Below are 144,179 nucleotides of genomic sequence, written 5' to 3'. Positions count from 1 at the left end.
CAATGGACTGTTGCAGTGGTGGGTGACGTGAAGCCTCATTCTCTGCTATGACATGCAGACTGATTCTCTGCTGACATGAAGCCAGATTGTCTGTTACGGGACCTCTCTCCTCTGCCTGTGTGCTAGGCCTAAATATATGCCAATGGACTGTTGCAGTGGTGGCTGACGTGAAGCCTCATTCTCTGCTATGACATGCAGACTGATTCTCTGCTGACATGAAGCCAGATCGTCTGTTACGGGACCTCTCTGCTCTGCCTGTGTGCTAGGCCTAAATATATGCCAATGGACTGTTGCAGTGGTGGGTGACGTGAAGCCTCATTCTCTGCTATGACATGCAGACTGATTCTCTGCTGACATGAAGCCAGATTGTCTGTTACGGGACCTCTCTGCTCTGCCTGTGTGCTAGGCCTAAATATATGCCAATGGACTGTTGCAGTGGTGGGTGACGTGAAGCCTCATTCTCTGCTATGACATGCAGACTGATTCTCTGCTGACATGAAGCCAGATTGTCTGTTACGGGACCTCTCTCCTCTGCCTGTGTGCTAGGCCTAAATATATGCCAATGGACTGTTGCAGTGGTGGCTGACGTGAAGCCTCATTCTCTGCTATGACATGCAGACTGATTCTCTGCTGACATGAAGCCAGATCGTCTGTTACGGGACCTCTCTGCTCTGCCTGTGTGCTAGGCCTAAATATATGCCAATGGACTGTTGCAGTGGTGGCTGACGTGAAGCCTCATTCTCTGCTATGACATGCAGACTGATTCTCTGCTGACATGAAGCCAGATCGTCTGTTACGGGACCTCTCTGCTCTGCCTGTGTGCTAGGCCTAAATATATGCCAATGGACTGTTGCAGTGGTGGGTGACGTGAAGCCTCATTCTCTGCTATGACATGCAGACTGATTCTCTGCTGTCATGAAGCCAGATTGTCTGTTACGGGACCTCTCTGCTCTGCCTGTGTGCTAGGCCTAAATATATGCCAATGGACTGTTGCAGTGGTGGGTGACGTGAAGCCTCATTCTCTGCTATGACATGCAGACTGATTCTCTGCTGACATGAAGCCAGATCCTCTGTTACGGGACCTCTCTCCTCTGCCTGTGTGTGTGCTGGGCCTAAATATATGCCAATGGACTGTTGCAGTGGTGGCTGACGTGAAGCCTCATTCTCTGCTATGACATGCAGACTGATTCTCTGCTGACATGAAGCCAGATTCTCTGTTACGGGACCTCTCTCCTCTGCCTGTGTGTGTGCTGGGCCTAAATATATGCCAATGGACTGTTGCAGTGGTGGCTGACGTGAAGCCTCATTCTCTGCTATGACATGCAGACTGATTCTCTGCTGACATGAAGCCAGATTCTCTGTTACGGGACCTCTCTCCTCTGCCTGTGTGTGTGCTGGGCCTAAATATATGCCAATGGACTGTTGCAGTGGTGGCTGACGTGAAGCCTCATTCTCTGCTATGACATGCAGACTAATTCTCTGCTGACATGAAGACAGATTCTCTGTTACGGGACCTCCCTCCTCTGCCTGGGTGCTGGGCCTAAATATATGCCAATGGACTGTTGCAGTGGTGGCTGACGTGAAGCCTCATTCTCTGCTATGACATGCAGACTAATTCTCTGCTGACATGAAGACAGATTCTCTGTTACGGGACCTCTCTCCTCTGCCTGTGTGTGTGCTGGGCCTAAATATATGCCAATGGACTGTTGCAGTGGTGGCTGACGTGAAGCCTCATTCTCTGCTATGACATGCAGACTGATTCTCTGCTGACATGAAGCCAGATTCTCTGTTACGGGACCTCTCTCCTCTGCCTGTGTGTGTGCTGGGCCTAAATATATGCCAATGGACTGTTGCAGTGGTGGCTGACGTGAAGCCTCATTCTCTGCTATGACATGCAGACTAATTCTCTGCTGACATGAAGACAGATTCTCTGTTACGGGACCTCCCTCCTCTGCCTGGGTGCTGGGCCTAAATATATGCCAATGGACTGTTGCAGTGGTGGCTGACGTGAAGCCTCATTCTCTGCTATGACATGCAGACTGATTCTCTGCTGACATGAAGACAGATTCTCTGTTACGGGACCTCTCTCCTGTGCCTGTGTGTGTGCTGGGCCTAAATATATGCCAATGGACTGTTGCAGTGGTGGCTGACGTGAAGCCTCATTCTCTGCTATGACATGCAGACTGATTCTCTGCTGACATGAAGCCAGATTCTCTGTTACGGGACCTCTCTCCTCTGCCTGTGTGTGTGCTGGGCCTAAATATATGCCAATGGACTGTTGCAGTGGTGGCTGACGTGAAGCCTCATTCTCTGCTATGACATGCAGACTAATTCTCTGCTGACATGAAGACAGATTCTCTGTTACGGGACCTCCCTCCTCTGCCTGGGTGCTGGGCCTAAATATATGCCAATGGACTGTTGCAGTGGTGGCTGACGTGAAGCCTCATTCTCTGCTATGACATGCAGACTAATTCTCTGCTGACATGAAGACAGATTCTCTGTTACGGGACCTCTCTCCTCTGCCTGGGTGCCGGGGCCTAAATATCTGAGAATGGACTGTTCCAGTGGTGGGTGACGGGAAGCCAGATTCTCTGCTATGGAACCTCTCTCCAATTGATTTTGGTTAATTTTTATTTATTTAATTTTTATTTTAATTCATTTCCCTATCCACATTTGTTTGCAGGGGATTTACCTACATGTTGCTGCCTTTTGCAGCCCTCTAGCTCTTTCCTGGGCTGTTTTACAGCCTTTTTAGTGCCGAAAAGTTCGGGTCCCCATTGACTTCAATGGGGTTCGGGTTCGGGACGAAGTTCGGATCGGGTTCGGATCCCGAACCCGAACATTTCCGGGATGTTCGGCCGAACTTCTCGAACCCGAACATCCAGGTGTTCGCTCAACTCTATTCTTGACCATTCCTCTTTACAGAACTGTTTCAGTTCAGCAATATTCTTGGGATGTCTGGTGTGAATCGCTTTCTTGAGGTCATGCCACAGCATCTTATTCGGGTTGAGGTCAGGACACTGACTGGGCCACTCCAGAAGGCGTATTTTCTTCTGTATAAGCCGTTCTGTTGTTGATTTACATCTATGCTTTGGGCCATTGTCCTGTTGCAACACCCATCTGTTGAGCTTCAGCTGGTGGACAGATGGCCTTAAGTTCTCCGGCAAAATGTCTTGATAAACTTGGGAATTCATCTTTCCTTTGATGATAGCAATCCGTCCAGGCCCTGACCCAGCAAAGCAGCCCCAAACCATGATGCCCCCACCACCATACTTCACAGTTGGGATGAGGTTTTGATGTTGGTATGCTGTGCCTCTTTTTCTCCACACATAGTATTGTGTGTTTCTTCCAAACAACTCAACTTTGGTTTCATCTGTCCACAGAATATTTTGCCAGTACTGCTGTGGAACACCCATGTGCTCTTGTGTAAACTGTAAACGGGCAGCAATGTTTTTTTTGGACAGCAGTGGCTTCCTTGTGGTATCCTGTGGATTCTTCTTCACCTCATTGAGCAGTCTGCGCTGAGCTCTTGTAGTCATCTTTACAGGACGGCCACTCCTAGGGAGAGTAGCAGCAGGGCTGAACTTTCTCCATTTATAGGTAATTTGTCTTATCGTGGACTGATGAACAGCAGGGCTTTTGGAGATACTTTTATAACCCTTTCCAGCTTTATGCAAGTCAACAGTTCTTAATCATAGGTCTTCTGAGAGGTCTTTTGTGCGAGGCATCATTCACATCAGGCAATTCTTCTTGTGAAAAGCAAACCCAGAACTGGTGTGTGTTTTTATAGGGCAGGGCAGCTGTAACCAACACCTCCAATCTCATCTCATTTATTGGACTCCAGTTGGCTGACCTCACTCCAGTTTGCTCTTGGAGATGTCATTAGTCTAGGGTTCACATACTTTTTCCACCTGCACTGTGAATGTTTACATGGTGTGTTTAATAAAACCATGGCAACTTAATTCTTTGTGTGTTATTAGTTTAAGCAGACTGTGATTGTCTATTGTTGTGACTTAGATGAAGATCAGATCACATTTTTTGACCAATTTGTGCAGAAATCCGTATAATTTCAAAGGGTTCACATACTTTTTTCTTGCAACTGTATGTCACAGAAACACACAGCATATGGACACTAGATTAGGCCCAGATTTCAAGAATTTGACCTAAAGATACAGTTTTCTGATGCAGGACAGTATATGTCACAGAAACACACAGAATATGGACACTATTTTAGGCCCAGATTATTGGAATCTGTGATACAGACACTGTTTTTTATGTTGTTTATATTAATATTTTTCACTATATCGGGCCCTGACAACCGCACAATGTATTGAAGCTCAGGTCACACAATTCGCGGATTGCACCTATGACAGCAAAAATGTGGATAGATTATGGGAGAAAAATTGTTTTATGTATTTTTATTATTTTCCCTATATCTAGGCCTGACAACCACACAATGTATTGAAGCGCAGATCACACAATTCACAGATTGCACCGCTGACAGCAAAAATGTGAATAGATTATGGGGAAAAAAATTGTGTTTCCTGTATTCAAATTTTTTCCCTATATCTGGCCCTGACAACCACACAATGTATTGAAGCACAGATCATACAATTCACGGATTGCACCGTTAACAGCAAAAATGTGGATAGATTATGGGGAAAAAAAATTTGTGTTTTCTGTATTATAATTTTTTTCCTATATCTGGCTCTGACAACCATACAAGGTATTGCAGCACAGATCTGACAACTCACAGATGACACTGTTTACAGAAGAAATGTGGATAGATTAAGGGAAAATAATTATTGTTTTGACTAATATTCTTATCTGTGCCTCTAACGCACAGCAAGTATTGCACAGATGTCACAAGTCACTGCAGACACCCTCTATGTAGAAAAATAATCTCTATTTCGCAAAGTGTGTATTTGAACCGTTATTCGCAACTCCCTACACTAGCTCTCCCTGACTCGCAATGAGCCGAACCCGTGTCATCGGGTGCCTATAGCAACATTAAAGGAGCTGCAGGAATATCTGGCAAGTACGGGCTGTGTGGTACATGTGACAACAATCTCCCGTATTCTTCATATGTCTGGGCTATAGGGTAGAATGGCAAGACGAAAGCCTTTTCTTACGAAGAAAAACATCCAAGCCAGGCTATATTTTGCAAAAACATATCTGAAGTCTCCCAAAAGCATGTGGGAAAAGGTGTTATGGTCTGATGAAACCAAGGTTGAACTTTTTGGCCATAATTCCAAAAGATATGTTTGGTGCAAAAACAACACTGCCCATCACCAAAAGAACACCATATCCACAGTGAAGCATGGTTTTTTAATTGAATGGTTACAGTTTATAGGTCCCATTAAAGGTGGAAAAAGTTCTGAAATGATTTATCTATCTCATTTTTTTACATCACAGAAACCTGAAATTTTAACAGGGGTGTGTAGACTTTTTATATCCACTGTGTGCGTGTATATATATATATATATATATATATATATATATATATATATATATAGCAATTACACATTTTTTACAATTAATAAACAAAATATAAAATATATAAATTTAATTTAGCCTCTATTTCTGAAAAGTTTCTGACGGGATTCGAATTCACAACCTTCTACTTTACAGCCCAAAATGTTAACCACACTACATTACAGAGCTGCATGGAAAGTTACTAAAAAAAAAAAAAAAAATAATAATATATATATATATATATATATATGAGACTTCTGTTGAATAGAAATACTTACTACTAGTAAGTATTCCTACACAGCAGAAGTCTCATTTTATTTTTATTTAGTAACTGGCCATGCAGCTCTATAGTGTAGTGGTTAACATTTTTGGCTGTAATGAAGGTTGTGAGTTCTAATCCCACCAGAAACTTGTCAGTAATAGAGGCTAAATAAGATGTAAATACACTAGGTGTCCCCAAGAGCTGACTCCATACATGGATAGCTATATATGGAGTCAGAGCAGGGACTCCTAAGCTGAACTAGAGTCCCGTCACCCTCCCCTCTTCAGAGCAGGGGGTGCCTGTTTTAAACCTCGGGTTCTCCCATTGACTTCCAATGTGCTCGGGCGGTCTGTAGAGCACCTGAGCATCGCGAAGAGTTCAACTCGAGCACACGAGCACTAGGTTTAACCAGAAATAACTGCCACAGTGCAGTGCGTATATATATATTTGTATTTTTTTACTGTAATAAGCCCCTATACGCTTTCACCAGAAATAGCTTCAACAGTGCAGAATGTATGTATTTGACGTTTTTACTGAAATACGCCCCTATATGCTTTCACCAGAAATAACTGCAACAGTGTAGTGTGTACATATTTGTCTTTTTTTACTGTAATAAGCCCCTATACGCTTTCACCAGAAATAGCTTCAACAGTGCAGAATGTATGTATTTTTCTTTTTTACTGTAATACGCCCCTATACGCTTTCACCAGAAATAACTGCAACAGTGCAGTGTGTATATATTTTTCTTTGTTACTGAAATACGCCCCTATATGCTTTCAACAGAAAAAACTGCAGAAGTGAAATGCGTATATATTTTTCTTGTAGTACTGAATAAAATACTAAGACATAAGCCTCTAAAGTCTTTTCAACATAAGACTTGCAGCCCAAAAACAAAAAGTTTGAATGACAGAGCTGTCTAATGACTATTTGGATCCACAAATAATCGTTCCCTGCACTGTAAATAACTTTCCTATTAATGTCCCTAGCCCCTTTCTGACGTCTCTCCCTGCACTAAGATGCTGTGAAATCATTTCTCCCTATCATTTCCCTGTACTTATAAATCGTTTTTTCTGTCTTTGTTTTCCGCAACAGGTTTTTACAATTGCTGTCCCTAGAGCCTTAACATGTCTGTCCCCTGCCCTCTAAACGCTGGAAAATGTCTGACTGTAAGACGGCCGACGGATTTACAGGGCTGTGACATCAAAGGGCTGGCTGATGATTGGCTGCATGTAGGCATGTCAATATGGATGATCCCGCCTTCCCATAGTTCTTTGCCCCATGTCCTCAGTCCTCACACATGTATCCGCTATTTAAGGAAAAATGTAATTTGTTACCATGAAGCGCAAGGAAATTCGCATTCGTTGCAAATCTAATTTTTCCTGAAATTCTAAATGAATTCCACTTTGTCAGCTTCGCTCATCTCTAGTAGGGACAACTGCAGCATGAATGATATCATCCTCTTCATATTTATCTTAGAACAGACACTCATGCTCATGCAGCAGGGAACAATGGCAGATGAAGAACAGCTAATGCATTTTGTGCTCTGCCCTGTAGCTGTTGGAAACCCACAAACAGAAACTCCCATGGAGGAGGAGAAGGAGGATCTCCCTCTTGAGAAAAAGGAAGAGTTGAAGGTGGAGGAGCAGGAGGATGATGATGACAGTGACGCCGGCCACAACACCCAATATTCTCAATGGGAGGCAGAGCCAGGAAGAACTGGGTCCTCGGGCATGCTGGCCAGAATGGCAAGCTGTATGCTTGCTTGCTTGCTTACGCATTGACAAACATATCATTCACATCAAACAGTCTGATGATTACTTGATAGCCATGCTTTTAGACTCTCACTATCAAAGTAAAATGAGGGAATGTTTTCCTCTCGCCGAAAGGGAGGCCAAATTATTTTACCAGGAAACACTGTGTACGCAGCTTGTTGCAGCTTTTGTTAAGCAGATGCCTTCTGCAAGCCTGCCTGAAAGAGATGCTCATCTTCGCCCCTCACTGAGTCATCCTCTGCCATCTCCACTGCCACAAGCAGCAGAACCCACAGCCAGTTCAGTCTCCTTTTCATGATGGAGCAGTATTTTTTTAATGTACCATGCTACTGCCTAAATGTAGCACATACCCTATTCAATGACTCCATGGACTTCTGGGCCAGACAGATTAGAACAGTGGCCTGACCTGGCCCAGTATGCTCTCTGTCTTGTTTCTTGCCCAGCCTCCAGTGTCATCGCAGAGAAGGTTTTCAGCAACACAGGGGGTGTAGTGGCACCCACATGGACCAAGCTGCCCTCTGCCATTGTCTAAAACATCACTTTTGTCAAAATGGACCAGGAAAGGATCCAACAATATTTTTTCACTCCTCTGGCTGAGCCTGATTTCTAGATCTAGCTTTTGACAGTTCCCCATCCTTTAACTGATGCTTCCTGTCTGCCTACCATCTTGTTGTGTACAGCTGCTGATGATGCTATTGCCATCATGCCACTACCGCCATCATATCACTACTACTGTCTGTCTGCTCCTGCCAACATGTACCATATGGCTGCTGCTGCCACTCCCACAGTTGATACTCCCTGCTGCTAATTCCCTTCTGCCACCACCACTACTGCTACTACTACCCATAAACAGCCAATCTACTGCCTTGCATGTTCCATGCTATGCTGCTCCTGCTGCCCCTGTTGCAGACACATGTCTTTATTTCATTAACCTTTTCACATTGTACTTCTGCTGCTTTCAATTAAAAGGGAACATTTTTCTAGGCTCATTCAGAATGAGGCACTTTTTCTTCTGACAATTAACACTTGTGCATGTATAAATATGAGCATGCATTCTGCCCCCATTAAGGCTACTTTCACACTTGCGTTTGGTGCGGATCCTATAATGCAAACGCTTGCATCTGTTCTGAACGGATCCGTCTGCATAAGATCTTTTTCAGATCTGAGTTTTCACATCGTGAAAACTCAGATCCGACAGTATATTCTAACAGAGAGGCATTCCCATAGTGATGGGGACGCTTCAAGTTAGAATATACTGAGAACTTTGTACATAACTGCCCCCTGCTGCCTGGCAGCACCCGATCTCTTACAGGGGGCTGTGATCCGCACAATTAACCCCTCAGGTGCCGCACCTGAGGGGTTAATTGTGCGGATCTCAGCCCCCTGATCGGGTGCTTCCAGGCAGCAGGGGAAAGACCCCCCTCCCTCCCCAGTATTAAATTCATTGGTGGCCAGTGCGGACCCCCCTCCCTCCCTTCCCTGTATTAAATTCATTGGTGGCCAGTGTGGCCCCCCATTCCCCTGTATTAAATTCATTGGTGGACAGTGCGGCCCCTCCCCTTCCTCCCCTGTATTAAATTCATTGGTGGCCAGTGTGGACCCCCTCCCTCCCCTGTAGTAAATTCATTGGTGGCAGAGGAGAGTTCCGATCAAAGTTCCAGTTTAATCGCTGGGGCTCCGAACGGTTACCATGGCAGCCAGAACGCTACTGCAGTTCTGGCTGCCATGGTTACTTAGCAATTTTAGAAGCATTATACTTACCTGTGCTGTCTGTGGCCGGCCGGTAAGTGAAAGGTCTGTGCGGCACATTGCTTATAGCACAGACCTGTCACTTACCAGTAGGAGGAGCGACCGGCCGGCCACAGACAGCGCAGGTAAGTATAATGCTTCTAAAATTTGGAAGTCTCCGCTGCTAGCAATAATTGGGGGGGGGGGGGGATTTAAATTAGGGAGGGGAGAGGGGGGCCGCACTGGCCACCAATTAATTTAATACAGGGGAGGGGGGGCCGCACTGGCCACCAATGAATTTAAAACTGGGGAGGGAGGGGGTTCTGGCCCCTGCTGCCTGGCATCCCCCGATCAGGGGGCTGAGATCCGCACCTGAGGGGTTAATTGTGCGGATCACAGCCCCCTGTAAGAGATCGGGTGCTGCCAGGCAGCAGGGGGCAGTTATGTACACAGTTCTCAGTATATTCCAACTTGAAGCGTCCCCATCACCATGGGAACGCCTCTGTGTTAGAATATACTGTCGGATCTGAGTTTTCACGATCTAACTCAAATCTGATGGTATATTCTAACATAGAGGCGTTCCCATGGTGATGGGGATGCTTCAAGTTAAAATATACCATCGGATTGGAGAAAACTCAGATCAGATGGTATATTAAGAGGGACTCCTGATTTTACATTGAAAGTCAATTGGGGACGGATCCGTTTGCAATTACACCATATTGTGTCAACGTCAAACGGATCCATTCCCATTGACTTGCATTGTAAGTCTGGACGGATCTGTTTGGCTCCGCACAGCCAGGCGGACACGAAAATGCTGCAAGCTGCGTTCAGGTGTCCGCCTGCTGAGCGGAACGGAGGCCAAACGGAGCCATACTGATGCATTCTGAGCGGAACCGCATCCATTCAGAATGCATTGGGGCTGTACGGATCCGTTCGGGGCCGCTTGTGAGAGCCTTCAAACGGAACTCACAAGAGGAACCCCGAACGCAAGTGTGAAAGTCCCCTAAGAGGCATAATTTTTTGAGGCGTGGTCCCTGCAAGCAACTCTTTTTTTCTGACAAGTAGCACTTGACCTCTGGGTCATTGCTTGAGAAAAATCCCATTGAGAGGATTGAAACGTCGCATGTTTGGTGATTAAAATTTCTTTTACTTTTTCACGACTTGGATGTGCCGCGGAGTTCATTTTTTATATATATATATATATATATATATATATATACTTCAACATAACAGCTAATCCCCAATTTAGATACGTTTTTAATTGAAAAGCATAAAGATCGGACAGTAAAGTGCATTTTTAAACTGGTTGTTTGTTACCACCGTAACCCATCTGTTTACACATTAGTATATACCTGCGTATTGCTGCCACTGACATTGCTAATGCTGTCTTGCCATAAAATTATTTAAAAGGGGTTGGATACAGTTCCAGGCAACCACAGATGGTTATAACTGACTTTTTAGGGCAATCTGGGTTCTTTTCACTTGGGGCAAAATTATTCAGACGCAAATTGAATATAACAGTCTTCTGCAAATCAGTCTCAAAATGAATTTCAAGAAATGTACTTACATGTAGACATAACATTTAATGTTGACTTTCCCCTTTTTTATCTTAACCATCTTAATAATCAAATTTAATACCATGAAATTGTTTCTGCTTTTGGATTTGGCAAAATATCAAAACAGGTGCCCATAAGGATTTGAGTCTTTTAACAAATCCTTTATTTCCATGCACCCTTCTCCTGATGGAGACAAAGCATCTGGCACAGGAATTGGAAAAAGTGAGAAAAACAAAAAGCTGCATGGAATGAAAGACTCATAGAATATGTTTATTTGTGGGAATTTTCCTCTAAAGAAATTTGCTTTGAATTCATGCATCTGTTAATAGAAGGCATTATAATACTTAATTAGGAAATAGGTCATTAGAGAGATGTGTTTATTACTGCAATATAATCACCCAAGAGATGTTACTATGCACCAGATGTATTAATATGACTTGAAACAGCCAGTGGTATAGTTAGCATGATAATCACACCTGCTTCTGAATTAATATGGTACTTGCCATAAAACTACTTCTCTTTTATGTTTGGTGAATGCATTATTAAAGTATACTGCACTGACCATAGGGATATTTTCTTTTTTCATATCTGAGTCATATATTACCACTGCCATAATCAAAATACACTATAAACATCCTTAAGTTCTCATGTTGTGATTACTTACTTGCTATAAGTAACAAATTAGGCAATTAGGTGGCATACGATTTTCAAGTGCACTAACAAAAATGTTCTATATTAAAAGAATGCAATTATTATTTAATGCTTAAGACAGATAGGATGACTCTTGTGTCAGCATTGTTTTTATGTGGCCACAGACGCATAGTCCACACTTTTTAATAAGGATATATTTGTATATAGAGATAAAAATTATATTTTGTGAAAACCTATTTCAAGGCTCATGCAGACAACCATATGGCCTTAGTACCCATATTGCAGCCCGCAAATACACGGGCACTGGCTGTGTGCACTCTATGCTGCTTATGCGGAATCATGGAATGGGTCAGCGATCTGCAAGATACGACTGAACATAGGACTTTTTCTATCTTTTGTGGAGTTGAGGCATGTATCAGAAACCTATAGAAGCACTACAAAGCACTTCCATGGACTTCCGGGTTCATGCCTCCACACCGCAAAAACCTAGAACATGTTCTATCTTTGGTAATATCTAGGGTTGAGCGAACCCGAACTGTAAGGGTTCGTACCGAACTTTAGGATTTTTGGACCCCGGACCCGAACTCGAACCCAAACATTTTTGTAAAAGTTCTGGTTCTGGTTCGGTGTTCGGCGATTTCTTTGCGCTTTTTGAAAGGCTGCAGAGCAGCCAATCAACAAGTGTTTAACTGTGTGCCCTTAGAAGCCATCACAACCTTGCCTACTAATGGCATGGTTGTGATTGGCCAGTGCAGCATGTGAACCAGCCTCTATATAAGCTGGAGTCACGTAGCGTTGCACGTCACTCTGCTGTGCTTAGTGTAGGGATAGGATGCTGCTGCTGTGAGGGAGAGAATAGGACAGAATCTTTAATCAGAACTCCAATTGAACTCAGCAATCTACATAGATTTAGTTGTGTGGGTGCAGTGCACAATCTTCTTACCCTGCCCTGAGTCCAGGGACAGAGAAAAATAACTTGTATCCGTCTGTTAGTTAGATGGGCGGTGGTGGCCATTTTATGCAAGCTTAGTGCACCAGCACTGCATCTGTGCTTTTGTGACATTCAAATCCAAGCTTGAAATATTGCAATAATAATCAGTTTTTTTTTTAAACACTCTTTTTTGGCAACATCCTACACATTAGTCAGTGTGCAATTTAAGCTAGAAATACAGCTATAATTTTCTGGGGTTTAAAAAACACCCTTTTTGGGCAAAATACTGAATTTTACAGCCCTTGCTGCATCTGCACGTGTGAAATTCAAGCGTTATATACTGCTGTCATATTCTGTTATTGAAAAAACACCAGTTTTGGGTGAAAAACTTTATTTTACAGCCCTTGCTGCTTCTGTGATTGTTAAAAACAAGTTTGAAATACTTCAATAATTTTCTGGCTTTGAAAAAACTCAAATTTTTGGCAACAAACTGCATTTTGGGACTCTGCCGCATAAGTCAGTGTGCAATTTCAGCTATAAATACAGCTATAATTTTTTGGGTTTTAAAAAACACCCTTTTTGGGCAAAATACACAATTCTACAGCCCTTGCTGCATCTGCACATGTGAAATTCAAGAGTTATATACTGCTGTCATAATCTGTTATTAAAAAAACACAAATTTTGGGCAAAAAACTTGATTTTGCAGCCTTTGCTGCATATGTCATTGTGAGATACACCCTTTAGATACTGTGGTTCCATTCTGTTATTTGAAAAACAGCCATTTTGGGCAAAAATCTTTAATTGCGGCCTTGTCTGGATCTGTACGTGTGAGATACACCCTTTACATACTGTGGTTCTATTCTGCTATTAATAAAAAAAAACCACCCTTTTTGGGCAAAAATATTTAATTGCGGCCTAGTCTGCATCTGTACGTGTGAGATACACACTTTACATACTGTGTTTCTATTCTGCTATTAGAAAAACACCTTTTTTGGGCAAAATATAAAATTTTAAAGCCCTTGCTGCATCTGTACGGGTGAAATTCAAGCGTTATATACAGCTGTCATATTCTGTTAGTAAAAAACACCCTTTTTGGGCAAAATACTTAATATTGCAGCCCTTGCTGCATCTGTTATTGTTAAAAACAAGTTTAAAATACCTCAATAATTTTCTGGCTTTGAAAAACACCAATTTTTGGCAATAACCTTCATCTTGAGCCTCTGCCGCATTAGTCAGTGTGCAATTTAAGCTAGAAATTCAGCTATAATTTTCTAGGTTTTAACAATCACCCTTTTTGGGCAAAATACGCAATTTTACAGCCCTTGCTGCATCTGCATGTGTGAAATGTAAGCATTATATACTGCTTTCCTATACTGTTATTAAAAAAACACACATTTTGGGGAAAAAACTTTATTTTGCACCTTTTGCTGCATATGTCATTGTGAGATACACCCTTTACATACTGTTGTTCTATTCTGCTATTAATAAAACACCCCTTTTGGGCAAAAATCTTTAATTGCTGCCTAGTCTGCATCTGTACGTGTGAGATACATACTTTACATACTGTGGTTCTATTTTGCTATTAAAAAAAAACACCCATTTAGGGCAAGATTCTAAATTTGAAAAATATGAGGAGAGCGTCAAATAAGGGACGTGGCCCAGGTCGTGGTGCTGTTGGTGGAGCTCCTGTTGCAGGGAGAGGACGTGGTCGAACTGTGCCAGCTACACGCACAAGTGAAACCCCTTCCTCAGGTGCGAGTAGGCGAAAGAACCTGCAGCGGTATTTGGTCGGGCCTAATGCGGCTCTACGAATGGTGAGGCCAGAACAAGTACAGGCGATAGTAGATTGGCTTGCTGACAGTGTATCTAGTTCCTTTACATTGTCTCCCACCCAGTCTCCTGCTGAAAGATCAGAGTTGGCACCTGCAGCCGATGTCCATCAGTCTTTCACCTCACCCCCTTGCAAATCAGCCAAGAAGTCTGAGCCCCAAGTCATGCAGCAGTCTTTTCTGCTTTTTTATCACTCTGTTAGCAGGGTTTCCCAGGGACATCCATCTAGCCCTGTACCATCGCAGCACATCTCGGATAATGACGAAACACAGGTGCCAACTGCTGGGGCTTTCGAATGTGTGCAGACAGACAAGGAGGGCAGGGGTGAAGACTGAGTGGAAGATGATGTGGAGGACAATGAGGTCCTCGACCCCACATGGAATCAAGGTCATGCGAGTGACCTGTGTAGTTTGGAGGAAGAGGTGGTGGTCACACAGAGCCACCAGCACAGCAGAAGAGGGAACAGGGTGCAAAAGCGGAGCGGCCGTTTTCTAGACAGTACGCCTGCTACTGTCCACCGCAGCAAGGGATCGAGCACACCAAAGCCAGCTCCAGGGAGTTCCCTGGTGTGGCGGTTCTTCAGACAATGTGCTGATGACAAGACACGAGTGGTTTGCACGCTGTGCAATCAGAGCCTGAAGTGAGGCAATCTGCATGACCAGGCATCTAAGTGCAAAGCATGAGCTGCAGTGGAGTAGACACCCCAAAAACCAATAAAGGTCTCTGGTTCCTCCTGCTTCCTCTTCTGCTGCAGTCTCAGCCTCTTCATACAGCTCTGGAGTGACAGTGCCACCTGCCACCCCGCAAACAGAGGATCTGCCAGCAACACCACCATCTGGGTCACCAAGATTCTCCACAATGTCCCACGGAAGCGTTCAGCTCTCCATTTCCCAAACACTGGAGAGGAAGAGGAAGTACACCCCTACCCACACGCAATCCCTGGCCCTGAATGCAAGCATTTCAAATTACTGTCCTTTGAAATGCTGTCATTTCGTCTGGTGGAGACAGAGAATTTTAAAAGCCTTATTTATGGCGGTGGCTGTCCCACAGTATGTTGTGCCCAGCCGCCAATACTTTTCCAGGCATGCCATCCCTTTCCTGGACAACCAAGTGGGGGACAAAATCAGGTGTGCACTGCGCAACGCCATCTGTGGCAAGGTGCACCTCACTACGGATACGTGGACCAGCCGAGTTGCCCACATTCTAACTTGTGCTTATTACTGGGTTGCCACGCTGCTGGATCCCCGTTACCGTCCTTAATTCCGGCACTGGAGCGTGATCGTAAGATGCGCGAGTACCAGCGCACGCTGGTAGATGCGCTGCTGGTGGCATTCACACCTGACAGCGGGGGCACAGTGGAAGCACAAGACGAAGGCAGAGGAGGAGGAAGAGGTCGCCAACGCAGCTGGGGCACCGTCAGCACCTCAGAAGGCAGGGTTAGCATGGCAGAAATGCTGAAAAGCTTTGTCAGCACGCCACAACAACCAGCACCACCAGCTGATATGGAACGTCTTAGCAGGAGGCATCATTTCACCAACATGGTGGAGCAGTATGAGTGCACACGCCTACATGTACTGAATGACGGGTCTGCCGGCCATTTCCTTCAATCCTTCTGCTTTAATAACTTTTCCCATAATTCCACTCAATCAAAATGACATTTCATCCATTTATCTCTCTTGGATGTGGTCTCTCTTTCTCAAGCTCCCTCTCCGGCGTGGAACCCTGATTCACCGAAAACCGTGATCAACATGGTAGACTCAGAAAAGAACATCGAAAATTGATAGAGAAGATATCCAAATGGATGGTGGACGTCACAGGGACGTGCGATCAGGCAGAAGCTATCTAGAGTCAACAACGCGGCAGCAGGGCCTCAAATACCGCAGTGACATTCCCTGTAATTTTTAATTAATCATTCAAATAACAGGGTATCTTAAAAGTCTTGTATTGTTATTTATCGTCACTACCTCCCCGAGTCGGGAGTGGGTAATTGCCGCGTGCCTCCTCCTTAACTTGGAAGCATATTTTTCAATACTTTGTCCCACATTTCCACTCAATTTAATGTGGTATCCCTTTCTCAGGCTCCCTCTCTTGCCTGGAACCCTGATTCCCCGCCACCCAGGATCACCATGGTAGGCGCATAAAAGAACATCGAAAGTTGATAGAGAAGATATCCAATTGGATTGTGGGCATCACGGGCACGTGCAACATGTACAAGTACTGAATGATGGGTCTGCCCCCTTCTGCATCTCCAAATTGGGCACATGACCTTAGCTTGCCCTTAATGCCTTGAAGGTGCTGGCCTTCCCTGCTGCCAGTGTATTGTCTGAAAGTGTGTTTAGCACAACCAGAGGGGGTCATCACAGGTTATGTTTCCCAATGTTTTGGGGTGGAACCTAATTAAAAAAATTCAAAATAAATTTGAAACCAAAACGCAGTGTAGGCTACCTCCTCCTCTTGCAGCGCTGCTTCCACCTACACCGCCACATCCACCGCCTCCTCAACCTCCTACTCCATATGGACTTTTTCATCCTAGATCAAGATTATTATTTATTATTTTTATGCATTTTATGTTATTTAAAGTCATTTACCTATCCACATTTGTTTGCAGAGCACTTGCCATGCTATAAACCACAATTTGATCCCATTTGCAGCCCTCTAGCCCTTTCCATGACAGACATGTTAGTGCTCAAAAGTTCGGGTCCCCATTGACTTCAATGGGGTTCGGGGTCGCGTTCAGGTCAAGTTCGGGTCCCCAACTCAAAATTTTTATGTTAAGTTCGGCCGAGCCCGTAAATCCAGGTGTCTGCTCAACTCTAGTCTTATTTTGTGGATCACAGACCCATTCAAGTCAATGAGTCCGCACCACAATACGGAGTGCACTGATCCAGTATGGTGGTGTGCATGAGCCCTACAGGACATAGGTTTGACATATTATGCACATGAAATCGTTAACAAGAGATAAAGCCTCTACTGCTAGTCCCTTCATACTTATAAGAATGCTATTCTTATTGTGGAACCTGTGTACAGCTAACATGCTTGTTGCACAAAACAGAGGGATTCAATATAGTCATGGGAGTTTTGGTAGGTTTTTCAGCTTTTTGTCCCAATGAAGCTAGACCCCCTGGAATGGTGCCACAAGACTCCAGAACTAGACTCCACCTATAGCAGTCACCATTCCCAACTACTTAATACAAACCGGATTCCCAAAAAGTTGGGACACTAAAAAAAATTGTGAATAAAAACTGAATGCAATGATGTGGAGATGGCAAATGTCAATATTTTATTTGTAATAGAACGTAGATGACAGATCAAACGTTTAATCCAAGTAAATGTATCATTTTAAAGGAAAAATACATTGATTCAAATTTTCACTGTGTCAACAAATACCCAAAAAGTTGGGACAAGTAGCAATAAGAGGCTGGAAAAAGTAAATTTGAGCATAACGAAGAGCTGGAAGACCAATTAACACTAATTAGGTCAATTGGCAACATGATTGGGTATAAAAAGAGCTTCTCAAAGTGGCAGTGCTCTCAGAAGCCAAGATGGGTAGAGGATCACCAATTCCCACAATGTTGCGCAGAAAGATAGTGGAGCAATATCAGAAAGGTGTTATCCAGCGAAAAATTGCAAAGACTTTGCATCTATCATCATCAACTGTGCATAACATCATCCGAAGATTCAGAGAATCTGGAACAATCTCTGTGCGTAAGGGTCAAGGCCGTAAAACCATACTGGATGCCTTTGATCTCCGGGCCCTTAAACGACACTGCACCACAAACAGGAATGCTACTGTAAAGAAAATCACAGAATGGGCTCAGAAATACTTCCAGAAACCATTGTCAGTGAACACAATCCACCGTGCCATCCGCCGTTGCCAGCTGAATCTCTACAGTGCAAAGAAGAAGCCATTTCTAAGCAAGATCCACAAGCTCAGGCGTTTTCACTGGGCCAGGGATCATTTAAAATGGAGTGTGGCAAAATGATAGACTGTTCTGTGGTCAGACGAGTCACGATTCAAAATTATTTTGGGAAATCTGGGACGCCATGTCATCCGGACCAAAGAGGACAAGGACAACCCAAGTTGTTATCAACGCTCAGTTCAGAAGCCTGCATCTCTGATGGTATGGGGTTGCATGAGTGCGTGTGGCATGGGCAGCTTGCATGTCTGGAAAGGCACCATCAATGCAGAAAAATATATTCAGGTTCTAGAACAACATATGCTCCCATCCAGACGTCATCTCTTTCAGGGAAGACCCTGCATTTTTCAACAAGATAATGCCAGACCACATTCTGCATCAATCACATTATCATGGCTGCGTAGGAGAAGGATCCGGGTACTGAAATGGCCAGATCTTTCACCTATAGAGAACATTTGGCGCATCATAAAGAGGAAGGTGCAACAAAGAAGGCCCAAAATGATTGAACAGTTAGAGGCCTGTATTAGACAAGAATGGGAGAGCATTTCTATTTCTAAACTTGAGAAACTGGTCTCCTCGGTCCCCAGACGTCTGTTGAGTGTTGTAAGAAGAAGGGGAGATGCCACACAGTGGTGAAAATGGCCTTGTCCCAACTTTTTGGGGATTTGTTGACACCATAAAATTCTGATTCAACATATTTTTCCCTTAAAATGGTACATTTTCTCAGTTTAAACTTTTGTTCCGTGATTTATGTTCTATTCTGAATAAAATATTAGAAGTTGGCACCTCCACATCATTGCATTCAGTTTTTATTCACGATTTGTATAGTGTCCCAACTTTTTGGGAATCCGGTTTGTACAGGGTCATGCCTTATTCACACGGCAAGTTTTCGGTCAGTGATTTTCATCAGTGATTTTGAGCCAAAACCAGAAGTGGAGCCTCCACAGATATAAGGTATAAGTGAAAGATCTGCACCTGTTCTGTTTTTAGAGCCGCACCTGGTTTTGGCTCTAAATCACTGATGGAAATTACTGACCAAACACTGACGTTTGAAAGAGGCATAATCCTGGAGGAAAGCCTGTTAGATGCTGCAATAGACTTGAGACTGGGAAGAAGTTTCACCTTCCAGCAGGATAACGACCCTAAACATACAAAAAACAGTAACCGGGACGTTAAAATACTTCACAATTTATTTTCATAAACAACAAACAAACAAATGCACAAAACATAACAAACAGTGAAGAAAAATGGCCTCTATGCAATGTTTTTTCCACCAACTTCATCAGGCATGATAAAAGTGAAGGATCCCATCCCATTCGGAACTGAGATAAGAAATAAAACCACAAATGAGAAAATAAATGATATCAGTAGAAAGCAGCAAACAGAACATTGGGGGCTGTTTACACACGGCTTTTGTGCCGGGCAGACGAGTTCTGAGTCTCTAAAGGTATTGCTGCCCTGTTTAGCCTCCTCTTTATGCTCTATTATGTGCATTTAAATAAAGATTGTTTTTTTTCTACAGATGTCGAGCCAGAAGAGGCATAAAAAGAGAAAGCACCGTCCTTGTGCAGGTTGTAAATTGCCGCTTCCAGACGATTTACAAGACGACATCTGTGATCTCTGTGCAGAGAAGTTACGCACGCCTGTTCTGCAGTCTGAAGATCTAAGCTATGCATCACTTGTCTACAGCACTTATCACCAGAAGCGGTATCTAATATCTGTATGGATTGTAGGCCGCAGGACAGATTAGTAGAAGCGAAAAAGTTGTTTCCCTGGTTTAAAGAGAATATGCAGAATGTGGCTTCTACTTCTAGTAGCAAAAAAGAAAAAAGCCATCATCATCATCATCATCCAGAGGACATGTCACAGTCGTCAGCTGTTTTTTCTCAATCTGACCTATCTTCGGATTCAGACGCAGGCAGTGAAGAGTTTTTCCTATTGAAAAAGGACTCAGCAGAAAAACTTATTAGACGCGTAAAGCGTTGTCTTGAAACTAATGATGAAGAAGAGTTAGTTCAAGATAAAGGTAACCTGTATTTCTTACCTAAAAAGAAATCCAGAGTTCTTCCCGCCCATCCGGTTTTAAAGACCATTATGGAAAGGAAATGGAAGAGACCCGAAAAATGCCTGAACTTAGGACCTCGCTTCAAGTCCCTATACAAATTAGACCCAGCAGCGTCGGAGGAGTGGGAATTGCCTGCTAAAGTTGATCCAGCGGTTAAACATCTGTCCAAAAGATCTTTTTTTTTCCGTCAGATGATTCTTCCCTATTAAAAGACCCTATGGGTCGGAAAGCTGACACCTTCCTAAAAAGAGCCCATTGCAACCTTGCTTCCCTGCAGAAGGCAGCAATATCCTCATTTCCTGTTGCAAGAGCTTTGAGAGTCTGGCTCAGTGAACTAACCAGAGACATCCAGGCGAGGGTATGAAGGCATGAACTATTGGATCAAGTATCGACCCTAAAGACGGCTGCAGAATTTCTTTGCGATTTTCCTCTTGATGTTATAAAGATCTCAGCCAAAAACATGGCATTAGCGAATTCAACTAGATGATCAATAGGGTTAAAACCTTGGACGGGAGATGCTTCCTCAAAATCCAATTTTTGTTCTCTCCCATTTGAACCGGGAAAGTTAATAGGATCCCAATTGGATAAGATCCTGGAAGAAAATAAAAATCAGAAAGCTTTAGCATTTCCGCAAACTTTCAGGCCCAGATCTACTAGATTTTGTACTCAGAGGGGAAGATCTTCCTTTCAGGGACGTAATAGACAGGAGCAAGGAAAGAAGTTTTGCTTCCGCTACCAGGACAAGGGAAAGAAGAAAACCTCTGAGGCCCCTGCCTCCAGTTAAAAATTCTGACGTTAGGCCTGCCCTCACTGTTGGCGCAAGGTTAAGAAACTTTTATACAAAATGGGAGAGTGTCACTTCAGACAATTGGGTTTTGAATCTCATCAAGAACGGTTATTCACTCTAATTCAATCATCATCCAAGAGAAAGGTTCCTGTTAAACACCAAAAAGATCCAAGAATTATGCCTCTTGTTCAGGAGTTCCTACAGATGAATGCTCTGTAGAGAGTGCCAGAAGAAGAAGTATATTCAGGGGTCTATTCAAGAGTTTTTCCTGTTCTGAAACCAAACGGCAGGCGGTGCCTCATCATAGATTTAAGGTTTCTAAACAACCATTTAAGAAAGCTAAAATTCAAAATGGACAATATACGATCTGTCCTGAGCATCCTGCAACCTGGGGAGGTGATGGCATCCATAGATCTAAAGGATGCATACCTTCATATACCCATCCACAAAGAATCAAGGAGCTTTCTCAGGGTGGCGGTCAGGACCCAACGTCAGATTTGGCACTATCAATTCAAAGCTCTTCCCTTTGGGCTATCTCCGGCCCTCGCGAAGGTTGTGGTCATCCTAATAGCAGCTCTGAGAGTTCAAGGCCTAAGGATAGTACCATATCTGGACGATTGGTTACTTATAGTAGCTTCCCAGGAGATTCTAAGGTCGGATGTACACACTGCCCTGAATCTACTTCAGCAAGTAGGGTTCATTGTCAACCTAAAAAAGTCACAGCTTGTCCCCACTACGAGAATCCAGTTCCTGGGTCTTTTAATAGACTCAGAATTAATGAGGGTGTTTCTTCTTCCTCTCAAAGTGGCTCAGATTGTTCAGAGAATTCAGTCATTGATCTCTGCAATGAAAGTATCTATCCGTTTGATGATGAGCACCCTAGGGTTATTGACGGCTGTTATAGAAGCGGTTACATGGGCAAAAGCTCATATGAGAGACCTGCAAAGAGAAATTCTCCACTGTTAGGACAAGAATCCCAAGTCTCTAACTACTATGATGAAGATATCGTATGCAACGTGCAGAAGCCAGAATGTCAGGGCAGATCTGCTCAGTCGACAGAGGGTGTGTCCAGGAGAATGGGAATTGAACCTGAAATACTTCGCTCAAATAGTGGAGAAATGGGGCCGTCCAGAATTGGATCTGTTTGCAACCAGAAAGAACAAGAAAGTTCTGAAGTTTTGCTCACTCAGGAGAGCGGACAGACCTGACTGTCTGCATGCCTTCTCTCTCAATTGGAGCCACAAGTTTGTTTACCTTTTTCCTCCCATACCAGTATTACCTCAGATCATATCAAAACTCTTCTCAGAAGCACCGGAAGTGATACTAATAGCCCCATATTGGCCCCGCAGGGATTGGTTTTCTGTCGTATCTCAACTTTCAAAAGACGATCACTGGACGTTGCCTCTGTACCCAGATCTTCTACAGGGAGACCTTTACCACCCTCAACTGAACAAGTTGCATTTAACCGTTTGGTACCTGAAAGGGAAAGATTAAAAGAGAAAGGTCTTTCAGATGAGGTCATTTCCACTTTGCTGTCCTCCAGAAAGCAATCTACTATTTCAGTTTACAACAAATTATGGAGAAAATTTCCATCCTGGTTGCAGGAGAAAGAGTTACTAATCTCTATCAACTCCATTTTGCAATTCCTACAAGAGGGGCACCAAAAAGGTCTAAAGCCTAACACGTTGAGAGTTCACATGACGGCCATTAATGCCTGGACAGATGGCCAATATGTAGGTGATGCTCTAATAGCGAGGTTCTTTAGAGCATTGAAGAAGTTGAGGCCTTCTGTTAGACCTCCTATGCCTATCTGGGAATTGTTGCTGGTTCTAAATAGACTTATAGGTCCTCCCTTTGAGCCTATTGCTGAAGTAGATCTTAGCTGGTTGTCCTACAAAATCCTTTTTCTCATTGTCATCACATGTGCAAAGAGGCTAGGGGAGTTTCAGGCATTGTCTTCCAGAGAACCATATCTGAAAATTTTGCCGAATGGTGTCAGACTTAGAACCATGCCGTCATTTAGACCAAAGGTTGCGTCTTCAAGTAACATCAATAGGGAATCTGTTCTTCCAGTATTCTACCCTGACCCAAAGTCAGACGAAGAAGTAAAACTCCATACACTGGATATTCGTAGAGCATTAATTTGCTATCTTGAAAGGCTGAAAGAATTCCGGAAAGAAGAAAATGTATTCATTTTATTTTCTTGCCCGAGGAAGGGTATGAAGGCCTCAAAAGACACTCTGGGTCGTGGGATTAAAACAACCATCTTAGACGGTAAAGAACTGCCTTAGCCATTAAGAGCCCATTCCACCAGAGCAACTTCTACATCTTGGGCAGAGAGACAGCAAGTTGATCTCTTAGACATCTGCAACACAGCTTCCTGGACTTCATCTTCTATGTTTGTTCGTCATTACAGCTCAACAATGGAGCTGAGAACTCAGCCTTCAGCACAGCAGTGTTGTCAGCAGTAGCTTTCCCCTCCTTTAATTTCTATGTTATATCCCTTCTGTGCTGCTGCAGGACGAAGAAGAAAGTCAGATTTTACTTACGTAATTGTATTTTCTTCGAAGTCCGAAGGCAGCACACTAACCCTCCCAATAAGTTTTACGTGCATGAGTTGGTCTAAGTTATTACACAATTGGTGCAGTGCCTTGGCTTCTCATATAGAGTACCTAAGGTATTGTCAATTCTGTAAATTGTTTAATTGTTAGATATTTCTAGGTGGGCGGTCCTATAATAGAGTGACAGGGAGGAGAAATATCCCTTCTGTGCTGTCTTCTGACTAGAAGAAAGTACAATTACGTAAGTAAAATTCTGTTTACTGCTTTCTACGCATATCAATTATTTTCTCATTGGTGGTTTTATTTCTTACCTGATTTCCGGATCTAACCTTTAAAGTCTGCATGGAATCCTTAACTTTTTATCATATTAATGCCTGATGAAGCCGGAAGTCTGTCAGTGAAACACATTGCTTAGTGGTTATTTTTTTTTCACTTTATTATGTTTTATGTGTTTATGTAAATAAATTGTGCCCTATTTTTTATTTTTTTTTACACACTGTGATTGGGAGCCAAAGTAGAAATCCCACAAAAACTTTTTGGGGGATGAATAGAATTTAAGAGAACAATCATTAGAAGTGTAGCGAAAGGATAGGGAGGAATTATTCCACACTATAAAAGGAGAACAGGGTCCAATAGGGGAGTGTACAGCCTGGGTAATCCTGGGTTATCCTATTACACCTTGCTGCACTGACTGGGGATCCAAATTGCCATAATACTGCTGCTTTTAGGTTTGCAATAGATGATACCTCTGTAATTCCAGCAAACCTTGCTTGTTATTGGGGTGCAAGTGCTGTGTGATACAGCCATTACCATGGTGTATTACTAGAAAATATTTGTACGTCTTATTAGCCATTGTGCGGTGCAGTTACTGTATATGTTATAAAGCATTTTGGGGTGTATTAGTGAAAAAAAAGGGCTTATTAGCTGTTCAACGGTGCAGTAATAAGTTCTAAAGCCTTTCTTGTGGTGTATTAGTGGGGAAAAAAACAAGGGTTTATTTGCCGTTGTGCAGTGAAGTCTCAAAATTGCTGCCTTTTTTGTGGTGTATTAGTGGAAAAAAAGGGCTTATTAGCCATTGTGCAGTGCAGTGACAAAATTACAGCCTTTTTTTAGGTGTATTAATTTCCTTTTTATTTATTTGTTTGTTTGATCAAACAGTATGTCAGGCAGAGAAGTGCCAGGCCCTGCACAGGGAAGGGGCAGAGTCCTAAATGTTTCTGGTGCAGTCACAGGTCACAGCAGAGTAAGAAGCGTGGCAGCAGGAGTCGCAGCGAGTGGCCCGAGCTCCCGGTGTCATCTAGCGGTCGTGTCTTGACCAGCAACCCAGCGGTGCTTGAATCGTTGACTCGGTCATCCACTTCGTCCCAAGTGACATCAGACACCCCTAGCCAAGAGTCGTGGGTTCGGCAGACACAACCCTTAGTTGGCAAACTTAAGACACATTAGTAATATTAAAAAAGGATTGGAAAACCATAGTGTCCCGCTGCACTTCAAACTACATCATGGAAAAAACCCGACAGGTTTAAAATTTATCGGATTAGAAAAAGTCAATCCTAATTGGCGGGGAGGGCGGGATCCTGTATCGGAGATAAATCACAAAGAAGTGGAGTAGATATATAAAATGGACACTCTGAAACCGAGCGGGCTAAATATCGATTTTGATCTTAAGCCTTGCTTGGTTGAATAAGTGAGGCTTGTGGACCGTCTCCTGTATATTCGCTCTGTCGAAGATAGAATCGATAATTATGCGATTTAATGAAACAGAAGCAAATATGCGATATTTGGATAAGGGGAATAAGTGTAGGATCTAATCGGATGAAAATTGACAGATGATTGGACTGTGTGAACAGGGACCATCGTATGAATGATAGGAGGAGTGTACCTTGGTACCATGTGATTAGACTACTAGGAGTTGTAGAATTTTACTGGATGAAGGTGGTAATGTGATCAGAGGAAGAGTCATATGATCACTTTATCAATGGAAAGGGTGGTTGTGTAGAATGAAAAGGAGGAATGATTAAATTTTTGTGATTGTATTATTTTATTTATGAGAAGATTATGTTGTTTTATCGAATAAATATTACGTGATATTGCTGTAAAAGAATGTGATTGTTTTAAAGAATAAGTTGTAACCTCGAGGAGGGTGCTGTGCTTTATGGATTGTCCTTAAATACCACACCTGAAGGGGGTGGTATTATCGCCCCTGACAAAGCTGACTGGCAAAACCTAAGTCGGGTGCTACACGAGGAACTATTATATGTTTTATGCCCTTTAACATATACGATTTTGTAAGTATAATAAATACTTTTGGGAAACCAATCCTGTTGGAACTTCACTATTGTGCGCCACAATTTCATTAAAGCGGGTTTTGGATGCCAATTGGTGTATCGACCCCTGGATTAATTGTGTGATTGCATTGTGAGAAGCTTGATAACCCGACATATCTCTCTCTGGACGGTCTCCTGTGCATTGGGCAGCGCGACCACCATCTATTTTCGCTTGAACTTTATGTGAATTTGACCAATGTCACGCGGTAGACTTGCAGTGTCGATAAGTACCCTACAACATATTGAGAGACATTTAGAAACATAGAAACATAGAATGTGTCGGCAGAGAAGAAACATTTGGCCCCTCTAGTCTGGTTCTTCTTTGCCGACACATTCTATGTTTCTAAATGTCTCTCAATATGTTGTAGGGTACTTATCGACACTGCAAGTCTACCGCGTGATGTTGGTCAAATTCACATAAAGTTCAAGCAAAAATAGATGGTGGGAGTTGGTGGTGGGAGAAAATAGATGGTGGGGATTTCTTTCTATTTTACTATTGGATCCATACCCTGGGCACTTTACAGCCCAGGGGACTCAATAGGGTTTATGAAATTATTCAATTGGATGATAAATGATGTATATAATGTATTAATGGTTATTTGTTTTCCTTTCAGACGGCGTATTCAAGATGACAGTTTGTGATTTTGCAGAATTGTTTTTTTTTATCTGATACTTTATCACTTTATTACTTGCTGTGTAGGCTGGTGTATACGCCTACCACTTGTGAAATAATAGATGGCTATAGCCGCCTTACCTTGGCATCTGACGTCATCACACGTGTGTGGGGAGTCACTATAACTTGAGATTTAGATCATTTTGTGAATAGTTTGCTGACGAAGGCTGGACGGGCCGAAACATGTCCAATTACTGTAAATATTGATGGAATAAATATCAAGCATATTTCAAGAATTTAAAAAGCTGTTGTCCGCTGGAATTCATTTGGTATTTGCGTTTCGACCTGAAGTATTAATCATGACCATAACATATTGACAAACTGGCTGGTTTAACCCCTTAAGGACCCATGACGTACATGTAAGTCATCTCTGGCCGTGACTTAAGGACCAGAGAAGTACATGCCTGTCTAGGTGATTGGGTGTGTGCAGGAGCTGCGCCCGCCTGTTCAGCGGCAGGGGTCCGGCAGTCACTGATAGCCGGACCCATGTTGCATGCGCCGGCATCAGTGAAATCACCGATGTCGTTGCATTAAACCCTGCACAGCCGCAGTCAGCGCTGACCATGGCATGTGCGATGTACGTGCAGGGAGAAAGAAGCCATCTGGTCCACATGCTGCCGTGACGGGACCCGATGGCATGGAAGGCAGCACGGTGACTTCCTTAGGTATCATGGCTGCCTTCCGGGAGAGCCTGTGAGATAGAGTCCCCTGGATCTCACAGGCAGGAAGGCCAATGCATGACAATACAGAAGTATTGTCATGCATTGTAAAGGGGATCAGATCCCCAAAAGTTGAAGTCCCAGAGTTGGACAAAAAAGAAAGTGTAAAAAAAAGTTACAAAAAATATAGTTTTCCACCCAGAATTTTTAAGTTTCAAGTAAAAAATAAAAAATCCTTTTGCCAAAGTAAAAGGAAAAAAATTGTAAAAAAAATAAGGAAAAAAAGTACACATATTAGTGTCATGCCCGGCTCTGACTATGTGCGGAGGTCGGCCAGAATAGCAGCACGTCTTTAGTGTTTGTTTTGGAGTCGTGCTGGATCCGCCTCCCATCAGGTGCACTGGGTGGGATCATTAGTTTAAATGGCTCTCATTTCCAGTGCTCTGAGCGGGTTATAGAAATCAGTCTGGCCTAGGAAGCAAGCAAGCAAGGAGGGATTTCTGTCCCAGCTCTATTAAGATAAGTGTGGTTTCTGTTCTTGTTGTTTGCTGTTTTAGTTGTGTTGATATCTTCTCTCCCATCCAGGTTCTGTGTGAGCAGGCTGCTCCTATTTCCCCTTTTCACCATCTCAGGGAAGTTAGGGTTTATTAGCCTAGGCACGAGGACACAGCATTCCTACCACCAAGGTCTGCCTGTGGGTTGAGCAGTGCAGGGAGAGAGGTCAGGGATTAGCTAGGAGGTGACCCTTCCCCTGCTTCTCGCTCAGAGCCTGGTTGTTGGTTTTTCTGTGTCTGAGTGCTTGTCCGCCGTGACAATTAGGTATTGTCGCTTCCGTATTGATCGGCTCTATAAAACTATCCATGACCTAACCCCCCAGGTGAACACCGTCAGAAAAATAAAATAAAAACTGTGCTATATAAACCATTTTTGGTCACCCTACATCACGAAAAGTGCATCACCAAGTGATCAAAAAGGTGTATACCCCCTCAAATAACACCAATCTAACCAACCATCACGTCATCCCGCAAAACATTTTTTTTTGTTTCAAAAATGCTGTTATTGTGTAAAACTTAAGTTAATAAAAAAAAGTATACGTATTAGGTATTGCTGCGTCCATAACAACCTGCTCTATAAAAATACCACATGACCTAACCCCTCAGGTGAACACCATCAAAAAAATAAAATAAAAACGGTGTCAAAAAGTGTAATAGCAAGCAATCAAAAAGACATATGCACCCCAAAATAGTGGCAATAAAACCTTCATCCCATCCCGCAAAAATCATACCTAAGACATTTGCCCAAAAACTCAAAAAACTATGGCTCTCAGACTTTGCAGACACTAAAACGTGCATCAGGGGGTTTAAAATGGGACATGGTGTCAAAAAACCAGTCCAGCAAATTCTGCCTTCCAAAAATTGTATGGCGCTCCTTTCCTTCTGCTCAATGCCGTGTGCCCGTACAGCAGTTTACAACCACATATGGGGTGTTTCTGTAAACTACAGAATCAGGGCCATAAATAATGGGTTTTGTTTGGCTGTTAACACTTGCTTTGCAACTGGAAAAAATGTAAATGGAAAATCTGCCCAAAAAGTGAAATTCTGAAATTGCATCTCTATTTTCCATTAATTGTTGTGGATCACCTAAAGGGTTAACAAAGCTAGTAAAATATGTTTTGTATACCTTAAGAGGTGTAATTTCTCAAATGTGGTCCCTTTTTTGAAGTTTCTACTCTAGCGGTGCATCAGCGGGTCTTCAAATGTGACATGGCAGCTTCAAATTATCTCAGTGAAATCTGCTTTCCAAAAACCACATGGCAATGCCATGTGCCCGTACAGCAGTTTACGACCACAAATGGGGTGTTTTTGTAAAATACAGAATCAGGGCCATAAATATTGAGCTTTGTTTGGCTGTTAACCCTTGCTTTCTTAGTGGCAAAAAAATGTATTAAAATGGAAAATCTGCCCAAAAAGTTAAATTCAGAAATTTTATCTCCATTTTCCATTAATTCTGATTCTCTATTTTAACAATTCTGGTAGCCTTTTCCCGACAGGCTGTTCTGGAGGTCCACTCTGGCCGCCCCCCATTATAGCATTTCTGCTTTCTCAATACTCATAACATCCAGATCAGTGACGTCTTCCTTGTGGACATCACTGAAATGACTAGGTAACATAGGATAAAGATATTCACCACTTTCGTGTTTGATGTATCAGAAAGATGCTTTCTGATCCTCATTTTAAGGCTATTAGACGTACAACCCACATATTGAATGTTGCATTTTTTACATGCAGTTAAATAAATGCCATTACTGTTGTTGTAGTTAATATAGGATTTAATCTTATAAGAATCCTCTGTAATACTAGAAGTGAAGGTTTTACCAACTCTCAAACATTGGCATACCTTACACTTATGTCCACATTTGTAACAGCCTATGAGATCTAACCATGTGGATTTTATTACATGTGGATCTTCCAAAAATAAACTGGGGAACAACATAGAGGCTAAGGTGGGGGCCTTTCTACTGACAACTTTAATACCTCAATCCAAAATGCTTAGCAAGGAGTCATCTTGATAAAAATAGGAAGATTTTTCTTAATATTCTGTACTTCAATGAATTGTCAACTATATGTAGCCAAATCCCTCAACTGTTTATGTTCCATTTCATTTATTTTTTATTATGGCATATCAAAGTACCTCTATCAATATTTCTAACTTTCTCCCTGGCTTGCATGAGGATACGTTCACCATAGCCTCTAGATTTAAACTTCCTGTGTAATGCAAGATTTTCCTGCTCAAAAGTGGAATCCTCTTAGCAATTTTGTTGGCTTCTAATGATCTCACCAAAGGGAATTCCATTTATAACATGTTTGGGATAGCAGGAGGAGGCCAGATATTAAATAAGTAAGTTGCAAATTCATATCATTCTTATTTATATATTTGACCAAATTAAGAAAATCACTTTTTGTGGAACTCAAAACCATAATATCATCTATAAATCTGCTATAACATGCGATAGAGGGCAGAAAAATATTGTTACAAATATTGTTACAAAAGGATGATCTACGCGTTTTGTCAAAACATGCAGACCGTCCTGCACTCTGGTCAGCATAAGGATTCTAATAAGACGCAATAACAATTTTGATTTTAACTTTGGCCTATTTGCTGGAATTTTTGCCTTTTGTTTTGGATTATTCCCTGGTTCAGGGTTTCTGTGCACGGCCATGGCAAATTAAGGGTGGACTGAAATCTTTATTTGTTTCATAATTTTTTCTCTTCTTCATTTTTATATGTGTATGTATTATATAATTTCATCATTTCATTGTATCATTCCATCATTTTTAATTTCACCACTATCAGATTCATCATAATCCCCATATATTATTCCAGAGTACAAACACTATGCCATTACATCCTCATCCCAATATATTCATGCATATAATCATTATGCTCTCCCACCTCTCCCTTTCCATCATCCCATCAGATCCATTCTTTATTCCTCCTATTTTTTTTAAACTGGTTCACCAGCAGCGCTACATTACTCATTCACATCTCTTTGACCACGCTCCAGTCATGTGCCTCATAACATTGCGCCTTCTACCCAGTGCTCTCCCCAAGCACCTATGGTCATGGATTTAAAAGTTAACACATGAACAAGCAGGCCTAGCTGCACATCATCAGCCACAAGTAGTCCTTTCAAATGGACCGTGGCTCAACAGGCCTGCATCTGTGCCACAATCAGGTACTTCATACAACACCTCATAGCACAAGGCCACACATACTAACATGTCCCATGTCCTTCCCATAAGTATAGCAGTAAATTATGAATTTTTGTTCATCTTTATCTTTGCTGAAATATTATAACATCAGGGCTTAACCTATCTACATATTCATTATACAGTATATCATTATCCTAATTGTTCTGGAATTCGGACACTATTATTGAGATGCTTTCCAGGGCAAACTGAGCACACATATTTTTACTGCTCATTGCTCAATGCTTACTCAGTGTATCATGTTTTTTAAGTCCATCAGACTATGAATTTCTTAGTTTACAAACTGCCATTACTTATTATTATCATATAGCTGGAAATGTGTACATTTTGATTAATTTATTGTTTTTATATAGCAAATCAATTTGTGTACACTTTGTTTCAAAACTGTTGCGCATTTTCATACGTATACAATATTATCTAATGACATTATGATCAAAATGTATGCTCATCTCATTGCCTTTAAGAATAAAATCAGCCTGAACCAAAGTTCTATTGTGTGGCTGAGGAAGCCAAGATGAGTTCATGGCATGAGTTCATGGTAAGTTCAATTTATAAAAAAAAAAAATTGTGAACATAAACTGACATTGTGTTTAAAAGTTATTGCTAAAGATATGGGACCATCTGTAAGGAGTAAGTCAACTCCCTAAGACAAGTTCTGGAGGGAACAAGGTTACTTGATAAGGTCTCATGTCCTTGAGGCACACCTGCTATATGAAGTTCAATTTATATATTCATAATTATATTATATATATCTCTGCATGGTATATTTAGTTTACAACATATGTTAATCAATAATTCATATAATGTATTATCTATGTGTAACAATGTATCGATTTATACATATGTCATACCATGTATTTACCATTTAGAAGGTATTGTAGAAGGTATAGAAACAAGTAAGTTTATTTTAATTGGATTTCTGGGAAGAGTAAATGCCATTTCAAAACAATAGTTATTCATGGATGTAGATAAGTGAAATGTACAAGTTCCGATGCCAAGCATCAAAGCCGCTATATAAAATTTTTATCAAGTCAACCTATATTTCAAAAAGATAGGAGAAGACAGTCAACTCCAACAAGTCCAGGATATAGGTAATTAAAAGTGTCAGGGAAAGACCTTCCTCAATGATTTATATAGATAGGTCAAGAAGGTCATGAGAACATATTATTAGATATTTAATTTTAAATGCTTAAAGTTGTGATGTTCATTTACAATACTGCAGTGCCATCTGGAGGCAGATGGACAATATTATATTATTTAATTATTTGTTCTTTACCATATTAGGAGTTGATATGACATCATGGTGTTATTAGCATGCAAGTACACCCACCTTACCTGATTGGGAATCCCTAACCTAAAAGGGATAATTCTTAGATAAGGGGGGGAATAATTACTTGTGTGCGGGGTAGCAAGGGAGAACTAGAGAACTAGAGAGAGAGGAAAAAAGATCCATATATCCATTGATCCATTCATTCAATCAAAAAGAAAAACTTTATCAGAAGAAACTTGGATTATTCTTTTTGGATTACTAGGAAAGTTCTTCAGAACTGGTCCCATCTGAACTCTGTCTACCTTTGACCCGGTAACGTATATTTTGTTTACTACTCATAATATTAATAAGATATTTCTCTCGGTTTATAGCCAAGAGTTCCCATACTGTGGAAATATATAGTCTTAGGTGCCTCCATAATGCTGATTATTCTCTTAGCAAAGATGCATATTGTTAATGGAAGATCTGACATTATTTGAAAAGAGGACTAAACCCTTGGAAAGTTATTTTCCTTAGTCTGATTGCCGAGATGAATATTTTATCATATTAATATCATATATTTTTGATTGGTCATAGGAAAACAGAGTCAAGGGATAACAGTTATTTTCCTGTAAATCCGTGTTTTATTGTTGTAGCCTGTTTGATAACAGAAGATCCTAAGTTTCTCTTGGTATATGAGTCCGTTTGTTAAAAGTATGACACTGGTCGTCATAAATCATTAAATCATACTGTGCTGATCAGATAGGGGTGTGTCAACACCACCAGGTGGTACATTTTGGGTGTTACTTTGTAACTTCATCATTTGTTTTTCAGCTATATTGTTTTTATATTCTTGGTTTTTATAATAAACGATTATAAATTTTTGCACATACAATTGTCCCTTTGTTTCACTGCTTGCACAAATCAAATTAAGGATAATATAATTTTAATATTTTTTTTAACCTCTCTTTTATATGAAGATTCTTTCATATAGAAGATATATGACAAAAAAAATGTGCTTCCCAGGGTCAGAAAGCTTGGTCTCAGTCGCAGATCATGGGTCCTCCAACAGGATAATGACCCAAAACACATGTCAAAAAAGATCCAAGAATTGCTAAGAGCAAAGCATTGAACTATTTTGAAGTGGACTTCTATGAGCCCTGATCTAAATCCTATTGGACATCTGTAGAAGGAGCTAAAACATGCAGGCTGGAGAAGGCATCCTTCAAACCTGAGACAGCTGAAGCCGTTTGTTCACGAGGAGTAGGCCAAAATACCTGTGGATAGGGGCAGAGGTCATATTTAGAGTTACAGAAATTGCTTGATTGTTAAGTTAAGAGTATTATCATTTTTGTCCAGGCCAGTTTCATTAGTATGTTTTAAAAATTAACAGTATTTTGTTGAACCACAATTTAAAAGCAATGTCTCATTTTCATTAGCTGATTTTAAGTACATTTTGCTATTCTCACTTTTGACAGCTATTTTAGTGACCATTGTGGGTTTTTATTTCTTTCACCCCTTCAAGACCAAGCCAGTTTTCACATTTTGTAAATCTGACATGTTTCACTTTATGTGGTAATAACTGTGGAACGCTTTAAATTATATAAGCGTTTTTGAGATTGTTTTCTCGTGACATATTGTACTTCATGTTAGTGGGAAATTTGAATCGATATGTTTCACCTTTATTTATAACAAAATTGCAAAATTGACAGAAAATTTAGAAAAATTCACAATTTTTGAAATGTGAATGTCTCTGCTTTTAAAGCAGATTGTGATACCTCATAAAATAGTTGTTACTGTACATTTCGTAGATGTCTACTTCATGTTGGCATCATTTTGTTAAGGTCATTTTATTTTTTGGGGATATTAGAAGGCTTAGAATTTTAGAAGCAATTCTTAAATTTTTTAAGAAAATTTCCAAAACCCACTTTTTAAGGACCAGTTCAATTATAAAGTCACTTTCTGGGGCTTAAATAGTAGAAACCACCCATAAATTACCACAGTATAGAAGCTAAACTCTTCAATTTATTCAGAAATGATTTTATAAACATTGTTAACCCTTTAGATGTTCCACAAGAATGAAAGGAAAATGGAGGTGAAATTTCAAAATTTCACTTTTTTTTTTGCAGATTTTCCATTTTAATCTATTTTATCCTGTAACACAACAAGTTTTAACAGCCCCAAAAAACTCAACATTTATTAAACTGATTCTGCAGTTTACAGAAACACCCCATATGTGGTTGTAAACTGCTGTATGGCTACACGGCAGGGTTGCAGAGGGAAAGGAGAGCCATATGGATTTTGGAGGGCAAATTTCACTGGGATAATTTCACTGTCACATTTGAAGACCCTCTTAATCACCCCAGAGTAGAAACTCCCAAAAATGTACCCCATTTTGTAAACTACAGGATAAGGTAACAGTTTTATTGGTATTATTTTGGGGTACATATGATTTTTGATTGCTCGATATTACGCTTGTGAGGCAAGGTAACCAAAAAATGGCACAGTTTAAAATTTTTAGTTTTTTATGGAGTTCTCCTGACAGGACAGATCATGTGTTGCTTGATCAGAGCAGGTTGATACGGGTGCAACAATACAAAAATACGTGTCTTTTTTATGTTTCAGTTTTACATAATAAAGCATTTTTGAAAACCAAATTAATGTTTTTGTGTCTTCATTTTCTAAAAGCTGCATTTCTTTTATTTTTCTGCCGATCATCCTGTGCAGGGGATCTTTTTTTGCAGGAAGAGATGACAGTCTGATTGGTACTATTTTGGGATAAATATTTTTGATCGCTTGGAATTACACTTTTTGTGATGTAAGGTGACCAAAAAATAGCATTTTTGCTCAGCTTTTCTTTCTTTTCTTTTTTTTTTTTTACAGCGTTCACCTGAGACCTGAGGTGGCATTATGTGACTTTTTATAGAGCACGTCATTACGGATGCGGCAATACCAAATATGTCTGTTTTTTATAAAAAATTTTAAACACTATTTTATGGGCTTTTATTTTACTTGACACTTTACATTATGTATTTTACTGAATTAAACTGTCAGTGTCTTACACAGTAAGGGTGGGTTCACATCTGCGTTATGGATTCCATTATGGCTTTCTGTTATAACATTGTTATAACGGAAGTAACAGAATCCATAAGATGGAAGTCAAAACAGAAGCCTTTAAGAGGCATTCCATTTTGATCTGTCATAATAGAAGTGTATGGGGATCATAACGGATCCATCTGGCTCCCGTTATGCAAGACGGAAAACAAAGTCCTGTCGACATAACTTTTTTTCCCGTTATGCGTAACGAAAACTGGACGGATCCATTATGATCCCCATAGACTTCTATTATGATGGAAAACCTTTTAAAGGCTTCTGTTTTGCATTCCGTCATAATATAATTCTATGGGTAGCATAACAGTTCTGTCCTGTTTCCGTTATGCAGGACTGGACACCTGCATAATGGAAACCAGGACAGATCCGTTTTGCTGCCCATAGACTTCTATTTTGAAGGATCAAAACGGAATACCTCTTAAAGGTTTCCGTTTTGACTTCCGTCTTATGGAGTCCGTTACTTTCCATTATAACCATGTTATAATAGAAAGCCATAACAGATTCCATAATGCAGATGTAAACCCACCCTAAGATGCTGACAGTTGCCTAGGAGAGTCAGCCCTCTGGCTAGATCTCCTGGGCTTCCGTAGCTGGCAGGCTCGATGCCTGTGGAAGGCATTGGGGCTGCCATGGCAACCATAGGCCCCCTGTCAGCGCAGCACAGGGTTCCGATGGAATCAGAGGGAGCCCCCTCCCTCTGTAAACCCTGCGCGTGCCGCGGTCAGCGCTGTCCGCGGCATGTGAAAGGGTTATTCCTCTGAAATCACCACATACAGTGATGCCGGCAGATGCAGCAGGATCGGGCCGGTGCATCTCCTGCACTCGCCCAATCACCTCACATACATGCACATGAGGATGCGGCAAGAAGCTGCATTCCCTCACGTACGTTAAAAGGCGTGAAGGGGTTAAAGGAAAGGTACCAACAATTTTGTCCACATGTAAATATACCTATTCACATATCAATTCATCCTTGTACGTATTTATTATTTATATATTAATTAATATATTCCATTTTTTTTTACAATTCATATTATATCTATAATCAATTCTAGATCTATTTAAATATATCACCCGAATTACCCAAATCACGCAAATTTATGTTTTTTCAATTATAATCATGTGGGGTCTTAGCAGTGTTTATATTTATTTCTATTTTTATTGTTTTATCTGGTCCAGCAAGAAACAATCTCTTTCTTAAATATAAACATTAACCCCTTCCCAACATCTGTTGTACATGTGCGGCAGATGTCGGGTTGTGAAAGATGGCACCCACTCCGGGGCAGAGTGGGAGCCATAGTCATTTCAAACAGCAGACACCAGCAGCTAATGTTCGCAATCAGCTGTAATGCTGACAGCAGACATTTAACCCCTTAGATGCCGTGGTCAAATGTGACCACAACCAACATCTTAATGTGCTAAAACTTTCGCTTTCTGACAGTGAAGATCAGGTCAAGGGTCCTGTGCTAATAATGAGCATGCACTAGTCTTACAGGCTCATTATTTGTATATCACAGTTCATTCCAGCAGGTGGCGGCAATAAACTGTGATATAGTGATTTCTGTATAAAATAATGTAGCAAATTTCATGATTCTATACAAGTAGCAATCTGATGATTGCAAGTTTTGGTCTACTTGGGAAACCTCCAAAAAGTAAAAGAAAAAAAAAAAAAGAAAAAAAAGTTTTTAAACAAGAAAAAGAAAAAGAAAATCCCCCCTTTTCACCAAATTAGAATAAAAATAGATGAACAAAATAACATTGTGGGCATTGTTGCATGCAAAAATGCCCGTACTATTATTATTATATTTTTTTTTTAAACTTATCCCATACAGTGAATAGCTTAACTGAGAAAAAATGCCCAATTTGTTGTTTTTTCATCACTTTACTTCCCAAACAAATTGAATAAAAAGTGATCAAAAAGTCATACACAACCAAAAATGGTATTATGAAAAACTATAGATCATCCTTCAAAAATGAGCCCATTACACATCTCTGTAGATATAACTATAAAAACGTTATGGTGGTCAGAATACTACGACAAAAAAAATAATATTTTTTTCAGGATTAAAACTCAAGAAAAACTATACATATATGGTATTGCCGTAATTGTACTGACCTCGGGAATGAAGGTCATATGTCAGTTTTACCACATAGTGAACGCCGTAAAAATAAAACTTGTATAACTGTGGTGGAATTGCAAGTTTTTTTCAAATTCCGCCCTATTTGGAATTTTTTCCTGCTTCGCACTACAATGTATGCAATATTAAATTATGGTATTAGAAAGTACATCTTGTCCCGCAAGCCTTCATATGGCTATGTGAATGGAAAATTAAAAAAAAAAATATGGCTCTGGGAAGTGCAAATATAGAAAATCTCTGTACCAGGAAAGGATTAATGTCCTTTTTATCATACTTTTTTATCATGATGTTCATTCTTTCCTTATACAGATCCAACATGGCACACATTTTATTTTTTACTTTATTGCCTAGACTTGAATGCAGAGCCCCGGAGCTCAGAAACGTTATGTCTAGTTAATTATTTAAGCCTTTCAATAGGGAAACCTCTTCACCTACCCAATGGTCATGTTACTAACCTGACAGATATCCTTTCTGTGCTGGGCCTTAATGGTTTAAGCATCCAGCACACTTCCTTATGATTGCATTACATGAGGAAGGATGATACAATTCATCTGAAACACGCAGCATGTTTTCTGCATTTAGATCCGCAAATCCAGAGATGCAGTGCGGAACGGAACGGAAGCATGGAACGGAACCCTACGGAAGCACTATGGAGTGCTTCTATGGGTTCCGTTCCATGCCTCCGCACCGCAAAAGGATTGAGCTTGCTCTATATTTTTGCGGAACGGACGGATCGAGGACCCTATTTAAGTACATGGGGTCGTGATCCGCATGCGGCAGCCCCATGGCGGGTACCGTGCATTGCGGACTCCAATTTGCAGGCCACAGTATGGGCAGGGAGGGGCAAGGGTCGCGTGATCAAGCTCTTACTATAATATAAACGGCCTTTTTTTATCACTGGGCAAGAAGTTCACTCCAGTTTTACAAAGGTATACTAAGTATATCTTGTTTAATGTTTTATGAAAAAATCTAAATTAAAAAAAACTGTGACCATGCTAAAATGCAATTCTCTTTGTAAAGCTTTCATTCTTATTGGCTTGGTACATTGGTATACTAGAGAGTTAAAAAATATGTTCTAAATATGTTCTACTGTATATACTTAGTACAAAACTTGTCATCTCACAATGTAAAAATATAAAATGCAGATTGTTCACTTAAGATGCTTTTATTTAGCCATTAAATTTGCATTACTGCAATTTCACTGATTTGGTACTAAGCCCAGCAATTTCACAGCAAACACAAACCTCAAATATATCCGTATGAAAGATGTAAGAGGAAAATAGGTGTCTTATGGATGCAAATGTTTTGATTATCTAGTATCTATCTTGTGAGCATATGAATAAATGTTTTATTTATGTGATTCTTGTTGATTCTTTTCGACAACTAATAAACATATTCAGTCATGTTAACTGAGATAGCATAATTTATATGCAGTCAGCATTATGTAGACTTCAGCTTGAATGAAGCCTTGCCGTTATTTTTTCAATTTTTCCTGGGTTAGCTACATACATTTACAGGTATAGAAGACTAGGAAATATACCTATAGTAAAATTATACTTTTCATAATATATTGGAAGTAAGCAACAGGTCACATAGCAGTTATTTTCACTATCCAGCCACATGTTTGTAATGTACTTGAGAGAAGAAGGTTAAGAGTCCCTACATGTATAAATTTGCACTGGTTGTGCAAATGTGCTTTTTGTCTGTAAAAACAACAGAATAAGGGCTCATGCACACGACAGTATTTTGCGTTCAGTATGCTGCCCGTTTTTTTAGTTCCGTATGCGGTACATATACTGAACCATTCATTTCAATGGTTCAGCAAAAAAAAACTAAAGTGTCTCTGCGTGCATTCTGTTTCAGTATTTCCGTACCGTGAAAAGATAGAACATGTCCTATTCTTGTCCGCAAATCACGGTGCTTGGCTTCATTCAAGTCAATGGGTCCGCAAAAAAACGGAACACATACGGAAATGCATCCGTATGTCTTCTGTATCTGTTCCGTTTTTGCTGAACCATCTATTGAAAATGTTATGCCCAGCCCAATTTTTTCTATGTAATTACTGTATACTGTATATGGCATACGGAAAAACGGAACGGAAAAATGGAAAGGAAACGGAAACACAATGAAAACAATGGATCCGTAAAAAACGGACCGCAAAACACTGAAAAAGCCATACTGTCGTGTGCATGAGCCCTAACTTTATGCATTTTATTTGGCCACCTACATTTCTTGTACCCTTTTTTGTGGCATTTTTAAGGAGTTTATTGCAAACAGTGTGTTTGCCCACTAGCATTTTCTTTATGATAGTTTATCCTATAGAAAAAGATGATGCTGAATTTCTGGGGGAAAAAAGAACATCATGCTGAATTTCTGGGGGAAAAAACAAAAGCAAAAACACTAGTAGTAAAAATGTGTCCTGTGTTTCATATTTCCTGATAGACCTTCAGTTAACGTCTAGAACTGGAGTTTTATTGCAAAAATACACCTAAATTCAGGTACAAGAATTGCCACTAAAAGAGAAAAATGCTGGAAAAAAATTGCTGAAAAACCTGTGTGTAAATCCACCTTAGGCCTCATGCACACGACCGTAGTTTGTTTCCGCATCCGTTCCGTTATTTTTTGCGGATAGAATGCGGACCCATTCATTTCAATGGAGCTGCAAAAGATGCGGAAAGCACTCCGTGTGCTGTCCGCATCCGTTGCTCCGTTCAGTGATCCACAAAAAAAATATAACCTGTCCTATTCTTGTCCGCAAAAAATGGTTTGCGGACCCATTCAAGTCTATGGGTCCGCAAAAACAGCGGATGCACAACGGATGCCATCTGTATGTCATCCTAATCTGCATTTTTTGCGGATCTGTTGCCAAGCAACCTGGATCCAAGAACTTTGACATAAAAAAAAAGGTACATGAAGTTCAAACTCACAGAATTTGGTGAGTGATAGACACCTGCCACAGTTTGGCTTGTGCTTTTGCCTGTCTGCAAATATCGCAAGATGCCACGTTGGAATGTGGACAAATTCATTACGTTGGTGCAGGAGCGTCCCGATCTTTGGGACAGCCGCAACAATATCTACCACAATCGGGTGAGGAAGGATGCATCGTGGGAGCAAGTGGCCCGCGGCATGAGGCCTTCTGAATGGGATATAGCTGATAGCAGAGGTCGGGATGATTTAGGTAAGTGCAAGCTATTTTGTTGTGTCCTGCCCCTGTGTTGTCCCTAATTATTTTTCAACTACTTAACTCAGGTTATAATCATGTCCCTTTTGTGGCCAGCGTTAATTAAGTACTGGCCTGTGCCTATTTTGATCCTTCCAATTTATTCAAAAACCACCATGTTTTAATGGATGTCCTGACTTTAGCTACAGCACACATTATTAATGTCTACCCAGCATCAGCAATTTATAGTTTTGATCATATATGGCCCTGTTGTAACTGTTATTCCAACATCTGTCTCCTTATCATATAAAGTATTATTTGTAAAAGGCCTAGAACAAATAATCTCCTCCTTCATGCAATTATTGTACCTTGGATCCGCTACTTTACATGAGTACCACAAAGTACTGTCCGACATTGGTCTGCTGTGTAATTATGTTTTTGTTGGATGCTCATGTACGTTTTTAAACACTGCAGATACCCACACCTGGCCTACTGTACCAATGCTGTGCATTCTCACCTTTTAGCATTGTTTCGATATGTTTATGTTATTTTCTTTACAGTTTTTTGTTATAATTGATGAAATGATGATTTTTTATGTCATGTTTGATGTTTTCACAATCAAAAAGACAAAGACCAGGTGGAACAGATGCCGGGACCAGTTTAGGTGGGAGCTCACAGAAAAGGTCTACTGTGGGGCTGATGGTGTCCACTAAAAGGCCTTATATGTACACCGAACAATTTCAGTTTCTCTTCCCTGTCATGGACGTGAGGCCGTACGTTTTTTGTAAACATAAAATACTGTTTGTAACGGTATATGTCATTGGCCAGTACCATAATATAGAAGACCTTTCTTCCGGGTTTGGTGTGCAATATTTGATGGCGGTGGCCAATTACAAATGCTTTATTTTAGTCACCAGATGCATAGTTCTCCCCTTTTGTAGGCACTTTTTCATAATAAGGGCGACCGATTGTTGTCACTCCAGAAGGTTCTTTAGCACGTAATCGTGTGATTTTCCAAAGGTGTAGCTTTTAGGACAGTTGAAGGGGACATTCGCTTGATGTGTCCAAGTTGGCGTAAACACATGCTAGTTTAAATATGTGTTTTTGTGTGTTTACTGCCTTTTATCTATTTGTAATATTGCACACTAACCGGCATGAGCAAAAAAAAACAAAAATGTAGATATGCTAACTATGTCAAGCAATGCAAATCTATCTCTCCATTTATATAGACCAGGGATGCTCACCCTGCAGCCCTACAGCTGTTTGAACAGTACAACTCTCACTATGACCTTTTGTAGGCTTATAGATGTAGGCTGTCTGAGAATGATGGGAGTTAGAGTTTTGCAATAGCTGGAGGGCCGCAGGTTGAGCAGAGCAGATATAGAAGGTCAGAATATCAACACTTGGCTAGCTCCGGAATGTGTGTGAATGTTTTGGTGCTGGACAGCTCAAAACAACCAGCTATTTGTAAAAAAAAATATGTTGCGTATAACAAAGCAACAGTCCTTCAAAGGTGATTAAATTATGTAGTGTGTCCTTAAATGTTTATGGAAAACCTGAAGATTTTAGAAACGTATGTGATCTATTTTGGCTCACCTTATTGTAGACAGGTGTTTTGCAATGTAATTTTGCCATAATGTAATACATGTCTTCATGTCATTTATCTATACAGTACTGTGGACAGTCTGGATGACCCCGAGGATTCTGACATGGGAAGGGCAGAAACGCCTGCAGTATTTTCACCAGCCTCATCTCCTGCACCAACACTGCCTGAGGAGCAACTACAACAGCCAAGAGAACCTGCTGCCATTTCCGAAGGGAGCCCACAAGCAACAGACAAGCCTCAGGCCAGGCGAAGAAGGAGGAATGTCCGTCGGTCTGCCTGTGGGCAAGATACTCGGGAAATGATAGATTCCCGAGTAATTGAGTTCCTTCCCCAGAGGAAGAGTGATGGACAAGAGGAATCTGTTTTGAGGGGTCTGGTGTCATTACACTGCCGGGTCCCTATGGAGAGGCATAATATATGTGCAACCTCATTAGTTGTTGTGATTGAGATGTATGTTTCCCGCAACCAGGGAGACATACACTCACACATTAATGATATACGGTGTCAATTAATGATGCCACCCTTTCATCAGCCCACCATGTACCCGCCTCCTCAACAGCCACCCCAAGGGTCACCTTTCCACGGCCAACAACCCCCCCCCCCTTGGCCAGCTGAGTAATCAGGGCAGTTACTGTACATGGGCCCCACATCCGGCCCAGGTCCGGCCGGAATATGCCTTATGGGACCCAGATCCTGCCCAGGTTCGCCCTGCCTCCTCATATGGGCCAGATCCTTCCCAGGTTCGCCCTGCCTCCTCATATGGGCCATATCCTTCCCAGGTTCACCCTTCCTCCTCATATGGGCCAAATCCTTCCCAGGTTCGCCCTGCCTCCTCATCTGGCCCTGATCCTGGCCAGGTCTGTCCAGGTTCTTCATCTGGCCCTGATCCTGGCCAGGTCCACCCAGGTTCTTCATATGGCCAAGGCTCCTTCACAAGAGACCTTTTTGAGTTATGATTTTGTAAAAGTTTTTTTATTTATTTCCTGTTATTTGTATTTATTTTGACAGGGATTGTCTTTGTATTTTGTTTGGGGGGGGGGGGGGCAAGGGTTTCAGTATTGATTGCAAAAATCACTTGGCTTCAGTAATTTATTGTGAGACAAATTACATTAAACAGGTAAACACATTTCAAGATAACATAGACACACACAATACTTCTAGTACTATCACTTTAATGATCCATATACTTGCTTAATTATCAATCTTTAAATGAGGTATTAGAAGGTTTTTTGGACCATATATCAACTAGATTATTGATGTTTAAAACAGTCGACTTTAAAAAGCATCTTTATTAATTATATTCAACGTCAATCTTTTTATGGCCCAAAACCTCAGCCCGCAAGCCCACGTCAAGGGTCCTCATTCTCTTGTGAGTCCCTACACTCAACTACAACATAAATTCCATAATCTATCTGAAAAAAAAAAAAAAACAACTAACGAGAACAGAAGAAATCAAACACTGCCATGAATAGCGTCCATCTGCAATGGCAAGGACCCCTCTGGGCTGAAAAAAAAAGTCTGCATAGACTTCCCAAACTGCAATGCCTGCAGTCCCAGGTTGTCTATGCAGGGTCCTATCCAAACCCAAAACTGCTGGCGTAGGAAATTTTTCCATGTCAACAGAAGAGGAAGCCTTGTGAATCAGGGTTAAGTTGTGTAGAACAACACAAGCTTGAATTACCAGGGTAGCATTCTCCGGATCCATTTGTATGGATGACAAAAACACCCTCCACTTGCTAGAGAGCATTCCGAAAGCGCACTCAACATACCGACAGGCACGAGTCAACCGGTAGTTGAAAATACGCCTCCTGACATCCAAACCACGCTTTCGGAATGGCCGCTATAACATGGGTAGTCAATTCAAACTCTTCATCTGCCACGATCACAAATGGAGCCGGCAGACCTGCATATCCGGGCAGTCTTCTGGACTCTGGCAGGGTAAGCTGGTTGGCACGAAGCCGCTCACCCAGTCTAGAAGCACTAAAGACCCGAGCATCTGCAGTGCTTCCATAGGCCCCGATATCCACCATTATAAACCGGTAGTTACTGTCAGCAACAGCCATAAGCACTACCGAAAAATATTGCTTATAAAATTGAAGAATCGGGTCCCTGGGTGAGGAGGCTTCTTCACACGAATGTACTTGCCATACATTGCCCCGATGCAGTTTGGAAACTGCACAGCAAGATTGAAGCCCTCAGTGATTTGAACACAATCGTCCGCCTTGGGCTGTGGCATCACCGTCTCTCGGAGGTGATGCCAGGTGACATGGCAAGTGTGACGCACAATCTGAGAAATCATTGAGGTTCCCAAAAGAAACTAAAAATACAGGGATGCAAATGAGTTCCCAGTTGCCAGGAATCTGCTGACAAAAACAAAAAGGTGACATCATTAATTTGCCAAAAATCTGTCACATCATGACCATGGTTGATATAATGGTTGTAAGTAGACATATGTTACACATTCTATGTCCATTTTGTATACTATCATTTTATCCACAAAATTGTTTAACATCAGCAAAATACTTTCAACTATGGGGGTGGGGGCCCAACTCCTACAAGCTATGTCACGGCTACTGTGGTCACTCCATTTCCATGCTGAATGTATGGGAATTGTAGAATGATGTGACCACTCAGCAGGATGATGACGTTGGCATACACCAAACTTAAAAGCTATAAATACAGGACTACCGTTTATCTTTGCATGGTATTTGTCTGGGAATAAGAAATAAAGGAAATAGACAATGGCAGAAATAAATAAGGGACAAAGACTGGTAACTTGAGCTAACATTAACACATGTCTAATACCAGACAGTTTAAGAACCATGTTACTCATGAGAGAAGCAGTACACATTACTGCTAAACAATAAATCAATGAGCCTTTCCTCAGGAGTAATGCTGCACCTCATATTGGTGTCCATGAAGGTAAGGACAGTACGTAGAGACGACAGCAAGCAATCAAAGGTACCCACTGACATCTGACAGAACACAAAGAACTTCTCTGGATGCTGGTGAAGATCTGCGTAGAGGGTATGGAAGTGTCCTTTCCTGTACAGTTGGGACACAATGGGATGGACCCAAAATCTCCTCTTTCTATCCGGTTCATCATCCAACAGAATGGACCGCTGTCCCCATCACCAAGAAATAAGCCAGTGCAGTACGACCTCATCCTCTGAGTTATCCGCCATGGTGAAACCAAGACGGACAACGTTAGAATCAAAGATCAGCAAAGCCAAGGAATGAAAAAAAAAAAAAACTGTACCCTGGAAACACTGCAGAAAATGGCCACCAAACACTCAGATGACCAGCATATATACCTGTATCCTGGGTGTGGATAGTAAAATCAGACATTTCCTCCTTCAGTTTTTTTTTCCGTTCTGCAAAACACACAATGGTCATGTGCATGAGGCTTTACATGGAATTTATAACTACCTGTTTTGCTGACCTCGCTGAGGGGGAGGCATGCTGATTCCAGAGCTAGATACCTCTCTGATGTGCGTATATAAAGTAGTATTCAAATTTGAGAGCTGCAGCCCTAGAATCCCACTATGAGGAAAGGGTCCTCACATTAAATGAGCTATGGGGATAGCTTACCCTCTCAACTTTAGGGATCATGCACACAACTGTATGCATTTCTTAGTCCACAAAAAACGGATCCGCAAAAAATAAGGATGATGTCTGTGCATTTCGTATTTTGCGGAACGGAACAGCAGGCACCTAATAGAACAGGACTATCCTTGTATGTAATCCGGACAATAATAGGACATGATCAATTTTTTTGCAGAATGGAAATATGGACATACGGAAATGGAAAGCACACAGAGTAACTTCATTTATTTTTTGCGGACCCATTGTAATAAATGGTTCCACATACGGTCCGCAAAATAAATGGGACAGACACGGAAAGAAAAAATGTTCATGTGCATGAGCCCTTACACAGGATAGGAATACTTATGCTGCTTTCATGGAGGGCAGCACAAAGTTGTTGGCAGGTTTCCTTTAAAAAGGACCTATAATAGTGGTGTTGGCTGTTTATTTGAAGAAAAACAAAAAATATAAATAAATCATACCATATAGGTGCAGTATATGTTTATTGTGGATATTGTTTTGAAGGATGGATACGTCTGTAGCTTTAAATATCACAGATTCAAAATGTATGTTGAGTTGTATAGTTTGTAAGTTTTCAACATGAACATTCAAACAACCCTTTAATTTAATCCATGGTTTGCTTCAAGGTTCAGCGTGTACTTTCCTTGCAACATATTCTAAAGCAAATCACAAATGTTTTCATTTATTGTCTTTTTCAAATTTGAACAGTTTTTAGAATTTAGATTTCTTGAAATGCTGTTTATATTTTTAGATGCTATTCCTAATTTGCATGAAAACAACAGAAACCCTTTCCACAATATCCTGCTGATACATTAATTGCATAGTACAACAATACATATTTTTGTTTTCATAGTGTGACAGCAGGAGATATGTTGATAAAGACTTTTTAAACATGTTCACACAATGTGACGAAGGTGAGAATAATAAAAGATTCTTTAGCACAGAAGCAACTTCATTCTGTAAGTGCAACTACTTTTTAGGCCTCATGCACACTAACTGTATGTATTTTGCGGGCCGCTAAAAATGCCGATGACATCCGTGTGCATTCCATATTTTGCGGAACGGAACAGCTGGCCCCTAATAGAACAGTACTATCCTTGTCTATAATGCGGAACAGGAATACGTACATACGGAAACGGAATGCACACGGAGTACCTTCCGTTTTTTTTTTGCGGACCCATTGAAGTGAATGGTTCCGTATACGGTTCGCAAAAAACCCGGAACGGACACGGAATGAAAATATGTTTGTGAGCATGAGGCCTTATAGTAATTAAAGTATAAGTTCAACTTGCTATTAAAATGGACAACAGTTTCACCTGAAATTGAATCTTAGAAATTGGACAAAGAGGTTAAAGGGGTTAACAACATAAAAAATATTATTCAACATAATAACTGGTGTTGAGCGAATCCGTGGACTTCGATCAGAATTTCAAGGGTTTCTGTCATCAGAAAAATTGTTATGTATAACTGTATGATTCAACGCCTTGCCTGCCACCGTTCCCCCAAAATAAAGACTTTTATAATATGTTATTGAGTCTCTAGGTGCTAGTGGGGCGTTGCTGCAGCACCTAGAGGCTCTGTCTTCTCACCCTTTGGCACGCCCATGTCCATTTGATTGATGTCCTAGTTCTCCTCAGTGCCCTGTACAAAGCCTCTAGGTGCTGCAGCAACGCCCCACTAGCACCTAGAGGCTCATTAACATATTATAAAAGTCTTTATTTTGAAGGAACGGCAGCAGGCAAGGAGTTAAAAATCATACTGTTATGTACTGCTGACATTAGCACATCGCTAATGTCAACCAGCTACATGACGATTCTTCTGATGACAGAAACCCTTTCAGGGAAAATTTGATTCACCACAAAGACAAATTTCCTCATGCTTCGTGGTAGCAAATCGATTTTTGTCTAAAATGGCGGTAAAAATGTTTTTTCAAAAGAATTATACTTACCTCATCCGTTTGAGCACAAAGAGCTGGCCGACTCCATCTTTATTGAAGATCTCGCACGAAGCAGCCAAATTGAATTTTCCAATACCTCACTCATTTCTAATAATTTCATTAAAAGTACAAATATATTTATGCAGCCAACTTGCAAATAAACCACAATTTTCACTCTACGGAGAAAGTCTTCTGCTGTTAAAACTAGAGTTGAGCGAACAGATTCTTAATGGATCAGATGTGTTATGCATTTCACAAAACTTTACTTCCGAACAAATCCGATGTGCTGGCAATTTAATTTGGACGAATCAAGCAAATTCTAATTCAATACACTAGTGAAAGAAACAGGGCAAGTAGACCTGCCCATAATATCTTGCAGTCAGCCTGACAGCCAATCAAGAGAGAGGATATTGGCTGGTCTATCGGGCACTGTGTTTGCTCCCAAACATAGACACCAGTCTGAGCTCAGTCATTAATGTTATAGTACTGTACATGTCACAGACATATCAATTAGACCCACAATGTAAGTCTTTTTAGGTCCTTACAGGGACCGTGTTAGGAATGGAGAAGATATATTTTTGTTAAGGACTGTATATTGCATTATTTCATAGAAAGGTTTTATCATTAGAAACAAGGGGGTGAGTAAAGTGTATTAGACAGCCCAATTTAACAGGCAATTGTTGAAAGGAATTGTTCCTTTCCGGCAATCGCCTGCTCTCTAGTGGAGGAGACCACTGCTATTACATTCAGCAATCTCCTGCTCACTATAGGGAGGAGCGGTCGTTATACCGTCACTCTTCCCTATACTGAATCATTGTTTGTCGGTAGCAGATTGTGATTGGACACCACGATCTGCCGCATGCAAACTATGATTTTTCAACATGTCAAAAGATTTGGACTGCCCGATAAATGAACACTTACTCGTTCATCAGGCAGTCGGCGACAGTATAAGGGTACTTTCACACTTGCGTTTTTCTTTTCCGGCATAGAGATCCGTCCTAGGGGCTCTATACCGGAAAAGAACTGATCAGGCATATCCCCATGCATTCTGAATGGAGAGTAATCCGTTTAGTTTGCATCAGGATGTCTTCAGTTCAGTTGTTTTGACTGGTCAGGCAAAAGATGAAACCGCAGCATGCTACGGTTTTATCTCCGGCGAAAAATACTGAAGACATGCCTGAATGTCGGATCCAGCATTTTTCCCATAGGAATGTATTAGGGCCGGATTCAAAATACCGGAATGCCGGATCCGTCCTTCCAGCCTGCGCAGACCGGTAAAAATTTGAAAAAACATACAAGACGGATCCGTCTGTCCGCATGACAAGCGGAGAGATGGATCCATCTTTGCAATGCATTTGTGAGAGGGATCCGTATCCGGATCCGTCTCGCAAATGCTTTCAGTCAGCGGCAGATCGGCGGATCCGGTGGGCAGTTCCGACAACGGAACTGCCCGCCAGATCACACTGCCACAAGTGTCAAAGTAGCCTTACACTGCCAGATGAAAGCCAACGAGCATTACTACAAACATGGGATTATAAATCATACCCAGAACCTAAAACAAGTTATACAATACCTTGAATGGGTGGAATAAATAAGGCCACGGCCACTTTATTAAAGATTAGCTTAAAATTTAATTAACAATAAATCATCATAAAATAAATTACCAATGAATTAACTCATCATCAATATCTTATTAACAAACCAATCATTAGACCAGCCATAAGCTCGGCCTAAACTACTGACTCAACTCGTCCGCTCACCTTATCAGTGAGCGACTTTTACCCACCGGAGCATGCCGACTAAACAGGCGGCATGGGCCCCACCCCACCAACTGCTAATTCAATCATCGCCTGCAAGTTTAGTTTGAAAATATCCAAACCAATTGCTGACAAATGGATTCTATCCGAAAAATAGAGGCCGGGCAAACCACCTTCAAGGTCCACATGGCGAAAGGAAAATCCCCATACTAGCGGCATAAAACAAGCCATGATCCGATTAATCCTAATTCTGATCTTATCCAAATACTTAAAATTTGGACAAGACAACCATAGCAAACGAGGAATCATTTCAGAAAAAACAAGACGGGCGTCAGGAAACAACCGTCTTGTTCTGACCATAGTACTTTTCATGCAGAAGGCCAATTCAATAGTACTGAACTTTCCCACATCATTGCCTCCCGCATGAAAAATAATAACATCAGGATCAGGGTATAAAGAACACATTTCCAAAACTACATCCAACAAACCATCCCAACGCAAGCCCCTGACCCCGTTCCAATACACTCTAACGATGTCTGTAGACCAGGACAGGTTGTCACCGTATGACCTTTCCAAAGCTCTTCTATGTGCCCAATGCACGAACGAATGGCCGACGATCCATACGGTCAGTCCTGTAAAAGCTATAAACAAAAACACATTAAACAATGATAAAATCAGGATGCACATATAGCTTAAAACGATTAGATGACCATCTACCGATATTCTTTATTATGGACGTACTCAAACCAGACCCCGCTGCCGACGTGGCAGCACCGATCTGAAAGGAATGCGATGTGAGGCGGAAACTCTCAAGTCCCAAATCCCTTAAGCATTTTGAAAGAACAGACCTGAACTGATACTGAGTCACTGGAGAAGCATTTGCATGAATAAAAAACCTGCTACCACCCACCGGTCTGACATGCCCATACCGAGATAACATACTCACCGGACAAATAGAAACCGATCTGATCTTGTCCATACAAATCCCAGTACCCTTACCCAATTGATCTACTTTGGATGATGGAAGAAAAATTAAAACATAATTAACATGAATATGAACGTGCTGAGCCTCTAAGCCCAAACCTGACCTTCCATTCTTGGGAAACAACTCCCCAATTCTAAACGCACCAAAAAACATACAACAAAATGCAGTGGAAAAAAGCAATGCTTCAAAATCATCCAAGCAAACCCTAGAAGTAGCGTGACACAAAGCCTCCAACAATACTGGTGAAATAGGGCATCTATTGTCAGGAAAACAATTACCTCGCCTGTATCCTTTCAAAACCTGCTTGATCAGGAAATAATCTAAAACGGAAGGGGAGCCTAAAATTCTAAGAAAAAAGGAAATCCCAGACAAAACTCTCAAAACTGTAGCATAAGCCAAACCATCCTGAAATAATGCTAAGCAAAAAGCTAAAGCTGAAACTTCGCCACAGACATAAGGGGGCCAACCTCTACCTTCAGCAAACCGACACCACCGACCCCATGACCGACCGTAATCCAACCACGTTGCAGGAGCCACCGATGACTGCAAATACGACATGCCTAGGACCAGATCAGATTCCACAGATGCCCTGGGCATAGCTCCCCTTCTGGGTCGGCCCCTTTCGCCAGCCGATGAAATCTCTGAAACTGAAAACGTGACAAGGAATCAGCAATAGAATTATCTATCCCAGGAACATGACGAGCCTTCAGCCAAATATTCAACTTTAAACACAAAAGAACTAAATGACGCAACAACTTAACTACCAACGGGCACTTAGATGACAAACAATTAACTGCAAATAAAACACCCATATTATCAGAATGCAAAATAATCCTTTTATTAGAGAAACAACTACCCCATAAAACCAAAGCCACCACAACAGGGAATAGTTCCAACAGAACAATATTCTTAGTGACCCCATTCGATACCCATGCCGGATGCCACTCTGCAGCACACCAATGCCCATTCCAATACGCACCGAAACCACACGAACCGGCAGCATCTGTAAACAAGTCCAAAGATGAAGCCACAACAAAATCCTCCTGCCAAAATGACCTACCATTATACTGCTGAAAAAATTCCAACCAAACCACGAAATCCTCTTTAACCTCTCTGCACAACCGAACATGAAAAGCTGAATTCCTAATACCTGAAATTTTTGAAGACAATCTCCTACAAAATACTCGTCCCATCGGCATTACCCTACTAGCAAAAGCTAACATACCCAAAATCGACTAAATCTCTCTCACTGTAGCTTTATGCCTTTTTAATAAATCAGACAAAACTGCGCATATCTTGGCAACCTTATCCAATGGGAGACAACACACGCCCTTCTCTGAATCAATGACTATTCCTAAATACTCCAAACGATTAACCGGGTAAATCGTCTTATCCACCGCCAGCGGAACACCGAAGTCAGAACATACCGCAAAGAAGGACTCCAACAATTCAGAACATACATCAGAACCCGCCGGACCAACAAACAAAAAATCATCCAAGTAATGCGTAACTGCCCCTCGCATGCATCTCACTGAAACCGCCCATTCGAGAAAAGAAGAAAAAACTTCAAAATAAAAACATGATAAAGAACATCCCATAGGAAGACATTTATCAAAGTAAAACAAACCATTAAGTTGGAAGCCTAGCGAATTAAAGCATGAAGGATGGACCGGCAATAAACGAAAAGCGGACTGTATGTCCGCTTTTGCCATTAAAGCGCCTTTGCCACAACCCCGCACCAAATCTACAGCAGAATCAAAGGTGGCATACTTAACAAGCATAATGCTTTATCGATTTCATCATTCAACGACGCCCCATAAGGAAAGGACAAGTGGTGAATCAAACGATAAGCATTAGGCTCCTTCTTAGGCACCACCCCTAATGGAGAAAGGCGAAAATTAGCAAAAGGAGGAGAGGAAAAAGGACCTGCAATCCTGCCTAAGGCCAATTCCTTTGCTAACTTGGACTGAACCACTGAAGGGAACTGATCAACAGAAGATAAATTATTGACCCATTCACAACCAGAGCCACAAAATGACGGTAACCGAAAACCCAAAGCAAAGCTATCCAGAAGCAACTCCGCCATCATTAAATTTGGGTAACGCTCGAGCCAAGGACGCATGTTCTCCAGCTTTACTGGCGTCCAAGCTCTTAGACACATACTCTTTTGTGGAAGGCTGGGCCGGCATGTTAGCTCTTTTATAACACCGAACCAGCGGGTGGCTACCTCCACAAAAAGCACACTCATGTCGGTACTTGCAAGATGCAGGCCACTTACACTGCGATTCATTAAATGCAAAGCAAGTACCTTTCTTAAATAACTGCGAATGCAAGGCTGACGGAGCTGCCTGCTGCCTCACAGTCGCAAAGGATGAACGCTGCGGCAACAATAAGTTCAGCCACAGACCAACATCCTTTGCACCCCAACGCATGCTAGGATACACCGACAGCCTCTGTCTGAAACCTTCGTCATATATAAACCAACCAATTCCCCCGAAATTTTTATACGCCTCTAACACATTATCTAAATGCTGAAAAAGGCCAGAACACTTCATAGGAAATTTCTCTCCCATCACGCTACAAAAAATACAGTAAGCTTGAAGCCAATTATTAAAAGTCCGTGGAATGGGACGCCTTCTGTCCTCCTCAGACTTATCTTCCCGCTTCTCAAGTTTTGAAACAAAATCTTTAGAAGCGGGAAGAAGAGATAACATATCTACAAATTCATTTCTCCATATCTTCTCCTTTACCGACATGGAGAGATGAAAACCTAAAGGAGATAATTCACATGGCAATGTTTCTTTATAACACAATTCGGAAACACCTTTCCGTTTTGCAACCGGCCTTGGGAGAGATTCCTTACTATCCGACTCCCCACCCACCTCCTGACCGGAAAACCGCCAAGCGTCCAAAAAATCGCCTGTCACACCAGCCCGCTCAGGAGGTGGGGGAGGGGGGGAACAAAATTCTTTAAGGAGGAAAGCACAGAGGATAAGGAAGCAATCACAGCACTCAGACCACTGGTGCACTCACCACCCCCAGAAGCCGAAGCTTGGACACCTGAAGAAGATCCCGGGACATCCTGCAGCTGTGGTCCATCCTCCAGGCACGCACTCCCCCCGCGCTCAACACCTAAGTGGAGCTGCTGGGAAGAATGCTGTGCACAGGCCGCCGTCCTTCTCTGCGCCTTCCCCTTCTTCTTGACTGGACCGGAACGTTGGTGGCATCAGTGGAAGCTCTCCCAGCCTCAGGGACCTCAGGAACAGGAACTAGGCTCCGAAATCTGCCAGAGGAACGAAAATTCTGGTCCACGATTTCCGGGGACATCAAATCCTGCTGCACCGCCGACGTCATCAAACTGCTGCTGCTTCCGGCGCCCACGCTAGCCGATGCCCTGCGTCTCTCCGCCCTCTTCCTCTCCTGACTGGACCTGCATGGGGAAGGAGAAAAACGGGTGCGCTGCCTCTTCTCTCTCACAGAAGAGCGCAGCACAGGCGATCTGGAGGGAACACCGGAATCCTCATCCACCATCTCAGACTGCTCCGCCGCCGCACCGGACCCGCCGACCACCACAGGGACCGCAGAAAGGGATGACATCTCAGCCAGGCAGGACTCCAGCCAGGACGCAGCATCGCCATCTCCCGCACGCCTCCGAAGTTCTGCGACAAAATCCTCCATCATGAAAGGCAGCAGACAGGAACAGACCGCAATTTTTCCAAAAGCAGCAAACGGGAACGGACAGCCAATCCTCACAGGAGAGCAGCAAAACTTCCCTCAGGTACTTGTTCTGACAGCCCTCAGCTGTCCAACTCCTCTTTTTATCACCCCAACCTGGTCCCAGCCCCAAAACTTCCACCCAATCCCGAATCTGTTGCTGGGTATCTCTACACAATTCTGCCCAGCAACCAATCCCATAGGTCCCTTCCTGACCCAATCACTGACCTCCCTTACTCTGCCCAGCAACCTTCCTATTCTTAGCCATAAACCTTATCTTTTCGGCGGGAAAACTTCCCGCCAAAATCACCTAAGTAAAACCTCTGGGATGATTATAATCCCATGAGGATCCCTCCATATTTCATTTTCGGGATCCTAACACTTGTTATGCCTCATTCACACATCAGTGTTCAGTGATTTCCATTAGTGATTTTGAGCCAAAACCAGGTGCGGATCTAAACATAGAACAGATCTTTCCCTTATACCTTATGTCTGTGGAGGCTCCAATCCTGGTTTTGGCTTACAATCAGGCCTCGTTCACATTTCTGTGTCAGTGTCATGTCTGTGAAAAAAAGCGTACATGTTTCATCTGTGAAGCGATCCGTGGTTGCTCCGTGTGTCATCTGTAATTCACTGATATTGCTCAACTGAATATTAATTTACAAAGAATCTCCTATCAGTCTTCAGTGAAAAACGGACGCAACACGGACACAACACAGTTGTGTGTCAGTGATTTTCATAGACCCATAGACAATGGGCATGCTTGGTCTACATCATGGATCAAAGTAGTGCATGCCCCCGTGATTTTTTTTACTGAACCTAGGTCAGTAAAAAAAAAGTGAAATATGAACAGACACATATAAATCAATGGGTACAGAAAATGCGGACAGCACACGTCAGTGAAAAACCAGGCCTCACTGATCAAAACACTGACGTATAAATGAGACTTTAGTGATCATCTCCTGAAAAATTGGTATTGTGTGTCTGTTACAGCCAGGGCCAAGTATGTTAATATACAAACAGCTTTGCACTGTACATGAGCTTTTAAAGAGACAGTACTTCTACAGTTTATAATTGTGCAATAAACATACGGTATCTTTGCTGAAGATTTAACAATTGCACCTATTTCTTTCCAAAAAACTGTGGCAAAGTTTATAAGTGTGTAATAAGCACATTTTGCAGTGTTAGCATCTATTGTGCTGCAAACATTGTACAATTGAATATTTTTCTTTCTAAAAACTTGCTGCAAGATTTCTACAGTTAAGAATTGTAAAAAGAAGCATATTTAAGGGTGTCAACAGCAGTTTATATTTTGGTCGCAGGGGTTGTCCAATTGCTCCTTGTTTTTTCTACAAAAATAAATAAATAACTCTCACAAATTTTGCAGTTAGGAAGTTATTTATCAAACTGGTGTAAAGTAGAACTGGCATAGTTGCCAATAGCAACCAATCAGATTCCTTCAATCAGCTTCCAAAGGAGCTGTCAAGAATAAAAGGTGGAATCTGATTGGTTGCTATGGGAAACTAATCCTGTTCTACTTTACACCAGTTTGATAAATGACCCTCTTAGTGTTTAAATGAGCACATTTTAGTGTGTCAACAGCAGAGTATATTTTTGCTACATGGGTTGTCAAATTACACCTTTTTTCTTCCAAAAGCTGTTGCAAAGTTTCCTCATTTAATAATCAGTGTACCAAACCTGTACATTTTCATTTTTTTAAATAGGTTTTTGATCACTGACAGAGCATCTGATAAACGACAGAGTGGAAAGGGGCGGGATAATGGAAAATGAAACAGGCAGGCAATGCTATTCACAGGTGAGAATGTGCGTGGCGGTAGGAGTGCAGACATCAGCAGCAGCAAAGTCAACATCAACCATCCAGCCAGTAGAAGTAGTAAGCCGCAGTCTTCCTTGTTTCCGGTAAGTGACTTAGATTATTATGGAGGACAAATAGGATGACATTGTAGACTGGATGGCAATGTGGGTAGTAGTGAAAACAGCAGCAGCAGTAACAGGCCACAGATTATTATTGAGGAAAAAGAAGATAATATTGTGGACTGAATGGCTCACTCCTCCACTCAGTGATAACAAGATGATATGGATGTGCCCCTAAATCTGACACAATGCCTTAAAGCCAGGGGTAACAGCATTCCTCCTGTTCCTTCTCCTTGCACCCTCGGAGAAGCCTTCTATTTTGTCCTGACCATTACATAAAAAAGAACATCTAGAAAACTGCCAATAACCTTGGATTTTACACACAATGTTGTACAGAAAATACATCAGAGCCTGTGATGTCACTGAATACACTGCTGGGCAGAAGCTTCCACCTAGCAATGAAATAACAAGCAAAATAACCATTGCCCTGCATGATTAAGCAGAGGGCTAGGAAGAGAATCAGCGCATGAAATGCTCCGATGCTAATATCAGGGGGCCTGGCTGGGTGAAAATTTGGGTATGTCCAGGTTCAACTCTGAACTCGGACAACCATTTTAATAATTTATTTGTTCAGTAATATATAGACTTACTGTGGATCATAATCAAGATCAATAGTCAGTCTAATATATATGGCTGTTTTTCTAGTTCATCTGCTGCACCATTCATACTTAAGGAGGACCTTTCATGGGTCTAAACATTATAAACTGCGTATTAGGGTTCTAACTGCACTTACAATTTTTCTGGGCGCCACTCCATTCGCCCACTGTGGCCCCTGTTGTATTCTTCCGCCTGGTATGCTAATTTTAGCATCGGAACAATGAGGAGGAGACTGAGCCTTTCTCCATGAGCGTCTCCTTCTCCCTCTCCACTGCGATTGGACAGCGCTACAGCCAGGGAGAAGAAGACACCAACGGCTCCTCCTCATTGTTCTGATGATAAAATTAGCATCGCAGGCGGGAGATTACAACGGGGGCCACAGCTAATGACCGGAGCGGCACCCAGAAAAAATAGTAAGTGTAGTTAGATCCCTGCACTATGCCCTACGTATCCTGATACTTAGTTTATAATGTCTGGACCCATGAAAGGTACATCACATGTTGGGTCTTTAAAGATGGTGCCCTTTCCGAAACGGAGCAAGTACCATAGCAACCGGGTGCTTGCTGTTTCATATAGCAGGCACCCGTGGCTAATATCCATGACTGGCAGTAATGCCGATCGTGAGCATTTAATCTTCCAGATGCTGTAGTCAAAACTGACCACAGCATCTGAGCATGTGACATACCAGAAGTACGCAGTTCTGAGTATGCTCCAGCTCCATGTGGTCATCGGAGAAGCTGGAGAATGCAACAGTCACTGTCATTCAGAATGACAGTAGACTGCTGCATAGTAGTTCCTATGGATCCCCTGCCTGTGCCCCTGCCTGTCTTCTCTGTGTCAGGGAGGGCTGACCCATGCACCCTGTATGGCACATGTCTTCAATCTGGTTGTCAACTGGTTCCTGAAGTCTTCCACCAAACTGCAAGACATCTTGAAAATGTCAAGGAAACTGTGCATACACTTCAGCCACTCTTACTATACAAATCACATCACCTCATATTCAACGTTTCCATGCTTTGGATATCCACACTCCACATGTTGGACCAACCATATGAACAGAGGAAACTCGTGACCAATGTCTTAATGATGCAGATAGACAGGTCTACTCCCTGGTGCAAGTTTGACATTAGACAGTACAGACGGAACACCTGCCGTATGATCAGGCCCTTTGAGGAGACCAATTTATTTGTCAGTTGCCAGGACTGCGGGATCAATGTCCTGGAGGGGATGCTGATAAATTTGACTGTCAAGGGGACAGAAGATGTGGTTGCCTACATCTCATGGCCACCTGAGCCCTGTGGAGACTGAATTGGCACAGGAGGAGAAGGAAGATGAATTATATACAGAAGTAGGTAGTTTATCTTCCCAAGCGACAGGAGAGAAGCATGAGGACCTAGAGGGCGATGACAAAACAACGCAGATGACCCTGAGATACCATGGAAGTATGCAGTGGAGATGGAGGCAGGGCGTCCCTCCGAGTCCCTTGCGCAAATGACAAGATGCATGGTGGGTTGCTTGCATAGTGACAGCCGCATTATCACCAGAGGGATGAGGGATGACTACTGGCTCTCGACAATGTTAGACCCTTGCTACTGGACCAAAACAGTGTCTTTTTTTACACCTTCTGAGAGGGATGAAAAACTCAACTACCATCGATACATCCTATGTAGATGGTTGGTTGCTGCCTCTGCACGCCGTCGACCATCATCACGAAAGTTTGACTGGGGGGACCCTCTAAGCTCAAGCTCCACTGCTATGACTGCTGTAGGGGGGGGGGGGGGCTGGAGCAGCACCAGCTCCATCAGTAGCAACTTAAATCTTGAGTCTCTAATGAGCACTTTGTTTCTAACCGCCTATTGAAGAAACCACCCAGCAGCAGGACATGGCATAGAACCTGAACCAGCAGATGGTGGCATGCTTGGACTACACCCTGTCACCTTAAATTCAAGATCACCTGGACTACTGGGCAGCTTGTATTGTGAACGCAACTGTCCAACCTTTGCAAGCTTTTCTACCTGGTCAATAGTGTGGCACGAGAATGAGTGTTTAGTGTGGCGGGGGTATAGTTACTCCAAAGAGAACTCACCTTTCAGCACTAAAAATGTTGAGAGACTAACATTCATAAAGATGAATCAGGACTGGATCAGCCAGGATTTTCAGACACCGGTGCCTGATACAAAAGACTAGATCTTTTTGGCAGTAATCTATAGTGTGCTGCCACATGTGACAAATGGCCCGTTATTTCTGTTCATATGGTGCTGCCACTATTCTGATGCTGTCACTCGCCTGCTGACTCTACTGCCACCTGTTCCTACAGTAATCTGCCATTATATTGTGCTGTTACTGCCACTGCTATTGCCCTCAGTAGTTTGTTCTGGGGCCTCTATTGTGACTCTTCATGATGTTTCCTCTCTCAACAGTCTGGTCCAGGGCCACTATTGTGACTCTTCGTGATATTGCTACTCTCACCAGTCTGTTACAGGGTCACTAGTGGCTCTGTTTAGCTATATTGACATCATTTATTTTTCCATTTTTCTGATCCATCAGAAGGACAGAAAGATACCAAAAAAAACAGGTCCTGTCATTTGAGCGTCAATAAGGCCTCTATCACACAGTCTGTATTTTGCATAAGGTTATATTATGATTTGGAAGCCAAAAGCAGAAGTGGGTCCAAAATACAGAAGACATGCAAATAGTTATAATTAATATAACCTGTATTACTCGCATTGCGAATTCAACTTAGAGCTGGGTTCCTAATGGTTGTATTGCTAGAATTGACAAAGATGACGAATTTCACAAATATAGCACCATATTCTCGATCTTCGCTATATTCTAGCAACAACCATTAGGAACTCAGCTCTAAGTTGAATTTGCGATGCGAACATATATTCGCATTGCCAACAAACATAGAAGGGGGCGGCACAGCCACACAATTAATCTGTACTATAGTGAAGTCCACGATTATCTTCACTGGTCTGGATGACGTACACACTGATGGTGGTGCGCAGCTGATAAAAGTAAGTACAAGCACCTGCGGCACTCACCAGTATGTCGCTTCAATTAGGTACTTTATTCCATAGTTCCGTGGGTATGGCAGGGGGCAGACAAATCTTTAAACACACATTAAAAAGCGACGGCCGTTTCGCGCTAAATGCGCTTCATCGGGCTGTGCGTCAGCGCGTACATTTGCGCCGCCCTTTTAAGCATCAGCGCTATGTGTTGTCATAGCAATAGACAACAAAATTGTGCCTGCATAAAAGTTTAGCAAAAGACATGTAACGTAACATATAAAGACATAAGCAGAAGTTATATACATTTCAATACAAAGCGACAAATATCGCATACAACAATCTATAAGAATGAACTTGTTTCTGTCATTCAATCAAAGCTCACCTAATGCTTGAGTGCGCAGGATCCACCTAGATTCCCTCTGCAGGAGGAGGCTGTGTCTACCCCCCTCCCCTGCAAGGGGGCGGGCACAAACTCTAACCCAGTGAAAGAGATACATTCCACATTGCCTGCGAACACTCCCCATATGATCTATGAATCTCGGGCAACTCTTTCATGCACCTGATCGTTTTTCCAATATAGAATCTACTGCAGCTGCAGAGCAGTAAATAAACTACATATGTGCTCCTACAGTAGATGAAACTTCTGATTCTATATTGGATGCCTGCGAATTCAATACATTTTTTGGGAATTATATCTACAAAGTGAACAGCTGCCACATCGAAAATACCCTTTGGTATTACCCTGAAAAACAGATTCTCCATTGTCTGAGAGTCATTTTTTTTTTTTCATATTGTCTCAAGTAGTGTATAATTTATTGCGGGATGAGGTGACGGTTTGATTGGTACTATTTTGGGGTGCATTCGCTTTTTTGATTGCTTGGGGTTGGAATTTATGTCATGGAACGTTATAAAATATGTCTATAAAATATGTCTGTTTTTGACTCTTTTTAAAATAATTTTTGTATGGGATTTGCCAAAGGGGTAAGGTCACGCTATATTTTTATAGAGCAGTTTTTTGGGGCTATACCAATTATGTGTACTTTTATTATTTATGTAATTTTTAGATTACATAAAAGAATATATATGAGAAAATACCATTTCTAATTTATTTTTCTTTTAAATTTTTCTTTTAATTGTCTTTCAATTTTTTTATGACTGTTTTATATATATATTTTTTATTTATCAAGACCCATCTGGATCCTGAAGATCCATTGGGTCTGATCACTACACAGTGCATTGCAATAGTCATCTATTGTAATAAACTGTATAGTCAGTGTACACTTACACTAAGGCAGTCATATACACTTACACTAAGGCCTCATGCACACGACAGTTGTTTTTTTGCGTCCGAATTGTGCGTCCGCTAAAAAAACTGATGCGGCATCCGTTTTTTTTTTAGAGGATCAGTGTTTTTTCTCAGATCCCTTGTAATAAATGCCTCTCCTTGTCTGCAAATGTGAAAAAAGTAGGACATGCACTATTTTTTAGCTGAAGGGAAACACGGACAACAGACGCAAAACACAAATGGATGAACTATCAGCATTTTTTGGCCGACCACCCATTGAAATGAATGGGTCTCCATCCTATCCACAAAAAAAAAACGGAACGGAGGCCGAGAAAAACAACTGTCGTGTGCATGAGGCCTTAGGTAAATGGCAACTAGGACGCCTTTTTAAGGCATTCGGGTGCCATGGCAACCATCTTGCCGTTGCGGCAGCAGTGACGGCAAGATGGAAGAGAGAGGGAGCTCCCTTCCTCTCAACCACATAGATGTCGCTGGCCTGAAACAGGCTTTTTTTTGTAAGTGCTGCGCTACGATTGGTTAATCTGCAGAGACAAAACAATTGGAGCGCTTACTAGTAGGGATGAGCGAACTCGAACTGTATAGTTCGGGTTCGTACCGAATTTTGGGGTGTCCGTGACACGGACCCGAACCCGGACATTTTCGTAAAAGTCCGGGTTCGGGTTCGGTGTTCGTCGCTTTCTTCGCGCTTTTGTGACGCTTTCTTGGCGCTTTTTGAAAGGCTGCAAAGCAGCCAATCAACAAGCGTCATACTACTTGCCCCAAGAGGCCATCACAGCCATGCCTACTATTGGCATGGCTGTGATTGGCCAGAGCACCATGTGACCCAGCCTCTATTTAAGCTGGAGTCACATAGCGCCGCCCGTCACTCTGCTCTGATTAGCGTAGGGAGAGGTTGCGGCTGCGACAGTAGGGCGAGATTAGGCAGATTAACTCCTCCAAAGGACTTGATTAACTGATCGATCTGCAGCTGTGGATCATTGAGCTGCTGATCCTCAATTGCTCACTGTTTTTAGGCTGCACAGACCGTTTGTCAGTCTCATTTTTCTGGGGTGATCGGCGGCCATTTTGTGTCTTGTGGTGCGCCAGCACAAGCTGCGACCAAGTGCATTTAACCCTCAATGGTGTGGTTGTTTTTTGGCTAAAGCCTACATCAGGGTGAAGCTGTCACACCAAGTGCATTTAACCAGCAATAGTCTGTTCATTTTTTGGCCATATACAAAATCAGGGGCAAGCTGCGCCTGTCACCAAGTGCATTTAACCCTCAATGGTGTGGTTGTTTTTTGGCTAAAGCCTACATCAGGGTGAAGCTGTCACACCAAGTGCATTTAACCAGCAATAGTCTGTTCATTTTTTGGCCATATACAAAATCAGGGGCAAGCTGCGCCTGTCACCAAGTGCATTTAACCCTCAATGGTGTGGTTGTTTTTTGGCTAAAGCCTACATCAGGGTGAAGCTGTCACACCAAGTGCATTTAACCAGCAATAGTCTGTTCATTTTTTGGCCATATACAAAATCAGGGGCAAGCTGCGCCTGTCACCAAGTGCATTTAACCCTCAATGGTGTGGTTGTTTTTTGGCTAAAGCCTACATCAGGGTGAAGCTGTCACACCAAGTGCATTTAACCAGCAATAGTCTGTTCATTTTTTGGCCATATCCCAGTCTAATTCTGTCACTAAATCCATACCGGTCACCCAGCGCCTAAATACTAGGCCTCAAATTTATATCCAGCTAAATCTGTCCCTAGTGCTGTAGCTGGGCGAGTTATTTAGTGTCCGTTCAAGCACATTTCTTGTTCTGGGTTGAAATACAATTCCCAATTTAGCAATTTCATAATTTAGTGGTTCCTGCTATATCAGAGCTATTTGAAATCTATCCCAAAAAGGGTATATAATATTGAAGGTGCACATTGGGTCATTCAGAATAACTTCACACACACCCGCTACTGTGTATTTCCAAGTCTAATTCTGTCACTAAACCCATACCTGTCACCCAGCGCCTAAATACTAGGCCTCAAATTTAAATCCCTCTAAATCTCTCGTTACCCACCGCTGTACTGTTGTTGCTGGGCAAGATATTTAGTGTCCGTCAAAGCACATTTTTTGTTCTGGGTTGAAGTACAATTCCCAATTTAGCAATTTCATAATTTAGTGGTTTCTGCTATATCAGAGCTATTTGAAATCTATCCCTAAAAGGGTATATAATATTGAAGGTGCACATAGGGTCATTCAGAATAACTTCACACACACGCTTCTGTGCATTTCCAAGTCTAATTCTGTCACTAAATCCATACCGGTGACCCAGCGCCTAAATACTAGGCCTCAAATTTAAATCCCTCTAAATCTCTCGTTACCCACCACTGTACTGTTGTTGCTGGGCAAGATATTTAGTGTCCGTCAAAGCACATTTTTTGTTCTGGGTTGAAGTACAATTCCCAATTTAGCAATTTCATAATTTAGTGGTTTCTGCTATATCAGAGCTATTTGAAATCTATCCCTAAAAGGGTATATAATATTGAAGGTGCACATAGGGTCATTCAGAATAACTTCACACACACGCTTCTGTGCATTTCCAAGTCTAATTCTGTCACTAAATCCATACCGGTGACCCAGCGCCTAAATACTAGGCCTCAAATTTAAATCCCTCTAAATCTCTCGTTACCCACCGCTGTACTGTTGTTGCTGGGCAAGATATTTAGTGTCCGTCAAAGCACATTTTTTGTTCTGGGTTGAAGTACAATTCCCAATTTAGCAATTTCATAATTTAGTGGTTTCTGCTATATCAGAGCTATTTGAAATCTATCCCTAAAAGGGTATATAATATTGAAGGTGCACATAGGGTCATTCAGAATAACTTCACACACACGCTTCTGTGCATTTCCAAGTCTAATTCTGTCACTAAATCCATACCGGTGACCCAGCGCCTAAATACTAGGCCTCAAATTTAAATCCCTCTAAATCTCTCGTTACCCACCGCTGTACTGTTGTTGCTGGGCAAGATATTTAGTGTCCGTCAAAGCACATTTTTTGTTCTGGGTTGAAGTACAATTCCCAATTTAGCAATTTCATAATTTAGTGGTTCCTGCTATATCAGAGCTATTTGAAATCTATCCCAAAAAGGGTATATAATATTGAAGGTGCACATTGGGTCATTCAGAATAACTTCACACACACCCGCTACTGTGTATTTCCAAGTCTAATTCTGTCACTAAACCCATACCTGTCACCCAGCGCCTAAATACTAGGCCTCAAATTTAAATCCCTCTAAATCTCTCGTTACCCACCGCTGTACTGTTGTTGCTGGGCAAGATATTTAGTGTCCGTCAAAGCACATTTTTTGTTCTGGGTTGAAGTACAATTCCCAATTTAGCAATTTCATAATTTAGTGGTTTCTGCTATATCAGAGCTATTTGAAATCTATCCCTAAAAGGGTATATAATATTGAAGGTGCACATAGGGTCATTCAGAATAACTTCACACACACGCTTCTGTGCATTTCCAAGTCTAATTCTGTCACTAAATCCATACCGGTGACCCAGCGCCTAAATACTAGGCCTCAAATTTAAATCCCTCTAAATCTCTCGTTACCCACCACTGTACTGTTGTTGCTGGGCAAGATATTTAGTGTCCGTCAAAGCACATTTTTTGTTCTGGGTTGAAGTACAATTCCCAATTTAGCAATTTCATAATTTAGTGGTTTCTGCTATATCAGAGCTATTTGAAATCTATCCCTAAAAGGGTATATAATATTGAAGGTGCACATAGGGTCATTCAGAATAACTTCACACACACGCTTCTGTGCATTTCCAAGTCTAATTCTGTCACTAAATCCATACCGGTGACCCAGCGCCTAAATACTAGGCCTCAAATTTAAATCCCTCTAAATCTCTCGTTACCCACCGCTGTACTGTTGTTGCTGGGCAAGATATTTAGTGTCCGTCAAAGCACATTTTTTGTTCTGGGTTGAAGTACAATTCCCAATTTAGCAATTTCATAATTTAGTGGTTTCTGCTATATCAGAGCTATTTGAAATCTATCCCTAAAAGGGTATATAATATTGAAGGTGCACATAGGGTCATTCAGAATAACTTCACACACACGCTTCTGTGCATTTCCAAGTCTAATTCTGTCACTAAATCCATACCGGTGACCCAGCGCCTAAATACTAGGCCTCAAATTTAAATCCCTCTAAATCTCTCGTTACCCACCGCTGTACTGTTGTTGCTGGGCAAGATATTTAGTGTCCGTCAAAGCACATTTTTTGTTCTGGGTTGAAGTACAATTCCCAATTTAGCAATTTCATAATTTAGTGGTTCCTGCTATATCAGAGCTATTTGAAATCTATCCCAAAAAGGGTATATAATATTGAAGGTGCACATTGGGTCATTCAGAATAACTTCACACACACCCGCTACTGTGTATTTCCAAGTCTAATTCTGTCACTAAACCCATACCTGTCACCCAGCGCCTAAATACTAGGCCTCAAATTTAAATCCCTCTAAATCTCTCGTTACCCACCGCTGTACTGTTGTTGCTGGGCAAGATATTTAGTGTCCGTCAAAGCACATTTTTTGTTCTGGGTTGAAGTACAATTCCCAATTTAGCAATTTCATAATTTAGTGGTTTCTGCTATATCAGAGCTATTTGAAATCTATCCCTAAAAGGGTATATAATATTGAAGGTGCACATAGGGTCATTCAGAATAACTTCACACACACGCTTCTGTGCATTTCCAAGTCTAATTCTGTCACTAAATCCATACCGGTGACCCAGCGCCTAAATACTAGGCCTCAAATTTAAATCCCTCTAAATCTCTCGTTACCCACCGCTGTACTGTTGTTGCTGGGCAAGATATTTAGTGTCCGTCAAAGCACATTTTTTGTTCTGGGTTGAAGTACAATTCCCAATTTAGCAATTTCATAATTTAGTGGTTCCTGCTATATCAGAGCTATTTGAAATCTATCCCAAAAAGGGTATATAATATTGAAGGTGCACATTGGGTCATTCAGAATAACTTCACACACACCCGCTACTGTGTATTTCCAAGTCTAATTCTGTCACTAAACCCATACCTGTCACCCAGCGCCTAAATACTAGGCCTCAAATTTAAATCCCTCTAAATCTCTCGTTACCCACCGCTGTACTGTTGTTGCTGGGCAAGATATTTAGTGTCCGTCAAAGCACATTTTTTGTTCTGGGTTGAAGTACAATTCCCAATTTAGCAATTTCATAATTTAGTGGTTTCTGCTATATCAGAGCTATTTGAAATCTATCCCTAAAAGGGTATATAATATTGAAGGTGCACATAGGGTCATTCAGAATAACTTCACACACACGCTTCTGTGCATTTCCAAGTCTAATTCTGTCACTAAATCCATACCGGTGACCCAGCGCCTAAATACTAGGCCTCAAATTTAAATCCCTCTAAATCTCTCGTTACCCACCGCTGTACTGTTGTTGCTGGGCAAGATATTTAGTGTCCGTCAAAGCACATTTTTTGTTCTGGGTTGAAGTACAATTCCCAATTTAGCAATTTCATAATTTAGTGGTTTCTGCTATATCAGAGCTATTTGAAATCTATCCCTAAAAGGGTATATAATATTGAAGGTGCACATAGGGTCATTCAGAATAACTTCACACACACGCTTCTGTGCATTTCCAAGTCTAATTCTGTCACTAAATCCATACCGGTGACCCAGCGCCTAAATACTAGGCCTCAAATTTAAATCCCTCTAAATCTCTCGTTACCCACCGCTGTACTGTTGTTGCTGGGCAAGATATTTAGTGTCCGTCAAAGCACATTTTTTGTTCTGGGTTGAAGTACAATTCCCAATTTAGCAATTTCATAATTTAGTGGTTCCTGCTATATCAGAGCTATTTGAAATCTATCCCAAAAAGGGTATATAATATTGAAGGTGCACATTGGGTCATTCAGAATAACTTCACACACACCCGCTACTGTGTATTTCCAAGTCTAATTCTGTCACTAAACCCATACCTGTCACCCAGCGCCTAAATACTAGGCCTCAAATTTAAATCCCTCTAAATCTCTCGTTACCGCTGTACTGTTGTAGCTGGGAAAGTTATTTAGTGCCCGTCAAAGCACATTTTTTGTTCTGGGTTGAAGTACAATTCCCAATTTAGCAATTTCATAATTTAGTGGTTCCTGCTATATCAGAGCTATTTGAAATCTATCCCAAAAAGGGTATATAATATTCAAGGTGCACATTGGGTCATTCAGAATAACTTCACACACACGCTTCTGTGCATTTCCAAGTCTAATTCTGTCACTAAATCCATACCGGTCACCCAGCGCCTAAATACTAGGCCTCAAATTTATATCCCGCTGAATTTGAATACAATACATTGGGCCAAATAATATATTTGTTGTTGTGGTGAACCATAACAATGAGAAAAACATCTAGTAAGGGACGCGGACGTGGACATGGTCGTGGTGGTGTTAGTGGACCCTCTGGTGCTGGGAGAGGACGTGGCCGTTCTGCCACATCCACACGTCCTAGTGTACCAACTACCTCAGGTCCCAGTAGCCGCCAGAATTTACAGCGATATATGGTGGGGCCCAATGCCGTTCTAAGGATGGTAAGGCCTGAGCAGGTACAGGCATTAGTCAATTGGGTGGCCGACAGTGGATCCAGCACGTTCACATTATCTCCCACCCAGTCTTCTGCAGAAAGCGCACAGATGGCGCCTGAAAACCAACCCCATCAGTCTGTCACATCACCCCCATGCATACCAGGGAAACTGTCTCAGCCTCAAGTTATGCAGCAGTCTCTTATGCTGTTTGAAGACTCCGCTGGCAGGGTTTCCCAAGGGCATCCACCTAGCCCTTCCCCAGCGGTGAAAGACATAGAATGCACTGACGCACAACCACTTATGTTTCCTGATGATGAGGACATGGGAATACCACCTCAGCATGTCTCTGATGATGACGAAACACAGGTGACAACTGCTGCGTCTTTCTGCAGTGTGCAGACTGAACAGGAGGTCAGGGATCAAGACTGGGTGGAAGACGATGCAGGGGACGATGAGGTCCTAGACCCCACATGGAATGAAGGTCGTGCCACTGACTTTCACAGTTCGGAGGAAGAGGCAGTGGTGAGACCGAGCCAACAGCGTAGCAAAAGAGGGAGCAGTGGGCAAAAGCAGAACACCCGCCGCCAAGAGACTCCGCCTGCTACTGACCGCCGCCATCTGGGACCGAGCACCCCAAAGGCAGCTTCAAGGAGTTCCCTGGCATGGCACTTCTTCAAACAATGTGCTGACGACAAGACCCGAGTGGTTTGCACGCTGTGCCATCAGAGCCTGAAGCGAGGCATTAACGTTCTGAACCTGAGCACAACCTGCATGACCAGGCACCTGCATGCAAAGCATGAACTGCAGTGGAGTAAACACCTTAAAACCAAGGAAGTCACTCAGGCTCCCCCTGCTACCTCTTCTGCTGCTGCCGCCTCGGCCTATTCTGCTGCTGCCGCCTCGGCCTCTTCCTCCGCCTCTGGAGGAACGTTGGCACCTGCCGCCCAGCAAACAGGGGATGTACCACCAACACCACCACCACCACCTCCGTCACCAAGCGTCTCAACCATGTCACACGCCAGCGTTCAGCTCTCCATCTCACAAACATTTGATAGAAAGCGTAAATTCCCACCTAGCCACCCTCGATCCCTGGCCCTGAATGCCAGCATTTCTAAACTACTGGCCTATGAAATGCTGTCATTTAGGCTGGTGGACACAGACAGCTTCAAACAGCTCATGTCGCTTGCTGTCCCACAGTATGTTGTTCCCAGCCGGCACTACTTCTCCAAGAGAGCCGTGCCTTCCCTGCACAACCAAGTATCCGATAAAATCAAGTGTGCACTGCGCAACGCCATCTGTAGCAAGGTCCACCTAACCACAGATACGTGGACCAGTAAGCACGGCCAGGGACGCTATATCTCCCTAACTGCACACTGGGTAAATGTAGTGGCAGCTGGGCCCCAGGCGGAGAGCTGTTTGGCGCACGTCCTGCCGCCGCCAAGGATCGCAGGGCAACATTCTTTGCCTCCTGTTGCCACCTCCTCCTTCTCGGCTTCCTCCTCCTCTTCTTCCACCTGCTCATCCAGTCAGCCACACACCTTCACCACCAACTTCAGCACAGCCCGGGGTAAACGTCAGCAGGCCATTCTGAAACTCATATGTTTGGGGGACAGGCCCCACACCGCACAGGAGTTGTGGCGGGGTATTGAACAACAGACCGACGAGTGGTTGCTGCCGGTGAGCCTCAAGCCCGGCCTGGTGGTGTGTGATAATGGGCGAAATCTCGTTGCAGCTCTGGGACTAGCCAATTTGACGCACATCCCTTGCTTGGCGCATGTGCTGAATTTGGTGGTGCAGAAGTTCATTCACAACTACCCCGACATGTCAGAGCTGCTGCATAAAGTGCGGGCCGTCTGTTCGCGCTTCCGGCGTTCACATCCTGCCGCTGCTCGCCTGTCTGCGCTACAGCGTAACTTCGGCCTTCCCGCTCACCGCCTCATATGCGACGTGCCCACCAGGTGGAACTCCACCTTGCACATGCTGGACAGACTGTGCGAGCAGCAGCAGGCCATAGTGGAGTTTCAGCTGCAGCACGCACGGGTCAGTCGCACTACAGAACAGCACCACTTCACCACCAATGACTGGGCCTCCATGCGAGACCTGTGTGCCCTGTTGCGCTGTTTCGAGTACTCCACCAACATGGCCAGTGGCGATGACACCGTTATCAGCGTTACAATACCACTTCTATGTCTCCTTGAGAAAACACTTAGGGCGATGATGGAACAGGAGGTGGCCCAGGAGGAGGAGGAGGAGGATGAGGAAGAGGGGTCATTTTTAGCACTTTCAGGCCAGTCTCTTCGATGTGACTCAGAGGGAGGTTTTTTGCAACAGCAGAGGCCAGGTACAAATGTGGCCAGCCAGGGCCCACTACTGGAGGACGAGGAGGACGAGGATGAGGAGGAGGTGGAGGAGGATGAGGATGAAGCATGGTCACAGCGGGGTGGCACCCAACGCAGCTCGGGTCCATCACTGGTGCGTGGCTGGGGGGAAAGGCAGGACGATGACGATACGCCTCCCACAGAGGACAGCTTGTCCTTACCCCTGGGCAGCCTGGCACACATGAGCGACTACATGCTGCAGTGCCTGCGCAACGACAGCAGAGTTGCCCACATTTTAACCTGTGCGGACTACTGGGTTGCCACCCTGCTGGATCCACGCTACAAAGACAATGTGCCCACCTTACTTCCTGCACTGGAGCGTGATAGGAAGATGCGCGAGTACAAGCGCACGTTGGTAGACGCGCTACTGAGAGCATTCCCAAATGTCACAGGGGAACAAGTGGAAGCCCAAGGCCAAGGCAGAGGAGGAGCAAGAGGTCGCCAAGGCAGCTGTGTCACGGCCAGCTCCTCTGAGGGCAGGGTTAGCATGGCAGAGATGTGGAAAACTTTTGTCAACACGCCACAGCTAACTGCACCACCACCTGATACGCAACGTGTTAGCAGGAGGCAACATTTCACTAACATGGTGGAACAGTACGTGTGCACACCCCTCCACGTACTGACTGATGGTTCGGCCCCATTCAACTTCTGGGTCTCTAAATTGTCCACGTGGCCAGAGCTAGCCTTTTATGCCTTGGAGGTGCTGGCCTGCCCGGCAGCCAGCGTTTTGTCTGAACGTGTATTCAGCACGGCAGGGGGCGTCATTACAGACAAACGCAGCCGCCTGTCTACAGCCAATGTGGACAAGCTGACGTTCATAAAAATGAACCAGGCATGGATCCCACAGGACCTGTCCGTCCCTTGTCCAGATTAGACATTAACTACCTCCCCATAACCATATATTATTGGACTCCAGGGCACTTCCTCATTCAATCCTATTTTTATTTTCATTTTACCATTATATTGCGATGCTACCCAAAGTTGAATGAACCTCTCCTCTGCCTGTGTGCTAGGCCTAAATATATGCCAATGGACTGTTGCAGTGGTGGCTGACATGAAGCCTGATTCTCTGCTATGACATGCAGACTAATTCTCTGCTGACATGAAGCCAGATTGTCTGTTACGGGACCTCTCTCCTCTGCCTGGGTGCTGGGCCTAAATTTATGACAATGGACTGTTGCAGTGGTGGCTGACGTGAAGCCTGATTCTCTGCTATGACATGCAGACTGATTCTCTGCTGACATGAAGCCAGATCGTCTGTTACGGGACCTCTCTGCTCTGCCTGTGTGCTAGGCCTAAATATATGCCAATGGACTGTTGCAGTGGTGGGTGACGTGAAGCCTCATTCTCTGCTATGACATGCAGACTGATTCTCTGCTGACATGAAGCCAGATTGTCTGTTACGGGACCTCTCTGCTCTGCCTGTGTGCTAGGCCTAAATATATGCCAATGGACTGTTGCAGTGGTGGGTGACGTGAAGCCTCATTCTCTGCTATGACATGCAGACTGATTCTCTGCTGTCATGAAGCCAGATTGTCTGTTACGGGACCTCTCTGCTCTGCCTGTGTGCTAGGCCTAAATATATGCCAATGGACTGTTGCAGTGGTGGGTGACGTGAAGCCTCATTCTCTGCTATGACATGCAGACTGATTCTCTGCTGACATGAAGCCAGATTGTCTGTTACGGGACCTCTCTGCTCTGCCTGTGTGCTAGGCCTAAATATATGCCAATGGACTGTTGCAGTGGTGGGTGACGTGAAGCCTCATTCTCTGCTATGACATGCAGACTAATTCTCTTCTGACATGAAGACAGATTCTCTGTTACGGGACCTCTCTCCTCTGCCTGTGTGTGTGCTGGGCCTAAATATATGCCAATGGACTGTTGCAGTGGTGGCTGACGTGAAGCCTCATTCTCTGCTATGACATGCAGACTGATTCTCTGCTGACATGAAGCCAGATTCTCTGTTACGGGACCTCTCTCCTCTGCCTGTGTGCTAGGCCTAAATATATGCCAATGGACTGTTGCAGTGGTGGCTGACGTGAAGCCTCATTCTCTGCTATGACATGCAGACTAATTCTCTGCTGACATGAAGACAGATTCTCTGTTACGGGACCTCTCTCCTCTGCCTGGGTGCCGGGGCCTAAATATCTGAGAATGGACTGTTCCAGTGGTGGGTGACGGGAAGCCAGATTCTCTGCTATGGAACCTCTCTCCAATTGATTTTGGTTAATTTTTATTTATTTAATTTTTATTTTAATTAATTTCCCTATCCACATTTGTTTGCAGGGGATTTACCTACATGTTGCTGCCTTTTGCAGCCCTCTAGCCCTTTCCTGGGCTGTTTTACAGCCGTTTTAGTGCCGAAAAGTTCGGGTCCCCATTGACTTCAATGGGGTTCGGGTTCGGGACGAAGTTCGGATCGGGTTCGGATCCCGAACCCGAACATTTCCGGGATGTTCGGCCGAACTTCTCGAACCCGAACATCCAGGTGTTCGCTCAACTCTACTTACTAGCAAGGGAACACTCTGATTGTTCCTTTGCCCGCTTACCACGTCTGTCTGCTTCTGGGGAGAGTGGAGACTCCAGGGCTGTGACACTTTATAGTGTCACAGCCCCGGCAAGCAGTTTGGGCGTGGCCGTACGCCGAAAGTCACTTGTTATTTGTTCGTACAGTTATGTCAGAAAGCATGAAGGGGTTAAAGGATAAAGAATTAACATGTTTATTATTGTTTGCTGGAATAAACTGACACCAGTGACTGAGTTAAAACACCCACAACACATATTATTTACCCTCCTGGTGGGGGGTGGTCACCAGCTCCTCCTCCTCATTCTCCTCATGAGAACCGGGGTGGTCTGGGGGTCCAGCATCTTCATGCTGTGGGGTAGGGTCAGAGGGTCCGTCCTGCTCCTGCTCCTCCTCCTCCGACACCTCCTCCACTGCCTTTTTTGAAGGCCTGCAGCGGACCGAGGGGACGGGATCACCTATAATGACAAAACTTTCATAAGTTATAAAAACCTCATAAAGCATAACTGTACATATATATTACAGAGTGTTGGTGAAAGATACAAAAGTTACGTAAGCATTGTACCTAGGCAGATTTTGTTTCGGATCTCAGTGATCCGATCCTGGTGTCTCCGCTTCAGGTAGGACCACTTTTTAATAATAGCCATCCGCCTGTTCTTTCCATCGTGGTTACGATATAGCTCGTAACCTATTTTTCGCAGTATCTGCTGCTTCTCCAAGCGGCACCTGGTGGTGTCTTATTTCATCTGTAACATTTGCTGCAGGATAAAAATGCAACCATATAATCCCCAAAAATAAATAAAAAATTAATTAATATTAAAATAAAAGTATTAGAAATTAATGTCATCATCTCAACACAACAAAAAATATTTGAGTGTTTGAAAATTAAAATATTAGATTTAATGCTACAGTTATAAAATCGGATTATATTGAAATTGTATGTGTGTGGGGTATGAGCAATAGGATATTGGCCATCTGAGGAGAGGCGTACCTGTCTAGTGAGGTGACGGTACAGTATGGGGTGTACAGTGGGTCCGCCTCCCCGTGGTGCACCCTGGGTAACGCTAAATGAACCAGCAAATAACAGCGGTCAAACATTACTTCTCCTGACCAACTGGACGCATATTAGAATCAAAAGAATCCAGAATCCAAAGTGTGTGTGTGGGGAGGGATATGGTGGAGTATACGGTGTGGGGTATACACTGTGGGGTATATAGTGTGGGGTATATAATGTAGGGTATGCACTGTGAGGCAGGAAAATGCATGTGAAACGTGCATATGAGAGACAGACATAGTGGTGGGATGTCATAACAATACTTAGTGCACCTATCATTAACTCCCTTACGCCCAATGACATAACTGTACGTCATCCGGCGGTTGTTTAAACATGGCAGCCGCTCTTGGCTGATGCGGGCACCATAGCCGCGACCGCCAGTAATGTCGATCAAGAACTTTGAACCCCTCAAATGTCGTGGTCAATTGTGAACATGGCATCTGCATGCACCAAAAAAATTTAGTTTTACTTTAGGTTTTGGGCCGGACTCCGGACTCCCCATGTGGCAATTTGAGGAGCCGGAGCCTGTATGCAGCAGCCTGGCTCTTTGTGAATGACACGAGGCTGCTGCATAGTATTTCCTTTAGACCCCTTGCCTGTAATAGGGCTCCATAGGAAAGTAGTAAAATCATCATAGACTCCAATACAAGTGTATTGGAGTCTATGATAATAGCAATCAGATGACTGATTGTTATAGTTCCCATAGGGAACTATCTAAAAGTAAAAAAAATAATAAACTCAAAAATTCTAATCACCACCCTTTTCCTAAAATTAAAAAAATAACTAAACAAATAAAAAAATACAAATCATGGGATGGTGCAGAAGGAAAGGAACGCCATACGGTTTTTGGAAGACAGATTTTGCTGGACTGGTTTTTTGACTGGTTTGTTTCAGTTTTACATAACAAAGCATATTTTGTTTTTTATGATTATTGTCTCCACATTCTGAAAGCCATAGTTTTATTTATTTTTTGGGCAACTGTCTTGTGTAGGAGCTCATTTTTTTGGGGATGAGATGACGGTTTGATTGGCACTATTTTGGCAAGCGTAAGACTTTTTGATCACTTGCTATTACACTTTTTGTAAAAAACCGTTTTTTTTTTTTTTTTTTTTACGGTATTCACCTGAGGGGTTAGGTCATGGGATATTTTTAGAGAGCAGGTTATTACAGATGCGGCAATACCTAATATGTCTACTTATTTTTTCTCCCTATTTTTTACCAATTTTTTTTTAACTTTATTTGGGGAAAATTATGTCTTAGATTTTTTTTACTTGAAACTGATAATTTTTTTTTGGGGGGGGGGACTAAATTTTTTCAGCTTTTTTTTGCTTTAATTTTTGTCACATTTTGGGACTTCAACTTTTGGGGGGTCTGATCCCCTTTACAATGCATTCCAATACTTCTGTGTGTATTACTCATACAGCTTCCTGCCTGTGAGATCCAGGGGGCTGGATCTCACAGGCTCTTCACCAGAAGGCAGCCCCGATGCCTTCCCTGCTATCTGGTCCCCGTCACAGCAGCACGGGGACCCGATAGCCACTGCAGATGCCGCCCGATCACCCGGAAACGCCACAAACCGCACGTCATGTGTCCCTTAAGGGGTTAAAAACCTGTAAAACTGGGGTGGCATTGCTTTTATTTTGCAATTGTTGTCCATTTAGCATTTTGTTTGGCTTCCTAATACATCATATGCAATATTAAATGGTGGCGTTAAAAAGTACAACTTGTCCTGCAAAAAACAAGCCCTCATATGGCTATGTGAACAGACAAATAAAAAAGTTATGGCTCTTTGAAGGCAGTGAGCAAAATAAAAGGCTAACAAAAAAACCTCTGGCTTTGACAGGGTTAATATGCACTGAGGCAAGATAACATGTGAATTTGTATAAATACATTAAAATAACTATCATGTCATATGTAATACTGGTCTGTAATGTGGAATTACTTACAGTGATCAGGAGATCTTCCTCGACTTCTTTAAAATAGCTCGAGACCATTTTCACGTGAGTCACACACGAGTAATGCACTGCGCTTCAAACTTCCACCTATCAACAAACTCGCAAGACAAAGCCGTATAGGCTCACATGAATATTTCAATAAAGAATTCTCGTGATAGAAACACCATGTGTATATTGCAAGTGCAAATTAGGCAACTTCCTATGCCTTGATAGAATGAATGATTATTGAGACTATACCCCGCTGTAAGTTGGATGCGCAATGTGAGAAAACTTACTTAAATTACTTGCATTGCGCATACAACTTAGTTCTGTGTATAGGCAAAGTTTTCCTAATAATGGTTGGCTTGCTAGAATTAACGAATATAACGAATACGAATATAGTGCTATATTCTCTATATTCGTTAATTCTAACAAGCCAACCATTAGGAATGTTGTCTATACACAAAATTAAGATGGATGTGCAATGCGAGTAATTTAAGTAAGTTTACTTGCATTGCGCATCCAACTTTTATCATGGCCTAGATAACCTTGATTCTCACATCCAAGAGTACATTCTAGCATGGAGGCGTTCCCATGGTGATGGGGACGCTCCATGTGCACGGGAAGTCGGCACTCGGCAGACTCTGCAACGGGCACTGACTGGAGCGGGCAAGGAGCATGGAGTCCCCCGGACATGTAATAAGAACTGCTTTTGGGAAGTGGGAACAACTTAAAAATATATAATAAACGAATATTCAAATTAACGAATATATAGCACTATATTTGAAATATTCGCAATTAAAATTCGCAATTTGAATATTCGCGCTCAACACTAGATTTGGAAGCCAAAAGCAGGAGTGGTTCAATTTTGGACCCACTCCTGCTTTTGCTTTACCAATACTGATCAAATACTGACAGTTAGGATGCTCAAGTTACATAATCAGCTCTTTTGGGCTGTTCTTCTGACAGTTCAAAAGAACTGAAAAATAAACAGTACCGGGGCTCTCCATGGGGCTGACAGGAACCCCCGGTGAAGTCACCGGCACTTATGGGCCGGATTTAGCGCTGCTCTAGCCAGTAAAACAGCTAGGGCAGGGCTAAAGCCCGCCCATCAGAGCTGGTGACGTCATGGTACACACTGCCGGGCGGAAGTTTCCGCCAGGCAGTGTGTTATTGAAAACAAAAGACCCCGGGCCCTGCGCGATCTAGCGCAGGGGGGCTGCCTGGATGAAAATAAGGGTATGTCCGAGTTTAACTCTGAACCCGGACAACCCCTTTAAAGGGTAACTGTCATATTATTATTATTTTTTATAGATTATAAGAGCTAGGTATGTATACCTGAGTTAGTCTGTCAATGATTGTCAAAATATCTGTAATTACCTTATAATAACAGCTTTGATTAATTTCCTCTCTCATTTTCCACTGCTCCCTTAAAAGACTGTTACTAGGGCTTGTCTGTCTCCCAACTTAAAGTAAACAGAAGACAGAGGGGCGGTCCTTCACATTGCATGCCTGCATTAGGCTTCAGAGTAAGGAGGCGTGTCTCTCAGTAATCCAATCTGATTGGCTGGCAGGAAGCTGCTGGCTACAGCAAGTGTGTATGGGAAGTGAGGAAAAGCAGTTTTTGCCTCAGAGAACTGGCAGAGGAGCCATCTTGAGAAGGTCCTCATATTGTAAATTTTCAAAGTACGTCATATTCATATTATAAAGTGAATAGAACATTGGCAAAATTCTAATCCATACATTCACTGTTTGCAGAATTCAATGTTTACACAATCAATAGGCTTTTGCATAATAGAAAAAAATAAAAAAAATAATGCAGAATAATTGATAGATACTAAAATGGTGTAATATCATGGGGCCCTTGCGTTTGCTGGAAAATATCTCTAAATCTCAATAAAGACTGGATTAAAAAAATTGATAAAAATGTGGAAATAATCTGTTCTAACCATTTCTTCTGACAGCACTTAAAGTAGCTGATTTTGTATAAGATAGGCTAAGAAAATCAGTTCGGTGAGGTTGCTAGCCATGGGCGTCCGCAGGGGTGCAAGGGTGGGCAAGTGCCCCCCCCGGGGCCCTGGAAATCTGTGAACCGAGTTCTGCCTCTGCTCTGCAGCTGCTGCACTGCGCAGCTCCGCAGAGTGAGGAGCGATATCTATCAGGAGCATGCATGCGCCCCCTTGTGAATCAAGGTTCCATTCCACCCTCTTATATCTGCAGTTAGGCTTCATACACGCCCCTCCCCTTCATTACATTCTCAGAAATAAGCCCCCCCCCCCCGGAAAAATTTCTGTGGACGCCCATGGTGCTAGCGTTGGCTACAAAATACTGCTGCACTCCATGATAATCAGGTTCAATAATATCTGTTGTTTCCTTGTATTATTACTGGAAGTGTACCTGCCAAGCAACAGGGATATCCAGCTACTAAGAAAGGCACAAACAATCACTCTCAAACATGTCTAGTGAGAGGCATATTGTACAGTTGTGGCCAAAAGTTTTGAGAGTGACACAAATATTAGTTTTTTACAAAGTTTGCTGCTAAACTGCTTTTAAATCTTTGTTTCAGTTGTTTCTGTGATATAGTGAAATATAATTACACGCACTTCATACGTTTCAAAGGCTTTTATCGACAATTACATTACATTTATGCAAAGAGTCAGTATTTGCAGTGTTGGCCCTTCTTTTTCAGGACCTCTGCAATTCGACTGGGCATGCTCTCAATCAACTTCTGGGCCAATTCCTGACTGATAGCAACCCATTCTTTCATAATCACTTCTTGGAGTTTGTCAGAATTTGTGGGTTTTTGTTTGTCCACCCGTCTCTTGAGGATTGACCACAAGTTCTCAATGGGATTAAGATCTGAGGAGTTTCCAGGCCATGGACCCAAAATGTCAACGTTTTGGTCCCCGAGCCACTTAGTTATCACTTTTGCCTTATGGCATGGTGCTACATCGTGCTGGAAAATGCATTGTTCTTCACCAAACTGTTGTTGGATTGTTGGAAGAAGTTGCTGTTGGAGGGTGTTTTGGTACCATTCTTTATTCATGGCTGTGTTTTGGGGCAAAATTGTGAGTGAGCCCACTCCATTGGATGAGAAGCAACCCCACACATGAATGGTCTCAGGATGATTAACTGTTGGCATGACACAGGACTGATGGTAGCGCTCACCTTTTCTTCTCCGCCTTTTTCCTGATGCCCCAAACAATCGGAAAGAGGCTTCATCAGAGAATATGACTTTGCCCCAGTCCTCAGCAGTCCATTCACCATATTTTCTTTAGAAGATCAATCTGTCCCTGATGTTTTTTTGGGGAGAGAAGTGGCTTCTTTACTGCCCTTCTTGACACCAGGCCATCTTTCAAAAGTCTTCGCCTCACTGTGCGTGCAGATGCGCTCACACCTGCCTGCTGCCATTCCTGAGCAAGCTCTGCACTGGTGGCACTCCGATCCCGCAGCTGAATCCTCTTTAGGAGACGATCCTGGCGCTTGCTGGACTTTCTTAGATGCCCTGAAGCCTTCTTAACAAGAATTGAGCCTCTTTCCTTGAAGTTCTTGATGATCCAATAAATTGTTGATTGAGGTGCAATCTTAGTAGCCACAATATCCTTGCCTGTAAAGCCATTGTTATGCAACGCAAGGATGGCTGCACGCGTTTCTTTGCAGGTCACCATGGTTAACAATAGTAGAACAATGATTACAAGCATCACCCTCCTTTTAACAGGTCAAGTCTGCCATTTTAACCCAATCAGCCTGACATAATGATCTCCAGCCTTGTGCTCATCAACATTCTCACCTGAGTTAACAAGACGATTACTGAAATGATCTCACAGGTCCTTTAATAGCAGCAATGAAATGCAGTGGGATAAAGTTAATTTTCATGGCAAAGAAGGACTATGCAATTCATCTGATCATTCTTTATAACATTCTGGAGTATATGCAAATTGCTATTATAAAAACTTAAGCAGAAACTTTTCCAATTTCCAATATTTATGTAATTCTCAAAACTTTTGGCCACGACTGTACATGGTATTCGAGATTATTTCATCTACACAGACTGTCATGACCATGATTATAAGAATACAAGGAAACAACAGATTTTATTATACCTGATAATTATGGAGTGCAGCGGTATCTTGTAGCCAATGCCCACAATCTCACTCACACTGAAATGATGTTATTAGTGAATCAACTATTTCTAAGGCCCCTTACAGACGAGTGTGAGCGGATTAGGTCCGGATGCGTTGCGGATGTGTTCAGTGAAAAATTTGCGATTTCACAACCAAGTTTATTCAGTTTTGTCTTTGATCACGTTCAGTTGCTCAGCTTTTGGGTGCAATGCAATTCAATGCGTTTTGCACGCGCGTGATAAAAAACTGAATGTTTACAAACAACATCTCTTAGCAACCAGCGATTTTCACACAGCCCCATTCTCTTTTATGTGGCCAGCGTTGCGTGAAAATCGCAGAATATGGAGCGTTCTGAGATTTTCGAGCAACGCACAAGTGATGCGTGAAAACCAACGCTCGTGTACACAGACCCATTGAAATGAATGGGTCCGTATACCGTGCGGGCGCAATGAGTTCACAACAACGCATTGCATCCGCACGGAATACTCGCTTGTGTGAAAGGGGCCTAAGTGTTCTAACTGCTGGGAGAAACTGTAAAATATTGATTCATTTTTCATCTAATGTGATACCAAATCATTTTAGTATCTGTTAGTTATTGTGCATTGGATCTAATAGTTATCCCTTATTCTGTGGATAGGGGATAACGTCTCACAACTGGAATACCCATTTAAATAGTTGCCAGTACAGTCCTCAGTAAAAAAAAAAAAAAGTTTAAAAAAAGAGCCAAATAACTGATTTGGGACATGAATAGTCATAGATAGTAGGAGGATTGATTACAATAATGTAATGTATTGCTACACATGGCATGTGAAAAAATATATTGACACTTGCTCTCTGCAAAGTTCCTTGAAAAGACCAGGGGGTAGTGTTGAGTTAACCTGCGATTTGCAAAGTCAGTGTTCAGGTTTGTGTTATCTAAGAATTGCGTAATGGATTCAGCTACAGTACCACAGACCATAACAGATTATAAGACGGCTTGCACCACGGAAGTCTATAAGAGGCATTCTGTGCTGAATTCTGTCATAATCTGTCCGTAGACTTCAATTATGACTTAATGCAATACAGAATGCCTCTTATAGGCTTCCGTGGTGCATGCCGTCATAGAATTCAGTTTTAGCCCGTGGTAGCAGAATCCATAATGGGATTCTTAGATAACCCTAATGGACTTGCAAATCACAAATTCACTCAACACTAGCAGGGGGAACTCCATTTGTTCTGGAAAAAAAAGCTTCAGAAATTGGTTATAGCAGAACGGTTTAAAGGAAATCTGTCATTGTGATCTTGGAATACAGTATTATCTGCAGTAATACATGAATAGTGCTGCAGATCACTTTTTTCCCCTACTAACCCCTGTACTACTGCAGTCAGGTTTTTAAGCTGCCATGAAATACATCGTGAGGACTGCTGGGCATCCACACAGGAGTCCTCTCCATTAGCTTAGCACAGCATGGCAGCCTGGACTGTGTTTTTCAGTGCAGCTTTGAGTGCTGACAGTGAGTGAACAGTAGGCAGTAGGACAATAAAAAAATGGGGATCTGCATTCATATATAGTACCACTCATTTATTACTGTAGATAGTAGACCAGAACTCTAGGAAAACAAATATTTAAAGATTTCAAAAGCTTAGATTATTTCTTAGCATATATGTATAGAATTCTTGTTTGAATATTGATAGAGTCTAAGCAAGTATGTTTTTCACTTGTAGTAAAGATTGGTTCATTCTATAGAGTTTTTTTAACTTCATCTGGATCAATAGGAGGAGATAAACTTCTAAAGGCTCCTTTACACATGCCGTCTTACCATTCAGTTTCTGGTAATAAATTATTAATTTCCAATAATTGCCTGTATAATGAGGCAAGAGCTAAAATTACAGGTAACAATTACTTCTGCTGCATGAGGATAAAAGCTTGTTACTGTGATCACACATTCCCATACAAACTTATAGTTCCTGGGAAGCAGATCTCTGTTTGCACAGGATGATCTACTTCCCAGAAACAATAAATTTGGATGCTGCATCAACAATGCTTTCAACCAATGACCAATTGTCGGCAACAGTTGACTGTATGAAGGCTAATCAGCCCATTTAAAAGGTTCTTAAAATGTACTCTTCCCAATAAACGGGTTATCCAACCCCTATAATGACCCCACCAATAGGTTATAATTACCCCACAGCGCTAGGGGGGCTTGTCCTAGTCACGGATTGCTATTGGCTGCCCCCCCCCCCCCCCGCCCCCTTCCCCATTGCCAGATGTTTTAATCTGAAAGTTTTCCAGAAATGCTCTAGGTCCTGTTAGGAGGTCATTGTACAAGAAAAGAATACCTAAGATTTGACAATAACCTATTGTGAATGATGTGTCTTGTCTTACCTATACACAGAGGTGATATAATTACAGGCAGGATTAGAATGAGTTAATAGCAAAAAAGTGATCTGTATAAACCAAGAAGTGGCGCCAATTATTAGACACAGTGGCCAGTGTGAAAACTGGAGGATTTTTTGTTTTAGTGTTTCCTAGATGACGGTAGATTTATCTCTCTATATGACCACTATACAAGTAAATATGCTAATTATATGGCAGGAGGCATACAAATTGAAAATGTCTTAGTTTAAAGTGATGTCTGGCTTCATAAAAAGCAACAGAACTGTTCTGGTGATATAATGCTGGTTGACAAGAATACTGATATCAGCAAGAACTGCACTATTGATATCCAAATCCAAAGCACAGCATACTTCAAAAGTGAACTTATCTAAGTGGAATTTGCACTTGAGAAAAGACACATGAAGGACTTCTGTCAATACAGAGAGACAATTGTATCCCAATCATATGTGTTTGATATTCTTCTGTAGAAATTCAGACACATTGCTCATTTGCATGACTCTATCCTCAAACGTCAAAAGTGATATCACAAAAAGTATCCGCTTTGATTAGCATGTTCAAGATTTTTGTTTGTCCTCAAAGACACCAGACAGAATTTCATACTTCACATATGCAAATGAGCTTTTCAAACAAAGGAAAATGCATAAAGGATTGCAGAGCCGTAGACTAATTATGTACGAAAACAAAAGATGAAGCTAAATAAACTGCCTTTAGTAAATTTCTATTACCATTTAAATGAATATAATTAATAAATTAATGCATGTGATTATTTCAATATTTAACAATTAATTGACTGGATATATTTTAGTGTTTGGCAGGTTATTACTTGAACTTGTACAGTAAATTAACTCAGTTAATATGGCTTGAAATTTCCATTGAATGCTCTATAAAAAAAAAGCACAAAAAGGCGGAAAACAATATATAGATCTTTTTCATATAATGATTGAAAAGGTACTGTACATCTTCCTTTTTACATAATGTAAAAAACCATGCAACATAACTATATGGGTATAAGTCCATAAAAGACCAGCAGTAAGTTGCCTACAGCATTTCCCGCTTCTATTCAAATACCCTGGGTAATGCAGGGACACATTGGGTGCTCCAGAGGAAGTCATGCTCTTTGTAACTGTTCTCTGCTCTGGCTAGTTGATATAGATGTCAAAAATGGGTTATTTGACAATGTGTTTTCTAAACCAGACAAAATCTTTTAACTTTTATCAAATTATCATTTTTTTTCTTTAGTGGAAACAGAGCAAAACATATGAAACTCTTTATTTGTATTCAACTATTTTCGACATTTTACTGCTTTATATGATATTGGCTTTTTCTTTATTAATTTGTAAGCCAAACCCAGGAGTGGGTCCAAACACAGAACCAAATCTTTCCATACTGCTTTTTCTCCACAAGTTTCAGTCCTGGTTTTGCCTGACAAATAGCCAATAGAAAATACTGACCATTTTAAAATGGCCTACAATGCCTTTAAAAAGTATTTATACCCTTTGAATCTTTTCCATTTTTTTCCCCCACAATCTTGAATGTCTTTTATTGGGTTTTTATGTGACCAGACAATGGGATAAAGTTGTGGAGAAGTGTAAAGCAGGTTTAGGTTATAACAAAAATATGCCAATCTCTGAAGATCTCACAGAGCACTGTTCAATCCATCACCCAAAAATGGAAGGAGTATGGCACAACTGAAAACCCACCAAGACATGACCACCCACCTAAACTGACAGGCAAGGGAAAGAGAGCACTAACTAGAGAAGCAGCCAAGAGGCCCATGGTCACTCTGGAGAAGCTCGGGGTGGGAGCTCGGGGTTGGAGAATCTGTCCACAGGACAACTATTAGTTATGTGCTTTACAAATCTGGCCTTTATGGAAGTGGCAAGAAGAAAGCCATTTTTGAAAGCAAGCCATAAGAAGTTCAATTTTCAATTTGCCACAAGCCATGTAGAGGACTCAGGAAACGTGGAAGAAGGTGCTCTGTTCAGATAAAACTAAAGTTAAACTTTTTGGCCTAAATTCAAAACAATATGTGTGGCAGAAAACTATCACTGCACACCAAAACGGTGGTGGCAGGTTTATGCTGTGGAGATTATTTTCTTCAACAGGCACTGCATTGGGAAGCCAGTCAGAGTTGATGGGAAGATAGATGAAGCTAAATATAGAACAATCATGGAGGAAAACCTGTTAAAGGCTTTTAAACATTAGAGACTGGGGCAGAGATTCACCTTCCAGCAAGACAACAACCCTAAAAATACAGCCAAAGCTACAATGGAATGGTTTAGCTCAAAGCATATTCACGTGTTAGAATGGCCCAAGTCCAAAATCTGTGGAAAGATTTGAAAATTGCTGTTCACAGATGCTCTCCATCCAAACTGACTGAGCTTGAGCTATGTTGCAAAGAACAATGGGCAACAATTTAAGCCAAGATGTGCAAAGCTGGTAGAGACATACCCCAAAAGACTTGTAGCTGTATAATTACAGTAAAAGGTGGTCATACAAAGTGAACTATGTATCATTCTCCATTCTCTTCGCACACACTTGCTAATTTGTGTTGCTCTATCACATAAAATCCCAATAAAATACATTTAAGTTTGTGAGTGTAATGTGAAAAAATGTGGAAAAGTTTAAGGGGTATGAATACATTTTCAAGGCACTGAATGTCAATGATATTATCAAACAGTTCACAAATATTCATTGAATCTCTCGCTATACATTATACAGTTGTGTCCAAATTAATAGCAAGGTGTTTAAAAAAGTGAATAAAGCTCAAAATCCTTCTAATAGATTTTATTTCCATACACACAAATGCATTGGGATTGGGAACATTACACATTCTATTCCAAATCAAAACATGAAGCAAAATATTTCAAAATTGAAGAAAAGTGAATATTAGACTGTTAAAAAAAATAGCTGTGTTTGTATTCTTCTTTACAAACTTGATGTCACCCCACAAGTTTTCTATTGGATTAAGATCCGGGGATGGGGCTGATCACTCCATAATGTCAATCTTGTTGGTATGGAACCAAGATGTTGCAAGTTAATTGGTGTGTTTGGGGTTGTTGTCTTGTTGGAACACCCATTTCAAGGGCATTTCCTCTTTAGCATAAGGCAGCATGACCTCTTCAAGTATTCTCATGTATTCAAACTGATCCATGATCCCTGGTATGCGTTAAATAGGCCCAAAACCCTAGTATGAGTAACATCACCATATCATGATGCTTGTGCCACCATGCTTCATGGTCTTCACAGTGTACTGTGGCTTGAAATCAGTGTTTGAGGGTCGTCTGACAAACTGTCTCCGGCCACTAGACCCAAAAACAACAATCTTACTTTCATGAGTCCACAAAATGTTGCACCATTTCTCTTTAGACCAGTCAATGTGCTCTTTTGGCAAATTGTAACCTCTTTAGCACATGTCTTTTTTTTCAACAGTGGGACTTTGCGGGGGCTTCTTCCAGATAGCTTGGTTTCCCATAGGTGTCTTCTAATTGTAATAGTACTCACAGGTAACTTTAGACCTTCTTTGATCTTCCTGGAGCTGATCAATAGCCATTTTGGCTATTCTTCTATCCATTCGAATGGTAGTTTTTCGCTTTCGTCCAGGTCTTTCAGGTTTTGGTTGCCATTTTAAAGCATTTGCAATCATTTTAGCTGAGCAGCCTATCATTGTCTGCACTTCTTTATATGTTTTGCCCTCTCCAATGAACTTTGTAATCAAGGTACGCTGTTCTTCTGAACAATGCCTGGAACGGCCCTCAGAATTTCAGAGAGAAATCCACTGTAACCAGCATGCATAACAATTGCTGCCTTCCTTCCTTAAATAAGGGCAATAATTGCCACCTGTTTTTCAAAGAATGAATGACCTCACTAATTGAACTGCACACTGCTGTTATTTTGAACATGCCCCTTTCAATTTTAGATTCAATTACACAGAATCAGCAGCATGCATGTCATGACTGCTGGGTCTGTTGGATTTCTATTACTCTACTACACCTGCTAGTAAATTATTTGCCATATAGAAATATCATTTCTACCAAAAACAGTGATTGATCAGGTTAGTGATGTCTGACTGCTATTATTTTAAACACAACTGTATATTAAGGATAGGCAAATCGATTCTACCAGTTCAGAATTCATCATAAATTTCCCAAAAAGTTCTGAGCCTAACTAAGGCTACTTTCACATCTGCGTTTTTCTTTTCTGGTACTGAGATCCAGCAGAGGATGTCAATACCGGAGAAAAACACTTCCATTTTGTCCCCATTCATTCTCAATGCTGACAAAACTGAACTGAAGGGAATGGAATGCACCAGAAGGCATTTCATTGCTCTGCGTACCCCTTAGACAATGCATCTCTCTCTAATTTTAAAATAATATTTTGGAAAATGGATTTATCAAGCAAAAGGAGGGATGCATAAACATAGATACTACATTTGGGTAAGGTTCACATCACCATTTTGTTTTCTGTTTTTCTGATCCGTGAAACTTGCAAACACGTCGTACATGTCGTAGTTCTATTCCGGCCACCTCTCTGCATATTTGCTGTGCTGCCACCAGAACTCAGGCCCACCCCATTATAGTCAATGGTGCCAAGTGGATTTCCGTCAGCCCGCATGTACTAGCGGCAGTACGGATCCGGCAGTCTGCTCACCCGCCGGAACAGGCTGCCACTAGTGTGAAACTAGCCTTATTTCAGTTTCAGATATTTCAATCCTTGCATACATTCAGGCCTTTACTTCCCATCGCATCATTTACCTAAATGTACATTTTCTCTCTAAAATTGTGACAAATTGGAGCTTGAGCTGTTATGTGAGTTCTCAACACACTATTTCCCTCCCTCTGCTTTAAAAAAATCCTCCACAACAAGTATCCTACTACACATGCTTACAAGATTAGCCTCCACACACACTTTCCTCTGTACCTTCAGCTATCGTATGACAAAAGACCAGCTGGGAGATTTCTGAAAATGTAAAGAAAAGAAAACTACAGGTTGCTGAAAGGATTCCATGTTAGAGAAGTACTGTATGATAATTTATAACACAGAAATGCAAAAGAATAAACGGTGATCCCTAATAAAACATAACTTTTAATATGTCAGATTTAATAATGGTCCCTCAAAATATAACAGATCAACAAAAAATAATAATATTGTAATCAGAGTACTCGATAAAACTCCAACATAACGGTGCACGGCGGCACAAAAAAAAAAAAAACAATACCCCTACCAGATCGTTCAGCCGGACTTCGTAGAATCACAACGGATAGTATGATCCTGAAAAATTAAGGCAAGTAACAGACAGGTACAGAAGGGAGCTCTAGATCCCTAGACAACCCTAAGGTATGGGTGCTATGCTGGCCCTATTGTCCTAGCTACGGAGCACCCATCCTAAAAAGAACGACCCCGTCCGGAACCTTGCCCTCAAGCTACTTGGCCCTAGAGTGCCCTAGTGCAGCTAATCCCTTCATGCATGTTTTGATTTTACTCTCATCAGGGGAAACTGTCACAACCAGACATCTGAGAAGCTCTGACAGATGCCTTTCAGAACATCCTACTTGAGCTTTCTTTGTTTTGGTTTTCAGTTCCTCGTCTGTGATTTTCTGTTTGCTGGATCCCAGGTGACCCTGACTCCCTCCGTGTCTAGTGTAGGGAGCCGGTGGTCGTGTCCCCTCACTATTGTAGGGTGTTCAGGTGTTATATAGTCGAGGTACGAGGATATGCGATCATCCACCATTGGGGTGTTCGCATAGGCTGAGCAGTCAGGGAGAGTGCCAGGTCTTATGCAGGGGTCTCCCTTTTTGTTCCTTAGTTTTGGAACCAGTGAGTCATATATTCATTTTGCATTGTGTTGTCTCCTGTACACCTTCCGTGACATAATAAACCGCCAAAACCGTCTCAAGCATGGATCCGGTTTCACTTTTGACTGAACGCTTCCAGGGTCTTTCATTGGAGGTAGCTGATCTCCGTAAGACTCTTTCTCAGTTTCTAGTGACCGGTTCAGCTTGCGTTCATGAAGTTTGTTCTGAGCCTAAGATCTCGCTGCCAGATACGTTCTCCGGGGGTAGTGAGAATTTTGTGCGTTTCAGAGAGGCTTGCAAACTCAATTTTCGCCTTCTTCCCCATTCCTCTGGTGATGAGGAACGGAGGGTGGGAATCATTATGTCGCTGCTCAAGGGTAACGCTCAGTCGTGGGCCTTTTCGCTACCAGTGGGGGCACGGCCCCTCCGTTCAGTGGATGAATTCTATTTAGCCCTGGGTCAGATATATGATGATCCGGATCGTGTTGCTTTGGCTGAGTCTAGACTGTTATGCCAGGGTAAACAATCCGCAGAGATATACTGCTCAGAATTTCGGAGATGGGCAGCTGATGCTGGTTGGAATGATGCTGCACTCCGAAGTAAATTTTGCCATGGTCTTTCAGAGGGATTGAAAGATGCATTTGCTTTTCATGAGAGGCCTATCTCCTTGGACTCTGCTATGTCTTAGGCCGTTCGTATTGACAGGTGTTTTAGAGAGAGAGGAGAGATCACTCCTTCCTGTCATACTCAATCCCAGGACAGTGCAGCAGTCTCTTTCTGTGCGCAGGGGTCTCAGTCGCTGTCAGTCCCTTCTGAGCAGGAGCCCATGCAGCTGGGGTTGATTGCCTCTGACAAAAGAAGATTCAGCCCGCATGGGAAAGTTTATTTTTGTTGTGGAGGTATAAATCATTTGGCAAATGTTTATCCCTCTAGGAGATTCAGGCAGTTTTCTGGGAGTAATAAAGAAACAAAAAGGAAAAAATCTTTTAAAAATGTTCCATCTGTTACTATTGGCAGGGTTGAGGTGGAAATTGAAGGTTTTCCGTTTGCTTGTAGTTCCCGTTTTGTCCTGCCTGCCAGGGTGGCGCTAGAGAGCAAGAACATTTTTTGTGAGATTTTTGTAGATAGTGGAGCAGCTGTCAATCTCATTGATAATCATTTTGCGATAACTCATGGTTTCCAGGTATGCACTTTGGGAAAGGATATTCCTGTTTTTGCTATTGATTCTGCTCCACTTTCTCAGAAATCATTAAAGGACATAGTTCACAATATTCGTTTAATTGTGAGTGATGCTCATGTTGAGGATGTGTTATGTTTCGTCCTTAGCGGATTACCTACTCCTCTTGTGTTGGGGCTACCCTGGCTCACTAAACATAACCCCACCATTGATTGGCAAGCGAGGCAAATAAATGGTTGGAGTGACTTTTGCAGAGAGAATTGCCTCACGACATCTGTTTCTGAGATTTCTACTAAGACTGTACCACCTTTTCTCTCTGAATTTTCGGATGTCTTCTCTGCGTGTGGAGTTCAGGATTTGCCCCCGCACAGGGAGTACGATTGCCCTATTAATCTCATCCCAGGCGCCAAGCTGCCTAAATCTCGTTTATACAATCTTTCCCAACCTGAAAGGGTCGCTATGTGTGCTTATATCTCTGAGAGTCTGAGAAAAGGACACATACGACCCTCGAAGTCACCTGTTGCCGCTGGTTTTTTCTTTGTTAAGAAAAAAGATGGTTCTTTAAGACCATGTCTGGATTTCAGGGAGTTGAACAGTATCACTATTCGTGACCCTTATCTGCTTCCTCTGATCCCGGACCTGTTTAACCAGATTGTTGGGGCTAAAGTCTTTTCCAAATTAGATCTAAGAGGGGCATACAAACTGGTCAGGGTCAGAGAAGGAGACGAATGGAAGACGGCCTTTAATACCCCTGAGGGCCATTTTGAGAATTTGGTTATGCCTTTTGGTTTGATGAATGCCCCAGCCGTTTTTCAGCATTTCGTGAACAGCATTTTTTATCATTTAATGGGAAAATTTGTATTAGTGTATTTGGATGACATTTTGATTTTTTCTCCTGATTTCAAAACTCATAAGGAACACTTACGTCAGGTTTTGCTCATCCTGCGGGAGAATAAATTGTACGCGAAACTGGAAAAATGTGTGTTTGCGGTTCCAGAAATTCAATTTCTGGGGTTTCTTCTCTCCTCTTCTGGTTTTCGCATGGACCCCGAGAAGGTCCGCGCTGTGCTTGAGTGGGAGCTTCCTGAGAATCAGAAGGCGCTGATGCATTTTTTGGGCTTTGCCAATTATTACAAGAAGTTTATTTTGAATTATTCCTCTGTTGTTAAACCACTCACTGATATGACCAGAAAGGGGGTAGATTTTTCTTCCTGGTCGGTAGAGGCGCGTAAAGGCCTTTTCTAATATCAAGGAGAATTTTGCTTCCGCTCCCATCTTGGTACAACCTGATATCTCTCTACCCTTTATAGTTGAGGTTGATACTTCTGAAGTGAGTGTGGGTGCGGTCTTGTCTCAGGGTTCCTCTCCTGCCAAATGGCGACCGTGTGCCTTTTTCTCGAAGAAACTCTCCTCCGCAGAGAGAAATTACGATGTGGGAGATAGGGAGTTGTTGGCCATCAAGTTGGCTTTTGAGGAATGGCGCCATTGGCTAGAGGGAGCCAGACACCCTATTACCGTGTTTACTGACCATAAAAATCTTGCCTACTTGGAGTCAGCCAAGCGTCTGAACCCGAGACAGGCCAGATGGTCTTTGTTCTTTTCTAGGTTTAATTTTGTTGTCACGTTCCGCCCTGGGGTTAAGAATGTGAAGGCAGATGCCCTGTCACGTTGTTTTCTGGGAGGTGGGAATTTTGAAGACCCGGGTCCCATTTTGGCTGAAGGTGTGGTGGTCTCTGCTCTTTATCCTGAATTGGAGGCAGAGGTGCAGGTAGCCCAGTCAGAGGCTCCTGATCTTTGTCCTCCTGGGAGGTTGTTTGTGCCTCTCGCTTTAAGACACAAGATTTTTAAGGAACACCACGATACGGTCCTTGCTGGGCACCCGGGGGCAAGAGCCACAGTGGATCTCATCGCTCGGAGATTCTGGTGGCCTGCGCTTCGTAAGCTCTGTTGAGGGTTTTGTGGCAGCCTGCGAGACCTGCGCTCGAGCCAAAGTCCCTCATTCACGGCCATCAGGTCCTCTCCTTCCCTTACCCATTCCTTCCCGTCCTTGGACATATCTGTCCATGGACTTCACAACGGACCTGCCTCGTTCCTCGGGGAAGACTGTGATTCTGGTGGTGGTGGACCTTTTTAGCAAAATGGTGCATTTCATCCCTTTTCCTGGTTTGCCCAATGCTAAGACGCTGGCGCAGGCATTTATTGATCACATTGTCAAATTGCATGGTATTCTTTCAGACATAGTCTCTGATAGGGGCACGCAGTTTGTTTCCAGATTCTGGAAGGCTTTCTGTTCTCGCTTGGGGGTTCGGTTGTCATTCTCTTCTGCTTTCCACCCGCAGTCAAATGGCCAGACGGAGCGCGTCAATCAGAATCTGCAGACATATCTGCGCTGTTTTGTGGCGGATAATCAGGAGGATTGGTGTTCTTTTTTGTCCCTTGCTGAGTTTGCTTTAAATAACCGTCGTCAGGAGTCCTCTGATAGGTCATCATTTTTTGGTGCATATGGGTTTCATCCGCAGTTTGGGACTTCCTCAGGAAAGGGGTCTTCTGGTTTACCTGATGAGGACAGATTCTCCTCGTCTTTGTCATTTATTTGGCAAAAAATTCTGGATAATCTAAAGAGCATGAGTGAGAGATATAAGCGTGTGGCAGATAAGAGATGTGTGCCTGGTCCAGACCTGATTGTTGGTGATCTGGTGTGGTTGTCTACCAAGAATATCAAATTGAAGGTTCCCTCCTGGAAGTTGGGTCCTAAGTTTATTGGGCCTTACAAAATCCTGTCTGTCATCAATCCTGTTGCCTACCGTCTTGATCTTCCTCAGACTTGGAAGATCCATAATGTTTTTCATAAGTCCTTATTAAAACCTTATGTTCAACCCATTGTACCCTCGCCTTTGCCTCCTCCTCCGATTATGGCTGATGGGAATCTTGAATTTCAGGTCTCTAGGATTGTGGATTCTCGTGTTGTCCGCGGTTCTCTCCAGTACCTCGTTTATTGGGAGGGTTATGGTCCTGAGGAGAGGATGTGGGTCCCAGTGACGGACATTAAGGCCACTCGTCTCATCAGGGCTTTCCATAGGTCCCATCCTGAGAAGGTAGGCTCTGAGTGTCCGGAGTCCACTCATAGAGGGAGGGGTACTGTCACAACCAGACATCTGAGAAGCTCTGACAGATGCCTTTCAGAACCTCCTCTTGAGATTTCTTTGTTTTGGTTTTCAGTTCCTCGTCTCATTGGCCTCTCTCAGCTGTCATGTAGTTGGACTGATTGCATCCCTTTAAATTCCTCCCCATAATGCATTAGTGTGCGGTTTATACAACTTCCTGGAGTGTGTGTGCATGCTGATCCTATTTCCCAGTCTTCTACAAGTTAAGTGTTGTACATTCATTTTCTGTTTTCTGGATCCCAGGTGACCCTGACTCCCTCCGTGTCTAGTGTAGGGAGCCAGTGGTCATGTCCCCTCACTATTGTAGGGTGTTCAGGTGTTATATAGTCGAGGTACGAGGATATGCGATCATCCACCATTGGGGTGTTCGCATAGGCTGAGCAGTCAGGGAGAGTGCCAGGTCTTATGCAGGGGTCTCCCTTTTTGTTCCTTAGTTTTGGATCCAGTGAGTCATATATTCATTTTGCATTGTCTTGTTTCCTGTACACCTTCTGTGACAGAAACATAAAAACTGGAAAGGAACAAAAACCATATCCAGAAGGGCATCAGTTAAATAAATGTACAGATAGATGCTAGTACATAATGTAAACAAATGCCAGAAAAGTAATTTTGGTTATTTCAATAGAAGTGGTAGCCCAAAATGTAAGCTCCACTCCTAGATGCTGGGCCTATACAAGTACCATGCGATGTGGGGCACTTGCTGTAATGTGGGGGAACCTTATGATGAGAAGAGACCTCCAGTCCGGTGGGCCGGTGCATCTGTTGAGGCAGTGAGATGACCTGTCCATGTTATTCTAATTAAAATATATTATATAGTCTCTAAAAATTTAATAGGACCAGCCTGTTTGGACCATAGTGACCAAACTTTTTATTTTTTCATAATCGCTAGAGATGAGCGAATTGAAGCTGACGAAGTGGAATTCGATCCGAATTTCAGGAATTATTCGATTCGCAACAAAGTTGAATTTCCTCACTCTTCTTGGTAACTAATCAAATTTCTTCCTAAAATTAAGATATATATTTATATTTATATATATATATTTATATATATATATATATATATATATAAAACATAGGCAATTACAGATGCTCTATATATTATTACATGGTTGGATACTGAGCCTCTGGATATTTATCCAAAGGAACCTGTAGTATTCCACTACAATGGCAATCTCTAAGCTAATGTGTGTAAACCCACAAGCTTCTAGAGTAATGTATGTATATATCCTAAAATAAAATTTGATCTGTACCTTCAGGAGTGCTCAAACAAATGATAAGACCAGTTTGAAGTCCTTAGATTGGGTTGTTTTAGTGGGGTATTTATTGTGGGCCTTCTTGTTTGCACGTGTCTTTCAGCTGGAGTGTAGGGACCCTCCTACTTCCTGCCTAAAAACGTCATTGGAAAATAATAACTACTAATCATGATGCGTTCCACTGTGGAACGCACCGCCATTCACTTCCGGTCACCGGGTGTATCTGAGGAATGTGACCTGGATTTTGCCGATTAAAATAATGTATATATATATCTGAAAGTGAAAATGAAAAATGAGGGGGAGGGGGGGATGTACTGCAACTTGGAGCATCCCCACATGTAGCTATCTCCAATAACATGTGCAATGACGAGTGGTCGATATTCCCGATGTGTTCCACTGTGGAACGCACCGCCATTTGCTTCTGGTTGCTGGAGGATGTAGCTTGAAAGCAAGTCGGCCAGATGGTATGTGGAAATGGGTGTGATGCATTCCACTCTGGAATGCAACCCTCCTGTGATTGGTGGAGGGAGTGGATGCGTGTGTTCCACCATGCGTTCCACCATGTCCATGGTGTTAATATACTAAACTGGATATCTGGGAGATCCATAAAAGGTGTTTAGATTTATATTTAAGGTTAAATAACCCCCCCCCCCCCCCCAAGGGTTTTAGTAAATAGGGGAATGGGTAATTACTTGATAAGGGAATAAATAATTGGATAAATAAATAAATAAAAAATATTAATTGATGGTGAAACATCCAAACAGGGAGATTTTTGTTGGTGCTATAAAGAGTTATATGTCAAAAATAAATCTGAATATGAACATGACCAGTGGGAGAGAGGGTTAATAGCAATAATAGTAATGTAATGGACAATATTCCATAAAAACACTGATATATATAAATAAATAAATATATAGATAAAAACATATTATATATATATAGAGATGTGGATATGCAAACATTTAAAACATAGAGAGTTGTACAGGGCCACATATAGAATAAATGGAAAAATATTATCATATTATGAAATTAAAATATTATATTCAGTAATTTGTGTATTCAAGTGATTCATTCAAACCGAATGCTGTTAGGGTGTTAAGGCGAAAGATCCAGTACATCTCCTTACGGCATAGAGATTGATAGGATTTCATGTTTTTTTCTAATAGTGTGACTGGTAGGCCTGATGGGTCTCCCTCATGGAAGTCGAAAAATGCCTGGATACACTATGAGTTGTTACCTTCCTCACGATATTCAACCGATGTTCATTCATCCTCTCATGTGCAGATTGGATGGTACGTCCTACATAGAGGAGGTTACAGGGACAGCGTAGGAGGTAGATGACGTTAGTTGTCCCACAATCTAGCCTATGTTTAATCTTGAAAACTTTGTTGCTGGAGGGGATGATTACTTCTTTTGTACCATTTGTTATCATATTGCAACATTTGCATCTCATGTTGTTGCACTTGAACTTCCCCGAAGGTTTTTTTGGAGGTTTTACGATTTTTTTTATGCAATGGGAGGGGTCTCTCTCTATTTTTGGACAAGAGGGGGCCAACAGATTCTTTAAAGTTTTTTCCCTTCTAACTATCAAAATGGGTGTTGGGGGAATATAGGATCTTTTAGTAGAATTGGCCAATTTTTTATTAGGGTCTGCCTGATGAGTAATCAAACTGATTATAATGAGTAATCAAACTTAAACCCTGAAACATATGATTATTTTTTGTTTTCAGTGTGAAGGATTTAGGTTTGGGTATCAGACTCTCCTTTTGTGAGATTCGGTATATTCTCTTACTGGAATCCATTAAAAGTTTCTTTGGATAGCCTTTTTCTTTAAACCTTTCCTTAAGTTCCCTGACCTGAATCTTCATAGTTCGATCATCTGTTCAGTTCCTCCTAATCCTTTTCATTTGACTATAGGGGATGTTACGTTTCCATTTTGGATGGTGGCAGCTCTTATAATTGAGAAAACTATTAGCATCCACATTCTTGAAGTGGGTTTTGCTGATGATTTTATTGTTTCTGATACTTAGATGTAGATCAAGAAACACAACCTCCACTGGATTGTGTTCCATAGTGAATGAGAGGTTCCAGTTGTTTGAATTGATAAGCTCAATGAATTGGACTAAATCCTTACTATTACCTTCCCATACGAAGATGATGTCGTCTATGAATCGACGATAGAACTTGATTTGTGGATGTGTTAGCAGGCCGAATTCCTCTTTGAAAACCCCCATAAAGAGATTTGCATAGGATGGGGCGAACTTAGTGCCCATCGCTGTTCCCTGTATTTGAATGTAAAATTTGTCATTGAATGTAAAATAATTGTGTTGGAGTATGAATTCAATTGCTTTCAGGAGGAATTCTTTTTGGTGATCTGGCATGCAGGGATCCTGAAGTAATGTCTGGGAAATGGCAGCAATCCCTAGAGCATGTTAAATGTTGCTATACAGAGCGGAAACTTCAAGAGTTACCCAGATGTAGTTCTCCTCCCAATGGAAAGATTCTAGGGAATCTATAAGATGTGATGTATCACTTATATATGAAGGAAGTAGGGATACATACTTCTGTAAATAACTGTCTACATAGGCAGAAAGGTTGGCGGTCAGACAGCCCACTCAGTATCCAACCATGTAATAATAGATAGAGCATCTGTAATTCATTTATGTTATATATATTTTATGCGCATTTTCTTTATATGTACTTTTACAATCTATTTCTATTTATATTCATGGTGTGTGGCATGTGTTTTCACATTTATGTATACCTATACATCTATTTTCCATTAGTAATCCCTCTGAATTATATTGCATTTATTTCATTGATTCTATATCCGTATGTATTATTAGTAACCCCTTTATTTTATATATACTTATATTATTTATTATTTGCATCTAATTACACCAATGAAGGACTCGGGGCAAGTCAATTTTTTACACTTGTGTGTATATAGGCATGTGTGTGTATATATATATATAGAAATATAATTTTGTATATTTATGCTAAATTTTTATTTATCTATTCATTTAGCATTTATGTGTTTTTTTTTCTCTGTTGTAGCCAAATTCCTTTATTTCTCCTGAAGAAGAGGGCTTCAGACCCTCGAAACACGTTGAGCCATGTTTTATTAAAATGATTGACCAGAAGCCACTTGTATAGGCGGCGTTCAGTTATTTATATTTCTACATGTAATCCTGGCTGGGGGGGGGGGGAATAGTCCCAGGTGTCTTGAGTTTATCCTGATGACTACCCCCCTGTGAAGTGAGTGCATTTGATTTTATAATCTTCACTTGTTAACATCACCACTGGAGGGTTTGTTGTTTTCTCAAACTCTAAGCTCTTATCCCTTACTAGACCCAGGTGAAGGTCTTTTTATTTTGTACATACAAAAAAAGAACTAAATATAATCCTCATCACGAACAGTGACTAAGGGATTTGGCGCCTAGTACGTGTTTTCTCTTTCTTCTAACGTGTGCAAAGGGTTCCACTTTCCTCTTCCTCTCCGCACAGCCCTGTGATGTCACAGCCCTTTAAATAGCCTCAGCCATCTTGGATTTAGACATTTTTCAGTGTACTTAGTGCAGGGAGAGACGTTAGCAGGTGCTAGGAAAAGCGGTAGAAAAGACTTGAAAACTTATATTTTGCTCAATCGAAGTTCAGTGAAAGAGCATTAGAAGTGTGGGGAAAGGATAGGGAGGAATTATTACACAGTATTGAAACAGAACAGGGCTCAACAGGGGTGCTTACAGCCTGGGTAATAGGAACAATCCTATTACACCTTGCTGCACTGACTGCGGATCCAAATTGCCATAATACTGCTGCTCATTTCAGGTTTGCAATATCTCTGTAATTCCAGCAAACCGTTCTTGTTATTGTGGTCTTATTAGTCCTTGTGCAGTGCAGTTACATACCGTATCTTTTGCCTCATAAGATGCACTTTTCCCCCCAAGTGGGGGAAAAATGTCCCTGCATCTTATGCGGTGAATACTGTACCGGAGGATTGGGAGGCAGTGAAGGCTCTGTACTCACTGCTTCTTGGTCCTCGGTTGTCGGCTGTGCAGTGGCTGCATACAGCGTGAGGGTGCTCTGTGACCTCATGATGTGCGCACCAGCTCACAACACAGCCGACAACAGGAGGAAGAAGAAAGCGGGGGGTGAGGAGCGGCAGCGACCAGGAGCAGGAGAGATAAGTGGTTTATTTATTTTGTGATCTGAGGCTGGGGCTGCTGAAATATGGCTAGGAGCTGCTTAATTATGGCTGGGGGCTGAATTATGAGGCTGAGGTCTAATGAAAAATATTTTTTTCTTATGAAAACCTAGGTGCGTCTTTTGGGCCAGTGTGTCTTATAGGGTGAAAAATACGGTATATGTTCTAAAGCACGTTTAGGTTGTGTATTAGTGGGGGGTGGGGGGGAAAGGGGCCCTTTAGCCATTGTGTGGTGAAGTGAGAAAATTAAATCCCTTTTTGGCGTGTATTAGAGGCCAAAAAAAAAAATGTATTTGCCTTTCACGGCCGCAGTAATATATTCTAAAGCATTTTTTTGGTTTGCATTAGTGAGGAAGAAGAAAAAGGTCTTATTAGCCCTTGTGTGAAGTGAGAAAATGAAAGCCCTTGGCGTGTATAAGTGGCAAAAAAATATTTGCCGTTCAAGGCCGCAGTTTTTAGTGATGAGCGGCAGGGGCAATATTCAAATTTTTCATATTTCGCTAATATTTTGTAGAATATTCATCATATATTTGTGAATTTGCGACTTCAAGACTATATTCTTGATTGCGAAAATCAGCAATGTATTATTCGCTTAATACACGCAAAATACCGGCGTGGGGTAGGCAACTTTTCAATTGGTTGCTAGGGATGTTGCTAAGCTGTGACAAATCCTTCTCATTGGCCCACAAGCTAGAAGAAGGGAGGGATGATCACCTGATATGTACTTTGCTAAAAAAAGAAATTGAATGAGAAAAAACGGAAAGTGTTGGGGTTCTAGATTTTGGATTCTAAACCCTTTAAAGAAGTCGCTTCCTTCTACAGGCTTAAAGTCTAAACTAACTCCGTCAAACTTCTCTGAACTAACCACGTTCTCCCATACAGTATGTCTGGATTCTAGGCTTTGGACCTTAACTCTTTAAAGAAGCTGCTTTTTTTTTTTTTTTCCCTCTTTTGTAGGCTCAAGGTCTAATCTAACATCATTGAATTATTTTTTCCTCTGAACTAACCAGGGTCTAAATGTGAACTAATTTAATATTATGTGTTTTAACCCTGGTATCTAATTTGAAAGGGGGTTCTATTTGGTTTCACTACTGTGTTTTAGGGGTTTTTCACGGAGGTTAGTAAGTGATTGTAATTGGTTTTTCTCTGACTCTTATTAACAATTTGTTGTTGTAACTAACTTTTTGTTATAACAGGTAGAGGGAAAAGGGAGAGGAGGAGAAAAAAAAGGGAAAAAATGAAGAAAAGAGACCCTGTGCTCAAGGGCTTATATATTGAGGGGGGAAGGGAAGTTAAAAAATTCAAAATGCCATAAAAAAAAAGGGAGGAACAGTGTGGCCCTACGGGGAGTACCGCCAGGCGATCAGTAACAGGGCTAGAAAGTGGGCCTAAACAACAGGGTCTAAATAAGTATTTGGTCCCAAACTCACCTGGGTCTAGATCCCCACAAAAAGAAAAAACTACGGACGCCAGACTTCAAGGTCCGACGCATGAGACGACACCCGAAGGGGGAGAGGGGGAGAGGAGAACCCCGGTGACATATACAGAAACAGACGCAAGAAAGATGCAGGACATATGCACTGTCTCGAGGATGGAAAATCTAATGGGTAACTTGGTAACACAGCTCGGGGCAGTGCAAACGGATGTTATGGTTATACGAGGTGAGATGGAGAAAGTAAGGCAGCGTTTGTATGAGACGGAGAAAAGGATTCCCACCCTAGAGCAATCTGTGCAGAATTAGAGAAGGAGGTGGTATTTTTAAAGCAGATAAATGGTAAGATGGAACAAAAACTGGTTGATCAGGAGGATAGATCAAGAAGATCCAACATAAGATGTGTGGGGATCCCAGAGCGAGCAAAGGGGGATAACTGTACTGAATTTATGGAGAACTGGATAAGGGGAAATAGTAAAGAGGGTACTCTCTCCCCCTTATTCTCTATTGAAAGAGCACACAGGGTCCCCACAAAAAATAGGGTCCCAGGGGATTATCCTAGACCGATATTGGTGAAATGTTTATTAACTAAGGACCACGATGGAATACTATCTGATGCTAGAACTTCAGAAAAATACCAGATACAGGGTGTAAAGATTAAACTTTTTCCAGACTATTCATCCAGTACTAACGCACAAAGAAGAGAATTTATAACTGTTAAAAAAAGATTAAGGGAGGCAGGCTTAAAGTATAGCTTGCCCTTTCCGGCAAAATTAAGGGTGGAATATAAAGGAAGGAGTGTTTTTTTCCAGACTCTGGAAGAAGTTAGCGAATGGGCAGATGGGGAGGGCCTTTGAGGCTGGGGGTGGCGGAGGTGAAAGGTGTATTTATGCTAAGTTATGGAGTCGTCCTGACTGCTGGTTAGCAGAAGGGGGGACTATTTAGATAGAGGGGGTATATACGGGATGCGGGAGGGGGGGACGTGTTTTTTTTTTTTCTCCCTCCCCCTCTGCTAGATGGTTAGGATCCTTTCATTAAATGTGAGAGGGCTCCGAGAGAGGGTTAAAAGATACGCTATCCTTGAATGGATGAAGAGTTTTTTGCCAGCCATCGTCTGTCTCCAGGAGACACATTTGGATAAGGAATCATTAAGGTGGTTGGAGAGGAGATGGATGGTGGAGGGATATCACTCTGTATATACTACATATTCTAGAGGGGTCTCAATAAGATTAAATTTGAAGGTGTGGCATGTGAGGCCGATGACTATGGCAGATACCTCTTTTTACATTGTTATGTAGAAGCGATTAAAACTGTAATTGCCAATATATATACAGTTGCAAGAAAAAGTATGTGAACCCTTTGGAATAATATGGATTTCTGCACAAATTGGTCATAAAATGTTATCTGATCGTCATCTAAGTTACAACAATAGACAATCACAGTCTGCTTAAACTAATAAAACACATATAATTAAATGTTACCATGTTTTTATCGAACACACCATGTAAACATTAATAGTGAAGGTGGAAAAAGTATGTGAACCCCTAGACTAATGACATCTCCAAGAGCAAATTGGAGTGAGGTGCCAGCCAACTGGAGTCCAATCAATGAGATGAGATTGGAGGTGTTGGTTACAGCTGCCCTGCCATATAAAAAAACACACACTAGTTCTTGCTTTTCAGAAGAAGCATTGTCTGATGTGAATAATGCCTTACACAAAAGAGCTCTCAGAAGACCTACAATTAAGAATTGTTGACTTGCATAAAGATGGAAAGGGTTATAAAAGTATCTCCAAAAGCCTTGCTGTTCATCGGTCCACGGTAAGACAAATTGTCTATAAATGGAGAAAGTTCAGCACCGCTGGTACTCCTCTCTCTAGGAGTGGCCGTCCTGTAAAGATGGCTGCAAGAGCACAGCACAGACTGCTCAATGAGGTGAAGAAGAATCCTAGAGTCCCAGCTAAAGACTTACAAAAGTCTTTGGCATATGCTAACATCCCTGTTAGCGAATCTATGATACGTAAAACACTAAACAAAAATGGATTTCATGGGAGGATACCACAGAGGAAGCCACTGCTGTCCAAAAACAACATTGCTGCACATTTACAGTTTGCACAAGAGCACCTGGATGTTCCACAGCAGTACTGGCAAAATTTTCTGTGGACAGATGAAACCAAAGTTGAGTTTTTTGGAAGAAACACGCAACACTATCTGTGGAGAAAAAGAGGCACAGCACACCAACATCAAAACCTCATCCTAACTGTGAAGTATGGTGGTGGGGACATCATGGTTTGGGGCTGCTTTGCTGCATCAGGGCCTGGACAGATTGCTATCATCGAAGGAAAAATGAATTCCCAAGTTTATCAAGACATTTTGCAGGAGAACCTAAGGCAATCTGTCCACCAGCTGAAGCTCAACAGAAGATAGGTGTTGCAACAGGACAACGACCCAAAGCATAGAAGTAAATCAGAATGGCTTAAACAGAAGAAAATACGCCTTCTGGAGTGGCCCAGTCAGAGTCCTGACCTCAACCCGATTGAGATGCTGTGGCATGACCTCAAGAAAGCGTTTCACACCAGACATCCCAATAATATTGCTGAACTGAAACAGTTCTGTAAATAGGAATGGTCAAGAATTACTCCTGACCGCTTTGCACGTCTGATCTGCAACTACAGGAAACGTTTGGTTGAAGTTATTGCTGCCAAAGGAGGTTCAACCAGTTATTAAATCCAAGGGTTCACATACTTTTTTCACCTGCACTGTGAATGTTTACATGATGTGTTCAATAAAAACATGGTAACATTTAATTCTTTGTGTGTTATTAGTTTAAGCAGACTGTGATTGTCTATTGTTGTGACTTAGATGAAGATCAGATCACATTTTATGACCAATTTGTGCAGAAATCCATATCATTCCAAAGGGTTCACATACTTTTTCTTGCAACTGTATTCCACCACCTTATAAACCAGATGTTTTGTATCAATTGTATAGATTTATGTTGAACAAACAGGAATGTATATTGATTGCGGTAGGTGATTATAATGTGGTTATGGATCCACTCAGGGATAGAACGTCTGGCAGAGGGGGAGGAGCACATAATGTAGATTTATGTAAACTAGCCTGGGAATTTAATTGGGTAGATGTTTGGCGTGTTCAGAACCCGAACGAAACCATGTACTCCTGTTATTCAAAAACACACCAAACTTGGTCAAGAATAGATATGATTTTTGGAAATAAAAATTTAATGTCCCAAAACAGGATTAGGACAAAGTATATACCCATGGCTTTATCAGATCATAGTGCAATGGTAATTGAACTAGATTTGAATAAAAATAACATCCTGCCGTTGTTCAAGTTCAGTTCTCATTGGCTATTATTGATCTCAGATAAAGAGAGTATAATTGAGGAGCTAAAAAATTTTTTTATGGCAAATAACGGTTCTGCTAATAGACTAATGGGTTGGGACACGGTTAAGGCATTTTTGAGAGGAGTGTTGTTTAAAAAGGTAAATCACTGGAAAAAAAAGTACTAGAGAGAACGGGAATGTATTGGAAAAAAAACTACAAGAAGCAGGAATGGCATGTATAAGGTACCCCACTGATTCTAATAAGAGAGTCTGGGAGGAAGAACAAGAAAAGTTAAAAATACACCAATTAGAAAAAAGTAGGAAAGAATTGCTCTTTCAAGGGATCCGGTTAGCTTCGGAGGGTGAAAAGGTTGGTAAAATTTTAGCAAGTATAGTGAGAAATCAAAAAGGGAAATCATGGATTGGCGCAATTAAAGATAAAACGGGCAAATTATTCAGTACTCCGGAAGGTATTAAAAAAGGGTTCTTGGAGTATTTCCTAGAGCTTTATAAGTCTAGGGCACAATATTCAAAACAAGAGTTAGATCTCTACCTAGACCAGATTCCTTTTAGTAAGATATCCCAGCCCTCAAAAAGAATACTTAGAAAAAGAAATATCGGTGGCGGAAATAAATTTAGCTCTGGGGAAGGCAAAAGCTGAAAAAACACCAGGGGGTGATGGGCTCCCTTTTGAAATATATAAAACCTTCTCCCAGGTTTTAGTACCAGAGTTAAAAACAACATTGGATGAGGCTCGAAAACTAGGTGATCTACCGAACTCCATGAAGGAGGCAATTATTACATTAATTCCAAAAAAGGGAAAAGAACAATTAGATCCCGGGTCATATAGGCCAATATCCCTTCTGAATACGGACGTCAAAATTTTGGCAAAGCTCTTGGTAGATAGGCTGTCAAATGTTATTAAAGTAGTAATAAATAAAGATCAGACAGGTTTTATACCGGGTAGAACAATATACTCAAATATAAGAAGGTTGTTCCTTAACATCGAAGCCAATAGACTAGATGCAGGGGAGAAAGCGATACTTTCACAGGATGCCCAAAAGGCATTTGATTGTATTGAATGGGAGTATCTATGGGCAGTATTAAAAAGGGTTCTCATAGGGGAGGGATTTATAAGGTGGATTCAGTTAATATATCTTAACCCAAGGGCTAGAGTGGTCGTGGATGGGAGCTTCTCCCTGCCGTTTGCCCTATATCGTGGCACTAGGCAGGGATGCCCTCTCTCTCCACTGTTATTTGCTATCGCAATTGAGCCTCTGGCAAGCATAATAAGAAATGATAGGGAGATTAAAGGGTTTCAATATGTGAGTGGAGAAGAAAAACTGTTAATGTATGCGGACGATATCTTACTTTTTTTGCACAATATTGGGGATCAGTTTAATAGAGTGACAGAAATAATAGATAGTTTTTTTTTTCTGGTCTAAATATTAATTGGGGGAAATCAGATATGTTACTATTAGGAGATGGACAATTACAGGGAGACTCACGGGTGCATGTCCTTGAAAAACATGAGAATTTTAAATATCTAGGTATACAAATTTCCAGAAATATAGAAGAATATGAAAAATTAAATGGCCTCCCCTTAATAAAAGAACTTAGAACCAAAATACATATATGGAAAAGACTACCAATGTCAATACAAGGTCGGGTAAATTTAATAAAAAAATTTTTTCTCCCAAAAATACTTTATGTTTTGCAAAATACTCCAGTGAGACTATCGCAGTACATTTTTAAGCTACTCGATAGCCTAATGGGGGATTTTATCTGGAAGGGAGCCATCCCTCGGATAAAGAAAGAAGTTCTTCAGCTTCCAGTGTGGGAGGGAGGATTAGCGGTTCCCAATTTGTTTTTTTTACTATCTAATAACACAATATGGGAACATAAAGGGTAGTTTAGATAGTTTGGTGGGTAGTCAAGAAATAAATAGATGGGGATGGAAAGAGGAGTGGAATCACTTAGAGGTGTTGGAATCAGGTATTTTGGGGGAAAAAATATTGGTAATAGAACTCTAAACTTAATAGAATATGTATGGGGGGAAATTAAAAAAATATTAGAGATTAAAGGGTTTTTGCATTACACACCGATTTGGAAAAATCTTAATTTAAAGGAACTGGAAATGATCAGGACTTATATAGATTGGGAAAAAAAAGGAATGAAATACTTAGATCAGATCTTTGAGGAAGATAAGCTGAAGGACTTTAATACAATGGTAGTGGAATTTGGGATTCCCCATAGAGATATGTATAAATATTTTCAGCTTAGGAATGCGCTGCGGACAGTGGAGCAGGATGATAAGTATAGAAGGGAAAAATCAGATATGCTGGATAAATTTACTAGCGGAGGGGAAGGAGGAGGAACAACCTCAAGGAGATATGGGATCTTGATGGAGGGAAAGAAAAAAAGGATTACAATGCTTGGCGTAAAAAAAATGGGAGAAAGAACTAGAATCTTTTACGGAAGAGAAACGGAGAGATGCCCTCAGAAACTATGCGAGGGTCTCGGATAGGGGTTCACACAAGATCTCACAATTTTTCATAGTGCACAGATTACATCGATCTCCATGGATGTTGAAAAGAATGGGTGTGAGAGCCTCAGATAAGTGTCCAAAATGTTGGGAGGAGAAAGCCGATTTAATACACTGGTTCTGGAGATGCCCCAAACTCTTTAGATATTGGACAGAAATAGCAGAAACCATATTTTTACTTTTGAAGGTTCAATTGCTCAATGATCCAGTAATCTGTATATTAGGGGCAACTGAACATTTGAAGTTAAATAAAAAAAATGCAATTGGTTTTGAATAAAGTATTATTCCAAGCCAGACTTCTTATACTTAGGAAATGGATAAAGGCAGATTCTCCGACAGTGGGACAGTGGAGAAAAGCAATAGATAACTCAATTAAAGAAGAATGTGTGATTGAGAGTTATACTAAAAAATCACAAAATCTTGACGAAGTATGGAAAAAAAGGTTACTCTAGGGATGGATGTGGGTTTCTTTCTTTTCTTTTTTTTTTCACGTCCCCCCCCCCCCCTCTCTCCCTATGGGTGGTGGGAGGGTATAAAATAAAAATAGATTGCAACTATTAATTGTTAATATTGATTTTTTTTTCTACTGCCAGATTAATGTGTTTTCTTTTGGATGTTTTTGTGAAATTGAAATAAAGACTAATTAATAAAAAAATAATAAAAAAATAAAAAAAAATGTGAATATTCGTCATTACGAATATGTAGCACTATATTCTAAATATTAGCAAATTCTCAAAGTGCCGATATTCGCCGAAAAAATTTGCTTTTCGAATATATTCACGCTCAACACTAGTAGTTATATGTTCTAAAGTCTCTTTTCGGCATTTGTTAGTGGGGAAAAAGGGCTTATTAACCGTTGTGTGGTGAAGTGAGAAAATTAGAGCCCTTTTTGGCGTCTATTAGTGGCAAAAAAATAAATAAAAAAGATTTGTCGTTCGCGGCCACAGTTATATATTCTAAAGCCTTTTTTTAGTTTGTTTTAGTGAGGAAAAAGAAAAAGGGCTTATTAGTAGAGTTGAGCGGACTACCTGGATGTTCGGGTTCGAACAGTTATGCCGAACTTTGGAAAAAAGTTCTAGTTCAGGACCCGAACTTGACGCCGAGCCCCATTGAAGTCAATGGGGACCCAAACTTTTGAGCACTAAAATGGCTGTAAAAATGTCATGGAAAGGGCTAGAGGGCTGCAAATGGCATTAAAATGTGGTTAAGAGCATGGCAAGTGCTCTACAAACAAATGTGGACAAGGAAATGACTTTAAATCTCATAAAATACATACAAATAAAAAATAATAATCTTGATCTAGGAGGACGAGGTCCATATGGAGAAGGAGGTTGAGGAGGCGGTGGATGCGGTGGTGTAGGTGGAAGCGGCAGTGGAGGAGGAGGAAGCCTACACAGTTTTTTGGTTTTAAATTTTATTTTTTAAATTAGGGTACACCCCAAAACATTGGGAAACATAACCTGTGATAACCCCCTGCAGTCGTGCTAAACACATCCAGACAATACACTGGCTGCAGGGCAGGCCAGCACCTCCAAGGGGTAAAGGGCAAGCTCAGGCCATGTGCCCAATTTGGAGACCCAGAAGTTGCAGGGGCTGACCCCTGTCAGTCAGTTTGTGTAGGCGTGTGCAAACTTACTGCCCCACCATGTCGCATGTCCCCGTGATGTTCACGATCCAATTTGATTTCTGCTCTATCAACTTTCGATGTTCTTTTCTGCGCCTACCATGGTGATCACGGGTGGCGGGGAATCAGGGTTCCACGCCGGAGAAAGAGCGTGAGAAAGAGAGACCACATCCAAGGGAGGATGAAATATTGGAGAAATTATTAAAGCATAAAAGTGTGATAACTTTTTAAAGTTTATACATTGAATAAAAGGATATGGCACACATTATTACTGAAGAATTTATTAAATTTTATTCCCTGTCACCTATGCAGAGCAGGGGTTTATTCACGCCTAAAATTGTATAATGTCAACCCAAGAATGTAACATAAAAATTAGTGAAATTTACTTCTACTTGGTAGAGCAGGGGTCTATGACAGAAAAAATATTGTTTATTGTCACCCGGAAATGTTAAAGGAAAATTATTGAAATTTATTAAAGGGAATCTGTCACCTATTTTGGCAAAAAGATGGAGCCGGCACTCAAAACACTTGTATTCACGTGGAGAAAAGTATTACAGTTTATTATTATTATTATTATTATTAATAAATACACATATGTCTGTCTAGATCAAACAATCACAATAAAATATATGTTAAAATATTAAATAAAAAATTCTATGCAGGAATATCAAATATCAAATTCACTTGATCGGGCTGTCTGCATCCGTATCTCCCCTGTGAGGGTAATTGATTAGATCGCAGCTAGCTCAGTCAGAGCGATTTTCCCAGCCTCACCTAGAGCAATGTCAGCGACAAAAAACGTAGCGTTGTTACAGAGTGTCTCTGTGTGTTGTAGTGTCCAAGCCGATAGTTGCTGGAATGATGCGTTAGAGGATATACATCTCCAATGTAGCATTCAAAGTGTCCATCCAGTCTATAATGTCCTTGTTATGCCAGGTGCGTCCTGTACAGTCTCAGCCATAATATGGGCTGTTATCCCTCTGAAAAGGGGGAGGTTTTGTATCTTTATGAACTGTCGATCTGTTTAGATACTTATTGCTACTCACTGTGTGCCTCGATACGGTGTCTCGTCCGGTGTGTAGGATGCGGGAGTGTCTTGCTGTGGCGTCCCACAGATCAGCTGTTCTCCGCTCTGGTAATGTCAGTTCCGGTTTAGTCGAGATTTCGTCTTGCGTAGGCTTGATACATACGTGAGTAGAGTGATGGTTCTTCTGATAGAGATTGACGTTCTCAATCGGATTTTCTTGTATTAGTACATGGCCATGTATTGTAGAAATTCTATATCACACAGGTAATCGCCCAATCGCTGGGCGATTATAAATAACAATGTGCAATAAAGTACCCTCTTACCTACATGTGTCTTCTTTCTTTTATTCCACTTTTCATTCTTATAAAAAAAAGCGATTTTTCTGATATGCAAATGAGGTTCCATGGTGCCCAGAGGGGCGTTATTACTCTGCTCTAGTGCCCAGTAACGCCCCTCTGCAGTGCCCAGCCGGCTTTTCTTCCAAGCCCAGCATGCCTCCTCATAAATAAATGTCCTCCCACATACTTCCCGAACGGCGCCGCCCCCTCCCCACCACGTCATTTAATTTATTAATTGCAACATCATGCTTCCTCCTCTTTTGGACTACTGTGCCGCCCCCTCCCATTACATCATTAAATGTATTCATAGCACCGGCCCTCCCTTCCTCCTCTCTTGTCGGCACAGTATCGGTGAGTGCCTGCGCCTGCATGATTCTCCTGTTTCAGAGGGCAACAGCCTCAATAGTGTCACTGGGCTCGGCGCATGCCCAGTGACACTATTGAGGCTGTTGCCCTCTGGAACAGGAGAATCGTGCAGGCGTAGGCACTCACCGATACTGCGCTGCGCGGGATTTTCGGAGGACAAGAGAGGAGGAAGGGAGGGCCGGTGCTATGAATACATTTAATGACGTAATGGGAGGGGGCGGCGCAGTAGACCAAAAGAGGAGGAAGGGAGGGCCGGTGCTATGAATACATTAAATGACGTAAACGGGAGGGGGCGGTGCCGTAGTCCGAAAGAGGAGGAAGCATGATGTTGCAATGAATAAATTAAATGACGTGGTGGGGAGGGGGAAGCACCGTTCGGGAAGTATGTGGGAGGACATTTATTTATGAGGAGGCGTGCTGGGCTTGGAAGAAAGGGCGGCTGGGCACTGCAGGGGGGCGTTACTGGGCACTAGAGCAGAGTAATAACGCCCCTCTGGGCACCTTGGAACCTCATTTGCTTATCAGAAAAATCGCTTTTTTATAAGAATGAAAAGTGGAATAAAAGAAAGAAGACACATGTAGGTAAGAAGGTACTTTATTGCACATTGATATTTTAACGGTTTTATATGCTCAAAATAGGTGACAAATTCCCTTTAAGCTGTCAACTAGGTAGAGGAGGGATATATTACACCCAAAAATTGGTGAATTTCACCCAAAAATTTAACAGACCATTTTTATTTTTTTTTAACCTGTCTACTCGGTATAGCAGTGGTACATCACACCCAAAAAAATTTGAATTTCAACTGAAAATGTAACTGACAATTTTTAATTTTTTATTTTTTATTTTTACCCTAGGTATAGCAGTGGTACTATACACCCAAAAACTGGTGAATATCACCCGAAAATGTAAATGCCAATAATTTTTTTTTTAACCTGTCTACTAGGTATAGCAGTGGTACTATACATCCAAAAATTGGTGAATATTACCCGAAAATGTAAATGCCAATTATTATTTTTTAACCTGTCTACTAGGTATAGCAGTGGTACTATACACCCAAAAATTTGTGATTTTCACCCGACAATGTAAATGACAAAGTAGAGAAATGACATAAAATAAAATACATAAAAATAAAAAATAAAAATGTATTTATGAGGTGGAGTTCCATATGGAGTAGGAGTTTGAGGAGGTGGTGGACGTAGTGGTGGAGGTAGAAGCGGCGGTGGAGGAGGATGAGGTAGCCAACACAGGTTTTTGGTTTTAATTATAATTTTTTTTTAATTAGGGTGCACTCTAAAAGAGTGTGAAATATCCAAAATACAAGAATGAGCAATTAAGCTGCAGTATAACAATGGCTGGTTAGTGCCAGTATACATGTCTATTCTGCACAAGGTACGGACAAGTCCTGAGGGATCCATGCCTGGTTCATTTTAATGAACGTGAGCTTGTCCACATTGGCTGTGGACAGGCGGCTGCGCTTGTCTGTGATGACGCCCCCTGCCGTGCTAAACACATATTCAGATAATACACTGGCTGCAGGGCAGGCCAGCACCTCCAAGGCGTAAAGGGCAAGCTCAGGCCATGTGCCCAATTTGGAGACCCAGAAGTTGAAGGGGGCAGACCCATCATTCAGTACGTGTAGGCGTGTGCACGCATACTGCTCCACCATGTTGGTGAAATGCTGCCTCCTGCTAAGACGTTCTATATCAGCTGGTGGCGCTGGTTGTTGTGGCGTGCTGACAAAGCTTTTCCACATTTCGGCCATGCTAACCCTGCCTTCTGAGGTGCTGGCGGGACCACAGCTGCGTTGGCGACCTCTTCCTCTGCCTTCGCCTTGTGCTTCCACTATGCCCCCGTTGTCAGGTGGGAATGCCACCAGCATGCGCTTGTACTCGCGCATCTTACGATCACACTCCAGTGAGGGAATTAAGGACAGTACGTTGTCCTTGTAACGGGGATCCAGCAGCGTGGCCACCCAGTAATCAACACAAGTTAAAATGTGGGCAACTCGGTAGTCGTTGGGGAGACACTGCAGCATGTAATCGCTCATGTGTGCCAGGCTGCCAAAAGGCAACAAAAAGCTGTCCTCTGTGGGAGGTGTATCATCTTTGTCCTCTGTATCCCCCCAGCCACGCAACAGTGATGGCCATGAGCTGGTCTGCGTGCCACCCTGCTGTGAACATGGTTCCTCTTCCTCCTCATCCTCCACCTCGTCATCCTCCAGACACTGTGCACTGGCTGGACAATTGTGTACCTGGCGTTTGTGGGTGCAGGAACCCACCCTCGGAGCCACTTGTGAATGAGTGGCCGGAAACCCTACAAAATGATCCCACTTCCTCCTCCTCCTGTGCCAAATCCTCTTCCATCATCACCAGCAGTGTTTTTCAAGGAGGCATAGAAGTGGGATTGTAATGCTGAGAACATCGTTATCGGCACTGGCCATATTGGTGGAGTACTCGAAACAGCGCAACAAGGAACACAGATTTCGCATGGAGGCCCAGTCATTGGTGGTGAAGTGGTGCTGTTCCGCAGAGTGACTCACCCGTGCATGCTGCAGCTGAAACTCCACTATCGCCTGCTGCTGCTCGCACAGTCTGGCCAGCATGTGCAAGGTGGAGTTCCACCTTGTGGGCATGTCGCATAAGAGGCAGTGAGCAAGAAGGCTGAAGTTACGCTGCAGCGCTGACAGACGATCAGCAGCAGGGTGTGTGCGTCAAACTGGCTAGTCCCAGAGCTGCTACTAGATTTTGCCTATTATCGCACACCACCAGGCCGGGATTGAGGTTCACTGGCACCAACCACTCATCGGTCTGTTGTTCAAGGCTCGTCCACAGCTCCTGTGCGGTGTGGGGTTTGTCCCCCAAACAGATAAGTTTTAAAACTGCCTGCTGTCGTTTACCTCTGACTGTGCTGAAGTTGGTGGTGAAGGTGTTACGATGACCGGATGAGGAGCCGGTAGAGGATGAGGAAGCGAAGTAGGAGGAGGAAGCAACAGGAGGCAAACTGAAGCCCCCTTCAATCCTCGGTGGCGAAGGACATGCGCCAAACTGCTATCTTCCTCAGGCCCAGCTGCCACTGCATTTACCCAATGTGCTGTTATGGAGATATAACGTCCCTGATGGCGCTTACCGGTCCACGTATCGGTAGTGAGATGCACCTTGCCACAGATGGCATTGCGCAGTGCACACCTGATTTTGTCCCCTACTTGGTTGTGCAGGGAAGGGATGGCTCGCCTGGAAAAGTAGTGGCGGCTGGGCACGACGTACTGTGGGACAGCCACCTCCATAAGGCCTTTAAAACTATCCGTCTCCACCAGATGGAATGACAGCATTTCAAAGGCCAGTAATTTAGAAATGCTGGCATTCAGGGCTAGGGATCGCGGGTGGGTAGGGGGGTACTTCCTCTTCCTCTCCAGTGTTTGGGAGATGGAGAGCTATACGCTTCCGTGGGATATTGTGGAGATGCTTGGTGGTGTTGCTGCAGATCCTCTGTTTGCGGGGTGGCAGGTGGAACTGTCAGTCCAAAGGTGGATGCAGAGGCCGAGACTGCAGCAGAAGAGGAAGCAGGAAGAGCCAGAGACCTTTCTTTGTTTTAGAGGTGTCTACTTTACTGCAGCTCGTGCTTAGCACTTAAATGCCTGGTCATGCAGGTTGTGCTCAGGTTGAGAACGTTTATGCCTCGCTTCAGGCTCTGATTGCACAGCGTGCAAACCCCTCGTGTCTTGTCGTCAGCACATTGTCTGAAGAACTGGTGTGCTCGGTCCCTTGCTGCGGTGGGAAGTAGCAGGCGTACTGTCTAAAGAACGGCCGCTCCACTTTTGCACTCTGCTCCCTCTTCTGCTGTGCTGGTGACTCTGTGCGACCACTGCCTCTTCCTCCGAACTACATAGGTCACTCGCATGACCTTGATTCCATGTGGGGTCGAGGATCTCATCGTCCTCCACATCATCTTCCACCTAGTCTTCACCTCTGCCCTCCTTGTTGATCTGCACACTTTCGAAAGCCCCAGCTTTGGCACCTGTGTTTCGTCATCATCCGAGACGTGCTCCGATGGTTCTCCCATGTACTCATCTTGAAAGATAAGTGGTTGGGCATCGGTGCACTCAATCTCTTCCACTTCTGGGGCAGGGATAGGTGGATTGCCCTGGGAAACCCTGCTAACAGAGTCATCAAAACAGAAGAGACTTCCCCTATCTCTCTGTGTTCTGACTTGTCGCCGACCATGAAAGCAACTTTACAAGCTTGGAACACTCTGCAGAGATCCTATAATGGTATACCTATTCCATCCCCAATCCTGCTGGTCAAAGATATCTTTGACTTGGCTCCCCAAGCTCTAAGAGACAGTATTCAGTCTAGGTTTGGACTTTCAAAGGTTAACATCATAGACTTATTTCAAGAAGGTTCTCTCATTTCCATTGATGATATGCACAAACTACTTGAGGTGGCCCCTTCGAGATATAACCTAATGTACTTCCTTAGAGCTTACATGTCCCAACACGGTAGATTAAATAATCTTCTTAGACCTCTTACATGGTTCGAGAGTATTATTTCACTAGCCCAACCTCCAATTAAAATTATTTCTCAAATATACAAGAGATTAAGAGATCCTCCATTCTCGTTGGTTCCTGCTTTTATCCGCCTGTGTAAAAAAGATTTACTCAAAACCTTTCAAAATAAGGAAATTCAGATAATCTATAAATTCCCCCACATTGCGTCTAGATGTGTGAAGACCCAAGAGAACAATTACAAAATTGTCTCAAGGTAGTACAAAACCCCTGACAAAACATGCCTATACTCTGCTTCGCCTTCGGACATGTGCTGGAGATGCTCTGGAGACAGAGGCACTTACATTCATATCTGGTGGAATTGCCCTATAATATTACAGTGGTGGGAAATCATTTTTAGACAAGGAAATCAGATTTGTGGATCAAAGTTTCCTGCTTCCCCTGAAATAGCCCCTTTAAACCTCTTCCCTACAGACTCCCCTACAACCAATTTAAAGCTGTTTAAATACTTGTTAAGTGCGGCCAAGCTCCTGATCCCAACCATGTGGCTTTCTCCTGAAGTCCCATCTATGGAACAATGGTTCCTCAAGATCGATCAGATATATAGGCTGGAGGAGCTATCCTCCTGGGAAGCGAGATCTCACCATAATTTTGTCAAGACCTGGAAGGGATGGAAGTCCTTCAGAGGATAAAAGACATAAAACTTCGGGAGACTCAACTCCCTCTCATTATTAACACAGCTTTTTACTTGGCTTATGGCCTCAATCTCCCCCAACACAAAACTGTGGATCCGCAGCTACTGGAGATTACCTGCCTACCCGCCTCAGATGATTAATCTTGCCTCAATGATGTGGCTTCAATTACCTGCCTGCTCTTGCCTAACATGACACATTAACATGTGACCAGTTGTTCTTCCCCACCCCCAATGTTGGAGTAATGCTTCTTGATGTATTGTCCATTGAAGAATCAATTGTATTTTGCCAGAGACTTGTTGAAGTCTCTATATCCATGATAACTTTATCTCATTACATGTGACATTACTCAATAAAAGAGTTAAAATAAAAAAAATAAAAAAAACAGAAGAGACTGCTGCATGATGGGGCTCAGACTGCTTGGCTGATTTGCAAGGGGGTGAGGTGATAGACTGATGGATATCGGCTGCAGGTGCCAACTCTGATATTTCAGCAGGAGACTGGGTGGGAGACAATGTGAAGGAACTGGAGGCACTGTCAGCAAGCCAATCTACTATCGCCTGTACTTGTTCAGGCCTCACTAAACGTAGAGCCGCATTAGTCCCCGACCAAATACTGCTGCAGGTTCTGTCGCCTACTCGCACCTGAGGAAGGGGTTTCACTTGTGCGTGTAGCTGGCACAGATAGACCACGTCCTCTCCTTGCAACAGCTCCACCAGCAGCACCACTACCTGGGCCACGTCCATTATTTGATGCTGTCCTCATATTTCTCAAATTTATGATCTTACCCTAAATGGGTGTTTAATTAATTGCAGAATAGAACCATAGTATTTAGAGGGTGTATCTCACACGCCCTGATCCAGACTAGGCCTCAATTAAATTTGTTTGCCCAAAATGGCTGTATTTCAAATACCTGAATAGAACCACAGTATCTAAAGTGTGTATCTCCCAATGACATATACGGCAAAGGCTGCAAAATTTACTTTTTTGCCCAAAACGGGTTTTTGTTTAAGAACTGATTATGACAGCAGTATATAACTCTTAATTTTGACACTTGCTGATGCTGCAAGGGCTGTAAAATTGTGTTTTTTTTGCCCAAAATGGGTGTTTTATTAATAGAAGAATATAATCACAGTATCTAAAGGGTGTATCTCTTACGCCCTGATCCAGACTAGGCAACAATTAAAGATTTGTGCCCGAAATGGCTGTATTTCAAATAACTGAATAGAACCACACTATGTAAAGGCTGTATCTCACACGCCCTTATCCAGACTAGACCGCAATTAAAGATTTGTGCCCAAAATGGGTGTTTGTTTAATAACTGAATATGACAGCAGTATATAAACCTTGAATTTCACATGTGCTGATGGTGCAAGGCCGGAAAAATTTTGTATTTTACCTAAAAAAGGGTGTTTTATTAATAGAAGAATATAACCCCAGTATATAAAGGGTGTATCTCACACGCCCTGACCCACACTAGGCCACAATTAAAGATGTGTGCCCAAAATGGCTGTATTTCAAATAACTGAATAGAACTACACTATGTAAAAGTTGTATCTCACAATGACATATGCAGCAAAGGCTGCAAAATAAACTTTTTTTTCCCCAAAATGGGTGTTTTATAACTGAATATGACAGCATTATATAGAAACATAGAATGTGTTGGCAGATAAGAACCATTTGGCCCATATAGTCTACCCAATATACTGAATACTATGAATAGCCAATGGCCCTATCTTATACAGGGAGTGCAGAATTATTAGGCAAGTTGTATTTTTGAGGATTAATTTTATTATTGAACAACAACCATGTTCTCAATGAACCCAAAAAACTCATTAATATCAAAGCTGAATATTTTTGGAAGTAGTTTTTAGTTTGTTTTTAGTTTTAGCTATTTTAGGGGGATATCTGTGTGTGCAGGTGACTATTACTGTACATAATTATTAGGCAACTTAACAAAAAACAAATATATACCCATTTCAATTATTTATTTTTACCAGTGAAACCAATATAACATCTCAACATTCACAAATATACATTTCTGACATTCAAAAACAAAACAAAAACAAATCAGTGACCAATATAGTCACCTTTCTTTGCAAGGACACTCAAAAGCCTGCCATCCATGGATTCTGTCAGTGTTTGGATCTGTTCACCATCAACATTGCGTGCAGCAGCAACCACAGCCTCCCAGACACTGTTCAGAGAGGTGTACTGTTTTCCCTCCTTGTAAATCTCACATTTGATGATGGACCACAGGTTCTCAATGGGGTTCAGATCAGGTGAACAAGGAGGCCATGTCATTAGATTTTCTTCTTTTATACCCTTTCTTGCCAGCCACGTTGTGGAGTACTTGGACGCGTGTGATGAAGCATTGTCCTGCATGAAAATCATGTTTTTCTTACCTTGCAGACTTCTTCCTGTACCACTGCTTGAAGAAGGTGTCTTCCAGAAACTGGCAGTAGGACTGGGAGTTCAGCTTAACTCCATCCTCAACCCAAAAAGGCCCCACAAGCTCATCTTTGATGATACCAGCCCAAACCAGTACTCCACCTCCACCTTGCTGGCGTCTTAGTCGGACTGGAGCTCTCTGCCCTTTACCAATCCAGCCATCTGGCCCATCAAGACTCACTCTCATTTCATCAGTCCATAAAACCTTTGAAAAATCAGTCTTGAGATATTTCTTGGCCCAGTCTTGATGTTTCAGCTTGTGTGTCTTGTTCAGTGGTGGTCATCTTTCAGCCTTTCTTACCTTGGCCATGTCTCTGAGTATTGCACACCTTGTGCTTTTGGGCACTCCAGTGATGTTGCAGCTCTGAAAAATGGCCAAACTGGTGGCAAGTGGCATCTTGGCAGCTGCACGCTTGACTTTTCTCAGTTCATGGGCAGTTATTTTGCGCCTTGGTTTTTCCACACGCTTCTTGCGACCCTGTTGACTATTTTGAATGAAAGGCTTGATTGTTCGATGATCACGCTTCAGAAGCTTTGCAATTTTAAGAGTGCTGCATCCCTCTGCAAGATATCTCACTATTTTTGACTTTTCTGAGCCTGTCAAGTCCTTCTTTTGACCCATTTTGCCAAAGGAAAGGAAGTTGCTTAATAATTATGCACACCTGATATAGGGTGTTGATGTCATTAGACCACACCCCTTCTCATTACAGAGATGCACATTACCTAATATGCTTAATTGGTAGTAGGCTTTCGAGCCTATACAGCTTGGAGTAAGACAACATGCATAAAGAGGATGATGTGGTCAAAAAACTCATTTGCCTAATAATTCTGCACGTAGTGTATGAAGGATGGTCTTATGCCTGTCCCATGCTTGCTTAAACTCTTTCACTGTATTTGCAGCTACCACTTCTGCAGGAAGGCTATTCCATGCATCCACTACTCTCTCAGTAAAGTAATACTTCCTGATATTACTTTTAAACCTTTGCCCCTCTAATTTAAAACTATGTCCTCTTGTAGCAGTTTTTTCTTCTTTTAAATATTCTCTCCTTTTTTACCTTGTTGATTCCCTTTATGTATTTAAAAGTTTCTATCATATCCCCTCTGTCTCGTCTTTCTTCCAAGCTATACATGTTAAGGACCTTTAATCTTTCCTGGTAAGTTTTATCTTGCAATCCATGTACTAGTTTAGTAGCTCTTCTCTGAACTGTCTCCAAAGTATCAATATCCTTCTGGAGATATGGTCTCCAGTACTGCGCACAATACTCCAAATGGGTAGAGCGGCATGAGCACCTCCCTCTTTCTACTGTTAATGCCTCTCCCTATACACCCAAGCATTCTGCTAATATTTCCTGCTGCTCTATAACATTGTCTGCCTACCTTTAAGTCTTCTGAAATAATGACCCCTAAATCCCTTTCCTCAGATAATGAGGTTAGGATTGTATCACTGATTGTATATTCTGCTCTTGGGTTTTTACGCCCCAGGTGCATTATCTTGCACTTATCAACATTAAATTTTAGTAGATTTAGTAGATTTTAGTAGATTTTTGACCAGTCCTCTAAATCCTTTTCCATTTGGTGTATCCCTCCAGGAACATCAACCCTGTTACAAATCTTTGTGTCATCAGCAAAAAGATACACCTTACTATTGAGGCCTTCTTCAATTTCACTGATAAAGATATTAAACAATATGGGTCCCAGAACAGATCCCTGAGGTACCCCACTGGTAACAAGACCATGGTCTGAATATACTCCATTGACTACAACCCTCTGTTGTCCGTCCCTCAGCCACTGCCTAATCCATTCAACAATATGGGAATCCAAGCCCAAAGACTGCAATTTATTGATAAGCCTTCTATGTGGGACAGTATCAAAAGCCTTACTAAAGTCTAGATAAGCGATGTCTACTGCACCTCTGCCATCTATTATTTTAGTCACCAATCAAAAAAATCATTAAGATTAGTTTGGCATGATCTCCCTGAAGTAAACCCATGCTGTTTTTCATCTTTCAATCTATGGGATTTTAGATGTTCCACAATCCTCTCCTTAAGGGCTCTTTCACACTTGCGTTCTTTTCTTCCAGCATAGAGTTCCGTCGTCGGGGCTCTATGCCGGAAGAATCCTGATAAGTTTTATCCTAATGCATTCTGAATGGAGAGAAATCCGTTCAGGATGCATCAGGATGTCTTCAGTTCAGGACCGGAACGTTTTTTGGCCGGAGAAAACCATGCTGCGCTTTTTGCTCCGGCCAAAAATCCTGAACACTTGCCGCAAGGCCGGATACGGAATTAATGCCCATTGAAAGGCATTGATCCAGATCCGGCCTTAAGCTAAACGTTGTTTCGGCGCATTGCCGGATCCGACGTTTAGCTTTTTTTGAATGGTTACTATGGCTGCCGGGACGCTAAATTCTTGGCAGCCATGGTAAAGTGTAGTGGGGAGCGGGGGAGCAGTATACTTACCATCCGTGCGGCTCCCGGGGCGCTTCAGAGTGACGTCAGGGCTCCCCACGCGCATGGATGACGTGATCGCATGGCACATCATCCATGCACATGGGGCGCTCTGACGTCATTCTGGAGCGCCCCAGGAGCCGCACGGACTGTAAGTATACCGCTCCCCCGCTCCCCACTACTACTATGGCAACCAGGACTTTAATAGCGTCCTGACTGCCATAGTAACACTGAACGCATTTTGAAGAAGAATCCATCTTCAAATGCTTTCAGTTCACTTGCGTTTTTCCAGATCCGGCGTGTAATTCCGGCAAGTGGAGTACACGCCGGATCTGGACAACGCAAGTGTGAAAGAGGCCTGTATGGTTTCCATTAATTTCCCCACTATTGATGTCAGGCTTACTGGCCTATAGTTGCTCGATTCCTCCCTACTACCTTTCTTGTGAATGGGCACAACATTTGCTAATTTCTAATCTTCTGGGACGACTCCTGTTATCAGCGATTGGTTAAATAAATTTGTTAATGGTTTTGCTAGTTCACTGCTGAGCTCTTTTAAAAGCTTTGGGTGTATCCCATCAGGCCCCTGTGACTTATTTGTATTAATTTTAGACAGCTGACTTAGAACCTCTTCCTCTGTAAAGACACATGCCTCAAAAGATTCATTAGTCTTCCTTCCTAACTGAAGTCCTTTTCCTTTGTAAAAACTGAACAGAAGTATTCATTGAGGCAGTCAGCTAGCTCTTTATCTTCTTCCATATACCTTACTTCTTTTGTTTTTAATTTGGTAATTCATTGTTTCAGTTTCCTTTTTTCATTTATGTATCTGAAGAATGTCTTATCGCCTTTTTTCACTGACTGAGCTAATTTCTATTCTGCCTGTGCTTTAGAAGTTCTTATAAATTGTTTGGCCTCTCTCTGCCTAATCTTATAAATTTGCCTGTCATCCTCTTTTTTTTTTATAATTACTAAATGCTATCTTTTTGTTTTTAATGATTTTGGCCACTTCTGCTGAGTACCACATTGGTCTCTTCCTTTTTTTTTGCATTTACTGACAAGCCTAATGCAATTTTCTGTTGCATTCAATAGTGCCACTTTTAAGTCGTCCCATTTCTCCTTTGAAACTGATCCAATCTGATAAGGACTCGTATACCACTAATCTAATTTTAGAAAAGTCAGTTTTTCTAAAATCTCAACTTCTGTTTTTGTGTGGTGTGAATAAGTCACTGTACTTATAGTAAACTACACTGACTGGTGATCACTAGATCCCAAGCTTTCCCCTACAGTAATATCAGATACCAAATTCCCATTTGTGAATGCTAAATCTAAAATGCCCTCATTCCGGGTTGGCTCCTCAACTACTTGCTGTAGAGATAATCCCAGTAGGGAATTTAGAATATCTGTACTCCTGGCAGCTATTTTGGTTTTCCAATTTCCATCAGGAAGATTAAAGTCTCCCATAATGATAACTTCCCCCTTCAATGTCATTTTAGCTATTTCCTCATCTAGTAGATCATCTAATTCTTTGACTTGGCTAGATCGTCTATATATCACACCTACACAAGTTACCTTATGATTATCAAGCTGCAAGGTAACCCAAACTGACTCTAAATTGGTCTTGCTAACTTGTATTACATTAGATGCTATCTTTCACATACAGGGCTACCCCTCCCCCTTATTGCCTTCTCTGTCTTTCCTATATAGAGAGAACCCTTGTAATGTTATATCCCAGTCATTACTTCCATTGAACCACGTCTCAGTAACAGCCACTAAATCTATATTGTCATATGCCATTATAGCCTCAAGTTCATTGATCTTATTCCCTAAACTGCGAGCATTTGTAGACAAGACTCTGAACTTGTCATTTCTTCACCTATGTGCTACTGGCATCTTCTGGCATTGTTCCGGGGGCAGTAGGACTGCTGGATTATCACTCTTTTGCCCCCCTTTCCTAGTTTAAATGCTCCTTAGCAAATACAGGGAGTGCAGAATTATTAGGTAAATGAGTATTTTGACCACATCATCCTCTTTATGCATGTTGTCTTACTCCAAGCTGTATAGGCTCGAAAGCCTACTACCAATTAAGCATATTAGGTGATGTGCATCTCTGTAATGAGAAGGGGTGTGGTCTAATGACATCAACACCCTATATCAAGTGTGCATAATTATTAGGCAACTTCCTTTCCTTTGGCAAAATGGGTCAAAAGAAGGACTTGACGGGCTCAGAAAAGTCAAAAATAGTGAGATATCTTGCAGAGGGATGCAGCACTCTTAAAATTGCAAAGCTTCTGAAGCGTGATCATCGAACAATCAAGCGTTTCATTCAAAATAGTCAACAGGGTTGCAAGAAGCGTGTGGAAAAACCAAGGCGCAAAATAACTGCCCATGAACTGAGAAAAGTCAAGCGTGCAGCTGCCAAGATGCCACTTGCCACCAGTTTGGCCATATTTCAGAGCTGCAACATCACTGGAGTGCCCAAAAGCACAAGGTGTGCAATACTCAGAGACATAGCCAAGGTAAGAGAGGCTGAAAGACGACCACCACTGAACAAGACACACAAGCTGAAACGTCAAGACTGGGCCAATACATATCTCAAGACTGATTTTTCTAAGGATTTATGGACTGATGAAATGAGAGTGAGTCTTGATGGGCCGGATGGATGGGCCCGTGGCTGGATTGGTAAAGGGCAGAGAGCTCCAGTCCGACTCAGACGCCAGCAAGGTGGAGGTGGAGTACTGGTTTGGTATGGTATCATCAAAGATGAGCTTGTGGGGCCTTTTCGGGTTGAGGATGGAGTCAAGCTCAACTCCCAGTCCTACTGCCAGTTTCTGGAAGACACCTTCTTCAAGCAGTGGTACAGGAAGAAGTCTGCATCCTTCAAGAAAAACATGATTTTCATGCAGGACAATGCTTCATCACACGCGTCCAAGTACTCCACAGCGTGGCTGGCAAGAAAGGGTATAAAAGAAGAAAATCTAATGACATGGCCTCCTTGTTCACCTGATCTGAACCCCATTGAGAACCTGTGGTCCATCATCAAATGTGAGATTTACAGGGGGAAAACAGTACACCTCTCTGAACAGTGTCTGGGAGGCTGTGGTTGCTGCTGCACGCAATGTTGATGGTGAACAGATCAAAACACTGACAGAATCCATGGATGGCAGGCTTTTGAGTGTCCTTGCAAAGAAAGGTGGCTATATTGGTCACTGATTTGTTTTTGTTTTGTTTTTGAATGTCAGAAATGTATATTTGTGAATGTTGAGATGTTATATTGGTTTCACTGGTAAAAATAAATGATTGAAATGGGTATATATTTGTTTTTTGTTAAGTTGCCTAATAATTATGCACAGTAATAGTCACCTGCACACACAGATATCCCCCTAAAATAGCTAAAACTAAAAACAAACTAAAAACTACTTCCAAAAATATTCAGCTTTGATATTAATGAGTTTTTTGGGTTCATTGAGAACATGGTTGTTGTTCAATAATAAAATTAATCCTCAAAAATACAACTTGCCTAATAATTCTGCACTCCCTGTACTTGGGACTGTTCACTGAGGACATTCATTCCCTTGAGAGAAAGATGCAAACCATCTTTCTTGTACAGTTCTTTTCCATTCCAACGAGAGCTAACATGAGACACAAAGCCAAACCCTTGGTTCAGACACCGTTCACCAAGCAATACATTGAATTCCTTAATGCACATCTTCCTGTCATGCTGAAGGTTATGCACAGGCAAAACTGCAGAGAATTAAACAGTTGATGCAACCTCCCGTATATCATTTCTAAGTGTGTGAAAAGCTTCCTTCACCTTTGAAACCTCATTGCAAGCCAGATAATTTGTCCCAAAATGGACAATAACACCCACCCCCCTTTCCTGCTTTGCTTGCCTAACAATATTAAGGATATGTCGTCTATTCCTGCTAGCACCAGGGAGACATCTCACAACTCCATTTTCCTGAAACTTCACACCTCTTATGATGGAATCGCCCACCAAGAGCTGCTTACTATCAGTCCTCACCTTCTCCTTTTTGTCTTTGGCTGCAGTCTTGCATACTTTAGGCATGGGAGATGATTGTTTCTCACCAACTGTGCTTGAGCCATCCTCCATGTTGCTCTTGCACTCTGAAAGTGCAGCAAATTAATTATGGAGAGCCACAGACTGTGGGGACATGTCTACTATCAACAACTCTCAGTCTACCAGAACCTGCAGTAACCCATCTTCCATTTCTAGGGAGCCTCTGTGGCAGTGGCATTGCAACGTTCTCAGCCTTAGTTTGTTTAACGGTTAAATTACAAATCTCAGGTTTCAAAAATGCAATTTCCTGCTGCATTATGGAGAGCTGTTTACAGATCAGACAGCATCCAAACCTCCAAAGAGTGGAACCTGAAATAAAAGCATAACAATTCCTGCAGAACCAGATCTGCCATTTTAAAGAGGGGAAGGATTTTAAACAAACAAATCTTACATTTTTAGATTGAATCCACTTCCAGATTACCTCCTGAGTATCTCCTGAACATCTCCAATGCACTTATAAAAAGCAGCACTTGGCAAATGCAGCAAGCTATAATTAGGCATGCTAATACTATGTGACTATATATACACACACACTCACACAAACGCTCCTCCCCCAACAACAAATTTAACACCTTAATCACCTATGCTTATTTGCAATCAGACAATAGTGATAACCTGTCTAACAAATTCCTGTTTTGAAACACAGTGTGTGAGTATCTACCAGAAACACCGCAGAAGTTCTGCTACAGTGGAAAAGCTCTGAGTTAGTCTATGTTAGTCTCCTGAATATCTCCAATGCACTTATAAACAGCAGCACTTGGTAAATGCAGCAAGCTATGGTGCTGAAGGTGCAAGGCTTTATCTCACACGCCCTGACTCACACTAGGCCGCAATTAAAAAAGATTTGTGACCAAAATGGCTGTATTTTAAATAACTGAATAGAACCACACTATGCAAAGGCTGTATCTCACAATGACATATGCAGCAAAGGCTGCAAAATAAACTTTTTTCTCCAAAATGGGTGTTTTTTTAATATTTAATATAGCAGTATATAACTAGAGTTGAGCGGACACCTGGATGTTCGGGTTCGGCAGGTTCGACCGAACTTGAAAAGAAATTCGGGTTCGGGACCCGAACTTGACCCCGAACCCGATCCCCTTTGAAGTCAGTGGGGACCAGAACTTTTGAGCACTAAAATGGCTGTAAAAATGTCATGGAAAGAGCTAGAGGGCTGCAAAAGGCAGCAAAATGTGCTTAAGAGCATGGCAAATGCTCTGCAAACAAATGTGGATAGGGAAATTAATAAAAAAAAAACATAAAAGACCTTAGAAAAATATAAATCAGGAATGATGTAAGAGGAAGAGGTTGAGGAGGCGGTGAATGGGTGGATGTGGCCGTGTAGGCTCACGTGGCGGTCTAGGTGGAAGCAGCGGTGAAGGAGGAATAGGTAGCCAACACAGATGTGTGATTTTGCATTTGTACATAGGGGTATCTCCCTAAATATTGGAACATATAAAAAAATAAAAAAAATAAAGGAATAAGTGCACTTGAGTACAAGGATGGATGGTTGAGGCTGTTAGAACTGTCTATTCTGCACAAGGTACAGACAAGTCCTGAGGTATCCAGGCCTGGTTCATTTTGCTGAACGTGAGCTTGTCCACGTTGGCTGTGGACAGGCGGCTGCGTTTGTCTGTAATGACGCCTCCTGCCATGCTAAATACACGTTCAGAGAGTACACTGGCTGCAGGGCAAGCTCTAGCCATGTGGAAATTTGGAGACCCAGAAGTTGAATGAGGCAGAACCATCAGTCAGTACGTGTAGGCGTGTGCACAGGTACTGTTCCACCATGTTGTTCAAATGCTGCCTCCTGCTAACATGCTCCATATCAGCAGTTGGGGCCGGTTGTTGCGGCGAGGTGACAAAGCTTTTCCACATGTTGGCTATGTTAACCCTGCCCTGAGGGGCTGGCTCTGACACAGCTGTGTTGGCGACCTCTTCCTCCTCCCCTGCCTTCACCTTGTGCTTCCACTTGTCCCCCGTCGTCAGTCGGGAATGCTCTCAGAAGCACGCCTACCAGCGTGCGCCTGTAGTCGAGCATCTTCCGATCACGCTCCAGTGAGGGAATTAAGGACTGCACATTGTCTTTGTAACGGGGATCCAGCAGAGTGGCCACCCAGTAGTCAGCACACGTTAAAATGTGGGCAACTCTGCTGTCGTTGCGCAGGCACTGCAGCATGTAGTCGCTCATGTGTGCCAGGCTGCCCAGAGGTAAGGACAAGCTGTCCTCTGTGGGATGTGTATCGTCTGTGTCCTCCGTATCCCCCCAGCCACGCACCAGTGATGGGCCCGAGCTGCGTTGGATGCCACCCCGCTGTGAACATGCTTCATCCCCATCCTCCTCCTCATCCTCGTCCTCCTCGTCCTCCAGTAGTGGGCCTTGACTGGCTAAATTTGTACCTGGCCTCTGCTCTTGCAAAAATCCTCTTTCTGAGCCACTTCTAAAAGACTGGCCTGAAAGTGTTAGAGATGACCCCTCTTCCTCCTCCTCGTCCTGGGCAACATCCTCTTCCATCATCAAGGAGACATAGAAGTGGTATTGTAACGCTGATAACGGCATCATCGCCACTGGCCATGTTGGTGGAGTACTCTAAACAGCGCAACAGGGCACACAGGTCTTGCATGGTGGTGAAGTGGTGCTGTTCCGCAGTGCGACTCACCCGTGCGTGCTGCAGCTGAAACTCCACTATGGCCTGCTGCTGCTCGCACAGTCACTCCAGCATGTGCAAGGTGGAGTTCCACCTGGTGGGCACATCGCATATGAGGCGGTGAGCGGGAAGGCCAAAGTTACGGCCCGCACTTTACGCAGCAGCTCAGACATGTCGGGGTAGTTGTGAATGAATTTCTGCACCACCAAATTCAGCACATACGCCAGGCAAGGGATGAGCGTCAAACTGGCTAGTCCCAGAGCTGCAATGAGATTTCACCCATTATCGCACACCACCAGGCCGGGCTTTAGGCTAACTGGCAGCAACCACTCGTCGGTTTGCTGTTCTATACCCCGCCACAACTCCTGCGCGGTGTGGGAGCTGTCCCCCAAACACATCAGTTTCAGTACGGCCTGCTGACGTTTACCCCTGGCTGTGCTGAAGTTGGTGGTAAGGGTCTGTCGCTGACCGGATGAGGAGGTGGTAGAAGAGGAGGAGGAGGAAAAGGAGGCAACAGGAGGCAAAGAATAATGCCTTGAGATCCTTGGCGGCGGAAGGACGTGCGCCAAACAGCTCTCCGCCTGGGGCCCAGCCGCCACTACATTTACCCAGTGTGCAGTTAGGGAGATATAGCGTCCCTGGCCGTGCTTACTGGTCTATGTATCTGTGGTTAGGTGGACCTTGCCACAGATGGCGTTGCGCAGTGCACACTTAATTTTATCCGATACTTAGTTGTGCAGGGAGGGCACGGCTCTCCTGGAGAAGTAGTGGTGGCTGGGAACGACGTACTGTGGGACAGCAAGCGACATGAGCTGTTTGAAGCTGTCCGTCTCTACCAGCCTGAATGACAGCATTTCATAGGCCAGTAGTTTAGAAATGCTGGCATTCAGGGCCAGGTTTCAAGGGTGGCTAGGTGGGAATTTACGCTTTCTATCAACTGTTTGTGAGATGGGGAGCTGAACGCTGCAGTGTGACATGGTGGAGATGCTTGGTGACGGAGGTGGTGTTGTTGGTGGTACATCCTCTGTTTGCTGGGCAGCAGGTGCCAACGTTCCTCCAGAGGCGGAGGAAGAGGCTGAGGCAGCAGCAGAAGCGGTAGCAGGAGGGGCCTGAGCCCTTTCTTGGTTTTGAAGGTGCTTACTACACTGCAGCCCTTGTCTCGCATGTAGATGCCTGGTCTTGCATGTTGTGCTCAGGTTCAAAATGTTAATGCCTCGCTGTAGGTTCTGATGGCACAGCATGCAAACCACTCGGGTCTTGTCATCAGCACATTGTGTGAAGAAGTGCCATGCCAGGGAACTCCTTAAAGCTGCCTTTGGTGTGCTTGGTCCCTGGTGACTGCGGCCAGTAGCAGGCGAGCTGTTTCGCGACGGCTGCTCTGCTTTTGCACCCTGCTCCCGCTTTTGCTACGCTGTTGGCTCGGTCTCACCACTGCCTCTTCCTCCGAACTCTGAAAGTCAGTGGCACAACCTTCTTTCCATGTGGTGTCTAGGACCTCATCGTCCCCTGCATCGTCTTCCACCCAGTCTTCCTCCCTGACCCTCTTTTTGGTCTGCACACTGCAGAAAGACGCAGCAGTTGGCACCTGTATTTTGTCATCATCAGAGACGTGCTGAGGTGGTATTCCCAAGTCCTCATCAGGAAACATAAGTGGTAGTGAGTCAGTGCATTCTATGTCTTCCACCCCTGGGGAAGGGCTAGGCGGATGCCCTTTGGAAAACCTGCTAGCAGAGTCTTCAAACAGCATAAGAGACTGCTGCATGACTTGAGGCTCAGACAGGTTCCCCGATATGCATGGGGTTGATATGAGACTGATGGGCATAGGTTTCAGGCGCCACCTGTGTGCTTTCTGCAGAAGACTGGGTGGGAGATAATGTGAACATGCTGCATCCACCCAATTGACTAGCGCCTGTACTTGCTCAGGCCTTACCATCCTTAGAACGGCATTAGGCCCGACCAAATATTGCTGGAGATTCTGGCGGCTACTGGGACCTGAGGTAGTAAATTCAGTAGGACGTGTAGCTGTGGCAGAACAGCCACGTCCTCTCCCTGCACCAGAGGCTCCACCAACACCACCGCCATGACCATGACCGCGTCCCTTATTAGATGTTTGCCTCATAGTTAGCGTTCAGAAGGCAAAGTAAAAAGTGGTTACGTCTTTTAAAAAAAATTAACAGTCCAAAAAAAACTGATGTAGGGTATTGCACTAATTTTTTTTTTTAACTCTATATGACAGCGGTATTTGTGGCCTAAATTTCACAGTAACTTATGCACGTCTAATCCCAGATGTGCAGTATATCAGAGGATTTTTCCACCCCAGTATGCACAAAGCTGTATTTCTGGCCTAAATGTGACTGTCACTTATGCATGTCTAATCCCAGATGTGCAGTATATTAGAGAGTTTTTTCACCCCAGTAAGCACAAAGCCGTATTTGTGGCCTAAATGTGACACTCACTTATGCATGTCTAATTCCAGATGTGCAGTATATCAGAGGGTTTATTCACCCCAGTAAGCACAAAGCCGTATTTGTGGCCTAAATGTGACAGTCACTTATGCAAGTCTAATCCCAGATGTGCAGTATATCAGAGTGTTTTTTCACCCCAGTAAGCACAAAGCCGTATTTCTGGTCTAAATGTGACACTCACTTATGCACGTCTAATCCCAGATGTGCACTATATGAAACAGATGTATTTTTTTTTAACACCAGAAATCAAAAAGCTGTATTTCTGGACTTGCAGACAGTGCACCAGCACAGGCTATCTGCATATCATTGCATAAAATGGCTGCAAATTATGTATTGATATTGACTAACTGAAGAAAAAAAGTTTGTTTTCAGTAGTAGTTGGCTCAGGGCAGGCATAAAAAAAATTGTGCACTGCACCCACAAAACACATTTGCTGTAGATCGCTGAGTAAAGAAGCAGTTCTGAATCTTCATAAAATTTCTCCCTAATCTGTCCCTCACAGCAGCTGCAGCCTCTCCCTACACTAATCCGAGCAGAGTGATGGGCGGCGCTACGTGACTCCAGCTTAAATATAGGCTGGGTCACATGCGGCAGTTGGCCAATCACAGCCATGCCATGGTTGTGATGGCCTTTTGGGGCAAGTAGTATGATGCTTGTTGATTGGCTGCTTTGCAGCCTTTCAAAAAGCGCCATAAAAATCGCCGAACATCGAACCCGAACTTTTACGTAAATATTCAGGTCTGGGTGCCGAAAACCCTAAAGTTCGGTATGAACCCGAACTTTACAGTTCGGGTTCACTCAACTCTATATATAACCCTTGAATTTCACACGTGCTGATGCAGCAAGGGCTGTAAAATTGGATATTTTGTCAAAAAAGTGTGTTTTTAAAAACCCAGAAAATTATGGCTGTAGTTCTAGCTTAAATTGTACACTGACTAATCCAGATGTTGGATATTGCCAAAAAATGTGTTTTTTTTTTACTAACTGAATATGAAAACTGTATATAACCCTTGAATTTCACATGTGCTGATGCTGCAAGGGCTGTACAATAGTGGATTTTGGCAAAAAAGGGTATTTTTAAAAACCCAGAAAATTATGGCTGTGTTTCTAGCTTAAATTGCACACTGACTAATCCAGATGTTGGATATTGCCAAAAAAAGTTTGTTTTTCTTTTACTGGAAGAATATGAAAGCTGTATATAACCCTTGATTTTCACACGTGCTGATGCTACAAGGGCTGTAAAATTGGGTATTTTGGCAAAAAAAAGTGTGTTTTTAAAAACCCAGAAAATCATGGCTGTATTTCTAGCTTAAATTGCACACTGACTAATCCTGCAAATGCACCAGATGTTGTATATTGCCAAAAAAGGGTGATTTTTTAAAACCAGATTATTAGTGCAGTTTTTCAAGCTTGGATTTCAATGTTACTAAAGCTCAGATGCAGTGCTGGTGCACTGAGCTTGCATAAAATGGCTGCCGCCGCCCACCTAACTGATGGATAAAAAGTATTTTTTTTGGTTACTGGGCTCAGGGCAGGGTAAAAAGATCATGCCCTGCACCCACAAAACTAAATGTATGTAGATTGCTGAGTTAGATTCAAGTTCTGAACAATGATTCTCTCCTATTCTCTTCCTAAAATCACCAGCAGCATCCTCTCCCTATACTAGTAACAGCAGAGTGACGTGCAGTGCTATGTGACTCCAGCTTATATAGAGGCTGGGTCACATGCTGTACTGGCCAATCACAGGCATGCCATTAGTAGGCATGGCTGTGATGACTTCTAAGGTCAGACAGTTAAACGCTTGTTGAATGGCTGCTCTGCAGACTTTAAAAAAGCGCCAAGAAAGTGCCGAACACCGAACCCGAACTTTTACTAAAATGTTCGGGTTCGGGGTCCAAAAATCCTAAAGTTCGGTACGAACCCGAACTTTACAGTTCGGGTTCGCTCAACCCTAGTTATATTTATTTTATAGAGGAATAGGCATCTTCTTTGGAACTTAGCAATCCCAGCCCACCCCCTGGTGCTTTTAATCAGAGTAACAATGGAGCTGGACACACCGTGTTACAGTAGGTCCCATCTGATGAGAAGCCACCTTGTCGTCTGGTAGATGGGCCCAACATATTTTTGATCAATTATATGCGCTAAAAGCTTCTTTCCCGCTTAATAGTAAGTATTTGAGTCATGTATTTGACACTGTTCACACGTTATCCTGTTCACCCATTCTTAGTGCATTTAGTAGTGTGCTGCTACTTTTTTTTGTTTTTCTACATTGTTGCTTGGTATTACCATTTCCTAAATCAAACTTCCGTGTTTATTCACGCAAGTTCACATAGCAAAATTCACCTTGGTGGCAGTTCTGCCTCAGAAAATCCAAATACAGGCTTTAGGTGGCCTGTTCCCCTGACACACAGGTCTCCGCTCTCCAGCCCAGCACATGCCTCAGATCCCACACACACAGAGCTCCACTGTCAGACAGAGGTAATCCTCTCCACCTGGCAGTGCTGGCTGGTTTTATGCCTGGCAAAACCCAGCCTGGAACGTGGGGAGTAGTCACCCACCCAGCACTTGGACTACTCCCAGTAAGAGCCGTCCCAGATCAGCTATGACAGAGGCCAGGAACCTCTGTGACATATCTTGCGGTCCCTTGCGCCTTTCTGCTATATATATCAGAGAAAAATAGCGGCACTGGCAAATATTGAAAAAATCGGGTGCACGTTCCAAGGGAATAGACTTCTTACCCCGGTGAATAAGCCAGAAAATGAGCGGCACTCCAGTAAGTTAAGAACAAATTATTCCTTTAATCACCTGTGCGGTGCAACGTTTCAGTTCAGTGCTAGAGCCTTTTTCAAGCCTGAAAAAAAGGCTCTAGCACTGAGCCGAAGTGTTGCACCGCACGGGTGATTAAAGGAATCATTTGTTCTTAACTTACTAGAGTGCCGCTCATTTTCTGGATTTCATATATATATATATGTATATATATATATATATATATATATATATAAAGAAAAAGTGTGTCCAGCACCAATTATCAATGTAAACAGCGGGTGCTATGTCCAAGGGTGTCACAGCTTACCCACAAAACATAAATGGAAACGGACAGCACATCCAGTAGAAAAATAAGTAATTTATTGGGCCACAGTGGCACAGTGAGGCGACGTTTCGGCTCAAAACACAGAGCCTTTCTCAAGCCGTGCTTCAAGAGGTAGTCACCTGAAATGGTCTTCCAACAGTCTTGAAGGAGTTCCCAGAGATGCTTAGCACTTGTTGGCCCTTTTGCCTTCACTCTGCGGTCCAGCTCACCCCAAACCATCTCGATTGGGTTTAGGTCCGGTGACTGTGGAGGCCAGGTCATCTGGCGCAGCACCCCATCACTCTCCTTCATGGTCAAATAGCCCTTACACAGCCTGGAGGTGTGTTTGGGGTCATTGTCCTGTTGAGAAATAAATGATGGTCCAACTAAATGCAAACCAGATGGAATAGCATGCCGCTGCAAGATGCTGTGGTAGCCATGCTGGTTCAGTATGCCTTCAATTTTGTATAAATCCCCAACAGTGTCACCAGCAATGCACCCCCACACCATCACACCTCCTCCACCATGCTTCACGGTGGGAACCAGGCATGTTGAGTCCATCCGTTCACCTTTTCTGTGTCGCACAAAGACATGGTGGTTGGAACCAAAGATCTCAAATTTGGACTCATCACACCAAAGCACAGATTTCCACTGGTCTAATGTCCATTCCTTGTGTTCTTTAGCCCAAACAAGTCTCTTCTGCTTGTTGCCTGTCCTTAGCAGTGGTTTCCTAGCAGATATTCTACCATGAAGGCCCGATTCACACAGTCTCCTCTTAACAGTTGTTCTAGAGATGTGTCTGCTGCTAGAACTCTGTGTGGCATTGACCTGGTCTCTAATATGAGCTGCTGTTAACCTGTGATTTCTGAGGCTAGTGACTCGGATGAACTTATCCTCCGCAGCAGAGGTGACTCTTGGTCTTCCTTTCCTGGGGAGGTCCGCATGTGAGCCAGTTTCTTTGTAGCGCTTGATGGTTTTTGTGACTGCACTTGGGGACACTTTCAAAGTTTTACTTCTTAAAGTAATGATGGTCACTCGTTTTTCTTGACTTAGCTGCTTTTTTCTTGCCATAATACAAATTCTAACAGTCTATTCAGTAGGACTATCACCTGACTTCTCCACAATGCAACTGATGGTCCCAACCCCATTTATAAGGCAACAAATCCCACTTATTAAACCTGACAGGGCAGACCTGTGAAGTGAAAACCATTTCAGGTGACTACCTCTTGAAGCTCATCAAGAGAATGCCAAGAGTGTGCAAAGCAGTAATCAAAGCAAAAGGTGGCTACTTTGAAGAACCTAGAATATGACATATTTTCAGTTGTTTCACACTTTTCTGTTATGTATATAATTCCACATGTGTTAATTCATAGTTTTGATGCCTACAGTGTGAATCTACCATTTTTATAGTCATGAAAATAAAGAAAACTATTTGAATGAGAAGGTGTGTCCAAACTTTTGGTCTGTACTATATATATATATATATATATATATATATTATATAGTGGCCTAAATGGCCAAGTGGGATATATATGTCCTCTGTATGTATATACATGTATTTTAATTGTATGGGCCCACGTTATGTATGTGTGTGTGTGTATATATATATATATATATATATATATATACCCCTGTATTTATATGCATGTCTATGTATATGTGTGCTTGTTATGCTGACCATGCATGCCTCCCAAAACGGTGCCCCCCCAGCTGATGAATTCTCCTTGCCAGCGTGCCTGCAGGGGGGATATTCCGCCCGGATAACTGGACAAATATGTCCAGTTGCAGGCACATCAAAAGACATAGTATCAAAGAGATCCTCTGCCTTTTGATAAACACCTCTGGCAGGGCTGGAAATGTTTTGCATAACAGGGACTAGGGAACAAAGAGCTCCCCTGGCCCTGTATGCCGCATACCTCCAGCGCTGTAATTACAGTGCCAGAGGTGTGCGGTCACTTCAAAGGCAGGAGGATTAATGCTATCCTCCACCTGGAAGCGCCGGTATGCACGTCCAAGCATATCACCGTGCCAGCCCACGTGTTCTTGCCTCCAAAATATTAATAATTAAGTGTTCTTGCATGGCAAGTCCATTTACTGTCATCTCACATATATATTCTTAATATTATAGCCAAATTTTCCACCATAACTCCTCCCACAGTTTTTATACTACATAGACAGTAATATACCGAAACATGCGGATTGTTCTCGATTGGTGTGCTATTACTTTGTGGAATGTTTCGCCAAATGGTTCACAAAATATCAGCGTTTTTGTGGTGAAATTGGTCCCATAGGAATGAATGGCAGAATGTTCAAAACTAGAGTGTGAGCTGACAAAAGCTAGAGTGTGAGCTGAAAAATCCAGGACATGATTTCTAAACTTCTTATATCAAAACGTTCAGCTATCCCTGCTGCCACATCCCTGCTGCCACAAAAAATGTCCACGGCTAAGTTATAGTCCTGATAGTTTTCACAATATGACTATTTGTTTGCAACTCACACCGCCCATTGACATTCATTGAAACTCCACTTTAGCCACTGTGCCTTCATTTTTACTATTTCAGAGACGTCCTATGCATTAAAATGTGGGTCTTGGTCTTGTGATTCTCACAATATAAAGCTATTCCCTGTAGGATTTATAGTTTTTAAACTTCAACCATTTGAAGATGGCAACCACCAGTGAAGTGAGCAAGTTAGAGCAGTTTGTTTTTAACCGCTCTTCTCTGCTCTTGCTGTAGAGTGAGTTGTCATAGGAACCCAGGTGTGTGAGCAGCCAGCAGAATGACAAAAGCTAGAGTGTGAGCTGAAAAATCAGGACATGATTTCTAAACTGCCACCACTCTTAAGCCCACCTACACAAATCGGCTGCTAATGTTTTTATAAATGTATGCTTTAATGCAACTGTGAAGCACTTTGGGCAACAACATTGCAATTAAACGTGCTATATAAATGAATAAAGGTTGAAATGCATTTCTCACTCTATCAAGCTAACCATGTGCACTTCTTAAATTTGATTAATCAATTGGTTAGTGTAATGTTTACTATCTTTACTCACTCCAAAAACTCCACACAGTTATGACTCTGCCCACTCCATAAAGTTACTCTGCCCACTCCAACCTTTCCACAGTTTCTCCAGCCACTCTAGTTAATATTACCTTTTACAAATATGTTGAATTAAACTGGTATATTGATGCTGTAAAATGCATTAAATCAAACTAGATAGTATATCAACACAGTTAAATGCATTGAATTAAACTGGACAGTATGTATTAATACAGTAAAATGTGCTAAATTTAACTGGTATAATGATGCAGTACAATGTGAAGAATTAAACAGGACAGTAAATTAACTCAGTAAAATGTGTGAAAATAAAATGGCATGTTGATTCAGTACAATGAGCTGAATTAAACTTGATGGTTTATTGACACAATAAAATGCATTGAATTAAAATGGGTGGTATATTAATGCAGAAAAATTTACTGAATTAAACTGGACTGTATATTTAGGCAGCAATATGCATTAAATTAAACTGGCATATTGTTGCAGTAAAATGTGTTGAACTGCTCAATTTTAAATAGTAGCAAAATCACAACTTGTTTTTAGAAAGAAAAAGGTGAAATTAAGCAGCATTTCCAGTAAAATGTATGCTGCTGAAGGTGCTGATAATATGTGTATAAACTACTTGTGCACTGTAGCAGTGATGAGCGGTAGGGGCAATATTCAAATTTGTGATATTTGGCGAATATTTGGGTTAATATTCGTAATATACTTGTGAATTTGAGAATTATTGATCTTTGCGAAAATCGGCAATCGGAAAATTAGCGATATAAAATTAGCAATATGAAAATTCGCAATCAACACTACTCCTAAAGTCAAAAATATTGCAGCCTTCTCATTGGCCCACAAGCAGAAAGCAGGAGGGATCATGGGTACTGAATGAAAAAATCTAGAATATTCGCGATTATGAAGATATAGCACTATATTCTAGATATTTGCGAATTCTCGAAGTGCCATTATTCACAATAAAAATTCACACTACGAATATTTGCGCTCAACACTATACTGTAGAAGTTTGAGGATTTTTTTAATGTTTAAGGCTGGCTACTCATGCACATAAAATATGATGTTTCTACAGGTACTGCAGGATTTTGAACATATTTCTACTTGCCTGCAGCAGCCTCCTTCAATGTAAAGCGCACACAAATACACACACAGAACCCTGTCCCTATGCTTACCCTCACTGATAAAACATTTTCTACCTATTAATTCAAACTACCTAGCTAAATATATCCCTAAACTATCCCTGAAATACCCTGATACTGCTGGCTTGTGTCTGTAAATGGTCTCTGCCAGATAAATGGTACACATGCCCTCTCACATGACAGGCTGAGCTCAGAATGGCATTTGTGCTTTACATACAGTACATACCAAAAGTTTTGACACACCTTCTTATTCAAATAGTTTTCTTTATTTTCATGACTATGAAAATTGTAGATTCACACTGAAGGCATCAAAACTATGAATTAACACATGTGGAATAAAATACATAACAAAAAAGTGTGAAACAACTGAAAATATGTCATATTCTAGGTTCTTCAAAGTAGCCACCTTTTGCTTTGATTACTGCTTTGCACACTCTTGGCATTCTCTTGATGAGCTTCAAGAGGTAGTCATCTGAAAGTGGGTTAATAAGTGGGATTTATTGCCTTATAAATGGGGTTGGGACCATCAGTTGCGTTGTGTAGAAGTCAGGTGGATACACAGCTGATAGTCCTACTGAATAGACTGTTAGAATTTGTATTATGGCAAGAAAAAAGCAGCTAAGTCAAGAAAAACGAGTGGCCATCATTACTTTAAGAAATGAAGGTCAGTCAGTCCGAAAAATTGGGAAAACTTTGAAAGTGTCCCCAAGTGCAGTCACAAAAACCATCAAGCGCTACAAAGGAACTGGCTCACATGCGGACCTCCCCAGGAATAGAAGACCAAGAGTCACCTCTGCTGCGGAGGATAAGTTCATCCGAGTCATCAGCCTCAGAAATCACAGGTTAACAGCAGCTCAGATTAGAGACCAGGTCAATGCCACACAGAGTTCTAGCAGCAGACACATCTCTAGAACAACTGTTAAGAGGAGACTGTGTGAATCAGGCCTTCATGGTAGAATATCTGCTAGGAAACCACTGCAAAGGACAGGCAACAAGCAGAAGAGACTTGTTTGAACTAAAGAACACAAGGAATGGACATTAGACCAGTGGAAATCTGTGCTTTGGTCTGATAAATCCAAATTTGAGATCTTTGGTTCCAACCACCATGTTTTGTGCAACGCAGAAAAGGTGAACGGATGGACTCTACATGCCTGGTTCCCACCGTGAAGCATGGTGGAGGAGGTGTGATGGTGTGGGGGTGCTTTGCTGGTGACACTGTTGGGGATTTATTCAAAATTGAAGGCATACTGAACCAGCATGGCTACCACAGCATCTTGCAGCGGCATGCTATTCCTTCCGGTTTGCATTTAGTTGGACCATCATTTATTTTTCAACAGGACAATGAGGGGTGCTGCGCCAGATGACCTGGCCTCCACAGTCACCGGACCTGAACCCAATCAAGATGGTTTGGGGTGAGCTGGACCGCAGAGTGAAGGCAAAAGGGCCAACAAGTGCTAAGCATCTCTGGGAACTCCTTCAAGACTGTTAGAAGACCATTTCAGGTGACTACCTCTTGAAGCTCATCAAGAGAATGCCAAGAGCGTGCAAAGCAGTAATCAAAGCAAAAGGTGGCTACTTTGAAGAACCTGGAATATTACATATTTTCAGTTGTCTCACACTTTTTTGTTATGTATATAATTCCACATGTGTTAATTCATAGTTTTGATGCCTTCAGTGTGAATCTACAATTTTCATAGTCATGAAAATAAAGAAAACTCTTTGAATGAGAAGGTGTGTCCAAACTTTTGGTCTGTACTGTATAGCATAGAGCCCAAAGCACTTGCCAATATCATTCCCCTATCATGCTCACTGATTGGTTGACAGGCTGTCAACCAAGCAGGTGGGTGATTGTGGGCAAATCCTCCTCCCAAGGTCATGCAACTCTTTATCCTCCATGCCCTGTTTCCCTTGCATTTTCACTGTAAAATAGCGAGCACAGTTTTGCGCAATTTGCCCTAAGTGAATTGCCAAAACTTTAGATTTGTTTGGTATAACAATATTTGTAAAATTTGGATGGAATTTGATTTGTTTTGAATTGATTTGCTCATTTTTTGTCTGTATCACAACTGAATACTTATTGTATTCACAAACAATATGTGAAATAATATCTGAAACTTCCCAACTACTTTGTTCCAAACTGCAGGTGCTTGTACAGCAATCTGGACAGCCTATGCATGCACTGTATATCATACTGCAGACCCTTCAATAAAACTTTATTCCATAGGGTCTAGAGGCTATAGAACCTTTGATGGACAGCACAGTGCTTTGTAGCATTGGGGTCCTAGGTTTGAATCCGGAAGGAACAACATCTGAATTGAGTTTTGTATGTTCTCCCCATGTGACCTTAGATTGTGAGCCCAATTGGGGATAGCTTGGTGATAATGTCTGTAAAGCACTGCATAATATAGCAGCACTGTATAGTGCATAAAATAAATACATGCCAGATTAGTCAGAACATCCCTGGTCGAGAGAAAAAGGTAACTATTTTGAAGATTATAGAAGATTGCATTTACATACAAGCTGAATACAAATTTCATCAACTACATCAGTTAACTCTTAGGGCTCATTCACGCAGCCGTTGCCCCTCCATTGCTGTATTGCAGCCCGCATACGGCAGGTCCACAATACACGGGGCACCGGCTGTGTGCATTCCGCATCATGGATGTTGACCCATTCAAGTGAATGGGGTCGCGATCCACATGCGGCAGCCCCACGGCCGGTGCAATTTGCGGTCCACAGCACGTGCTGAACATGGTAGTGTGAACAAGCCCTTAATAGTATACGGAACTCCTGGCACCCCGACTGGGTACCTCCTTCGAATGATGCTCCTAGTGCTTCCCGAGGACTCCAAGCACTCCACTTGACACCATAAGCGCTGCAGACCCCACGAACCGTCGAAGAGTGGTTGAGGTCTCACCGTCTCCTACCCACCCTGGACCTACGATAAGGCTCCAGGCTCCAGTGGGCGAACCTCTCCTACATCCAGAGAGCAGGAACAGCTCTTACAAGAGCTAGTAGTTATGCCAGGGGAGTATAGCAAATCTCCAAAGTATAGCAATCCCCCAGTGTCGATCAGTTACCCAAACTCCAGCCTCAACATGGTAAAGGGTAAAACAGGAGCTCTTTATTGAGGGCTACCCGCCCGTATTTATGCAGGTCCCTATCTGGTGGACACGCCCCTAGGGGACCAGAAGGAAGACTGTGACACAGGACAGATATGCAGCAATTCAGGATACACAGACACAATACATCCCCACAATGCATCATGGTTTCCTCCTGTCTGCCCTGGAGACACCCGAGGAGCAATTCAATTATCTCTCAGAACAAAGGGAAATCGCCAATACACATGTGGGGGCAACAGGACAGAAATCACCATTTAAACATACAGTGTCACAACCTTTACAGTAAACACAGACATTTAACATATCCCCAGATAGCTCAAGTCTGAGTGCATATTATTAGGTGAATGGCACTCAGACTACACTAATACACTAAAATTAGCTATCTGGGTACCCTCACATAACATACAATAAAATTCCAAAGACAGAAATATACATGAACTTATATAACTATGCCGCAAGTAGTGGGTGCAATGACCATCATTGTACCGCTCAGATGCCACGTTCATACACGATCGCGGCATCTGAGAGTCAAAACAGTGTAAAACTAACATAAAAAAAAATATTTAATCATACCTACCACCTCCATTTGCTCACGACAGGCGGGCCGCCGTCATCTTGCTTGAAGATCTGGCACAAAATCTTGCGCTGCCCGGAGATCTTCAATCAAGATGGCAGTGGCCAACCCGTTGCAAGTAAATGGAGGAGTTAAGTATGATTTTTTTTTGTTTTTTACACTATCTCAGGTTAAATCGATTCACTACCACAAAGCAAGAGGAAATTCGGCTTTGCGGTAAACCGAATTTATCCTGAAATTCAGATCTTATTCCACTTCGTTGGATTTGATTCACTCATCTCTAATGTGCACATTAAGGCCTCTTTCACACTAGCGTGTGTGGCCCGTTGCCTTATTGCGGACTGCATTTGCGAATCCACATTACACGGGTGCCTTCAGTGGGCATTCCGCATCACGAATGCGGACGCATTCACTTAAATGGGTCCGCAAATCCGGAGATGCGGAATGGTGTGGAACGGAACCACGGAACGGAACCCTACGGAAGCACTATGGAGTGCTTCCGTGGGGTTTCGTCCCATACTTCCATTCCGCAAAAAGATACATCTCTATCTTTTTGCGGAACGGCCGGATTGCAGACCCATTCAAGTGAATGGGTCCGCGGTCCGCTGCGGCTGCCCCACAGACTGTGCTCGTGTATTGCGGCATGCATTTTGCGGGCCGCAATACGGCAACGAGCCGCACACGCCAGTGTGAAAGAGGCCTAAGTGGTATTTTGGTTTTGCTTGCATTCATTGCACTCTTCTTATGACTGTTTTTATATTCTACAAATCTATAAAATGGATATCAGTCTTCAGTGATGGCCAGTTCGCATTGTTCGCCCGCGAACACATGCGGGCTGCCATATTAACTCACAAGTCAGCCATTACCTGTGCCTGTGCCGCGAGCCGCTCTGAAACAAATGCGGTCACAGGGACTAGGCAGTTCCGAGAACAGCCTTCGGGGGCCTTCATCGGGCTGTTCTCGGAACTGTCTACTCCCGCTGACCGCATTTGTTTTTAGACCGGATCGCGATGCAGGCACAGGTAAGGACTTACCTGTGCCTTGCCGGACTTGTGAGTTACGATGGCAGCCCGCATCCGTTCCACAATATTGGAAACGGGTGCGGACCCATTCATTCTCTATGGGGCCGGAAGAGATGCGGAGAGCACACTATGTGCTCTCCACATCCGCATTTCCGGAGCGCAGCCCCGAACTTCCGGGCCGCGGCTCCACAAAAAAAATAGAACATGTCCTATTCTTGTCCGCAATTGCGGACAAAGGCAGTTTTATGGAGGGTGCCGGCCGGGTGTATTGCGGATCCGCAGTACACTACAGATGTGTGAATGGACCCTAAAGATGGTAGAATTATAGTGTAACAAAAATAATAATAACAATTTGTGGAAGGCTTTTGCTTTGGAAATACAATGATAGCATGTCTATAAAATACTCTGAAAGGTATCAACTGGAATCCATAAACAAAGCTCTCTAAACAAAGAAAATTTGTTTTAAAAGACAATTTCATATCTAAAATTTCACTAGTCCCCAAGTTCTGGTTGCATTTTCATATTTTGTAACACATATAACTACCGTAAATAACATAGTAACATTTTATGAGGCTTAAAAAAGACATCTGTCCATCCAAGTTAATCCAGAGGAAAGCAAAAAAAAAAAAAAAAACTGAGGTAGAATGATTGTTAATTATCAGGAAAAGCTAATAATCATGATCTTTTAAGTTTAATTTATGTTGAACTGTATTATGTAAAAATCCCCAGAGGTATTGTTTTATTATTGCAATCAATATTCAGACGGTGTTGTAGTGAATCATTCTAATGCACCACTGCTATCATATAGTGGAGGGCACTTGAAGAGCATCTGAGATGCTTCAAAAGTAGCATCAGAATATGTAAGTATTCTCAAGTCAGGAAGGGCAACTAGAGTTTAAATATATGGTATATCCCCAGCAAATTTGTACAGTACCAAATAATAACTGAGATTTTTACATAAAAATTAGATTTTTTTTAATTAAAACAATATGCAAAGTGACAGTTTTTTTTTTAGTTCAACTACAGTACGGCAATTTAAAAAAAAAACTTAAACAGTTTGTACAGAATAAGAAAAACATGGCTGGTTTCTTACTAAAAGAGCAAGACAGTTGTCTATAGGTTGTGAGTGATATGGCAGCTGAGCTCCATTGAAATAGATGAGTCTGAGTTAGAGGTGCAGTGCTGGTTTTGGAAGAAAGCAGCAATTTTTTTTTCTTATCAAGCTGAGAGAAGGCTGATAGGTGGGGGTCCCAGGTGTGGTGTACTTCCACTTTCACTCTGTGCCGGTCATCTAATAAGCCTTATCTCTAAATTACTAAAAGGTCGTAAACACTTATTGAGCCACATTAGTAAGGAAAAAATAAAGGTATAAGGATTTATTTAGGAGGCCAGAGATCATAGATAATGAGCCATTAGCTGAGCTGCCTGACAGGAAACAGTAAAAAAAAAAAAAAAAGATCCTGCGGCTAGAGAATCTCAAAGCTGTATAGAGAAAGAGGCAGGCTGGGATGGAGACAAGTGTAACACCCCCAAGTGATGTTGCCAATCCTACACCCTGCTACTGTCCTTAATGGTCTAACCTCATGTCATCTTATGTATTTATTCCAGGTCCTTCTAATGTTATTTAACTGTTCATGTAATGTGCCTGATTCACCAGCAAGTGGCAGCAAACATGGCAGAGCTGTACTTAGAGAGAATGGAACTTGCCATTCCATTCTAAATCCCCTCTGAAGAGAAGTGGGCTTGTCTTACTTCCTGCAGGAAGGGTGGGGACCAGTTAGCTAGTCTAGTTTACCCCCAGCTAGGGGAAGGGTGTGCAGGGGAATTTCTCTGCTGGACATGCCCACGCCAGCCAGAGCACCTTAAGCTCTGCTGGCCATGGAGGCCAAAGCTTAAAGCCTCAGGAGCCAGGAGGAAAGTTCCCTGGCATAATCTAGAGTCAGACTACAGAGAAGAAGTGCAGCAGATAGAAGAAGCTGAGTTATACAGCCAGCCTGTCAGTTTTGCAGAGTCAGAGGGAAACAAAGACATATCGCAGTTGAGCCTGCCTGCCAGTTTAATGCTAAAGCCTGCTGGAACCAAGACAAAGCCTGCAACTGTTTGGAGAATGTTTTTTCAAAGTAAAGCTTCCATTGAACTTTATCTCAAGGTCTGGACTCCAGTTATTCTCTTACTCCTCAATTATTCCCCCTATTTATTGCTTTGATACCAAAGTCTGGGGTCCAGCCGTATCCAGGTAGGAGCACTGTGACAAATAAAGAGACATTTTATGCCGCACTATACCACTCGGCATTTCATACACCTGGGACGCGATATATATATATATATATATATATATATAGGGCCCTGGGGGAGGCTGCTAGTTGCACAAGCATCACCAGCAAACCTATGGAGGATCTTCCCCGTCCCCACCTGCCATTGGCTGCTCTCCTCCCCCGACATCTGTGTACAGGGAAAAGCAGCAGCGGTGCGGGGACCAGGACCGGTGCCGGGAACGGGGTAAGTATATTACCTGTAAGGGGCCAGGCACATGGGGGGCCAATGTTGGAGAAATTGCATAACCCCTTTTAGGATACATTCTGACAATTTTCCACTACAATACATAGTTCAGCAAATACAGCTTTCACTCCTTTGGGTTGTTTGCTATCTAATTTACAGTATTCATGTCATACCTTCTTATATGTTTTCATATACATCATTACCTCAATGTCATATGCACTTTTATACCATTAGTGCTTGCTAGAGATGAGCAAATTTTCTCAAAAATGTGATTCAGCCGGTTTGCTGTATTTTTCAAAAAGATTTGATTCGATCCAAATTTATTCACGGCAAATTGCGTAAAAAACAGCTATTTTCTGGCTGCAGAAAGCCTGTATAGTGGTGTAGAACACTGTACCTTGCAGTAACACGCAAAGGGAGTCTGCTATGGTAGTGAAACAATACTGTGAGTCAGTATGACACGCACGTGACAGGAGCCAAGATCCTACTGAACTGTAAGAACAATAACCCCCCCAAAAAATGGATCCTGTCTATTGAGCATTCACATTCACTCAATCAGCATTGGGTCAGTAATCCATCAGTATTGCTAAAGCCCCCCCAAAAAAACTGGAGTGGATTCAAAACAGAGATGACATGTGAATATTTGCATATCTTCTGTGTTTTGTACCCACTCCTGCTTTTGGCTACCAAATCATAAGCCAATTCTGATGGGACCATACAGGCCTTATAGATGCCACACAGACAGGATCTGTGTTGTGCATCTCATTTTTCCTTCCCTCTGACAGATCAGATAAAGTGTCAAATAAATGATGATGTCAACCAGGCCAAAAAGGCTAAATAGTGGCCCAGTCATGGAGTGGGGAGGATGCGAGAACAGCTTGAGAAGTCCACAGATTGGTCCAATGACATAGTTTTGAGGTAGTAGCAACATGAGGAGACAACAGAGTGGCCCAGTGACATAGTAGGGAGGTGGCAACAGAATGAGAAAGCCACAGATTGCCCTAGTGACATAGTGTGGAGTAAGCATCAGCATGTGACCACAGACTGGCAAGGTGCCATAGTGTGGAGGTGGCAGCAGAAGCATGAGGAGGCCACAGAGTGGCACAATGACAAAGTGTGGAGGTGGCATCAGCAGCAGCAGCATGAGGAGACCACAGAGTGGCAACGTGACAGTGTGGAGGTGGCAGCAGCATGAGGAGGCCACAGAGTGGCACAATGACAGAGTGGGGCGGTGGTAGCAGCATGAGTAGACCACAGAGTGACCCGGTGACAGAGTGGGGAGGTGGTTGGCAATAACATTACCCACTGACGATGTAGGGTGTAAGAAGGAGCACTTGGCATCAGATGTGTGGCATCAGGCATCAGAATAGTAGCTGAGGCAGGTAGCCAGAAGAAAACTGTATCTTTCTGTCAAGGTTACGGTGAGGCAGCATGGATGATCTAATCTGATGCATCAGGCATTGGTGGGTGGAAATCCTGGCTGATCCAAGCCTGATTCATCTTGACAAAGGTCAGTTTCTCCACATTTTTGGTGGACAGGATTGTTCTTCTTGGGGTAACTATGGCCGCCGCAGCACTAAACATCCTCTCTGATGCCACACTACTGGCCGGGCAGGACAGCTTTTCCAGGGATAAACCGTCCAGTTGCAGCCACAAATCCAGTTTGGCTGCCCAGTAGTACAGCGTATCTTCAATGTGGGGTGGCAGGGTGCTGTTCAAGTATGCAACTACCTGCTGGTTCAGGTTTTGCTCCAGGTCTAGTTGATGCTGCTGGTGAGTAGTTTCTTCATGAGGCAGGTTAAAATAGCTGTTCATCATCGACTCTAGACTTAAGCTGCTGCTGATGAAGCTGGTACTGCTCCTACCCCCACCCTGCCACAGCAGCCATGGCAGTATAATGAGAGCACCGAGGGCCGCCCCAGTCAGACCTACGAGAGGATGGACAATGGCACAGATAGGCAGCGGCCAACTGACTACATAGGATGTCTCTATAGTAGTTCAGTTTATACTCCCTCTCAGCGGGTATAAAAAAGGCCCCCATTTTGGACCAGTAGCGAGGGTCCAACAAGGTGGAGAGCCAGAAGTTACCTCTCT

Source organism: Bufo gargarizans, chromosome 1, assembly GCF_014858855.1.
Source record: "Bufo gargarizans isolate SCDJY-AF-19 chromosome 1, ASM1485885v1, whole genome shotgun sequence".
Lineage (NCBI taxonomy): Eukaryota > Metazoa > Chordata > Amphibia > Anura > Bufonidae > Bufo > Bufo gargarizans.
Note: the sequence above shows the minus strand (reverse complement) of the source record.